The following is a 144,179-nucleotide window of genomic DNA, read 5'->3' as shown; positions in this document are numbered from 1 at the left end:
AAATAGAATTGTCACTCAACCCAGCTATCTCATTACTGGGTATATACGCAAACGAAAGTCAATAGTTATACCAAAAAGACACATGCACCCATATGTTCATCACAGCACTGTTCACAATAGCAAAGATGTGGAATCAACTCAGATACCCATCAATGGTGGACTGGATAAAGAAAATGTGGTACATAATGCCATGGAATACTCCATTGCCATAGAAAAAGAACGAAATCATGTCCTTTGCAGCAACATCGTTGCAGCTGGAGGCCATTACCCTAAGCGAACTAACACAGGAACAGAAACCAAATACCACATATTCTCACTTATAAGTGGGAGCTAAATCTTGGGTTCACATAAACTTAAGATGGAAACAGTAGACACTGGGGACTCAAAAATGAAGGAAGGAGGGAGACGGGGAAGGGGGAAAAGACTTAAAAACTTCCTGTTGGATACTATGCTCATTATCCGGGTAACAGGAACAACAGAAGCCCAAACCTCATCACCACACAATATACCCTTGTTACAAACCTACATATGTACCCCTGAATCTAAAATTAAAATCTAAATTAAAAAAAAAAAAAAACAGTAAAACTAGCAGTAAAAATAGCAGGTGGAAAAATCTTCAAACATGCAAGAATTCAAACAATATAGTACCCACAAGTCCCAGTTTTTAAACTTTTATTGAAATCCATATACATGGTTTTAAAAGTTAATACTCAAAGTTTGTGAGATCCTTTTCTCACTAGGGTAGCTTGAAGAAATAAGTTATTTACCTTTAGAATTCCTAAAGTGTCCAGAGAATTTCCACCAAGTACAGTTGGGCTTAGTGAAATTAGAAAATAGCTTGATACCCACTGGAAAGCATTGTGGGAAACTGAAGGAATTGTCTAGATATGTCACAGCAAGAAGGTAGCAATGAAGAAACCATCTGGGGTCACTTGACCTGAGGAGGTGAGGTTGTCTGCCTGTGTAAGGTGTTTGGGGGTAATTAGTATATTCTGTATTAGCCTTGCCTGGGCAGGCATGGCCATGACTGAAGAGCAGGAATCATGCCTTCATTGCAGAAAATCCCTGAAGCGATTCAAGATGGGTTATGACTCCAGATTAAGATCCAATTAAACTGAAACATTCCTGAGACAGCAGGAATAACTCTTGTACAATATTTTCAATTTTGAAATGCACTTTATAACTTAATGAGTCTGATAGAAATCTAAATATTTCAGTTCCCCAGGATTGCCCCTCCATTAAGCAAGCATGAACACACTAACCCTCACACACACATAAGAACTCACAGCACGAGTATGTTTAGGGCAGATTAAGATGTAAATCTCTGCAGCCTCCTTTTAGACGTTTTTAGCAGAAAAACAACTTAGAGCCAATAAATTTGACATGAGGATGAGCTGGTTGTGACAGGGGCCCCTCCCCCACCCCAGAATTCGTCATGACCAGTTCAGTGAGAGTCTCTGAGGCTGGCAACGCCCAACAAAGAGTGGTTCCAGGGTAGGCGGGGAGCACAGGGGCATGGGAGGAAGCTCCCTGAAGGATATTATGATGCTATTTGATAATTCTCAAAGAAAACCTTGGCTGAGGATTCATGCAAACCGTAGCCCAGAAGGCAAGTTAGAACCTCAAAGGAAGCTGGATGGTGTGTCCAGCCCAGGAGCAAGGCTCTGGTCTACATGAGCTGGGCAGCAAAGGAGCCATTCAGGGAGCTCAAGAGTTCTGCAAAGGTGGGAGGTACAGAGACAGAGGCTGAGTGGCTTGGGAAGAGGGCCCTGGAGTATCCTGCCCACAGACAGTGCGATTTTTCTGCAAATCTTCCTTCCTCCTCCCCACTTTTCCTCATCTCCTTCAGCCAGCTTCCCTCCCAAGGCCAAACACTGAGGGACAACTTCCCCCAGGAGAGTGGTTTAACCAGCTGGCCCTCAGTATGCAAGCCTCCTGGGGAACTAGGTCTGCCCACTTTGCCAACAGAGTGGAGAAGAAGAGATCGTTTTCCAAGCCAAACATGGAACACATCCTAGCAGTGTGTGGCGTGTGTTGAGGATGATAAAGCTCTCCTCTTTCCATCTCCTGTCCTGCGAGCCATCTTTACCTGCCACTGCATGCTCTGAGACAGAGATTCTCACACTCTGTCCTCTACCACACTCACCTGGAGGGCTGTGAAATGCAGAGGGCTGCAACATTCCCAGGGGGTGATGAAGTTATCGATGTGGGAACCACATTTTGAAAACTACCACTGTAAATGTTCTTCCCAAGCATTCTGCACATTCTGTAAGCCTCCAGGCATGTTTGATAGCTGTGTGTCCTCAGAGAAGTCCTTTAACCTCCCTGTGCCTCAGTTTCCTTATGTGTGAAATGAGAAAAATAATACTTTCCACCATATAGGGTTGTTGTAGGAATTTAATGAGCTAACATATGTAAAGATTAAGGACAGTGGGCCGGGCATGGTGGCTCAGGCCTGTAATCCCAGCACTTTGGGAGGCCGAGGCAGGCAGATCATGGGGCCTGCTAACATGGTGAAACCCCGTATCTACTAAAAATATAAAAAATTAGCCAGGCGCTGTGGCGGGTGCCTGTAGTCCCAGCTACTGGGGAGGCTGAGGCAGGAGAAGGACATGAACCCTAGAGGCGGAGTTTGCAGTGAGCCGAGATCGCGCCACTGCACTCCAGCCTGGGCGACAGAGCGAGACTCTGTCTCAAAAAATAAAAATAAAAAAGATTTAGGACAGTGGCTGATATGTAGTAAGCATTATATATGTGTCTGTGATTGTCACTGCCTCCTTCCAACTTCAGGAAGGTCTGTTTCATTGCACAGAATTCTATTTCAGTAGGCCTCCTTATCCAAGGTTTTGCTTTCCAAGGTTTTAGTTACCCACAGTCAACCACAGTCTGGAAAGAGATAAGCACAGCACAATAAGATATTTTGAAATCAAGAAAGACCACAGTCATATAACTTTTTGCAGTATATTGTCATATTTTATTATTATTGTTTTCGTTTATTATCCCTAATTTACTTTAATTAAGGTTTATCATAGGTTGTGTGCATAGAAAAAAACAGTGAATATAGGGTTCGGTACAATTCGTGGTTTCAGGCTTCCACCAGGGGTCTTGGAACGTATCCCCCCTGGATAAGGGCCGACCGCTGTAATTGATGTATTCATCATGTCTGGTGGGAACCCTGCTAGTTTTCTCACAAGAAAATGGATCAGCTGCAGTTGTTTCTGCCAATATCCCAGTTGGACATTTCCATTTAGATGCCAGCTGTACATTTCTCTTCACAGGTGAGTACATTCCTCCGCGCTTTGAGTGATCATGTGCCTTCCGAATGCCAGGTGCGGTGTCTGCCTTGCCCTGCTCACTGCAGGGCTCCCACCCATTCCCAGGGCGGGTGCTCCACTGCGCCATTCCCCTCAATCCAGAGACTCAACTTCAGCCAGGTTGGGAGTGCTCCGAGGCTGGCCTGTCCAGTCCAGGCAAATCTCGGGCAATTATTTTACTCTGTGTCATAGATTTACATCTTTAAATAAACTGTAAGTTCTTTGTAGACAGCACTTGTATCCCCTGTGCTGGCCAGAAACGTGTGGTCTGCTCAGTTCCTCACCTACAGAATGGGGATAAAGGCATCCCCTTCGCAGGCTTCTGCAAACACAGGTGAGGAGATGGCTGTGAATAAGGGCCTGGCACACACTTGGTGCTCAGTACAAGTGCAGCCTTTCAGCACCCACCACGTGGAATGTCCGTTGGCCTCTCCCCAGATGCCTGGGCAAAGACGGACTCTGTTGTCTCTGACCTCGGCACTCAGCACAGTGCCTGGTGCATTTTGGGCTCAGGAAGTGCATGCAGAGTTGGGGGGCTCTCAGTTATGCCCCTGGAGGACAGGGCCCCCTCCCTGCTGCAAGGGGAGCTGGTCTTGATGAAGGGAGATCAATCATTCTCTCAATCGTCACGTCTGCATTGAGTATTGATTGCTGCGGTGTAGCTGCTGCTCTCCTAGGCGATTATAAATTGATCGTTTGATGATTTGTTCTGCCATCTTCTGTCTTTTCCTGTTAAGCTGAGAGATATCTAATGCCAGGCCCACCCTTGCCCAGGATGGATGTTCTATGGCTGATACTCCTTAGAGGCCTGCAGGGGCCTCGAGAGAACTCAAGGGGGCTGGGGAAGTCCATGCAAATGTTCTATTTTGCTCTAAGCTGAGGGAAGTTCTTTCAAGTATTTGATCTGATCCTCAAAAAATGGTGGTTCTCAAAGTGTGGTCCCCAGAACTGGGAATCTATTCGACATTCCAATTCTCAGGACCCAGCCCAGATCTGCTGAACCTGAAACCTGGGGTGACGCCCACCAATTTGTGTTTCAGCACCTTCTAGGTGATTCTGTGCATGCTCCAGTTTGACAGCCACTTCTCTGGAGACACCAGGAAGAACTGAAGAAGGAGACTGTAACCCCCTGGTTGAAGATAGAGAAACTCAAAACCAATGCATATGATCTGTTCTGTCTAATAAGGGGAGGCAGAGAGAGAGGAGAGAAACAATAAAAAATACACCAGTGCTTCTGCAGATGCTCTCATGCATGTGCCAGGCTGAAACTCCCAAGGGTCCACTTGATCTCAGGCACTCTAATTCCAGGTGCCTCCGGGGATCCCAAGTGAAGATGTCCAGACAGCAACTGGATGTAGGATCTGAAGCTCCCATAAGAGATGGGACTAAAGACAAGCAGATGACACTCTCCATCCCTGGGGGTCTCTGGAGCTGTGAGATCACATATGGAGAGAACGCAGGCATGGAGGGAATGTCGGCAGACAGGGATGGGGGAGGCATGAAGGAGAACACACGAAGTTCGGCTCTGAGGACATGACTCTCTTGTTTGCTTGGTTGGTTTTTGTCTGCGTAAGACCAGAGAGACGTCAGGGTAGGAAAGGAGAGATGGGAGAGTTTGGAGATGCGGGAGTAAGGGGTTCATGGACAGGCGAGTTTGAGTTCCCTGAGCAGAGAGAAAGGGAGGAACCCAAGGCCCAGGAGGGCCGACAGCCTCAGAAAAAGAATGAGCACAGCCCTCCACTGTAACAAAATGAGGCAAGAAGAAACGGCTGCAGATGCCAGGTGGCAACCAGGCTTGCAGATGGAAACTGGAGAAACCCCTGCATGGCTCCGTGTTCCCAGAGAAGCGGGGTCACCCGCCGAGGGTGAGGAAGGAGCTGGGGTGGGAGAACAGGGAGAACATCTTGAATTACTGTTGCTGTCTTTGCCCAACCAGGTTCTTCTCGCCCCCTGCGCAGAAAAGACCACGCACTGAGACTAGCAGGAATTGCACCAGAGTTTAATCATTGCAGGGCCAGCCGAAGGAGGAGGTGGGGAGGGAATTCTCAAATCTGTCTCCCTGAGAATTCAGAAGCTGGGGTTTTTCAGATGCTTTGGTAGGCAGGGGCCTAAGGAATAGGGACTCCTGATTGGTTGGGCTGGGAATGAAATCGCAGGGTGTCAGCACTGTCTCTGCGCAGCCAAGTCAGTTCCTGGGACAGGGGTCACAGTCCAGGCGGTGTCTTTCGGTCTAACAAAATGCTCAATCTGCAGAACATCTCAAAGACCCGGTTTTTAGGTTTCACAATAGTGATGTTATTGATAGGAGTGGCTGCAGAAGTTAACCAATCTCGCAACCGCCAGGTACCTGATTCCAGGGCAGCAAAGCAATGGCAGGTCATGGTTTCCCTCTGCCTCTTCTCCAGCGAAGCTCAGGCCCTACCATATCCTAACCTTGTCTTACAGATGCAGTTCAATCTCCAAACAAGGGGGGGTCAGTTTTCCTTGCCTCACAGTTTAACTACAAACCAAATTCCTTTCATAGCTATCTTGGCCTCCAGACTAGAATAAGCAAAAAAAATCAACTTAGCCTGTGCGGCTAGAAGCCAGATGGAGTCTGCATGTTAGATTTTTCTCATTACGTATAACTCTGCAAAGGTGCTTTCATTGCCGAGAGGGGAAGAGCACGTGAGCCGGCAAATCTAGCAACAGTACCGGGGACCACAAATCTAGCAACAGTGCCGGGGGCAGGGAGGGCGGCCTGGCCAGCCACTGCGGGCGTCTCTCCACTCTTGCGGGCAGCCTCTGCTTTCTCTCCTGAATGTGCCCAGAATAAGTGTCCCAGACATCTATCTCCAACCTGTGGGGAGAAATTTCACAAAAAATGGCTCTGCCCTTCGTGGGTCCAGGCATCAGGCAAGCTTGGTTCAAATCTTGGCTCTGACTAGAATTTAAGTGTTGGCCTGAGGGCACCCAGCACCTCATCTTCCATCAGCGCAGAGGGACGATCACACACCGATGCCATTAGACTCAGCCCTGATGTGGGTCCAGGCATCAGGCAAGCTTGGTTCAAATCTTGGCTCTGACTAGAATTTAAGTGGTGGCCTGGGGGCAGCTGAGCGTCCACTCAGCACCTCATCTTCCATCTGCGAAGAGGGACGATCACACACCGATACCATTAGACTCAGCCCTGATGTGCCCAGCACCTGTGCCACACTGGCCAACAGCCGTGGGTCCGCAGTGGACGGTGGCTGCAGCTGAAGCCACCTCACGGGCTCTGCATCAGACCCCTACAGATGTGTTTCTTGAACCGCATGCTGGGAGAGGCCCCAGCTCAACCTCCTTTTTCTTGCCCTGTTCCAAAGTCTCTTGACCGTGAGCGACAACAATGCCTGTCAGTCTAGGCTGAAGTGGCCATTCCCTTTAAAAAGACATCTCTGGGTGTTCTAGGATTCCAGGGTCAGCTAAGCTGCTAAGCTGGTCTTCCTTAAAGAGGTTTCAATGCACCGAGCTTGCCCAGGTACCCAGAGGTGGGAGTCTGGCAATGGTGGATATGGACAAACAGAGCTTGCTCCAGCAGGGCAGTAGGAGAGCACCCAGGTTCTACAGACCCGCTTTACTTCCCACTCTTGCCCCAGGGTTTGCAGGAGTAAAGAAAGGAGCCATGTCCCACACTCAGAGAACCAGGGAATAAAGATGCCATTCAATTGCAGAGGTCCCAGAGGAAGTGGCCTGTAAAACAGGAGGCTGCCTCAGGGAGAAGAGCTTCTGGCCCAGAGATCCGCATTACGGAGCTTGGAACTGGTTTCCAGGCTGAACGCTGATCAAGCTGCACTTCTGCAACTAGACACATTAACACTCTCATTAGGGCCCAGGCTCGCTACAAAACAGGCCTATTTAAATGTAAATTTTGACATTCAGCCCAGGACTAGAAAAGAAATAGTTTCCACACCTCAGCACTGGAAGGGAGAATGAGGATTAAATATTAATTCTTTATGAAGGAGGACTTTTTAATCATGTTTACTTTCAGACCATCGTGGTTCTGGGTCTTTTTTCCTTCTTGGAGAATACTGGATTTTTAATTACCCGAAGCTCAGAGACAGCATCCCAGCCTCTCAGATTCCCCCTCGCGGCCACAGATAGTCTGATTAAGTGTAATTTTGTTAAAAAGTGTAGCTCCAAGCACAGTTAATTGACAGGGGTCCTGGAGAAGCTGAAGCTAATCCAGGAATGAAAACATGTAATTCTGCTGAAAACGAAAGGAGCCCTGCTCCTCTCATAAATCACACCGGAGGGAGAGTGCCGCTCTAGGTAGCTCCCTCCCCTGGATTCCAGTCCCAAGCCTTCTAAGTAGCCCAGCGACTTTCCAGCAACATTAGCCTATCTGAGCCTCAGTTTGCTCATCTGCAAGGTGGGGCGAGGACCCCGTGCGGAGTGCTGTGAGTGTTCAGTGTGCGTCCAGGAGGGTGGGTGCCCACAGCCCATGCCCTCACAGCCCCTGCCTCATGCAGCACCCACAGCAGCCCAGCTGCCTGCAGGAGGCAGGACCCAGCGCTCACTTTTCTTATTGGTGGTTCTGCAACCTGAGGATGGCAACCAACTTCTGCAACCCCAGCATTCCTGTCTGTAGACAGCAGAGCCCCACCTTCCTGGCGGCTGGGTGAGGAAACGCGTGGTATCACGTGGATGGAGGAAGCACCGTTCCCTGCAAGGATGGCTCATCCCCTGTAAGGACACCAGGTGCCCAGGGGTGTCCTGCAGAGCGGGAAGCAGCAGAACAGGGCTTCCTCCTATTCCACACATCTCCCGCACACCCCCCCAGCAGCGCACAGGCACCAGGGGTGAATTGAAGACAGGGCCACCCGGGGGTCCATGGCATCTGTGGGCAAGTCCACCCTGGGATCCCAGCTGAGACCCAGCCCAGCACCTGCAAGCCCTGGGTGTCCTCCATGCCCTCAGCACTCCATGTCCCATGGGTGTGCACACACACACACCACACATCACACACAACACACATACAGCACACATACACACACTACACACATGCATACAGCACACACACACCCCACACATCCATCACACACACCACACATACAGCACACACACACACACACCACATCCATCACACACACACCACACATCCATCACACACAACACACATACAGCACACACACACACCATACATCACACACACCACACATACAGCACACACACCACACATCCATCACACACACACACATCACACATCCATCACACACACCACACATACAGCACACACACACACCACACATCACACACAACACACATCCATCACACACAACACACATACAGCACACATACACCACACATACAGCACACACACACACCACACATACAGCACACACACCACACATCCATCACACACAACACACATACAGCATACACACACACCACACATCCATCACACACACACCACACATCCATCACACACAACACACATACAGCACACACACACACCACACATCACACATCCATCACACACAACACACATACAGCACACACACACACCACACATCACACATCCATCACACACAACACACATACAGCACACACACACACACACCATACATCACACACACCACACATACAGCACACACACCACACATCCATCACACACAACACACACACAGCACACACACACACACCACACATCCATCACATACACACCACACATCCATCACACACACACCACACATCCATCACACACAACACACATACAGCACACACACACACACCACACATCCATCACACACAATACACATATGGCACACACACACACACCATACATCACACACAACACACATCCATCACACACAACACACATCCATCACACAACACACATCCATCACACACAACACACATACAGCACACACACACACACACCACACATACAGCACACACACCACACATACAGCACACACACACACCACACATACATCACACACACCACACATACAGCACACACACACACCACACACATGCATACACCACACATACACACACCACACATCCATCACACACAACACACATACAGCACACACACACACAGCACACACACCACACATACATCACACACACACACCACACATACAGCACACACACACACACTACACATCCATCACATACACCACACATACAGCACACACACACACCACACATCCATCACACACACCACACATACATCACACACACACCACACATACATCACACACACACTACACATACATCACACACACCACACATACATCACACATACACACCACACATATGCATACACCACACACACAACACACCCATACCACACATGCATATACCACACACACGCACATACCACACATATACACACATACACACACACCACATATACCACACACATGCATGCACCACACACACCACTCACGTGAATACACCACACATGCACCACACACACACGTACTACACATGTACACACACCACACATATACCATACACATGAACACACCACACACAGCACACATACACTACTCACAAGAACACACCACACACAGCACACATACACTACTCACATGAACACACCACACACAGCAAACATACACTACTCACATGAGCACATCACGTGCACACCACACACACACACCACACAGAGCACACATATACCACATATGCACACACTACACACATACACACCACACATACACACCGTACACATACCACACACGCACACATCTCATACCACACACACCATACATGTCACACACACGTATACACACCACACACACCACATATAGGCATACACACACACTACACACATACACCCACACATGCACACACCACCCACCACGCCCAACCGTGGTAACGCAAACTCTCACTCGGCCCCCAGGGCTCCTACTGGGCTTTTAGGAGGTTCCCAAGTGTGAAGCTCCAGCCCCTACTCCAGCCCTCAGAGCACTAGTGTCTCAGGCACTTTACTCATATGTGACCTTCTCACCAGGGTCCACGCAATCCCTCAGTCTCTCACGGACACTGGTCACTGTAAGCCAGGTGGAGCCACAAGGCAGAAGGCGGGGCCCACCACAGCCAATCGGAAATGCTCGGTTATACAATCCTGTTTCCTGACTGAGCGCTTCTAGTGGGCAGGACTAAGCTCACAGCAATAGGGGTCCCTGGAGCCTAGCACAGTGCTAGCACACGGCAGCTGCTTAATCAATGTTTGATACAAAACCACACCTGCACCAGGAAAGCCGTGCAGGCACCATGGAGCGGGGTTGCAGGGCTGGCCTCAGACACCCCAGTGCTGCCATCACCAGGCCCTGCTGCCCGGCCCCTGCCCACTGCCGGCAACTTGCTGACAGCAGGAGCTGGGCTCACTGCAGCCAAGTCCCAAGCACAGTGTATGGTGCAGAGTAGCACTTAGTATGCTTTCTGGAACAGCTAATTGACAAGAGAGAAATGCCATTGAGAACGCATAAGGTGTTTCTCCAGTGCATGCCCTGGGCAAGTTGTGGAACCCCTTGGACTCTGTGGCTTTTAATGTGTAAAATGTTCTAGAACATGTCAGAGGTGAGATGAGAGGCACCTCAGGAAATCCACTAATTCCAGGTCCCCTTAGTCTGCTGCCACCTGAACAAAGTAAGGCCGTGTGTATTCATTCAACACATAGCACTTGCTGTGGGCCTTCCGTGGGCCTCACACACAGTGTGGTGGCAGAAGACAGCATGGCCAGGACAGGTGCGTCACACCAGGGTGACAATGCCCCCAATCCCAGTGGCTTCACCGCACGAAGCCTACTCTCCCTCAGGACTTCAGGTGGAGGAGGCACCACTGGCTGGAGCTGAATTAACCAGAGCACACAGCTCCCTGGAGGGCGGGCACTGGCTCCTGGAGGCTTTTGCTCGGAGGTGATACACAGCACTTATCCTCACAGCTCATTAGCCAGAACAAGTCACCCGGCCCAGCCTGACCCCAAAAAGACTGGAAAGTGCGGGGAGCAGACAGAATATCTGATGAGCGTCCCCTCCTCTGTCAGAGAGGGATTAAAAATAAAATTAAATTTTAAAAAGCCAAGAGGCTCAGAGAAGTCAAGCCCCTGGCCCAGGGTCTCACAGCAAGGAGGCGTCAGAACCAGGCTGTCTGCCCGAAGCCTCTGCGTGTGACTAGTGCACTCTACCAGCCGTCTCACTGGCCTGACCGATGTGAACAGTTTAGGCCGTAAGTTGCCGTCCTCCTGACGCTCACCTAACACCATCTCACAGGGAGCAGAGGCGTGGGGGACAGAGAAGGGGAGTGTTACCTAAGACCTGGAAGAGCTCAGCAGCGCGACACACTAGTGTCTGCCTGTGTGAACCCAGCAAGCATCCCCACGGAAGGACAGCAGCAGCTGACAGTGCTCCTCCTGACGGCCACCAAGCCCTTGCTCAGTGCTCAGCCCACTAGGGAGCATCCAGGCTGGGTGGGCCCACACTGGGCTGTGGCAGGATGGACTGTGCCCACCAGAGCCCTGACCGTAGGTTTGTACGAACCACGTGGCCTGGGCAATGGGGAAGAGTGTCCCAAGAGATGAAGCATTTGTGATATTTGTCTGCCACGGAACAGTAGAATCATGACTTAGATGAGCAACGCACATTCCATGCCACCCTCTGGATGGTGCCCTAGGACCCTGGAGCCTCAGGGCTTCTCCGATGCACCCTCCAGGCAGGGAAAGTGCCCCTGTGTGCTTGACCTCAGCACCTCTGTGCCCACCACAGGGCCTGGCACGACCAGCACTGGGCACCATCTGGATGGAAGGAGATGGAGTGAGGGGTGGGTGGGTCCATGGGGCTGCACAGAGAGCACCCTCAGGCCTCCTCTAAGTGTGTGCTTCCACAGGCAGCGTGGGGTCAGCCACGGTGTCAGGGCTCCCTGGACGGGGCTCTGTAGAGATGATAGTCTTCTCCTTGATCACATGTTTTGCATTTCTGTCCCCTCTCCCTGGAGTCCCCAAATGCCCTGCTGATTTCAGAAAGAAGGACATCCAGCAGGTGCTGCCAGGAAAATAAAATGGTCTAGAGCAAGAATTCTGAAGGAAGCAAGCTCTGCTTTGCATATTTGTAGTAAAGGGAGCTGCTGCCTATGAAATTATATGGCCTCCTCCCTTCATAGTCCAATGCCAGAGTGAGCCGTGAAATACTGGAAATTTCAAGATTTAATTAAAACCCAGTTCACTGCACTGAAGTTCGCTTACGAAATATAGCAGAGATTAATGGGAGATATCAAACCAAACTGTTTGTGCAAGACCTGTTGAGTCATAATTTATGGGAACAAGAGAAAAGAGCAAGATCATTACCTTAAAATAAATTTACTGCTTCTCCAACTAAGTAAAATGGAAATAATAAAAATCCCCGGGTCAGCGCAACTGCACCAGAGTGAAATGGCAGGCCGGCCAGGCAGGTGACTATCAATCCGCAGGCACTACCAGGGCCACAGGAGGCTTTGCTGTCATGCTGGGAGGGCACAGGGCAAGAGGGAACTCTGCCTCTATTCATTTAATCCTCGCAAGGTCTACCATGACAACAGTCCCTGCTCTCCAGATGAGTAAACTGAGGCTGAGAGGGATCAGGTGACTTGCCCAAGGCCACACTGCCAGTGGGTGGCAGAGCCGGGACGAGGACCAGGCCGTCTGGCTCAGTCAGTCCTTCCGCACCACGACGTGGAGCTAGCTGCCTTCACCTCCACCCTTGGAAGGACCTGAACATCCAGGTGAGGGGACATTGGCTGGACGAGCACAGCACCAGGCCCGCGAAGGCTCAGGGACTGGGGGATAACGGAGCAATGCCCCCGAGAGATGTCCCTGTCCTGATCCCTGCAATTCATGTCACCCTATGTGATGGCTAAGCTATTGTGCCCAGTTGCCTGGTCACACACCAGTCTAGATCTTTCTTCAGAGGTGCTTCTTAGATGAGACTAACGTTTAAATCAGCAGACTCTGAGTGAAGCAAACCACCTTCCATAGTGTGGGTGAGCCTCATCCAACCAGCTGAAGGCTTTCAGAGCAAAGGCTAAGACGAAGAGTCCACTCCCGCCTCTTGAGGAAAGCAGAATTCTGCCAGCAGACGGCCTTCCCACCTCAGCTGGGATGCTGCTCTGGGTATCCAGCCTGCCCACCCTCCTTGCATGGTTTCAGACTTGCCAGCCTCCATAATGGACACCATGGCTGACCCCACTCCGCACTGTGGAAGCACACACTGAGAGGAGGTCTGAGGGTGCTCTCTCAGCAGCCCCATGTGCCCACCCACTCACCACTCCATCTCTTTCCACCCAGATGGTGCCCAGCGCTGGTCATGCCAGGCCCTGTGGTGGGCACCAAGGTGCCGAGGTCAAGCACACAGGGGCACTTTCAGTGCCCGGAGGGTGCATCAGAGAAATCCTGAGGTTCCAATTCCTTAAGAGGATCCCCTCTCTCCCGCTCTCTGCACCCCTGCCTCTCCCTCTCCCCGTGTGTACATCTGTATGAATATATGTATTCTATTTCCCCGGACCAGTACACCCTGACCAATACACCTTACAGGGCGGTAAGGCTCTTTGGGGACAAGGGCATCACCCTGGATTTTCCTGGTGGGTGTAGTGCAATCCCAAGTCCCTTAGGGAGGGAGGCAAAGACTCAGGGGACACAGGGCCACAGCCAAGGGACCGTGGCAGCCACCGGAAGCCAGAACTAGCAAGAAGGACTTCTCCCCAGAGCTCCCAGAGGCCATCAGTCCTGCCGACGCCTTCATTTGGGTCCAGTGATAACTGATTTCAGACTTCGATGTCCAGAGCTTTGAGAGAATAAATCTCTGTTGTTTGAAGCCACTGGTGTGTGGTAGTTTGTTGCAGCAGCCCCAGGAAACGATGTCAGAGGCCCTGCTCCCAGGAGGGCAGGCGTGCCCTGGGCTTTCCTCCTCGGGGGTGGGCTGTGTGCTTGCTGTCGAGCAAAGGGTGAGGGCAGCCTGCCTGGGGTGCTCCCCTTCACCCACCCCAGAGCCCTACAAGTCTCTCCCCCGATGCCCCACTGCCTCCTTTCCTTCCGGGACATGGCTGGCCATCGCCCCCTCCTCCTGACACTGCCGTGCGGCTTCCCAACCTGACACAGTCCCACCAATCCCACATAGGTTAACAGGCATGGATTAACTTATGTGACTGGGAATGTTTGCAGGAAGATCTGGAGAGCCATGGAGCCCGGCAGTGGGGCATGATTTCTTCCTGAGTCAGACTGAAGGGGAAGGTGGTGCCTCCTCTATCACTCTCTCTAACAACCCCATGGGTCCCAGGCTGCTGAGCAACTATTTTGCCTCCAATCCACTTTCCTAGTCTTCGTCTCAGCAAGGATGAACCTGGGACGCTCCTTCCAAAGGACCTCAGAGGAGAGAAATCCTGCAGCTCCAAAGCAGGACCCGGTGACACCTCACCCATTCCACACTGGACCATCCTGGGTCCTGGACCCAGCCCCGGTGTGTGGACAGCTGTCCAGGAAGCCTCAGCAGCCCCACGCAGCCCACCTGCCTGTGCCGCCTCCAGGAGCAGGACGTGCAGGCAGCCGCTTACACTGAGAGTGCAGGGGAGTGGGGGGAAGTGAGGACATTAAGGGGCCTGACCTCTGAGGCACCATGGCCACACTGCCTGCCCCCCATGCACTCACACGGGCTTCAGGGAACCTGTGACTTTGGGCAACAGTGAGTCGTTCGCCACAGCTGGCTGGAGTGTGAGAGCGAGGCAGGGTGAGTCCCTGACGGGCTCCGTGTGCTGCTTGCATCCTGAGAGCAACGAGAAGCCACTGCAAAGCGTTCAGTGGAGGAGCGTGTGTCCCCGTGAGACGGCAGCCTCCCGGGAGAGAGCTCACCCCGTGCTGTGGCCACAGTGCAGTAGCGCCCGTCCCTGAGAGCAGCCGCGTGCCGTGTGCACTGTGACATACTCCTGGACATCAGCACTCCTCACACTGGGGACTGTAGCCCCATCCACATTGTCCTCAGCGGCGTGCATGAGAACGTCTGCCACACAATTACTCCCAGATGCCCACCAGTGGGGAAATGGATGGAAATGATGTGGGTGACAGGATGAGATGAAGCAACGAGGATGAGGTCACCTTCAAGAGAAGGAGGGAGTGGTGATCAGGAAAACAGGAGACACGAAAACACTCTTGGAGGTGAAAATATGATGACACTTTGTTTAAAAGTGCCAAAAAGATTTAAAAATAAAGCTACGGGGAGCTACAGGAAAGGAGAGCTGATGCAAGGAGGCACAAGAAAACCACTCTCCCTGCCAGAGGACACAGCATTCAAGGAGCCACCTTGGGAGCAGAGAGTAGCCCTCGCCGGACACTGAACCGTCAGCACTGCGCTGCTGGACTTCCCAGCCTCCAGAACCGTGGGGAATACATTGCTGTTGTTTACAAATTCAAAAAAAAAAAGAAAAGAAAATGAAAGGATGGATCCAGAATGTCTAACACAGGATTTGGAAGGCAAGAGGAGAGGGCTGCAGGGCAGGAGCTCCCAGCCTCTCCCCAGGCAGCCTAGCTTCCCCCTTACAATGAGAAGCGAGTGGGATGCCACCTAAACCCCGTGTCATAGCACTTCCATCTCCCGGAGAGCCGGGCCACACACACCAGGTCCCTGCCCAGAAACGTAAGGAAAGTAGTTCCCTGGCCTGGCTTGGTAAAGTCACTGTGTGTGAGCACCGGTCCACCTCGGCCAGGGGTAGGAGGGCCTGTGAGGACACGGACACTCGCTCATTCATCCACTAGCCACACACAGAGCTCGGCGCCGGGCCGTCTCTGTACCACAGACTGGAATGCACTGGCATCCACCCTGCAACACTGAGAGTCTAGTGGGTGTCCTGTGGCCACAGCTGCCTGCAAGTCAGCACCCTGTGCCATAGGAAAGTTCATTCTTCAGCCTCGTCGGAACTAGAAAATACCACAGGACGTCACTGGGAATTGAACAATGCCGTGAAATCTCCAGCTCTTGAATTTCTCGCTTTGCAATCACTTTTGCACAACCAGTTCCCTGTGGTTGTTGTCTTCCGGGGAAAAGGAGACCTAACTACTTCGTAAGCTTCTGTTAGGTTTTTACATTTAATTAGCTGCACGCTTCAGAGCACCTGCACCATGAATGAACGTCTCAGCGAGGAGGCAGCCGAAATGGCAGGAGAAACGTGCACAAAATGGAACGTGGAGAAAACTCTTGAGGGAAATGTGTTATTTTCACGAAGCTGAAACACCTCAGCATGTGTGTGGTGGAGAACTGTGCTCCTCACCCCTGGAGTTGCTTCCCTGTGGAGGGACCCCACTGGTGTTGACCCCTGGCCAGGTCCTTCAGTCACTTGTCCTGTGGGGAGAGGAGAGGCCATCCTACTGTGTGGCTTGGAGAGGAAAAGTGCTCTGGTCTGCCCTCTGGGCCCTCCACCAGACTGCGCTCACCCACGAGTAGCCAGCATCTGAGGAAGCTGGTGGATGTCCAGCACAGGCTACTCACTGAGTCCCCTGAAGCTGAGCTTTAGTATTAGAAAATTCAATTTTTACCAGAAATAGAGTCCAAATGTTGGCATCCACAATCCCACTACTTACCTTTCCCAGAGCTGATTCAGAGCTTGGGGTGTGGAGAAGGGAGATGAGTGCTGGGCTTCCTCACACCCCCAAAATTTGGCTAACAGGGAAACCTCTCAATTTCTCCAGAACTTGTATGTCTTAGGGGTCTTAGCTCCATCCCAGTATCCACAGTAATGCCCACCCCTTCCACAGCCACAGGCTCCCCGAGCCCTCTGCTCCCCCATCCGGGAACAAGTCTGCCGCAGGCACCACCACCTCATGCCCCACCCAAATGCTCTCCTCTGCAGGAGTAAACAGTGCCCTCCAAGAAGAGGGTCCAACCACAGCCCGGAGCTCAATAACTGTGTCCAACCACAAAGGGGCCAGCCCCTGGCAGCATCCGCCTCCCAAGTCCTCATCAGGACTTCTCACAGTATCTGGAGAAGGACCCATTTCATTCACTCCATTACATTGCAGACTGACACTTTAGCTAAATATAATAAAAATAAAATACTAGAAAAATAAAATGAAAAACAATGATACACAAAATACAAGCCGAAAATCTTCATTAGGTCTAACAGATGTAAAATGACTCCAAAGAATAGCTACAACATTTTCTAGATGGTATGTGACCTCCGTTCTGTCTTTATCTCCTTGTAAACAGCCCATGCTGAGGACTGATCCCATCAGAAGCCCATACTGTGGGTGGTGGTGGCCCGAGACAGAACTGTCTGCCCGGGAGGAAGGAGCACGCAGCCCCGTCAGCCTCTGCAGGTGAGCTTGGCCTGCATCGGAGCTCAAAACACACCAGGTGATCTGACCCAACAGCCTGCATTCCTAAAACAAATTGCTTTTCTGGAGCCATGAAATTAGCTTCTGGAGTAAAATATTAAACCCCACTCGCAAAACAGAATGATTTATGCTCTTTACAAAAGAAAAACAACAGTACAGTTTTCGACTTCTCAAAATGATTTAAATCTCAACTTAGTTTCAACCCAGAGGGAAAATACAAAATAAATAGTAACCCCAAAAAGAACTGCTGAAGTCTTTCCCCTCCTTACTCAGGGGGCTGGGTGGGGAGAAGATTGCAGCATGTTGGGACCCTTGTGTGTGCTTCAAAGTCCAAAGCCAGGCTCCCTGGGGGACACTGTAGGAACCTCAGAAGCCCTGTCTGCTGCTGTCTGTCCATGGCCCTCCCCATGCCTATGCATCACTTCCGCCTCTGATGGGGCTGGTCTCCAGGGCAGGAGCTGAGTGAGGGCAATGAGAAGCTGTGCCTTGTGGCCTTGGCCCGTTTTCTACCTGGAAGGCACTGCCTGGGAGTAACTGCAGGGCAGATGTGGAAATGCCACCACCCCACTCAGGGCCTCAGATTTTCGGTCTTGGCCCACACCAACTGGGAGTACTTTCTCCAGGTCCCTCTGGCTTCAAAGACAAGCGGCATCATTCCACTCCCAAGTCAAGCAGCCACTTAGAAAGTAGCTACTGAGAGGCTGAGAGCTGAGCAAAGCCTCTGGCTACCTGTCAGGACTGAGGAGGAAAAGGCAGAGTTCAGGGCCGGGGGAACAGTACAGGTTCCCCAAAGGGGCACAGTGGATGAGAAAAAGGCTCACCTCACAAAGTGGCACAGCTTCAAGTCCATTCAGACTTAGTGGTCTTCCTCCTACTCTAAAAGCCCGCCAAAAACAAACATACACTCTCCCTGGAGGAATGAAACCTCCAAGACTTCAGATCATATCCGTGATCTTATTATGTACATGCTGGCCTTCAATAGGAAAAAAAAGAAAACCCTGTGCAAAAAGACAAGAAGTGACTGAAATTAAAAGGAGAAAGACATTAGAAACAGATGACTAGAGACCTAAATATTAGCATTATCAGAAATTGATATAAAAATAGCTGTGATTAATATGTTCAATAAATATAATGATATGGAATTTTAGCAAGAATAAATCAAACAAAATTTCTAATTTAAATTTTCTTCCAGGAAAAATGTAAACATTTGTCCACACAACACTTTATACAGGAATATTTACAGCATAATTACTCATAATAGCCCAAAAGTAGAAACAACCCCAGAGTGAATCAATGGGTGAGTGGATACACGAAATACAGTATATCCATGCACTGGAATATTATGTAGCAATGAAAAGGAACAAAGTACTGATACATGCCATGACATGGATGAACTTTGACAACATTATTTTTAGTGAAAAAAAACATTGACAACATTGTGCTTAGTGAAAAACATTATGACAACCTTATGCTTAGTGACAACATTACGCGTAGTGAAAAAAATCAAGAAAACTATATGTAGAAACAACCCAGAAATCTATATGTAGAATAACTAATATAAGAACTCAATAAATAGCAGTTTAAGCACAATGAAGAAAGAATTCACAACTGAAAGACAGATTAGAAGAACATATTGACTCAAGCCCAGAAGATGAAAAATATAGAAATGACCATAATAGACATAGGTGACATCATGAAAAAAGTCTTGCAAATGTGTAATTGGAGTCCCCTAGGTGGGGAGAGAAGGAATAGAGTAAAAGACAAAATTGGAAAAGATAATGCCAAAGAGTTTTCACCAAAATTAGGAAAGATATCAAATTACAGATTCAAAGGTGTCATAAGTGTTAAGAAAACAACCCTTGAGGACATCAGAGCCAAAAATCAAGCAAAATTATTTAAGCAGCTAGAGAAAAAAGATAGATTACTTTCAACAGAGCAACAATAAGACTGACAGATAACTCCTCTCCAAAGCATTGGAATCTAGAAGGTGGTGGAACAACATCTTTAAAGGCATACTATTCTCTACTCAGAAAATAAAAGACAATACAAAACATTTTCAGACAAACAAAAACAAAATTTTTTATCACAAAACCCACACTATAGGAAATTCTAATTTCCACTGGGCAAAAGTATAGAAATGAAAGAAGAAATCAAGAGGAATGGAAAAAATAATAGATATGTAGGAAAATCTAAATGAATATTGATTGCACAAACAAAAACAAAATCATGTGTGGTTTAAAATGAAGCAAAATTTATATATAGAATAATACCACCACAAAAGTTAGAGGAGAACCGACAAAGTTAATGAGTTTTAAGGTCCAAGCACTTTTGGAAAGTAGTAAAATCACTAATTTAAATAAGACCATAAGTAGTCAAAGATGAATGCTATAACCTCAAGAGTAGCCTTTAAAGAACACTTATAGAATGCATACCTAGCATGTTCCTAAAAAGGTCAAAAATTAAATAATAAAAATGTATTAAATGATTCAAAGCAAAGGCAAGGAATACAAAGAGAGAAACAGAATAGGTGGGAAACAGAAATAAAGACGAGCATAACTGATTTAAATTCACAATATACTTGCAATTGAATTAAATGAAACAAACCAAATACTCAAAGAAATTAAGACTGCATGAAAAGAAAAGCTATATGTTGCTTATAAGAGACACATTGTAAATATAATGATACAGAAAGAGTGTGAGTAAAACAATGTGAAGAGGTAGATGAGAACACTAACCAAAAGAAAGCTGATATGAAAATACTAGTATTAGACAAAGTAGATTTTAAAGTTAAAAAATGTGAAAATCATCACTAGACATAAATAGGGACTTTATTGCTAAGAGGGAAATCTATCAGGAAAATGTAAGAATTCTAAATATGTACACAATAGCATAATTTTAAATCACAGGAAGCAAAAACAGATAAAACTAAAAGGACAAGTAGACAATCCTACAATCACGGTGGTACACCTGAGGACAAGTAGACAATCCTACAATCATGGTGGTACACCTGAACACACTGCTCTCAACAACTGAGGACAGGCAGACCAAATACTAGTAAGCATAGCATCAGATACAAATGACACAGTTAACACAGTTGACCTCATTAACAAATGTAGAAAACTGCACCCAACTGCAGAAAGCCCATACTTTGCAAATGCACTGGAAATAGTTACCAAAATTTGCCATATTTGGGGCCATAAAGTCTCAAGCCTTAGAATCATTTAAGCATATTCTCTCTTCCTTCCAAGTCAGAAATTAATAACAAAAGATAAATGTAGAATCCCAGAATATTTGGAAATCAAACAAAAAAATGTGAATGATAAATCCACAAGTCAAAGAAAAAAAACCACAGTAGAAACTTACAAATATTTTTAACTGATAATAAAAATATGACATACCAGAGTTTGTGCGGTACAGGTAAATCTAAAATGAGTGAGAATTATGCAGCCACAAGTGCATATATAATAATAAAAAGGCTAAAAAATAGTTGTCTAAGTATCTTTCTCAAAATTAAAAAAAAAGTAAAGAAAATAAAAACCAAAAAAAGTAGTAAAAGCAATAATGTTAAGAATAGAAATTAAAGAAAAAGAAAACAAAACATAATACCAAAAAAAAATCAACATTGGCTGGGTGCGGTGGCTCATGCCTGTAATCCCAGCATTTTGGGAGCCCGAGGTGGGCGGATCACAGGTCAAGAGTTCGAGACCATCCTGCCTAACACAGTGAAACTCCGTCTCTGCTAAAAATACAAAAAAATTAGTTGGGCATGGTGGTGGGCACCTATAGTCCCAGCTACTCGGGAGGCTGAGGCAGCAGAAGGGCGTGAACCCGGGAGGAGGAGCTTACAGTGAGCCGAGATCGTGCCACTGCACTCCAGCCTGGGTGACAGAGTGAGACTCTGTCTCAAAAAAAAAAAAAAAAATCAACATTATCAAATATTGGCTGTTTAAAAATCTAAACCACCTGGACCTCTGAAGAAACTTTAAAAAGACATTACAATTAACTAACATCAGAAACTAAAAGGAAACGTAAGTGTAGATCATATAAACCTTTAAAAGATAGTAAAAGAATGTTATAATTTTAGGGCAACACACATGAAAATTAAACAAAATGAACAAAATCCTTGAAAAATACAACTTACCAAAAACTGATGCAAAAAGAAAATCTTTATAAGTAAACACCTTTTTAAAATTTGAATTATTAACTAAAAAGTTTCCCAGAAATATATCTCTAGGTCCAAATTGCTTTAACAATAAATTCTATTAAATAAGAAGAAATAACACAAATCTTACACAAACTTCCAGACAACTCATTTTAACCTTTCTACCAAAAGGTGACAAAGACATTACCAACAAAAAGGAAAATCACACACTGATACTTCTCATGAACATGGGTGCAAAAATCAAAGACAAAACATTGGTGAATTAAATCCTGTATATATTTTAAAAAGATCAAGTTGAGTTTGTTTTAGGAAAGGTAGGTTGGTTTTACAATTAAAACTCAACTAATGTAATTGGACACATTAACAGATTAAAAGAGTAAAGTCATATGAGCATCAACAGATGCATAAAATGCATTTGATAAAACTCAACATCCATTCAGGAAAAACAATGTTAGGAAACTAAGAATAAGAGGTAACTTCCTTAACTGAATAAATAGTATACTAAAAGCATTTCCTATAGCAAATATTATACTTACACAGTGGAATACTGTACACCTACCCCTGAAATCAGGACCAAGTAAAGATGCCCGCTAATGACCCTACTTACCACTTCTACTTAACATTTTACTACAGATACCACCCAATGCCCAAAGCAAGCAAAATATAGCAAAAGGTTTAAAAACTGGAAAGGAAGAAGTAAAACTGTTAATCCATATTTCTATATACCAGCAACAAAAAATTAGAAAATGATATTTTTAAAAGGTTGTCCACTTATACTAGCCGCCAAGAAATATCAAATGCCTAAGACTAAATCTAACAAAGAGGGAGCAAGTCCTCTACTCACAAAACCACAAAACATTATAGATGGAAACCTTAAAAAGATGCAAATAAATAGGCAACAATTCCCACATATGGAAGTCTCTATAATGTAAACATGTCAGTTATTCCCAGATTAATCAACACACTCAGTGCCCTCCGGTCAAGACCTCAGTCTGCTTCTCCCCAACCCTGTCAGTCCTGGCCGTGAGCTGGGCACAGGGGCCACCAGGGCCACCAGCTCCATGCTTGGGGAGTCCCGCCTGTCTGCCTACATTCCAGAACTAGAACTTACAGTCTCAGTCAGGACTGGTTTACAAGTTCTCAGGTGTTACCTCCAATCACCAGACATTCCTGGCATCATCTTCAATGTGGTATCTTGTGCATTTCCTGGTCAGCCCCTTATATCCTTACCTCTTCCATCATGCCCTGAGAACACTACCTGCAGCCACCTGCCCCATTCCAGTAGGCACACACAGTGTCCAGGCCCCACTCTCCCCTAAAGCAAGAGAGTCTGGAATCAAACTGGCCCAAGTTCTTGTTTCAGCTCTGTGAACTGCTCAAGCTATGCCCTTCCTGAGCTTGACCTTGCAAGGTTGTGATGAGAATTCGGTAAGATATTATGCAAGGACCACCTGCCCAGGTATCTGATCAGGCAACAAGGCACAGGGGTCCCTGATGGGTGGCAAGCAGGTGAGAGAAGCCTCACAGCTGTTCCAGCTTGCTCCCTGGACACAGCTTTCAGACCACACCAAAGCACAGCCAAGCCAGAGCCTACAGATGCCCTGAGGTGAGAGTCTGGGGAGACCAGTTTGTCTTCAGGACAGAGTACCAGGGAGGAGACAGAAAGAGCTCTGGAGACTTGCAGAGGGCTCCTCTGGACTATTCATAGAGTACTGATCAGCACACACAAGTGAGGAAACTACCAAGGGCCAGGGGAGAACCACCTGAAAGATAAGGTAACAATGTCTAGTGCTCACACAGGACCAGAAACATTGCCTGCTCCCACCAGTCACACTGGTTCACAGGACACTGGTGGACTCTGTGGACTACGAGGAAGGGTCTTGCTTCAGGGGTGTGGTACAATAAACCTTAGACTGAGAACTTTTCCAGTTCTACCCAACAAATCTTAAAATTCCAAAGGGTCAAACTGTTTCCAAGTCATTTAACCATATTCCACAATAAAGTTCAAAAAGGAGGGGGAGTTCAAACCATCCAGCACCCAACAAGGTAAAATTTACAATGTCTGACATTCAATCAAAAATTACAAGGCAGGCTGGATGCAGTGGATCATGTCTGTAATCTCAGCACTTTCAGAGGCCAAGATGGGTGGATCACTTGAGGTCAGGTGTTCAAGACCAGTGTGGCCAACATGCCAAAACCTTGTCTCTACTAAAAATACAAAAATTAGCTGGGCATGGTGGCATGTGCCTGTATTCCCAGCTACTTGGGAGATTAAGGCACAAGAATCAGTTGAACCAGAAGGTGGAGGTTACAGTGAGCTCAGATCACACCACTGCACTTTAGCTTGGGTGACAGAGCAAGATTCTGTCTCAAAAAAAAAAAAAAAATTATAAGGCAGATAAAGCAGAAAAATGCACAATAAATCAAGGAATCAAAACCCATCCAGAACTAACAGATATATAGTCATAGTTAGCCCCCTTACTTCTTTCAACTCTTTGCTCAAATATAACTTTCTTCATGAGACCAACTCCACCTATGCCATTTAAAATTGCAACATACCCACCCCGTATTTTTAATTGACAAATAATAAATTATATATATATATGGGGTATAATGTTATGTTTTAATATATGTATATATTGTGGGATGATTAAATCAAGCTAACTAAAATATCCATCACCTCATCTACATATGATTTTTTGTGGTGAGAATACTTAAAATCAACTTTCTTGGCCATTTTCAAGTATACATTATTATTAACTATAGTAACCATGGTATTCAATAGATTACTAAAACTTCTTCCTCCTGACAAACTGAACTTTGCACTCTTTGACCAATATCGTCACAATCCTCCACCACCCTAGCTCCTGGTAACCACCATTCTACTCTCTACTTCAATGAGTCCAACTACTTTAGATTCCACATATGAGTATTTGTCTTTCAGTGTCTGGCTTATTTCACTTAGTATAATGTCTCCAGGTTCATCCATGTTGTTGCAAATGATAGATTTTTCTTGTTTTCTAAGGCTATAAAGTAATCTATTGTGTGTATACACCACATTTTCTTTATCCATTCATCTGTTGAGGGACACTTACATTGATTCTGTATCTTGGCTATTGTGAATAGTGCTGCAATAAACATAGGAATACAGGTATCTCTTCAACATACTGATTTCAATTCCTTTGAATATATACCCAGAAGTGAGATTGCTGGATCACACAGGAATTCTATTTTTAATTTTTTGAGGAACTTTCAAACTATTTTCCCAAATGACTATACTAATCTACAGTCCCACCAACAACGTGCAACACGGTGCAATGAGGAACATCCCTTTTCTCTACCTTCTTGTCAACACTTATTATCTTTCATCTTTTTGTTAGTAGCCATTTTAACAACCATGAGGTGATATCTCACTGTGGCTTTAATTTGCATTAATTTAACATAACACATTTTTGCATTAGTGATGCTGGAGATTTTTTCACATAGCTGTTAACCATTCATATGTTTTCTTTTCAGAAATACCTGTTCCAGTCCTTTGCTCATTTCTTAATTGGATTTTTGTGTGTGTGATTGAGTTGAGTTTCTTATATATTTTGAATATTAACCCCTTATCAGATGTATGTTTCCAAATATTTTCTCCCATTCTGTAGGTTGTCTTTTCACTCTGTTATTTCCTTGCTGTGCAGAAGCTTTTTAGTTTCATGATATCCCATTTGTCTATGTTTGGTTTTGTTGCCTGTACTTTTAAGATACTACTCAAGGCCAGGCATGGTGGCTCACGCCTGTAATCCCAGCACTTTGGAAGGCTGAGGTGGGTGGATCATGAGGTCAGGAGTTCAATATCAGCCTGGCCAAGATGGTGAAACTCCATCTCTACTAAAAGTACAAAAAATTAGTCGGGCATGGTGGTGGATGCCTGTAATCCCAGCTACTTGGGAAGCTGAGGTAGCAAAACTCTCTCTCAAAAAAAAAAAAAAAAAAAATTGTCCAGATCAATGTTTTGGAGATTTTTCCCTATGCTTCCTTCTAGTCGTCTTAGAGTTTTGGATCTTACCTTTAAGCCTTTATTCCATTTTGAGTCAATTTCTGTATATGGTGTGAGATAAGGGTCCCATTCCATTCTTCTACATGTGGATATCCAGTTTTTTCAACATCCTTAATTGAAGAAACTATTTCCCCATTGTGTGTTTTTAGTGCCTTTGTCAAAAACTATTTGGCCATAAACTCGTAGGTTTATTTCTGAGTTCTCCATTCTGTTCCATTGTTCTATGTGTCTGTTTTCATGCCAGTACCATACTGTCTTGATTACTATAGTTTTGTAGTATATTTTGAAGTCAGTTTGATTCCCCCATCTTTGTTCATTTTGCTCAAGATACCTTTGGTTATTTGGGGGTCTTTCATGGTTTCACATGAATTTTAGGATTTTTTTTTCTGTTTCTGTGAAATATGTTATTGGGATTTTGATAGGGATTGCACTGGATCTGTAGACTGCTTTGGGTACTATGGACATTTTAACAACATTATTTCTTCCAATCCATGAACATGCCACCCCACATTTCTGATTTCCTTTACCTGATCCTTAATAGTCACTCATCAATTTTGTTTGTTTGTTTGTTTGTTTTTTTAAGACAGAGTTTTTGTTCTATTGCCCAGGCTGGAGTGCAATGGCACAATCTCAGCTCACTACAACCTCCACCTCCTGGGTTCAAGCGATTCTCCTGCCTCAGCCTCCCAAGTAGCTGGAATTACAGGCACCCACCACTATACCTGGCTAATTTTTGTATTTTTAGTAGAGATGAGGTTTCACCATATTGGCCAGGCTGGTCTCAAACTCTTGACCTCAGGTGATCCACCTGCCTCGGCCTCCCAAAGTGCAAGGATTACAGGTGTGAGCCACCATGCCTGGTCTCACATTTTTTTTTTTTAATGAATAAATGACTCTACCATAGGAAATATTTTCCAGCAGTGGTGAGACTAGGAAAATGTTACTGTTTATGCATTCATGAGCTCCTTTTTTCTGACTACAGACTGAAAAAAAAAAAAAAAAAGGAAATTGACAGGACAGGAAGAGGTGCTTCTGTTTAACCTTGGGTTATTTGTCTTTCCCCAAAACTTCATTTAAAAAACACTAAAAATGTTAATCTTCTTAGAGGATAATAGAAAAGAGATCATCTGGAGTTTATAAAGCATCTTGGTTAATAGGTTCATTTTAATAATAGCTGATCTTTTCATCCACAGAGAGTCTGTGCTGCCAGCTCAGCAAATCTCCTCAAAGACTTCCCAGGGTGTGCTTTATGGTTAAGATATCATAAAACACAGAGGGCGGCTGCCATTCTCAGAGAACAATAACACCCTGGCCTAAAACCTGACAAGTTGTTTGATTCGTTTTATAAACTCATTTTTACAAACTTTTAAACACTGCTGGGCCAGAACTCATCAACACAATTTCTGATTCACAGAAGGAAGGACTTGCCCAAGGCATGGCTGTCACAGTGAAAGAACTGCAGACGCAGGACCAGACCCAGGCCTTGCCTGGATGGGAGTGCACATACAGCCCACCCCGACAGACCCTCACCTACTCCCAGAGGCAAGGGGTCATCTTGCCACGTCTGCTCCCTTGCCTGCCATCTCAGCAGCGTGTCCAACTGGCCTCCAGTATCCTGCTGGGTCTAGCATATTCAGCTCCCTAATTCTTAAAGTGCCCCAGGTTTGAGCCCTTTAGCCTTCTTTCTTGCAAGGTTCCCATCCTCACCCCGAAACCTTACACTACACTGCAGACCCCTGGCATGCTTGTATCCTCACTCTGCTCAGCTGTTCCTGTCTCTGCACTGTTGTTCGCGTGACACCTTCTCCTAGGAATGCCGTCTCCCACCCTACAACTGTCACAACCTGAGCCCTAGAGATGTAGAGATGGACGGAAAGGTGCCCCCTGCCCACTGAACAGCACCAAGGCCAGACAACTAGAGGCTCTGCCCATCATTCCCCAGGACTGGAGAAGGCTTCTGAGCAAACAAATGTCAGCCTTCCTCTGGGGAAAACACCCTCAAAAACAGGTTTCTTTTGTCCACAGAGGGTCAAAGTGCAAAGATATGAAGTGCTTAGAAAATATAAAACACTAACACGTGGATTCCTTATTGGCCACTTTCATGAGACCATCACAGATACACTGTGCCTCTGACCAAAGCATGAAGCAACCGACACTTTACGCCACACCCTGCAATAAAGCTCTTTATGGACTGATTCTGCCAGTGAACAGATAGCTCTGACTATGTGTCCAACACAGAATAAGAAGATTCATCCTAGGCTTCAGGGAGTCCACAGCACAGAGACCAGTCAGATCGGCACAAGTGGTGCTAATTCACAGCCCAGGAATGGAGTGCGGCTTGTTGCTCTGCACACATCTCACCCAATTGTTCTAATGGAGTCAGCTCCCTTTTCTGGGGCTGCATCAGGGTTCAGCTGCCTGTAATTTACTGTGGGCACTGGGCAGCTGCCCCAGCCCAGGTCAGGCCTCCGACTGGCCACAAAGAAACCTGAGCCCCAGGTCGTCCTCAGCTCTGGGGAATATCTAACCTTCTAGGCTTATTGCAGTTTATTTTTTGTTTTAATTTTATTCCAAAAATGGCAAAATTATTACTTTGGTTGGCCTGCAAATAAGAGTTAAGTACTTATTAAGTTGTAAAAAGGAGTAAAGTATGTTATAAAATGGACTCTAATAGGCTTCTGCCCTCAAAAGAAGCAATTTAATGAATACAGTTTGACTTCTGCTCAATTAATAATGTGCCCAGTCACTCCCGCTTTGCAAGAAGTGACTATATGTAGATGATATTATTGTAGGACCCAATTTTTCCTGCAATTAGCTGCATACATTTCCTGACAGACTAATTTATGTATGAATGCTTCTTAAAAGCAAAGGCATTTTGCATGTAATTGCATTCCTTTGTAATCCATCTGTTGATAAATTCGTGTGTGTCTCTGTTTATTGGCTAATGCCTCCCTCTGCTCTAGGACGACAGGCACAGGAGTCAAAATATTTTGGGGATGAAATAAATAATAAAGGGTAAGTGAAGGCCAGATGTAGGCTGCTGGAAACGTCTCCACGGGTGAATCCCGCTGTCGAACTTTTTACTGCTGCTGAGCAGAGAGTGAATAAAAACATGATTAACGCTGTTGCTCTGGATTTGCTTGTTTGCAAGTCATGCTCTGTAGCAGGTAAAGGTCATCACAAGTTTGCTGCACTTTGATTTCCAGTGTCATGTGTGGCCCTCTTCACTGAACATCCACCAAAAGTGCAGCAGGGCAGGCTGCAGCCACGGCAAGCCCCGGGGGACAGTGATACGAGGGAGTGAGTCCAGAGGGGCTGGCTGCAGGATTTGGGCAGAACTTGGTGATTTTGGGAGAGTCCAAATAACCGGGGCCTGCTGTCAGGAAGTAGAGGCAGTCCAATGAGCAGGCATCTTGGTAATTTTCACGTAAGAGGTGAGAAGAACAGGCCGAGGCCGAGTGGTCAGGGAAGAACAAGAATCAGTGGAGAAGCCAGGCTATGCCACGGCAACCTGGAAGCCTTGTGTGCACATCTCTGCGGGCGTGGCTCCAGAGTCTTGTTCCCATCTTTATCCATCACCCTCGCCCACAGCCCTCCATCAGCCTGGCTATTCTGTGCAAGTGTGTGCTCTGCAGGGAGCCCCACAGCCTGGCTGGCAGCAATGGGTCAGCCCCCACTGTGGAGCTGCATCTCTGAGCAAATGCACGGTCAAAACGGGCTTCCTCAGCACGCATGGGTGGGGACATCCAGCCTCAGAATGGAGCTGAGGGGAGAAGAAAGCTCACTGACCCAGGGTTTGAGAGGCAGAGCTGGAGTCCCACTGAGTGCAGGAGCGTGTTGCCAACACCTGCTGTAACACTCTCGACAGTTCTGTCAGCACCAGACCCACTTCACAGATGCGGAAACTGAGGCTCCCTGAGATGAAGTGACTGGCCCAAACTTAGCACATATTTTGCACACAATTACATAATTATGCACATAATTACATTATAGGTACATAATTACATAATTAGATGCATAATTAAGCAATACTTACACGATTAGATGCACAATCAGGCACATAATTAGCAAGCGAGCTGGCATTTGGCCCATGGGGGTTCTGACTCTGATCCTCTCGTCTTTCCACTGCACCAGTGTGCCTGGGTCAGGACCCAGGATGCGTGCAGGGGTGCTGCTGAGCACAGGGACCCTGTGAGTATCTGTTGCCACTCACTCCTGCTGTGATGGAGCAGGAAATTGAACCTCAGATCACAAAGCCAGTGGGATCCAGCTTCAGGGGCGAGGGTGGGGGTCTGGCTCACTGCAGAGCCTGGACTCATTCTCTTTACCACCGCCATCCCTGAGAAAGGGAAGAGGCCCTTCCTGAACACACTGGTGGCCTAGGCACTAGGGCCTGGCCCTCCATCCTCATCTGCAGAGGCAGATACTCACAGAGGAAAACCAGGGCTGAGACCACAGAAGGCCAGGACCCTGTGGCTGTGGAAGGAGCCCCCAGTCAAGCCTAAAGGAAGAGGTTTCAGGGCAGCTTCCTGGAGGAGGCCCCCTGAGCTGAAGGACAGAGAGCAGCTACCTCTGAAGACCTAGGAACAGCATGACGCACTTAAGAAACAGCAGCCACAGGGCGGCCTTTCCTGTCCCCACCATTGTGTGACAAATCAAATTCTCAGTGAAGGCACAGAGTGAGCAAGTGGTGCAGCTACCACTCAAAGTTGGGTCCACCCATGTCCAATATGCACGTTTGTTCTGTTACTGGTCTGCACATAACAGATGGAATTGAGCTCCACTTCGAGATGGCGGAGGAAGGATGAGGGGAGACCAGACCCTGGCTCTGCCACTAGCCCACGCCATGTCCTGGAGCAGTGCATCCCCCCGGTCTCTCCAGATCTGAAGTGGACGATGGCCTGAGTCCATGCTTTCACGTCATGTTCACAGAGCACTGTGGCCTCACAGGAGTGTCAACCCTGGCGAGGCTCAGCCACGCAGCCCAGAACCCGTTCCAGTCTGGCCCCATGCTGGAGTTGACTTTGGGATGCATCTGGCTCTGCTGCCATCTCTCTGGGACCTCCTGTTCAGAGGAGCCTCTGGGAGTGGCCACCCTCATTCAGGCTCCCCAAGTCTCCTGGGTCCCAGCCAACAGGGCTGATACAGCCGTGTGAGGTTCACCTGAGTGCCTGCCCAGCACGTGGGCATTCATGAGACTGGTCTCTGGCACACAGCGCCCTCTGCCCTTGGCCTTTCCTGCCTACCTCACTGCTGCCTCCACACCTTCTGTCTGTCCCACTCCCATGAGGCCAAGTAGCTTAGGGTGCCCTCCTGTCAGGGGAATTTGCATTTTATTAGGATAATTGAATATTTGTGACCCAAATAAATGAGAAGCTCCCCAGCCACACAGCCTCTGCCAAAAGGAACTACCCCAGGTTCTACTTCAGCCATGAATGAGACTTTGGGGTGGTCTTTAGCCCAGAAACACACACCCTGCAGGGCTTTTGGGGACTCGGGAACCAGTCCGCTGGCCTCTCAGACGGGGAAGCGCCTCTCCCATCCCCTCTCAGAGACCCCCATTTGGCTTTCCATGCTAGAGGGGAGGCCCCCATCCTGACCACAGCCCAGGCCCCACAGCCCGCGCCCCCAGGGGACTCACCTAAACCACAGATGGCCCCCGAGATTCAGGCGCCAGGACAGGGGTCAGGGCAGGGATGTGAGGAAAGGTCCTTCTCAGGAATGTCAAATCCTCAAGGGCTCCTCTTGCTCAGCCAAGGCTCACCCCTGTCACAGGCTGTGCTCCTGCTCTGCTGGCCCCAGGGTCTGAATCGCTAACTGTCAGCATTGTTAGACACACAGCTGGGTCACTTTTCCTCTGGGTCCTTTTGGGACTGAACTTAATCTTGCAATTTACATTTTCCGATAAACCATTCCTGACTTTGGGTAAAAGACCAAGGTCAGACTAGAATCCTTTCCCTCTCCTGTAAATTAGTGCTTTCTGGTTTGGTTTTTGTTTGCTCGCTGGCTTTGCTTGGTTTCATTTACTTTTGTCTTTATCTTGAACCTCAGAGTTGCAAACCTGGACCAGCAGCTGGCTCCTGTATAGCAGAGGGGAAGTGGGGCCTCCCTTTTCCTTCCAAATGACTGAAAGCATAAATCCTGTTGGGACGGCACCCAGCAGACGGCAGACGGACAGCAGAAGAAAGGGGGCGGAGTCTTCTCTGATCCCACAGCAAAGTGCTAGTGGCCCAAGGCCTGAACTTGCCAAAGCGCTCCAGTGAACTCACCCTTGAGCGCAGGCCCCTGTGCCTTCCTGAAGACCCCCTGAATGGGCCTGGCTCTGAGGAGGAGCGGAGCACTGTGCCTGGGGGAGGAAGGAGCCAGCGTATGTCCAGTAACTCCTGACAGTTACACCATCCACCAGGTCAGATACACCATCCACCAGGTCAGATTGTCCATCATTTTTCCGGCTCTGCCCACAATGGGACCCCTCCCCACAGCCAGACTGGACCAGCGGGAGAGACCTGGCCCACATCAAGAGAGCCAACGGCTTGTCAGCAGCCAGCCACTTTCGCTGTCTCAAATGTTTGAACTGAGAGGCAAAGAAACTATCAGCAGTTGGTGAGAAAAACTTTAAACTGAAGGGCTCATGTTGAATTGGATGGCATGGTCAGATTAGACAGAGGCACAGAGAGAAAGAGAGAGAGAAATAGAGACAGAAACAGAGACAGACAGAGAAACAGAGGCAGAGAGAGAGACAGAAACAGAAAGAGACAGAGACAGAGCGCACAGGGGATAGCAAGCCAGGAGAGGACAGCAAGGCCGAGCGACCAAGCAAAGAGGAGGTTGGGGTGGCAGCCCTGTGCACACGGCTGTCCTTCCCAGTCCTGAGGGTCCCCTCCCGCAGCCTGTCCCGTCCCCACAGCTGTCCTACGCACAGTAGCGGAGAAATTGAGACACTGAGATTTTAAGTAACTTATTCAAGGTTGAGCAAAGAATATCTTACCCCAAAAGACTTCATCACTTCATGATTTTTCAAAACTTCGGTGGCTGAAGCTCGAAGTGGAATCAGTAGGGCGGCGGCCCTAGGGGGCCATTTTTCCTTTCGCCGGTGCCATTGTCCACTCATCAGTGGTTGACAGTGCTCCAGCACTGCCTGCGCCCTCGGAGCTCCCGGGCACGATACACCCTCCATGGGGACGTGTGTGCTGATGGCCAGGTCTCGCCTGAGAGCCTCGCAGACCTCAGGCAGCCCCCTTCCTTGAGTGCTTGCCCTTCAGTGATCTGGCCCCTTTTTTCGATAACTGAGAGGAAGCCCAGCACACAGGCTGCCTTCTCTCTGTGCTCGTGCTCGTGCACACCTGCCAGGAGAGATCCTGCACACAGACGACACACAGACAGCGCTGGGAAGAGCTGTTCTGTTTACAGCTCTGCGCTCTCTGGGAAACACGGACAGAGGGTGAGGATGGGATGGCTTCCACTGGCCTGACTGCACCTGGATCCCCAGGCCTGCTCAGTGAGGCCCTTTTGATGAAGCCGGCAGAACAGAGACTGGAGGGAGAGTTTCCCCACCCCAGTAATGAGGAGCACCGCGGCTTGCCCGCGTGGTTAAGGATTTGGTTACGGCACAGGTGAGGTGGCTCCCACCTGCTGCCTGTGCGATCTGGGGCAAGTCCCACCATCCTCCTCACCTGCAAAACCAGAGTGACGTAATGACACCTGATACTAATCAGACAACGAGGCTCAGCACCCAGCACGCCCCGGCACGGAGGGACCCACACAGCCTGTTGTTGTTATTATTATTATTAGGCACGAGCGAGGCCAGATGGGTTAATTCCATCTCTGCCTCCTCCTTCTCAGGAACAGTGACTGAGAGACTGTTCTGTCAGGGTCCTCACACTGTCTCCAGCTCTGGGCCCTCGTGTCCAAGCCTGGCTTCTGGGCACATCCACAGCCTGGTCCTAACGTTCTGGGTGCACGTAGCATGCAAAGGACCTGCCTTCTCGCTCCAGAGATCTCTGTGGCTCAACCACCCTCTCTCTCAGGGTGGGGGTGGCTTCTCTGATGTCTCATGGGTCTCTCCCCCTCCCAGCCTTCTGTTGCTCCCTTCGTGAAGGTAGAACCCTCCTTCCACTTCCCCTTTCAGGGGACCCATGTGTCACCAGCAGCAACCTGGCCTTGACAGCCTGGGCACCACCGTGGGGTCCAGAAATTGCAGCCATCCTAAACCTGCATCTGTGGGCTGGGCGTGTGCACACCAGGTCCTGGAGGGCTCCTCATCCTGTAGCTCATGAAGATGAGAAAGGTGTTTGCAACCTTGAGGGCCCCGCTGCGAGCATTGGGCTCCATTCTAATTGGAAAAGCCGGGGAGCTTGGGCCGACCCTGCCTTTCCTCCATCAGTGAGCAGAAACCACACACAGCTTGATATATTGATGCTTATTACATTGTGTCACTCAAAGCACAATCAAACCAGTGACTTAAAACTGCGTTGTTTCCAGACCATACACACACACACAAACACACACACACACACAATCACACCAAAGTCCAGGTAGAATCCAGTCAACTTACCTGGAGAGTTATTCACATTAAATTGAGGGGTTTGTGGAATTAAAATCAGTATACTCACACAATTCTCTCTCATAATAACAGATGGAGGAATGGGTGGGTGCAGAATTGTGGAATTAAATATACTTCTTGACAATAATAATACAGTTTAACACTATCAAAAATGAAATGATACCTAGACATAAATCTAACAAAACATATTCAGGATTAGTGCACTGGAAATTGGAAAATGCTGATGAAAGAAATCAAAGAAGGCTTAAAAATTTGAGTTACAGCATGCTCATGGATTAGAAGGCTCAGCATAGGAAACATGCCAGTACTCCCAAAATTATTCTACATGCTGAACACAATTCCTAACAAAAACTTAGCAAGACAAACCACTGCTTAGTGAAATAAAAGAGAACACAAACAAATGGAAGAACATACCATGCTCATGGATAGGAAGAATCAATATCGTGAAAATGGCCATACTGCCCAAGGTTATTTATAGATTCAATGCCATCCCCATCAAGCTACCAATGAGTTTCTTCACAGAATTGGAAAAAACTGCTTTAAAGTTCATATGGAACCAAAAAAGAGCCCGCATCTCCAAGACAATCCTAAGTCAAAAGAACAAAGCTGGAGGCATCACGCTACCTGACTTCAAACTATACTACAAGGCTACAGTAACCAAAACAGCATGGTACTGGTACCAAAACAGAGATATAGACCAATGGAACAGAACAGAGTCCTCAGAAATAATACCACACATCTACAGCCATCTGATCTTTGACAAACCTGAGAGAAACAAGAAATGGGGAAAGGATTCCCTATTTAATAAATGGTGCTGGGAAAATTGGCTAGCCATAAGCAGAAAGCTAAAACTGGATCCTTTCCTTACTCCTTATACGAAAATTAATTCAAGATGGATTAGAGACTTAAATGTTAGACCTAATACCATAAAAATCCTAGAGGAAAACCTAGGTAGTACCATTCAGGACATAGGCATGGGCAAAGACTTCATGTCTAAAACACCAAAAGCAACGGCAGCAAAAGCCAAAATTGACAAATGGGATCTCATTAAACTAAAGAGCTTCTGCACAGCAAAAGAAACTACCATCAGAGTGAACAGGCAACCTACAGAATGGGAGAAAATTTTTGCAATCTACTCATCTGACAAAGGGCTAATATCCAGAACCTACAAAGAACTCAAACAAATTTACAAGAAAAAAACAAACAACCCCATCAAAAAGTGGGCAAAGGATATGAACAGACATTTCTCAAAAGAAGACATTCATACAGCCAACAGACACATGAAAAAATGCTCATCATCACTGGCCATCAGAGAAATGCAAATCAAAACCACAATGAGATACCATCTCACACCAGTTAGAATGGCAATCATTAAAAAGTCAGGAAACAACAGGTGCTGGAGAGGGTGTGGAGAAATAGGAACACTTTTACACTGTTGGTGGGATTGTAAACTAGTTCAACCATTATGGAAAACAGTATGGCGATTCCTCAAGGATCTAGAACTAGATGTACCATATGACCCAGCCATCCCATTACTGGGTATATACCCAAAGGATTATAAATCATGCTGCTATAAAGACACATGCACACGCATGTTTATTGCGGCACTATTCACAATAGCAAAGACTTGGAATCAAGCCAAATGTCCATCCGTGACAGACTGGATTAAGAAAATGTGGCACATATACACCATGGAATACTATGCAGCCATAAAAAAGGATGAGTTTGTGTCCTCTGTAGGGACATGGATGCAGCTGGAAACCATCATTCTTAGCAAACTATCACAAGAACAGAAAACCAAACACCGCATGTTCTCACTCATAGGTGGGAACTGAACAATGAGATCACTTGGACTCGGGAAGGGGAACATCACACACTGGGGCCTATCATGGGGAGGGGGGAGGGGGGAGGGATTGCATTGGGAGTTATACCTGATGTAAATGATGAGTTGATGGGTGCTGACGAGTTGATGGCTGCAGCACACCAACATGGCACAAGTATACATATGTAACAAACCTGCACGTTATGCACATGTACCCTAGAACTCAAAGTATAATAATAAAAAAAAAAAGGAAAAAAAAAAAACTTAGCAAGAGTTTTTGTACAAATAGACAATCTCATTCTAAAATGTATATATGGAAAGGGGAAAAATAAAGATAAGAAAGTGGGAGGAATCACTCTTCTTGGTGTTAATGTTTCCTGTGTAACCACAGAAATAAAGACAGTATAGTTAGTATTGACAGAGACATAGACACATTGGTCAATAGGAAAAAACAGGGAACCCAGAAATACACCCAAACAAGAGATCCACATGGATGTATTATGAAATGGAAAAGCAGGCTGGGCGCGGTGGCTCACGCCTGTAATCCCAGCACTTTGGGAGGCCGAGACGGGCGGATCACGAGGTCAGGATATCGAGACCATCCTGGCTAACACGGTGAAACCCCGTCTCTACTAAAAAATACAAAAAACTAGCCGGGGGAGGTGGCGGCGCCTATAGTCCCAGCTACTCGGGAGGCTGAGGCAGGAGAATGGCGTAAGCCCGGGAGGCGGAGCTTGCAGTGAGCTGAGATCCGGCCATTGCACTCCAGCCTGGGCGACAGAGCGAGACTCCATCTCAAAAAAAAAAAAAAAGAAAGTGAAAAAGCAAATTAAGGGAGGAAGGACAACCTTTTCACCAAATGGTGCTGGAGCAATTTGAATCTCCATAACCCAAAACATGAACCTCAACCTAAGTCCCACACCTTCTACAAAAATTAACTAAAAACAGACTTAAGTGTACAAAGAAACATTCTGAAACTTCTAGTGAAAAAATACAGGGGAAAACCTCTAGGACCCAGGGCTGGGGGAGGCGTTCTTAGAATTGACACCAAAACCCCAATCCAGAAAAGGAAGGCAATAAATCAAACTCATCAAAAGGAAAAACTTTTACTCCTCAAAAGATCACATGAAGAGGATAAAAAGACAAGCTACAAACAGAAAGATTTTTTTTGTAAAATTATTTGCGGACCACATATCCAACAAAGGACTTGCCTTTAGAATACATAGAAAGTAAACTCAACAATAAAGAAAACAAACCAATTAGAAAATAACAAAAGACATGACCAGAAACTTCACTGCTGAGCATATACAGATGTCCAAAAACACATGAAAAGATGTTCAATATCAATAGTTATCAGGAAATGCACACTTAAGCCACAGTAAGATATGACTATATGCATATCAGAATGATTAAAATGTTTTAAATGATAAAACCAAATTCTGGTGAGCATGCTGAGAATCATACATTGACGCTGGGAATGTAAAACGGTACAGCCACTCTAGAAAACAGTTTGGAAGTTTCTGTGAAACATGCGGTGGTAGTTAGCTACACATGTGATAAAATTGCCTAGAACTACATGTACGTGTGCACACACGTGTGCACACTCACACACTCACACACACACACACACACACAAATGAGCGCTTGTAAAACTGGTGAAATCCAAGTAAGGTCTGTGGGTTATACCAGCGTTCATCTCAGGTTTCATATTGTACTATGTTTATGCAAGACGCATTCTTCCTTCAAAAGTCATCCATTAACACTGGAGGCGGCCGGGCAAAAGAAATACAGCACCTGCCCCCGACATTTCTTATAGTTCCCTCTGAATCTACAGTTATTTCAAAGTAAAAAGTTCTTTTTAAGGAGCAGTCTTTTTCAGAGACAAATAAAGAAAAAAACTATTTTCTGGAGACTCCAGCAATCGAATTCCTAGATCAACTGTAGAATTCTCACAAATTCTTTGCAGACCCTTGGAGTGAAGTAACAGCAAACCATAGCGTGAACACAGTGAGATGGGGTGTTCTGGGGGAGACCTGTCAGGTCTGAGCAAAGGGAATGCATGTTCTGTGGTCACGACCCACTTGAGCCTTTTGAATAAATGTATGACTCCCCTCGATGGGCAAGCTGGGGCCTGAGCCCCAGGCCAAGCTTTGACCTTCTCCAGCCATAAAGCTGGGTGCTGCTACTGTGTCTCCTTTCCCTTCCTAGAGCATCTCTGGGAACTCAGGGAGCATCTTACATTATTTAAAAATATGGCTTCAGGCTCTAATCAATGAACCTACAGAGGACAAACCTGGTTTCCACAGAAATCTTCCGGATGGAGTGCGGTCTGCTCATGCGATGACAGCTTCTATAGCAGCGTTATTGAGGCATTAGCACGGTATCAGGGTGAGCAAGGAAGCTGGCCTAGGCTTCACAGAGTTTGCGTTAGGCATAGGCTTGGCTAATTCCATTCCAATTAAATTTAGATAGAACTCTCCACTGCTCCAAAATAGAACGAAAGTAAACTCTACCAGCTCAACAACTCTGCCATGAGACATGTGCTCTAGTTTGAAGCAAATGTTCTCAACAGAGACCCTCGCACTGAGATGGGGAGGTGTCCATCAGTCCAGGGAACCTCAGAGCCATTTTCCTCTAAGCTGACTTCATTTTTTTGTTTGTTTTTTTTGTTTGTTTTTTGAGATGGAGTTTCACTCTGCCTCACAGGCTGGAGTGCAGTGGCACCATCTCAGCTCACTGCAGCCTCCGCCTGCTGGGTTCAGGCGATTCTCCTGCCTCAGCCTCCCAAGTAGCTGGGACTACAGGCACCCACCACCATGCTCGGCTAATTTTTTTGTACTTGTAAAAGAAACAGGGTTTCACTGTGTTGGCCAGGCTGGTTGCAAACTCCTGACCTCAGGTGATCCACTCGCCTTGACCTCCCCGAGTGAGGGAATTACAGGCGTGAGCCACCACGCCCAGCCCTGACTTCATGTCTTTTTAAAGCAAGAATGCGAGTCCCTTGCTTCTACTGCCAAAAAAAAAACAACAGCCAAATTCTATCAAGCATCTACTGTGGCAGGCACTCTCACGTTATCATGCCCACTTTGCCAATAAAGACCCCTGGATTCTGAGTGATAAGGTGATCTGCTCAAGGTCACACCGCCAGTAAGTGCTAGAGCTGGAATCTCACCCCCAGCTAACCCTAGTCCAAAGTGCATGCTCTTTCCAGCCCTCATTGCCCAGGCGCCCAGCACTGTGTTCAGTGTTATGAAAATGAGAACAAAACTAAGGGCCATGCCCTTAAGGAGTGAGAGCCATGTATGCATGGCAATGCAAGAGGAGTCACTGGGTTCAGTGCTTGTGCACTAGAGCATGAGAACAAGGCAGGTTTGAAAAGCATGGAGGCCAGAGGGAAGGGTGGCTGGAGAGGAGCAGCACCTTGGAGAATAATAGCACTCGCAAGGTAGCAGGTAGGGTGGGTATGGCATGGTTATTGTACTGGGGTGCTGAAACTTACACATTTCCACTTTATTTCATTATATTTTCTATCTAACTTTGACTTCCCAAAGCAGGTGTCCCTGAGGAGGGGAATAAGTGAGCATATCAGGAAAGTTGTAGTGTTTGTTATACTGTTTCATATATTTTATATTTTATTTTTGAGAAAAAGTGAAACAGATTTTTCCAACCCCACTCTGGATGTAGAACAGCTGACCTGCCAGGCGAGCGGGTCAAGCAGCCTCATGATAAAAGCAGTCATTCTTTATTGAAGAAAATGTGTGCGATCTTTCATTCACTCACTTATTTATGTCCTGTTTTCCAAAAGGATTTCAGGGAGTGAACAAACACCACCTATGTGCTGAGGTTTTTACAACACTTGTTTCTTACCACCATGCCCCCAACATCTCTGGGAGGTGTATTTAGTTGTCCACATGGGGGCAAGGGCCGAGCACGACATGGTGTCTCCGAACTCTGACGTCAGGGAAACAAAGTCACCTGCTAGAACCCAACTACACATCGCATCACACAATATGGACAAAGAGAAATCTAACTCCATCTTATAGGGACAGAATGATTCACTCACCAGGATGAGATTAGCTGACTAAGGACAATTAGTTACCCAAAGGTTATAGTTTATGGCCCTGAAGGACATCAACTAGTTTTGTACCTAACCCAGCAAACCTATCCTAACATTTCTTTATTAAATTACATATAAATACTTAGCTCTTCAAATGTTCCTTGGACTGGTTTTCACACTGTACTGGCTCCATCATTAACTGATGAGCTACGTAAGCTCTTTGACATATGTTTGTTTTATATTTGCATCAGAGTCATGATTTTTTCAACTTTTACTCTCAGTGGTACACGTGTAGGTTTTGTTCTATAGACAAATTGTGTGTCACAAGAGTTTGGTGTACAGATTATTTCAACACCCAGGCATTAAGCCTGGTAGCCATTAGTCGTTTTTCCTGATTCTCTTCCTCCTCCCACCCTCCATCCTCCGAAAGGCCCCAGTGTGTGTGTTGTTCCCCTCCCCATGCATTCATGAGTTCTCATCATTTAGCTCCCACTTGTAAGTGAGAACATACGGTGTTTGGTTTTCTGTTCCTGCATAAGTTTGCTAAAGATAATGGCCTCCAGCTCCATCTGATATGTCTCTGCAAAGGACATGATCTCATTCCTTTTTATGACTGTATAGTATTCCACGGTGTATATGTACCACATTTTCTTTATCCAGTCTATCATTGATGGATACTTGGGTTGATTCCATGTCTTTGCTATTGTGAATAGTGTTTCATGAATGTATGCATGTGTGTATCTTTATAACAGAATAATTTATATTCCTTTGGGTATATACCCAGTAATGGGATGGCTGGGCCGAATGGTATTTCTGTCTTTAGGTCTTTGAGGAATCGCTACATGTCTTCCACAATGCTTGAACTAACCTACGCTCTCACTGACAAGCATAGAAACATTCCTTTTCTCCAAAACCTTATCAGCATCTGTTATTTTCTGACCTTTTAACAATAGCCATTCTGACTGGTGGGAGATGGTATCTCATTGTAGTTTTGATTTTCATTTCTCCAATAATCAGTGATGTTGAGCTTTTTTCATATCATTGTTGGCCACATGTATGTCTTCTTTTCAAAAGTACCTGTTCATGTCCTTTGCCCACTTTTTAATGAGATTGCTTGCTTTTTCTTGAAAATCTGTTTCAGTTCCCTGTAGATACTGGATATTAGACCTTTGACATTTGCATGGTTTGCAAAAAATTTTCTTCCATTCTGGAGGTTGTCCGTTCACTCTGTTGATAGCTTCTCTTGCTGTACAGAGCTCTTTCATTTAATTAGATCTCATTTGTCAATTTTTGCTTTTGTTTCAAGTGCTTTTGGCATCTTTGTCATGAAATCTTTGCCTGTGCCTGAATCCTAAGTGGTATTGCCTAGGTTGTCTTCCAGGGTTTTTATAGTTTTGAGTTTTACATTTAAGTCTTTAATCCACCTTGAGTTAGTTTGTGTTTATGGTAGAAAGAACGGGTCCAGTTTCAATCTTATGCATATGGCTAGCAAGTTATCCCAGCACCATTTATTGAATAAAGAATCCTTTCCTCATTGCTTGTTTTTGTCAACTTTGTAGAAAAATCAGATAGTTGTAGGTGTGTGGTCTTCTCTCTGGGTTCTTTATTCTGTTCGCTGATCTATGTGTCTGTTTTTGCACCAGTACTATGCTGTTTTGGTTACTGTAGCCATGGAGTACAGTTTGAAGTCAGGTAGCATGATGCCTCCAGCTTTGTTCTTTTTGCTTAGGATTGCTTTGGCTATTCGAGCTCTTTTTTGGTTCCATATGAATTTTAAAATAGTTTTCTCTAGTTGTGAAGAAGATCAATGGTAGTTTAATAGAAATAGTATTGAATCTATAAATTGTTTTGGGCAGTATGGCCATTTTCATGATATTGATTCTTCCTATCCATGAGCATGGAATGGTTTGCCATTTGTCTGTGTCATCTCTGATTTCTTTGAGCAGTGGTTTATAGTTCTCCTTGTAGAGATCTTTTACCTTCCTGGTTTGCTGTATTCCTAGGTATTTTATTTTATTTTATTTTATTTTGTGGCAGTCATGAATAGGACAATGTTCCTGATTTGGCTTTACTATTTTTGATGTACAGGAATGCTAGTGATTTTTGCACATTGATTTTGTATACTGAGACTTTGCTGAAGCTGTTTATCAGCTTAAGAAGCTTTCGGGCTGAGACTATGAGGTTTTCTAGGTATAGTATCATGTGGTCTGCAAACAGGGATAGTTTGACTTCCCCTCTTCCTATGCCCTTTATTTCTTTCTCTTGTTTCTCTTGCTTGATTCCCTTGCTTGACCATTTTTTTTTTTTTTTTTTTTTTTTTTTTTTTTTTTTTTTTTGAGATGGGGTCTTGCTCTGTCACTGGGCTGGAGTGGAGTACAGTGGCACAATCTCAGCTCACTGCAACCTCCAACTTCCTGGTTCAAGTGATTCTCCTGCCTCAGCCTCCCAAGTAGCTGGGCTTACAGTCAAATGCCACCACACCCAGTTAATTTTTGTATTTTTAGCAGAGACAGGGTTTCACCATGTTGGCCAGGATGACCTCGATCTCCTGACCTCATGATCTGCCTGCCTCGGCCTCCCAAAGTGCTGGGATTACAGGCATGAGCCACCACACCCAGCCTTTGCCCACTTTTTAATGGGGTTGTTTGTCTTTTGCTTGTTAATCTGTTCAGAGTCATGATTTTTAACCTTAGAAAAATTATGCCTTCACAAGCTAGACATGAAAACACAAGGTATCATCTCCGGAGCAAACAAGGGCTTTGTGGGCAGGCAGATGTGGGCTCAAGTTAAAGTCCTGCTACTACTAATCAGGACAATGTGCAAATTACTTCACCTCAGACGTCTCCAGCTTCCACATCTGCAAAATAAGGATAATATGTGCCTTGCTAATTTGTTGTGAAAATTAAATGAGATAATACACAAAAGCATTTAATTCATTGCATGAACCCAGTAAATGGCACCTATTACTATCGTAAATATGGACAATATTACTGATAACCATTGGAGTATCTGCCCTTAAGACCACATTGCCCCTTCCTAAACTTGACTAGACAGGAATGGAGACATGGGACCGAAATTTGAACTATAGAGAGGTGGAGTTGGACCTGAGGCTACTAGTACTATCCCTGGGCCTCTTCCCTCCTCTTTAAAGTGAGAATAAAATGAAAATAAATTCACCTTCTTGCTGTGAGGGTGAATGAGAAAATGTGTACATTGTTTCAGAGAAGGTGTTTATAAAACTCTGCAAGACAGAACCTCACCCCCGAGTTCTGGCTTTCCAGGGCTCCAGTAGACACACCATGGCCCCAGTTCTACCTTGGAAACTGGCAACTTTCGGCTATGTGTGCTAAGTGGAGGAAGCTGGTTTATAAAGAAATTAAACTCGACGCACAGAGAAATGGAAGCAAAGGATCCTGAGGCAAAAAAAGAGATGAGAGAAAAAAGAAATATTAGAAATCCTAGAGGATTAAAGTACCCTCATGAGGCCCAGTTCCCTGCCTGGGACCCACTAAGTACCCCTGAATACTTACCATAAATATTTCTCTATAGTTTATGCTGCAATGGAGTGCTTTCACTTACTATTGGGTGACTTAGACTAACATTATTATTGCTATTATTATTACCTTACCATTATCCTGAGGACTCACACAGAGAATGAGAAAAGGCTCCCATTTTCAGCTGTGAGGTCCAGCAAGTTGCAGGAAGGGCAGGACACAGAGCAGGGCTGGTTGCCCTGGGTTCTCCAACTTCAGCTCAGAGTGGTCCTGGAGGACCAGGAGACCAAGCCTCAGGTAGCCCCTGCACCAAACTTCGGCATCAAACCCCGGCATCAAACTCTCACCTCTTTCTATATGATGAAAACGAAGTTCCCTTCCAGCCCACTCCACCAACATGTGCCCTTTTCAAAATTCACCAAGAGAGAAATGATCTGGAGATTATGCAAATACTCCATCCTTTGCAGGTGAACCTCACTTTAACAAATATGCATCTGATTAACAAGGGAAGGTGTTTGCTTTATAGATCTCACCTTGGCATTCCTTCTGAAAGTCAGCTTTCCGAGTTCATTTAAACATACAATTTCCAGCCTGATGCTTTTCATGTTACATAGGGTAAGGGCATAGATCTTCAATGCACATTTCCTGTTGATAAATGCACACATCCGTGTATCCGTGATCCAAATCAAGGCACCTGGGAGACCTTCATGGCCCTTCCCAGTCCACCTCTGGTCCCACAAGATGGTCACTGCTCTGATTTCTACCATTAGAGATCTGTTTTGCCTGTTCTTGAACCTCATATAAATGGAGTGATAGGGTATATCGTCATTTGAGTGTGGTTTGTTGCACTCAGCATAAAGATATGGGATTTATCCTTGTTGCACTATCAAAAGTGCATTGTTTTTAATGCTAAGCAGTGTTTCAGCATTTGGAGATACTGCATCTTTGTTCACCCATTCATCTGTGGGATATTTCAGTTGTTTCCCGTGTTGAGCTATTCTGCTTAAAGCTGCTATGAATAGTCATATATTAGGTCTGTGTGGATATATCTTTTCACTTCTCTTGGCTAAATACTTGGGAGTGAAATTCCTCTGTTGGAAATTGTCCAACGTATGTGTGAAGGGCAGAAAAGCACCCCAGGCTCGCCCTGGGCCTGGAGAGCTCGGTCTGGCCACGGTGGCGCTTCCAGTAGAAGGGTGTCCCTCGGGGGCGAGCCTCTGGCTGGCCGACTCGCAGCTTCTGTTTCAGCAGGACGCCTACTCAGGGAGGACTAATAAAAATCATAGCTGTTCATCCACCTGCACTCTGGACTCGTGCGTTATGGCCCAGAGCCCCAGGTCCTGTGCTGTTACAAACAGGACGCTCCCCCAAGAGTGCAGGAGCCGGGCTGCAGAGGAAACGCACGTCTGAAGCTCTCTGCTTTTCTGTCTGGTTGCCAGAATAAGTGTAATTCAGGGTATTTTAAAAGTGTCAGGCACTTGTTAGGATCTTCGTAGAAAAGACGCCTCTGCATCAGTATCAGCTTCCCAAATTTAATACAGAATTCCAAAATCAACAACTCTGCTCGGACACGGAAACAAGCCTCCCCTGGGGCCCGGCCATCGGTCCCAGTCCTTGGGCCCCAGCTGCCGGTGCACAGACCGGGCCACCTGGGGCGGGGCTGGCGGGGGCGGGGAAGGCGGGGGCGGCGCGGGCCCGGCTGGCACCAGAGGATGGAGGGGAACGGCCACCATAAGCACCTTCCCGGGAAACGCTGCTTGCCAGCGGAGCCTGAAGAGGCGACAGAGACAGCCTGGGTAGAAAGTGAAGGAAGTGCGTTCCCAGTGGCACCTCGGCATATAGAGACCAGCAGTCCAGAAACTCCCGCAAAGATTGGGGGTCGGGGGACACAGGCAGGAGGGGCCAGACCCAGTGGGGACCTGTGAGCCCAGGAGAGAGGAAGCTGCTACCGCAGGCTATGAAGGCCCATGTCAGAGGGCCACGCTCCGTGTGAGCGAGGGTGTGTGAGTGGGCATCTGTGGGAGTGTGTTTACGTGTGCCTGAGTTTGATCGTGTCTAGAGAGAAGGTGTATGTCTTAAGTGTATGCAGTGTGTGTGTGTGTGTGTCTGAGTCTGGGTGTATTTCCAAATGTGCACTCATGCAAGTGTGTGTGCGTGCGTGTGCAAGGCCTGACTCCTGCCCCTCGCTGGTTCCTCCACTCCCTCCTCACATTCCAAGGTGGAAGTGGGACCACGGTGTGCCCGTGGGAGTCCTGGAGAGCCAGAATTCAGGGGTGAGGTTCTGTCCTGCAGAGTTTTCTCATGCACCTTCTCTGAAACAATTCGCACATTCTCTTTCACCCTCACAGCAACCTACAGGGTTTTTATTCTCACTTCACAAAGGAAAAGACAGGCCCAGGGACATTACTAGTAAGGAAAAGTAATAGCTCTAAGCCTACCCTGTCCAATCTCTGGCCACCAACCTCTGGGACCAGCAGGCCACAAATCCAGGGTGCTCCTAGGAAGGGGACCCAACCACCCCCCAATACCTTGCCTGGAGAAGAGGCCCACCTAGGTGCTGGCAGTCAGTGTGGGGGCTGAGCACAGTGCAAGGCAAGGCCAGCTGCTGAGGCTCTGCAGCATCCCTCCGCCTGGTTAGCTCATCCTCGCACAAACAGTGGGTTGAGAGCCTGCCTTCCAAGTCAGCCAGTGCAATGGACACTGACAGTAAGGAGTGCTATGACCCTGAGACGGTGCAGTTTAACTCAATCACAAGAGGAATAAAGATGCCGTGGCCTCGGCCTTTTTGGAGTTATGTTCTATACACGTTGGCCAAGAACCAGTGCCCTCTGCCCTACGGTGTGAATGTTCCCTGCAAAACTCATGTTGAAATTTGTTACCACAGTGACAATATTGAGAAGTGAGACCTTTAAGAGGTGATTAGGACCCCCCCATGAATGTTAGGTCTCCCCCCAATGAATGTTAGGTCTCCCCCTCTGTGAATGTTAGGTCTCCCCCCCTATGAATGTTAAGTTCCCCCCCATGAATGTTAGGTTCCCCCCCATGAATGTTAGGTCTCCCCCCCATGAATGTTAGGTCTCCCCCCAATGAATATTAGGTCTCCCCCCCATGAATGTTAGGTCTCCCCCTCCATGAATGTTAGGTCTCCCCCTCCATGAATGTTAGGTCCCCCCCCCATGAATGTTAGGTCTCCCCCTCCATGAATGTTAGGTCCCCCCGATGAATGTTAGGTCTCCCCCTCCATGAAAGTTAGGTCTCCCCCTCCATGAATGTTAGGTTCCCCCCGGTGAATGTTAGGTCCCCCCGATGAATGTTAGGTCTCCCCCCCATGAATGTTAGGTCTCCCCCCCATGAACGTTAGGTCTCCCCCCCATGAATGTTAGGTTCCCCCCGATGAATGTTAGGTCTCCCCCCCATGAACGTTAGGTCTCCCCCTCCATGAACGTTAGGTTCCCCCGATGAATGTTAGGTCTCCCCCTCCATGAATGTTAGGTTCCCCCCCATGAATGTTAGGTCTCCCCCCCATGAATGTTAGGTCTCCCCCCCATGAATGTTAGGTCTCCCCCCCCATGAATGTTAGGTCTCCCCCCCATGAATGTTAGGTCTCCCCCTCCATGAATGTTAAGTTCCCCCCCATGAATGTTAGGTCTCCCCCCCATGAATGTTAGGTCTCCCCCTCCATGAATGTTAGGTCTCCCCCCCATGAATGTTAGGTCTCCCCCCCATGAATGTTAGGTCCCCCCGATGAATGTTAGGTCTCCCCCCCATGAATGTTAGGTCTCCCCCCCATGAACGTTAGGTCTCCCCCCCATGAATGTTAGGTTCCCCCCGATGAATGTTAGGTCTCCCCCCCATGAACGTTAGGTCTCCCCCTCCATGAACGTTAGGTTCCCCCGATGAATGTTAGGTCTCCCCCTCCATGAATGTTAGGTTCCCCCCGGTGAATGTTAGGTCCCCCTGATGAATGTTAGGTCTCCCCCCCATGAACGTTAGGTCTCCCCCCCATGAATGTTAGGTTCCCCCCGATGAATGTTAGGTCTCCCCCCCCATGAACGTTAGGTCTCCCCCTCCATGAACGTTAGGTTCCCCCGATGAATGTTAGGTCTCCCCCTCCATGAATGTTAGGTTCCCCCCCATGAATGTTAGGTCTCCCCCCCATGAATGTTAGGTCTCCCCCCCATGAATGTTAGGTCTCCCCCTCCATGAATGTTAGGTCTCCCCCCCCATGAATGTTAAGTTCCCCCCCATGAATGTTAGGTCTCCCCCCCATGAATGTTAGGTCTCCCCCCCATGAATGTTAGGTCTCCCCCCCATGAATGTTAGGTCTCCCCCTCCATGAATGTTAAGTTCCCCCCCATGAATGTTAAGTTCCCCCCCATGAATGTTAGGTCTCCCCCTCCATGAATGTTAGGTCTCCCCCCCATGAATGTTAGGTCTCCCCCCCATGAATGTTAGGTCTCCCCCCCATGAATGTTAGGTCTCCCCCCCATGAACGTTAGGTCTCCCCCCGATGAATGTTAGGTTCCCCCCGATGAATGTTAGGTCTCCCCCCAATGAACGTTAGGTCTCCCCCTCCATGAACGTTAGGTTCCCCCGATGAATGTTAGGTCTCCCCCTCCATGAATGTTAGGTTCCCCCCCATGAATGTTAAGTTCCCCCCCATGAATGTTAGGTCTCCCCCCCCATGAATGTTAGGTCTCCCCCTCCATGAATGTTAGGTCTCCCCCCCATGAATGTTAGGTCTCCCCCTCCATGAATGTTAGGTTCCCCCCGGTGAATGTTAGGTCCCCCCCGTGAATGTTAGGTTCCTCCCCGTGAATGTTAGGTCCCCCCCCATGAGTGGACTAATGCCTTTATCATGAGTGGGTTATCTCAGGAATGGGTTCCTGATAAGGAGGAGGAATTCAGCCCGATTTTTCTCTCTGTGTTAACATCCTTCCATCCTGTTATGATGCAGCCTGAAGGTTCTTACTGGATGTTGGTACCGTGTTCTTGGACTTCCCAACCTCCAGAACCATGAGCCCAATAAACTTCTTTTATGTATGAATTACCCAGTCTATGGTATTCCGTTATAGCAGCCAAAAACAAACTAAGACTCCCCCACCAGTGGAATGAGGAAGCCATTTGCCCTCGGCCTGTCTAGAGTTAGGTTCCATACATGTCAGCCAATAACAGATGCCCTTTGCTTTGTGGGGAGCTGGGACACTATGAATTTCTGACTTAGCAGCCCATCACAGGACGAACGCAGCTGCCCCTGCGCGAGAGGAAGCCTTGTGCTGCCCAGACACGGGGAGAAGGCACAATAAGGTGCTTCCTTAACATTCATTCCGTAGTCACTGTTTCCTAGTGCCTCGCTTTATACTTTGTCTGTTTCTACTTCAGAGTACATTTTTTGGTTTTCTGTCCTGGTCTAATGCATTATTGAAAGGCTTCCTGATCACCAGTCATGCATATGGAGGAGGCTCTGGCCTCTGAAGTCTGCTGTCAGGCTCTGGGGAGCAACTGCAACCGCCAACACTGCCATGCCAAAAACCCTGCATAGATGACAACAGACAGCACCAGTCTGGCCAGAGAGCCCACCAAGGACACAAAACACCACAAGTCACAGCAATACTCAGTCCTTTCCCACACTGGCTGTTGAGGTAAAACCGTTCAAAACTAGCTGGGAAAAGCAGCAAAGAGATGCAACGAGTCACACTCCTGAAAATGAACAGCAATTATTAAGCTGCCCCAGGGCAGGCCTGTCAGCCTCTGCATACAAAACCAAAGCTCAGAAGCCAGATCTCAGACTGTTCACGGGCAGGCTGCCCAGCCGGCCCCCAGCCTTCTTTACATTCAGCTCAGCTCATCCATCACTGAGGCCACAGTTGTCTGGGGGGCCAGGTCTGCGCTGGGCACAGGGGCATGACAGGGCCACCTGCCCTGCCTTCATCTTACTCACTTCAACCAGGAGATGAGACAGAAGGCTTCATTCATGCCATTCTGTGAGCTGATCTCTTCCACAGGTATATATTGAGCACACACTGTATACCTAATTCTATTCTGTCAATAGACAAATGGAGTTTATGTTGTAGTGAGATGAGACAGAGAATAAACAAATAAACAAAAACAACATGTAGCTGGCCAAAGGTGACACCTGCTAACGAGCGATTAAAGCAGGGAAGCAGGCAAGGGGTACTGGGGAAGGGTGGTGTCACACACCCAGATATTTTCAATAGAAGAGAGAGGCTGTCTTCAGTGGAGAAAGCAAATCTGCACAGACCCCTGTGGGAGGGATTTGGGTGGGTGCTGGGGAGAGAGCATGGTCAGAGGGAACAACGGATGCAGGACCTTCGGGTAGGGAGTACTTAGCAAATCAGGGACAAGCAGGAGACCGTGGATGGAGTCTGGAGGGCACGGGGGTGCCGTGCTGGGCCTCAGATTTGTTTCTCTAGTGTTTTGGGGTCTCCTGGAATGTGCTGCTGCCTTGTGGGGATAGTCATGCCCCTTGAGGGGGAGAGGTGGGAATTTGCAGGGGCCTGTTTTGGTTGTCACAGAGATTGGGAGCATTTCTGCCTTTTGCTGGTGGACCAGGGGTGGTGTTGAAGGTCGTGTGCAGGAAAGCCACACCCCACGAAGACTTTCCACACCCCAGACCCTCCAATACTCAGCAGGCACAGGCAGGACCTGCCCTCTGGCACCACCACCCACATCTAACTCTGCTTTGCATACAGACTGAGGCGTGTGTGTCTAGTGCCAAGACACAGTGAATGTTCCGGGACTGCCACGCCATGTAAAAAAAAATTCCCTTCACCATGGGCCTCCATCTGTGGCCACAGCACGTTCACCCAGCCCCTGACCTCCTGGTGTCGTCCGGCTCACGGTGTCGTCCGGTGGAGCCATGCTTGGCATTTGCTTATCAAAGTGCCTGTCATTTTACTTAAATTGTTTGGTGTTGTTTCTCCTTTATATCATGCACAGCATGGCACAGTTTTTGGAGATGGTGGGTGTAGGTGGAGGATAGTAGAGGAGAACTAGGAGCAGTGGATGCTGGGACCGCTGTCGTTGAAGAGGCTGGCGCCCCAGTCTAGGTGAGACGGTGGAGGCATGGGTCTAAGTAGCACCTGAGGAGGTGAGCAGAAGTGGTCACATTCTGGTCATATTTTAAAGGTAAAACTTTTGGATTTGCTGATAGAGCATACATGAGTGTGAGAGAAAAATGGGCCTTGAGGATAACTCCAAAACTTTTGGCCCAAACAACTGGGAAGATGCAGTTGTCACAAACTGAGAAGAGGGAAATTAAAGATTAAAGAAGCATGGGACTGGGGGGAGCCTGGAGTGCAGCCATGGATTATGGAGTTGGAGTTGCCTTTTGATGGAGATACCAAATAGCCAAATGGATAGTTCTTGGGGACAGTAAGAGCAAAGGCCATGAAACTCAGCCTGTGAGACCAGGTAACTTCCAGGAGGAACGGACACCTGGGCTGGGGTTTTGAATGATCAGCAGGAGTTTCCCTGGAGAAAGAGGACGCTCCAAGCAGGGAAGTAAGCAGGGTGAGCAGAGGAGGTGCTAAAGAACGTGGCATCCCAGCCTCCAGGCCACTTCGATGGACAAGCACTGCGTGCCCAGGACGCGAGGGCCAGAGCTGACGCCAGCAGGCCACATGGAGGCTGGGGGTCTGTCTCACGGCAAGGAGGAGCCCTTGGAGGTCTCAGAACAGGCTGAATTCTTCCATGTCCTCTGGAAAGATGACCGCTCTGATCCAGCCCCCACTTCTGACCCAGCATCTGCTCACACACGTTTTTGTTCTGTTTCGTTTCCCTTCCTCTCCAAATGGACTCCATGCTCCTTAGAAGGAAGGTGCCAAGCGTTCGGGGGCTTGGGAAATCACAGCTGCACCCCTCGAGGGGCCTCAGGGACCCCTTCCCACAGGTGGTTGAGCAGGGCCCTGATCTCCAGATGGAAAGGTGTCCCAGGATAACGTGAGATGATGCATGAGTGCCTGTCACCTGGAGGTGCCCAAGAAACCGCCCGGAGTGAGGCCTTGTTTGGTCACCCTCCAACAGATCAGGCGGGGTGTGGGTGAGAGCAGGGAGTATGGCAGGGCCAGGATCACCCTCTGCCTGCCACTGTCCACGCAGCATGGGGACACCCACCACCCTCCCAATGCTGCTCCAGGGAAGTCAGACCAGGAGCACGGTCCCACCACAGTAAAAGCAGCAGCTGTGTCTGGGTCTGGGTACCCTGCCCAGTTGCAGGGCCTGGCCACAGCCACCGGGCCACTTGGCCTCCCCATGTGAGGGAGGGCCCCAGATGTGTTAGGAGGAAGAAAGCTAGTGCCAGGACAGGGGAGGGGTCCAAGGCTCGACCCCCAGGGCCTTCCTGGGGGTGACCCTGGCCAGCTTCCCGCTGCAGTGAAGGTCAATTGGTTGTCACAGGGGCAGCTGGGGTGCCCACAGCCCTGCCCCTGCACTGAGGAGCCAGCCCTCCAGGCAGGAGAAGCAGCATGACAGGCAGGCACTGCCAGTGCTCCTGCAGGAGATGGGGTGAGGCCGTGAGCAGCACCTGTGCAGGACCAGCCTGGCTTGGCCTTACCTCCCAGTGGGGTAGTCTCTGAGCTGAACCCTGAAGGCTAAGCCAGCACATCTCCCTAGCCAAGGTGCAGCTCACCTTGTGTCCATCACACCCCACTCCAGGAACCTTTTCAGACATGGTTTTCCTGATCGCCTGCACATTGCATTTGAATAGGACAGTGTGTTATATGTCTACCTGTGTGCTGTACCCACGGGCCTGTGTTTTATTTATGAAAAGATTAAGAGCCTTTCCAGCCCCAACACCCACCAGCACCGTGGGGCTGCCTGCTGTGCAACCATGAGGGGCAGCAGGTGTGAGCTCCAGTCTCCCTGAAGGACAGAAGGGCTGGATTCCTGGCCTCATGGGGCCACACCAAAGGGTCAAGATTGTCCTTTGCCCCAGGGATTTAGATGTTGAGAGGCAAAGGGTGGCTAGAAACTGAGGGCACCTGAGCCTAAGTGACTGGGAGAGCAGGACATCGTGGACAGCCCGACCTGTGGCTGAGCTCTGGGAGGGCAGGACATCGTGGGCAACCTGACGTGTCACAAGCCCGCCACACCAGCTGCCACCCACCCGGGGTCAGGATGAGGGCACTGGAAGCTAGACGCTCAGAACTGAGCATGGCCCTCATGGATGGCAGGGATGAGGTTTGGCCCCGGAGTCCAAACCCTGAACTGTAAAGCCTCCTGGGCCACAGAACAGTCAGGCTGCAGCTTCCCAGAGCACCGCCTTGGGGGCAGGCAGTAAACAAATACATCACATGACGCTGAGGACGTGGGTCTGAACTGCTGTGGAGAGACTGAGAGTGCTGGCCAGCAGGACCAGCACGCCCCACAGGTTTCCAGGGCCAGAGCAGGCTGGCGCTGTCACCACGGCACTGGTGGATGTCCAGGGCCCAGCCAGAATTTGGGAGGGACACAGCAGGGGCAGAAGTGGATAGGACCACAGAGGCAGGGACAATGGGTTCTGAGGGAAGGGGCCTGTGGCTCAGACACTGGCGAGGCCGAAGGGGCAGCCCGTGAGTGTGATCAGGCAGCACCCACAAAGCACTCACAGCGTGCAGACCTCGTGGGAGCCACATGAGGTATGGGAGGAAAGTCCAGGGCCTCCCAGAAGCTCGGGGAGCCAGCAGGCCTCACGTAGCACCCTCGTGCACCGATGGGCTCGGTGAGTAAGCGCAGCAGGAGTTTCCCTCTTCCTCTTGTCTTCTGCGGCCTTCCCTTCACCACAGCCCAGATCTCAGCGTGTCTGGAGAGATCTCGAATCTCTGTGTGGCCTGATCTGCACGTGTGTGGGGGGCTTTCGTGGGGTTGGCAATGACTGGCTGATTTCTTGAGCATTAGTGTGGGTGAGTGTGCGTGTGCGTGTGCATGAGCGTGTGAACGCCGGAGCCAGTGTGCGAAGTATTTTCTCTTGCCCGCTGAGGAATTCAGGCCGTCCTTCAGTCTGCACCGCCCTCCACAGGCAGGAGCAGCTCCCGAGACTAGAGAAAATGCTCCTTGGGGCCTCACGGAGGAGGAGTATAGGCGGCAGAGAGAGGCCTCCCCAGGCGCAGGGGTGAGAGGCCTTGCCCCCGATGCCCCCTCAGCAGCCTGTGCCATTCCCTATGATCCCTCTAAATGGTGGGAGCTGCCGTTTCCTGAACAGCAGAGATGTGCAGAAGCCACAGCAGTGCTCAGCCCATCTCCCCCGTGACCCCTGTGGGAGGACCCCTTACCCGCAGGAGGGAACTGACTCCGGCAGGGGTCAAGTTATCTATTTAGTTGCTGCTTCGTTCCAGAAAGCTTTCTGCATTCAGTGCAAGGAGACATAAACTAAACATGTGGGGGTGGGGAGGGAAAGGCAACGGGAAAATGAGAGCAAAATAGTGTGAGGGAGGCCAGAGTTCACGAGAGAACATTGGATCTTGCTGAGCAGGGACCAGCTGCGGGCCAGGCAGTGGGGCGGCCTGCACGCCTGTGCCCACAGTGCCCATCAGGGGAAGCAGTGCTGGGGAGGTGGTGCACTCGTGCTGTGAGGAGACGCCTGGGCTGCGGGAAATACCTCCCTCACTCCCCGTGTCCTCTGTGCACAAAGATCCCAGGAGAGGCTCCAGTTAAGCCCAGGGTCTGGAGCAAACCTGGGAGGCGCCGGCAGTTTTGGATGCGGGACAGAAGGTGAGCCCCCTAGCGTGCCCCACGTTCGGTCTGATGGCTGGCCCCACAGTGCAGCAGTGAGGAGGTCTCCTTCTACCGGGGAACATCACAGGAGCTCCCAAATGAATCAAATCTGAACGGAGCTTCCAGCTCCGATACCTCTAGGGTAAACGGAGACTTTACCTCAGAAACTCGGCTTAGCCTCGCTAGGACAGAACAGCAGTTTCCACCCTGATGTCTTCCAGAGGCTCAGTGAATGGCCATTTCCATCCACACCTCCCATTAAAAAGAGGCAGGCTTCCACGAGGGGCTGCATGGGAGCTGAGGGAAGACCTGCACCTGTCAGAAATCCCGTCTACGCTATCTGCAGTAGTCCCAAAACAGGTCGTGGAGCAGGGAGAGGTGTAGTTGGGGCATCTGCAGGTCCCCTGGGGTCATCTCGTTCACCTCCTCCTCTTTCCTGAAGCTGCTGATTCAGTTCACTCATTCATTCATTCACTCCTTCATTCATCCAACAAAGATTTAGGGACATCTACTCTACCTGTGGCTGGGGAATGGTGGTGAGCAAGGCTGGGTTCCCACACACCATGAGGTCAGGTCTGGTGGGAGAACCGGGCAAGCGACCACCCACAGTGAATTCATATAGTCGCCATGGCCACAGTAAAACACTGCCCTACAGTCCCGGGAATGATATTCCAGCCAAGGACCGAGGGACGTGAGGACCTGGCCAGGTGGAGGCAAGAGGAAGTGCCCAGTGATGGGAGTGGAGCCTGCCCGGGCCTCAAGGGAGGATACTGGGTGACTGGGGCCACCCGGGGTCGCAACATGAAGTGGCACCTTCTGTAACTGGAAATCGCAAGCTCACCTTTCCCGCAAGGCTGGCAGTATGTGGAGCTGCCTGAGCAGTCCTCCCTGGGTGTGCAGCTGGCAGGGTCCTCTCGCCAGGCTGACCTGCAAAGAATTGTGTTGAGACCTCCCTTGCAGTTTTCACATTTTCGCATTTTCTATCTTTTTAAAAAAAAATGTAAAAAGAGTTGCAGATCCTCCCATAGTAGCACCCTGTCAAACCTTTTCCCATCTTGTCCCTCGCTTCACCTCCCTTTCCTTCCACCTTGTGAACTCCGGCCCTTCTGATTCCAGAGGATTCCAGGTTTCCATCAACAAGTTTGCGTGAAGACAAGAAAAAGAAAAGCGTGTGTCTCTGTGCACAGCCCTCAGCAGCACCACAACATGTTTCCCCAGAGGAGCCCGGTACGACGCCAACATTAATTTACAGCCTGCAGATCCCTCGTCACCACTGTAGTTACATCATTACTGGTGCCATTTTGGGGGTAGTTTTCAAAGATTCTATTTTGGTGGTTTGTGCACATTGAGTGCAGAGATGAGTTTATATTCCACAATATACAGACTATGCCTTGTCTACTTCTATATTAAAATTTATAGATCAATTGATGTCAACATAGATATAAGTACAAATCATACGGAGATAGAGATATATAGCTCACTCCCTCATTGCTTATTCCCATCTTCATTTCCTAGATGCACGCGGGAGCCAACTCCAACGTATTTGATACACTGAATATGCATGTCCTTAAATATGCACATCTCTTTGTAAAAGATGCAGTGGTGTTTGGTAGATATACATATGCCATAAATTATGTGAGTTACATCAGACGTTAAGTCTCATTCTGTTTCTTCTTCGTTTTCACTTGACCATAAGTTTTCAAGATGTATCGTGTTGCTCTAGCTACAGCTAGATTATTGCTTCTCGGTGCTGCCTTGTGTTATTGCACAGTTTGTTTCCACCTTATTTTATTTCCAGCATTCTGTAATGGACACCAAGTTCCCACACCTTGTTGTATCATAAACAGACAGACAGGCAATCCCCTGTGAGTATCTCCCGATTGGGTCTGGATCAGGGTTCCTCCAAGACGCTTAGGAGGAGTTGGGCGGCTGGTACCAGGCCAACCCACACACTGCACTGGGCCGAGTCCTCTGGGGTGGCTGCAGCAGTCCATACCCCAGGGCTCCCGTTAGCCCACAGCCTTCTCAACATGTGAGTCCGTCCCTGGTCTGATTGTTGCTATTCTGTTGCATGTAAAGCACTGTCTTGTTTTAATTTTAACTTGCATTGTGAACATGTTTTCGTGGATTTTTTTAGTCATTTGGACTCCCATTTCTGTGAATTGTTATTCATTACCTTTATTCACTTTCCTATTGCAGCGGTCTCTCTTTTCCTTGTGTTTGAAGGAATTCTCACTGGCTTTGCCTGCTCCTGTTGGCTTTCCCTACTGTAACCCTCACTGAAAAGAAATCCCTAATTTAGAGGTAATCTAACGTCCACCTTTACACTTTAAGCTATGATTTGACAACTTTGTTCCAAGTAAATATTTGCTTAATCTCTGCCATCCCCAGCAGACTCCAAGGCTAGGAACCATGGCAGTCTCGTACCACTTGGTGTCTAGAAGAGCATTTATTCATTCGTGAATAACTATTTGGGGGAATGAATAAGACCAGCACCTGGCACATTGTACACACTCAGTAAATGGAAGCTGCTATTTTGAATGAATGAGATTTTCTCAAGGGAAGGCTCTAAGTAAATGTAATGCAACAATCTTCTGCAGAGAGAAACACAAAATCAAAACCAAGAAAACGGAAGCTAAAATACCAACAAAACTCGGTAAGCAGGAGGGACCTCCTGGATCTCAGAAGAGGTTTGAATGTTTCCATTGAGCACAGAAAGCCTTTGTGATGCATGGATCCAGCTCTCTCTCTGACTCAGGAATAGCATTACCACTGCAGGGTCTTTGTTTGCTTTGGCTTTAAAATAGAAACATGACAGTTACGCTTGGATGATGCCGAAGTCAGGATGATGTGCCACGTTTGAGTGACTCACACGCAATACAGTGAGACTCTCCTGCTGGAATCCCTCTAGAATCTGTGACTAGCTCCTCTAATTCCAGCACCATGTTCCGTGAGCACACCATTACCTTCTCTGGATTCTCTGGGAGTCATCTGTGAGGTCTTAATCATTACAATTGGATTGTCTTACTATCTAAAGTTTTATAGAAGGAAAAATAAATCACATATTTAGCAGAGTTTCAGGAAGGGTCACCCACCCCCATTCTTTCCCCTACTATTGGGAAACTACCCAATGTCAGAGAGTAGCACAGACGTGGGACACAGGTCAGGCCCTGATGAGGCCAGTAAGGATCAAAGGACATCTCAGGAGGATCAACTTCCAGCATGAGGGGTTCCACTGAGCCGGTCCCCAGGAAAAACGGTGAAAATTGGTTTAAAATACACAATCAGTAAAGACTTCCAAAAATAGTAGCAAAAAGCAAATGAAGAGACATGTATTCAAGAAAACGTATAAAACATTGGTGAGAAAGGCACATATCTAGGCATACACTCAGGAGAGTCTATGGTGTTAGAACCAGGACAGCTCCCTTCCTCCTTGCTCCTAGTTAGGTAAGGCAGAGACACCACTCTAGACTGCCTCAGCCAACAACACAGGGCTCCCTCTCCCCTCTGCTTCCAGTCAGAGAGCTTTCTTTCTGCGAGGAGTTGGATGTCAGCATTTCTCATCCTGCCCCCGCCACCTGTTGCTGAGGCTAAGTACTGGGTGAATGCAGTCGAAAAGTGGAGCCTCTACTCTTCCTCCCAGATTCCTCTCTTGAATCCAGCTCTACCTTGGGCACAGTGCACTGAAAGTACTGCAGCCTGACAGCAACTCTTCCAACTTGGGAGGTGATGGTTCCACAGCAGGAGAACACCCCAGGATGCCCCCACCCCGGCCACCCTGCCAAGCATTCAGTTCCTGGAGTGGGGGTATCCCTCGGAAAGAAGCTTGTCATTGATTGTCCCTACCCCCAGCTCCAGAACTTGGCTCAGAGATTTTGCCTGGAGGCCTGGGGGAGGGAAGAAGTTGGAGAAGAAGCAGGTCTTAAGCAAATAACTCCTGTGTCTTCCCCAAGGAACTGACTTCATTTATAACAGAGTGTGCAGAAGTTCAAGCTTAAGGGCACTCTTCAGAATGGTGGAGGTTGTGGTGAAAGCAGTTGGGAAGAGATTCATAGGTTTAATGAACATACAGCCTAGACTGTAGGCTGGCTGGCTTGTAGGAGAGAAATGGTGAATAAGACAGCCGGAGAGGAGCCCTCCTAGGGTCAGAACAAATATCAAACACAAATCTGAGACTACTTCTGAAAAGGAGCCATGATTTCACTGGTTTAAGCTGAAGAGCAATTTATGCCCTTAGAACATTACTGAAAGGAAGCATTATACAAATAACCAATAAGTACATGAAAAGATGCTTGACATCATTAGTCATCAGGACGTTGCAAACACAGATCACAATGAAATCCCACTGCATACCCACTAGGATGGCCATAATAACATAGTCAAATAATAACAAGTATTGGCAGAGATGCGAAGAAATTTGAACCCTCATGCACTGCTAGTGGGAGTTTAAAATGATGCAGCCACTTTGGAAAACAATGTGGAAGTTTCTTAAACAATTAAACACAGATTTACCATATGACCTAGCAATCCTACTCCTAGGCATATACCCAGGAGAAATGAAAACATATGTCCACACAAAAACTTGTATGTGAACATTCATAGCAACATTGCTCATAACAGACAAAAGGTGGGAAAAACCCAAATATCCATCAATTGACAAATTGATAAACAAAATGTGGTATAGCCATGCCATTGTATAAAAAGCAATGTAGTACTGATACATGCTACATCATGGATGAAACTTGAAAACATGCTAAGTGAAAAAAACAGTCACAAACACCACATATTATACAATTGCATTTAGATGAAATGTCCAGAATAGGGAAATCTATAGAGACAGAAAGTAGACTAGAGATGGTTTAGGACTGGGGGAGGCATATGGGGAGATAGGAAGATGAGCTGAAAGTTCTTTCTGGGGTGATGAAATTGTTTTAAAATCGGCTGCAGTGATAGTTATACTAAAAACCGTTCACTTGCAGACTAAATAGTTAAATTTTATAGTATGTGAGTTATATCTTAATAAAGCTGCTCTTAGAAATCTTAAGTTGTTTCCATGAGTAGACATATAGAACAGTCTCATTTTTATGATGACTGCATAGTATTCCACAGCACAGATGTGCCATGATTTTATCTTAACCATTACTGTAACAACGGATACTCATAGTCTCTGAGTTTGCACTACTACTGACAATGAGGTAAAGAACGCCTTGGCAGTACCTCCTTGTGTTCATATGCAGACATTTGGTGGGCTGTTTTCCTAGATCTTTTAGCCCACAGAAGACCAGAGTTATTGCTAAAGATTTTTAAAGTTAGATAAATAATTGTCTTCTGAGAGCAACATGACAGGGCTTTGTCTGTTATGGCAATCCTGGCTCAAGCCTTCTCTGATTGGTTATCAACATTTATTCATTTGGCTCTTCCTGTCATCCTTAATTTGTAAGATTTATTAAGGATCAACTTTAGCCAGACCTTCAGCTGCATGCTGAGGATCTAGGCAGGATCTCAGGCTGGGGCAGGGTCGCGGGGTGTGGGTAGGGGTGGTGAACAGGTGACTGCAACACTCTCTGGTAAACACCAAGCACTCAACCCAGCTTCCTGAGGTGCTCTGTCCTCCAGAATGGCTGGCCAGCCAGGCTCACACCAAGCCCTTGGCCATCGCCATGCCCCACTGACAGACATATCTAGTCTTCCCACATAAGACTTATAAGAGTAATCGTGGCAACATATGCTTAATAACATGAAAATACACGCTACACACACACACACACACAAAGTCTAGGAGCACACAAATGCCCATCACAAATAGAAGGATGGGCAACTGTGGCATGAGCATCCAAAGGAAGAGCAAGCGAGCGGCACAAAGCTGCAGGCTTGGAGTGTGTGGGTTTGCTTGCGTTCGTGTGGAATCGCTCCACGCGAACACACGGGGCACGGCAGCACCCCTAGAAAGGGGCCCAGATGACGAACAGGGTGGGAGAGACTCACTGTTCAGTGTACCCTCTGCATCTTTTGAATTTTGTACCATGTGTATATTTAAAGGAGTAACAAGATTACTCCTTCAGGGGCTCCCGTTGCCCCCACAGTGAAATCACACTTTCGACACATGATGAGACAGCGTCTTCACCTTCTCCCAGCGCGTCCTTATTTCACTTCTTCCTTCTTCCTGGGCGCCCCTCCAACTGCACCTCCTGGGTGGAGCATGGCCTTTCCCTCACTTGCATCTGCCTCTTGGCCTTGGAGGTGCCCTCGGGCCACTCGGAGCAACCTCCTCTGGCCCCTCGTCTACTCTGGAGGACCCTCTGAGCTCAGAATTCTCCCAGAGGAATACCCCTCATCCACACTGGCAGTGGGGCCACCAGACCCCACCGTCCTGCTTCAGGGCCTGCAACATGGTAATGTCTACCAAAATTAAGGCTGCTGAGGCAGAAATAAATAGATGAAGGTTTACTGGACACCAAATGTGAGGATCATCCAAGGAAGACATATCAGCAGAGTTAGGCATGCTCCACAGTCGGCCACAGGTGAAAGGATTTTCTGGGAAGCTGAGGAGAAGGGAGGGGAGGACTCATGCTGGAGCTGTCGTCTTCACTGCAGGCTCCAATGCAGAGGTTTGGTCATTGGCCACAGACAGCAACACAGAGGCTAAAAGTCCCTACATGCAAGACAAGCAGCAAAGCTTCATGATTTAGAAACAAATCCGTGTATTTTTCAGTGTCAGTGGGTTACGTATTTTTTTTTTTTATAGACGGAGTCTTGCTCTATCACCCAGGCTGGAGTGCAATGGCACGGTCTTGGCTCGCTGCAACCTCCTCCTCCTGGGTTCAAGCGATTCTCCTACCTCAACCTCCCAAGTAGCTAGGATTACAGGAACACGCCATCACACCCAGCTAATTTTTGTATCTTTAGTAGAGACGGGGTTTCACCATATTGGCCAGGCTGGTCTTGAACTCCTGACCTCGTGATCTGCCTGTCTCGGCCTCCCAAAGTGCTGAGATTACAGGCGTGAGTCACCGCACCCAGCCAGGTTACCTATTAATCTGTACTTCAACAGTTCGAGGAAACTCACGACAAGATCTGTAGGACTCAGGATAAGATGCTTCACTGGGGAACAGGATGCAAGCCATGAGCCTAAGGCCTCCCTGAGGGAGCAGTGTGGCAGCTGCCAATATGGGCTGCAGGTTATCAGCGAGCACTCGGCGCCATTTGTCAATGTGTGCACAAGGAGGATGGAGAGAGAGAGGCAGAGGGAGAGTGAGGGAGAGAGAAGAGAATGAGGGAGAGAGAGAACACAGAGTGAGACGGCGAGAGAATGAGAGAGAGTGGGAGATGGAGTGAGTGGGAGTGAGACGGGGAGAGATGGAAAGAGTGAGACAGTGAGGGAGACAGCAAGTCGCCAGTCCCAGGCCCAGTTCTGCGGCTTCCTCCTAACCTGCTGAAAGCCCCACAGGCACTACAGAGAGGCGAGTTGACCTGCCTGCCCCAAGTCTCCAGCTTGTAAGATGGGCCTGGGACTGAGACCTGATTCCAAATCCCAGCCTCCTTCAGCTCCCCCACCCTGCATTCCAGAAGGCTTCTCAACCCCATGCAAGAAGATTAGTGCCCACTAAGGTGCCTTCCTGGGCTCCCTGGGGCCCCTCAGCCTCCATCCTTCTGTCAATCCTCCCTCAGGCTGTCTCTGCACGCTTTTCACCATTTGGACTGACAGAGGCTTAGAACATTTTTGTTTTTGTTTCGATTATGTCCATTATTTAAACATTCTCCCTGGAGATTTGTGACAACAAAAGGTGAAAAAGAAATTCACTAACCAAGTTATATAATAAGGCACTTTATTCCAAAAATTCTAGTGAGATATTTTAAGTTGTTACCACTTACCATGGCTTTCTTGTGGTGTTTTCCAACTTCGGGTATTTCAGCTACAAAACAAAATAAAATAAAATGTTATGAATCCTCAGTTCTGTTCCTTGGAAACACGGGCCCCCCTGATGGAGCCTGAGTCACAATCCCTACCGTTACGCCCTCTATGATCTGGGAGGGAAACCAGAATAAATATGCTAGGATGCAGTAAATGAGATCAGAGAAACACTTCGTCCATACGGGAATGTAAAGGCACAGCCACCTCGGCCCAGTGCGGGACACTCCAACTGCCACTGCAGCATGGAGCTGCCTGTCCTCAGCCTGCCCCGGAGCTCAGCTCTGCCCTGCAGCTCAGCTCTGCCCTGCTCACTCCCACTTCCTTCTGATTTTCAGCACTCCAATGCGTTATATGACACTGTGAGTTTAATTTGCATTTCTCTAACGACCAGTGACGTTGAGCACTTTCCATGTGTGTAAGAGCCATTTGTATATCCTCTTCGGTGACGTGTCTGCTGAAATTTTTGGACTATTTTCTTACATCTTCATAACCATTGTTTATAGGGACTATCTCCACTCTCCTTCCTTCATGCCTTCATCAAAATCAGTTGTTCATACATACGTTCATCTCTTGATTTTCTACCCTATGCCGTTGATCTATTCATCTATATTTAGTGTTTTGTTACTACAGCTTTACAATGTCTTTCCATTTTCATTCAGTTTAAAATGCTTTCTGATCTTCCTTTTGATTTGTTTTGATCCTTGAGTTATTTAGATGTGCATTATTTAATTTCCAAACGCTTGGGGATTTTCCAGATATCTTTCTATTGCTGATTCCTAATTTAATTCCATTTTGGTCAGAGAACATGCTCACTATGACAGAAATCCTTTCGCATTTACTAAAACTTATTCTGTGGTCCAGAGAATACTTTATCTTGGTAAATGTGTCATGTGCACTTGAAAAAAAATGTGCATTCTGCTAAACACAGGAGGGTTCTATAAATGTCAGTTAGGTCACATTTGGTTTCCAGTTTTGTTTCTGTATTCTTACTGATTTTCCATCTACTTGTTTTCTCTGTCTGTCGCCCAGGCTGGAGTGCAGTGGCGCAATCATAGCTCCATAAGCTCGAACCCCTGGGCTCAAGTAATTATCCCACCTCAACCTCCCAAATAGCTGAAACTATAGGAATGTGCCACCAGGGCCAGGAAATTTTTTTTTTTTTAGAGACAATGTCTCACCATGTTACCCAGGCCAGTCTTGAACTCCTGGGCTTAAGCAAAATGGCCACCTTGGTCTCCCAAAGCACTGGGATTACAGAGGTGAGCCACTGCACCTGGCCCTGTGTACTTATTTTCAACAATTATTTAGAGAAGAGTGTTGAATTGTCTATTTTTTGATTTAACCATTACCGCTTGCAGGTTTCTGAGTTTTTGTTGCATGTATTTTGAAGCTGTGCTATCCGTTGGATAAATGTTTAGGATAGTTACGTGGTGACTGTTTGACCCCTTCGTCATTATAACATGACCTTCTGTGTCCATGGTAACATTCTTGCTCTGAAATCCACTTTACTTGGTTTATCAAGATGGTGACTCCTGAATAACACTGGTGTGAAATGTGTTCCATTCTTTCACCTCTGATCCAATGTTGCCTGTGCCTGTGTGCACACTTGTGTGGTTGGCGCTTGCTTTTTAATCCAATTGAAACAATCTCAAATCTTTAATTGGGCTATAGTTTAGGTTTGTTTCATTTAACCTAATTATTGATCTGGTTGGGTTTAAAGCTAGTATCTTGTCGTTTGTTTTATCTCAATCCAATCAGTCACTTGTTTTCTGTTTCTTTTTTGGCATTTTTGATTAATTAAGGATTTCTTACATTTTCACATTATTTCTTTTATTGGATTATCTGCTACAACTATTGTGTTATTTCGGTAGTTGTGTTAGGGCTTACTCTATACCTCTTTTCACAGTCTATGCACTAAAGTGATATTATATCACCTCAACTGCAACACAGGTTGGGTATCCCTTATCCAAAATCTTGAGACCAGAAGTGTTTCAGATTTCAGGTTTTTTCAGATTTTTGAATATTTTGAAATATTAGACTTCCTGGTTGAGTATCCCTAGCCTGAAAATTTGAAATAAAAAATTCTTCAATGAGCATTTCCTTTGAGCATCATGACAGCATTCCAAAAGTTCCGGATTTTTCTGGAGCATTTTGAATTTCAGACTCTTGGGTTAGGAATACTTGCCCTGCCTATGACCTTTATAACCATATACTGTGTTTTGTCTCCTGCATTTGTGCTAGTCTCATACGGCTTACCTGTCCATATTTTACAAATCCCCAATGCACTGTTATTTTGTTTTAAAAAGTTGATTCTCTCTTTTAAATAACATTTCTATTGCTTTTCATCCCTTTGTGTAGACACACATTTCCATCTGGTGTCACTTTCCATCTGCCTAAAGGACCTCCCTTCACATTTCTTGTAATGCAGGTCTGAGGCTCATCGGTTCTTTCCATTTTTGTGTGTTAGGGGGAGGAAGGTCTTTATTTCATTAAGTGAAAGATATTTTCCCTAGGTAAAGAGTATTTTCTTTCAGCACTTTAAAGATGTTCTTCTATTGTCTTCTCATTACATTGTTTTTAATGAGAAATTTGCTGTCATCCTTATATCTGTTCCTTTGTCCCTAATATTTCTTTTTTATCTGACTACTTTTAAGACTTTGCCTTATCACTGGATTTGAGCAACTTGATTATGATGTGTCTTGGTGCTGTTTTCTTTATATTTCTTATACTTGGAGTTTGTTGAGCTTCTTGAGTCTATGGGATATAATTTTTAACAAACTTGGAAAATTTGAAGAAAATTGTATTCCTTAAAATGTTTTCTGTCTCCCTCCCCTTCTACAATTATAATTACTCATATATTTGAATATTCAACCACTTAAAGTTGTCCCACAGCTCACTACTAGTTTTTAGTCTTCTTGTTTCTTTATTTTTCATTTCTCTCTGTTTTGTATTTCTTGATAGTTTCGCTCCTTGTCTTTAACTTCTCTTGTCATTTTCTCTCAATTGTCTAAACCATCCTATGTATTTTTATCTCACGCATTGTAGCTTTCATCTCAAGAAGTTTGGTTTGGATCTTTTCTAAGTCTTCTTTGTATCTAGTTAACATGATCGACCTCTTCCTCTATTATACTAAATATATGACATATTGTTATACTTGCTTTGATGTCCTTGTCTTCCAATTCTATTGTATCATTTGTCATTTCTGGATCACGCTGGTTGATATTCATCCTCACTGTGGGTCACTTGTTCTTCTTCGCATGCTGGGAATTTTTGATTGAGTGCCGTGCATTGTGAATTCTACTTTGTCAGATGCTGTATATTTTATATTCCTGTAAATAGCTTTGAACTTTGTTTTGAGTTTGATCTTTTCGATCTTGCTTTTATGCTTTGCTGAGTGGGATCAGAGCAGCATTTAGCCTAAGGCTAATTGCATCCTCCACGGAAGGAAAACCCTTCTAAGTACTCTACCCAGAGCCCCCTGAATTTGTTTTCTACTCTGGCTGGGGTGAACAGGCACTATTCCCAGTCCTGTTTGATCTATGGAGAATGCTTCCTCTAACGTCGTATGAGGCTCTTTCTCTTTTCTATCCTCTGACCAGTATAGCTGAGTGGTAGGGGAGGACCCTCTGCAGACCTCCACAGCTCCCACTGTGTACCCATCTCTCTCCTGTGAATTCCAGCTGCCTCGGACTTCCTAACTTCATCTCTGTTTTTTCATCTTACTGAGTGTACTGAGCTTTGCCTGGCCAGTTCCTTTTACCACCTGTGTCGTGCGCTGGGCCTAGCGCAGGGCTCCACTCACCTGCTTCCGTGTTCTCACAGATCATTCCCGTTCATTACCTGGTGCCTGATAGCTTGACAACTGTTATTTCAATAATGTGTCCCATATTTTTACGTTTATCAAACAGGAGGTAAATTGGGTCCTTATTACTCTATCTTTTCCAGAAGTAGAAGCTATAGAAATGTTTGTGTCATCCAAAAGTCACACAGATGAATGCTGGCCATGCCATTCACACCCCATCTCCAGGAGGTGATGCTCTGTCAGCTGGCAAGAGTCTGGCTTGACACGCAGATGAGGACCTCAGCTCTCTGAGTTGATGTCATTAAACACCAAGTCAGTCACACCCTTTGGAAGTCATCTGTAACTTAACTGCAAGGAGGGAATCCACAACTCAGATAGATGTGAGTGTCTGGGGCACCAGTAAATTGGCAAATCTGTGATGCCAGGCTCTCCTGTGAGCTTCCAGAGCCCAACCCAACCTTGGGAATGTAAGGATGTAGGCTTTCTGAGTCCCCAGGCTCTGGGTAGATTATCAAGGTGACAGCAGCTGTCAGGAACTGACCCAACTGCTGTTCCTCATGCAACACCCAAAACACATTGCACGTCATCATGCCTAACATTCTGCAAGCTGCTGCGTATGACAGGGTTATTCAAACAGTTGGACCTTATATCTCTAAAGATCCAAAAACTTCATGTTAACCATTTTGATGGAGTTTATGCTAATGTGTCTATTTTAAATATTTTAACAATAACAGGCCTAAATAAATGAGCAACTAAAGTTACACACTATTGTCAGCACAGTAAAGAGAACATAACATAACCCCGCACGGTCATGCTTCAGGATCGCAAGCACCCTTCTGCCAGAGGGCGTTAGCTCTGAGGACCCGAGAGGATGACAGCAATTGGAAGATGTCGGTTCCTTCCCATTTCTATGAACACCAGTGAGCTGCGTGGCATACAGCCAAGTCCATGGCCCTCTCTGTCTCCACTGCCTCATCTGAAATGATGGCAACAGAACCTTCCTTTCCCGGGTTGTCAAAGTCCACGGAGAAGCATAAACTGATTCGCATGTGAGGAAGTATGCAGGTGCAAAGGCTCTGGTCTCTGTATAACAGCATGCCATCCAGGCCACACTCAGCAGAACCAGTCATCAGATGCCACCAAGTCAAATAAAATGCTTCCCACCTGAGGCCTTTGCCTCTGACAGTGTGTTTCCTTAGGGGAGATATTCTGTTAAATGAGAAAGCATATTGCTTAGAGGGGCAGTCTGCAAAGGCTCTTGTTTTTCTGGACAAGTTATCCTTAAAGGGACAATCTGGGATTTCAGAAAATGGGACTAAGCCAGTAAGTGTTAGGTACTTAGGAAGAGAATTGAGCAAACAGGGCCTTCAGCAACATTGCCCTGCAAGCGGTAACCAAGCCGCCTTTGACGGAGACATTTCATGGGCAATTCTCTGCATCAGCATGAGAGGTCAGGTTGGCGCTGGTCCCTCAGAAAACTAAAACCCATCAGCTTGCCACGGAGCTCCAGTCTCCCTCCCCATTGTCCCGGTGGGAAGACGGGGCCATCCTGGGTGCAGCCTCACAGGAAGTGAGTCTGGAAGCTTGCAGGTGTGCCCCGATCCTCCCCTTTGCTCAGGCCTCTTCCCCACCTCCCACACCTGCCCACACACAGGCCAGTGCCCTCTCACTTCCCCTCTGCTCAGGCCTCTTCCCCGCCCCCCACACCTGCTGTGCCCTCTCACCACCACTCTGCCAACTGCCAACTGTTGGCCAGTCCATCTCCCTCACCATCCCAGACTCCTTATCCCCATTTATTCCCTGATATCCCCACGGCACCTAGAGTGCACTGGCCATCCAGGACATGCTGCTCAATGAAACTGACCTGACTCTCCTCTCATCCCTCAGATCCCAGTTCCTGTGGCTTCCAGAGTGAAAATTCGACAGCATCATCCCTGTTCAGCCCTTCCATGGATCCCTCAGGCCTTTGGGGGTGCCTACAGCCTCCCAGGCCTGGGCCCTGCCTCCCACACTAGCTGCATCTCTTACTATGTCCTCCTTGGGGTTCCCCCATTCCTGACCACCTGCAGTTCTGCAAAGATGTCCTAGACACAGCAGAGTTAGGGCATGGGAAGAGACAGCCCAACCTACATAGAGGAGGGGTGGGTAGCAGGGGAAGGAAAAGCCTTAAGATAGGCAGAGGAGACCACACTTCCTTATAATCAGAGTCAGATTCACTGTAGCAGTTTTTTTCTGAGTGGCTTATTTATTTACAAGCACTTACTGAGCACCTACAATGTGCTAGTACCTAGCCTAGGAAGTGAGTAGTAAACTGTGTCGCCCTCTAAAGGACAGCATTCAGCAGACACTGAGCTGCAAGCAACAACACAATAATGGGATTCTCAGAACAAAGGGCGCTCAGGGAGAGGGGAAGTTAAGTAGGCCTTGGTCTGGGCAAGGGACAGTGACATGGCTCAGATCTGTGCCCCCGCCCAAATCTCATGTTGAATTGTAATCCCCAGTGTTGGAGGTGGGGCCTAGTGGGAGATGATTGGAGCATGGGGGCGGATGTCAACCTTGGTACTGTCCTGAGTTCTCATGAGAAATTGTTATTTGAAAATGTGTGGCACCTCCTCTCTCTTCTGTCTTCCTCCTGCTTTGGCCACGTGAAGTACCAGCTCCCCATTCACCTTCCACCATGATTGTAAGTTTCCTGAGGCCTCCCCAGAAGCTGATGCTGCCATGCTTCCTGTACAGCCTGCAGAACCATGATCCAATTCAACTTCTTTTCTTTATAAATTATCCAGTGCCAGGTATTTCTTTACAGCAGTGCAAGAATGGACTAATACAGAAAATTGGTACCAAGGAGAGAGACACTGCTATAAAGATTCCTTAAAATGCGAAAGTGGCTTTGGAATTGGGTAAGAAGCAGAGTTTGGAAGAGTTTGGAGGGCTCTGAAGAAGACAAGAAGATGAGGGAAAGTTTGAAACTTTTGACAAAAAGAGTCAAACTCTGTAAAATATGTGAAGAGATTTCTGAGCCAAATATGAGTGACCATGGCCCACAGCCCTCAACAGGTCCTGAGAACATGTGCCCAGGGTGGTAGGGATACAGCTTGGTTTTATGTCTTTTAGGAAGGCATGATACATCAATCCAATACATTTAAGAAATACATTCATTTGGTTTGGAAAGGCAGGACAACTCAAAGTGGGGGCTTCCAGGTTGTAGGTAAATGTAAATGTTTTCTGGTTGACGATTGGTTGAGGTTGTCTGAAGACCCGGGATGGATAGAACAGAATGTTCTCAGGTTAAAGATAAAGGATTGTGGAGACCAAGTTTTATTGTGCAGAGGAAGCTGTTAGATAGCAGACTTTAGAGATAGCAGGTTGTAAATTGTTTTTTATTGGACTAAAAGGTTTCCTGGCTCTTAGTTGATTATCTCCTGGATCTGGGAAGAAAGGAAGGAAAACAAAGCAGGAAGGGGATTCTCTATAGAATGTGGATTTTTCCCACAAGAGACTTTGCAGGGCAATTTTAAGGTATGGCAAAGAAATATATTTTGCGGTTAAATATTTTTTCCTTGTCTCATAATGTTACGCCAGAGTCAGATTGAAAAGTGAGACATAGTATACAAGGTCAAATAAAATCCATCTGAAGAGAATATACGGTTTGTAGGGCATGACTCCCTAGACCCCTTAGGTAAGAATTTGGGTAAGATAAAAAAAAATCAGAGCTTAGTCATCAAAACTTCCTTGAGACTGCTTAAATTGTTGTGACCAAAATGCTGGTAGTGATGTGGACAATGAAGTCCAGGCTGAGGAGGTCTCACATGGAAATGAGGAACTTATTGGGAACTGGTGTAAAGGTCACTTTTGTTCCGCTTTAGTGAAAAGCCTGGTTACATTGTGCCCCTGTTCTAGGGATCTATGGACTGAACTTGAGAGAGATGATTTAGGGTATCTGGTGGAAGACATTTCTAAGCAGCAAAGCATTCAAGAGTCACCTGGCTGCTTCTAACAGTCTGTGCTCCAATCTGCTCATATGCATGAGCAAAGAAATGACCCAAAATTGGACCTTATTTTTAAAAAGAAGAGCATAAAAGTTTGGAAAATTTGCAGCCTGGCCAAGTGGTAGAAAAGAAAAGCCCATTTTCAAGGGAGAAATTTAATCAGGTTGCAAAAATTTGCATGAAGGCAAATGCTGATAGCCAAGACAATGGGGAAAAGGCCTCAAAGGCATTTCAGAGACCTCTGCAGCAGCCCCTCCCACCACAGGCTCAGAGGCATGGGAGGGAAGGACGGTTTGGTGGGCCAGACTCAGGGCCACACCGCCCCCTACATGTGGACATTGGATCCACATTCTGACGGTGGATCCCTGAATGACTCCATGGAGCAGGCCACCTTCAAGCCTGTCCTGCCACTGATTAGACTTTTTGTGAGGCAGAAAAAAAAATGTGGACTGTGATAAGCCACAGAGAAAGCAGGGTTTTCTGCCTATCAACTGCAATTTATCTTAAAGATATGTGCAAGAAGTTCAAAAGCACATAGAGGAAAAGTATAAACTATGCAGAGAATGTGTGGGGTGGGTGTTAGGATAACTTCTGGTGAGAGTGTGTTGTAGGACCATCAGGTTAATAAACCTGCTCCACGGTAACAGAGCAATACACTGAGACAGTAGGGATGCAGTAGAGAAAGAGTGTAACGATTGTAGGGTATCAAGCAAGGAGATGGGAAGAGTCACTTAAATCCATCTCTCCCAGGAGTTCTGGGCTAGGGTTTTTAAGGGGAATATGGAGGGTGAGGGGCTGGAAAACTGGAGTTGTTGATTGGTCAGGGTAAGAGGGATGAAGTCATCAAGATGTGGAAACTGCACTCTTTGGTGAGTCAGGTTTTCATAGGGTCTTTCAGTCAGCTTTTCATAGGGTCTTTCAGACCAGCTGGCACCAGTGGGGTCCTACAGACCAGCTGGCATCAGCAGCATCCTTCAGACCAGCTGGCATCAGTAGTTTCAGTGATATACAGGACCTGCAAGGATATCTCAGAGGGAAACCTCAAATTTCATAATATTCAAGTGGTTATCTCTAGAGCAGTTGAGGGGAGCTCTAATCTTGTAACAGGATTCGTGCAATCCTGAGGCAACAGACACCAAACAGCTATGAGGAAGCAAGTCAGAGAGGAGAATGACCTACTGATCAATGCTGAGCATGGGGAAGGCTGTGTTTAATTTTGTTTCTGCCCCTCCCTTTTTTCTTGATTAATTTTATAAATGTTATAGGGACTGTTTCACACATACAAAATTGCTGCTTTGCATACACGCGTTTTTCTGAGGAGCTGGTTGACCACAGTTGTCAGATTTTTCATAGGGTCAGGGATCTAAAACTGCTAGGATCGCTGCCTGATGTTGTCTTATTTAACCGTGCGAGTTAGGCATTACTGAAGCTCAGTGATCTAGGTTTACTGAGCTGGTGCATTCATCCATTGGTGCACCACACATATTGGACATGCTCTCTGCTCCCAGCAGCCTCCAGCCCCTGGAGTGCACTAGAGAGCAAGGCAGCCCAGCCCTTGCTGTGGGAGGCCATCGTGGGAAATATGGCACACATCTGAGGAGCATGCCAGTAGAGTGGCAGCATCGGGAGGACCTGTTATCTGGCCTTGTGCCCAGTGGAAAGGCGCTTTTAGAGAGGAGGGCACAGCAGAACTGGAAGGGTGCTGCCCACAGAAAGGGCCCCATATGAACCCCCAGCAGCAGGGGGCAGGCCCAGGGCTGCCAAGAGGAGGCTCTGGAGCTCCAGGAAAGCGCAGAGGAGCCGGGGAGGCCGCAGAGCTGAGCTACGAAGTCTCTGTGGAGACACTGTTAGAGAGACCATAAACATGAGCACCCCAACCCAAGCCCAGCCCCACCATCACACCAATAGTTCACTCAGCAAACCACCTGGGAGCCCTCAGGCCCTGGGAGCAGCCAGAGGAAGCCATCTCCAGGTGACTCTCTGTCACCTGGCACTGGGCTCCTTCCATCCTGGGAACCACCAGAGCCTGAGTTAGCCTGGCTGGGGCCACCCCAAAGTGCCCTGTCAGCACAGTCTCCCAGGCCTGACACAGGCAGGAGCAGGCACAGCACTCACCACATAATGGGCACCTTTGATCTCCGCTCTCCTGATCACGCAGAGCCAACAGCAGCAGCCTCGCAGCACTCAGAACTCGGTGGGCTCAACATCAGGGCGGCACTTGGCTGCTTTGATGTCTCAGTGCCTGCCTGTTTGAAATGGAAAGTTGTCACATTAAGAAGATTATGCAGAATCCATTTGTCGCCACCCTTTTCCCACTATGGTGAAGTCTACCCACCACCTTCCATTAAAGTCATAGCTGAAACAGACAAAGGTAATGGAAAGAAGTTAAGGTGTCAGAGGCACCTGTGGTTACCAGTTTCTTAAAATGTTAATACAGTTGTCTCTTGGTATCCACAAAGGATTGATCCCAGGACCCACGGATAGCAAAATCTACAGATGCCCAAGTCCTTGGTAAAAAATGGCATAGTATTTTCATATAACCTACACACCTGGTCCCATATGCCTCAAACCATCTCTAGTTTACTTGTAATACCTAAAACAATGAATGCTATGGAAATAATTGTCTTACTGTATTGTTTAGAGAATAATGATAAAAAAAAAACTCTGCACGTGTTCATCACAGATGCAAATTATTTTCCAAATATTTTCAATACCGCAGTTAATTGAATTTTATGGATGCGGAACTCACAGATTTGGAGGCCCAACTGTACAGTAGCCTTCAAATCCCTGCCACAACCCAGGAATTCTGGCATTAATGTGCCAACGCTTCCCGGTGAAACTGTCTAGTGACATTGATAAAAGGCAAATTTACGACACATTCCCAGCCAAGCATGCTGCCTCACGTCCGTTATCCTAGCACTTTGGGAGGCCGAGGTGGGTGGATCAACCGCGGTCAGGAGTTTGAGACCAGCCTGGTCAACATAGCGAAAGCTCATCTCTACCGGGCGTGGTGGCGTGCACCTATAATTTCAGCTACTTGGGAGCCTGAGGCAGGAGAATCACTTGAACCTGGGGGACGGAGGTCACAGTGAGCCAAGATTGCGCCACTTCACTCCAGCCTGGGCAAAAGAGCAAAACTCTGTCTCAAAAAAAAAAAAAAAAAAAAAAGGCCATCCCCAAACAGCCAGGAAGCCATGCAGGCTGCAACGTGTGAGGCATGGACCCAGACACTGCCTCTGCACTCAGTCTGTGTGTTTTGTTGGCTTGGTCGGAGTATGAGAAGAATATTCAGCCTTGTGCAGATACAGAGTTAGAAAAGAAAGGAGTCTTCCAGTAGCCTTTCGGATAACTGGATATTCTGTCTAGGTTTTACACCAAAATTTGTTAAGTGGTACTTCCTTAAAGGTTAGTTGCAATTGTGGAACCTGAAACCATACCAGTAGAATTGTCATACTTGGATACATTAAAATTCATTGGTTTGTCTCACTTTGAATGGCTCTTTTAACCATGCATGATTTTGCAGCATTATGCACAGGCCATTTGGGAAATATTGGGTGCCTGAGTTGAGCAGACCTTCCAAACACACATCTGTGAGAGAATGACAGTGAAAAAGGCAAATAATGTGTCAGTATTATCACGAAAACTGTTTTGACCTCACAGCCCCCTGAATGTGTCTGGGATCCCAGGTGTTCCCAGACCAACTTCGAGAACTACTGCCCTCCAGAATCCCTTGCACGTGCGCACCGGCAGGTACCGGAACATTCACAGCAGCTATGTCATAATTGCAAACACATGGCAACAGCTCGCATGCTCCTCAGGACCAGAACACAACAATCAATCATGGCAAATGCCCACCATCAAATACTACACAAGGTAAAATGAAGCAGACTTCTACAGCCATATCCATCACCACAGGTGAATCTGCAGCACACAATCGGGAGAGAAAGCAGTGAGCCACAGGGCGAGGGAGGGTGGTCCCAGCCTCACACAGTCCGAACAAGGGGAAAGTGAGCAGCAGATGGCAGGGATGCACCTGCTGGGAAAAATAAGCCTATTTCTTTTTCTTTGTAGAGATGAGGTCAAACCATGTTGCCCAGGCTGGTCTTGAACTCCAGGACTCAAGGAATCCTCCTAGCTCAGCCTCCGAAAACGCTGGGATTACAGGCTTGAGCCACCACACCCAACCAGGCTATTATCAACACAAAATTCTAGACCATAGGCACCTCTGCCAAGGAAGGAGGAATGGCAAGTGTTAGTAAAGTCTTGTCTCTTAACCTGGGGTAGGTGCTCTAGGGCCTGTGTTGTTATTCTTGAAATGGCACGTATTTTACACTCTTTTTATATAATGGGGACATTTCACAATAACAACCGTTGAGAATGAGAATAAAAAAGAATAAAAATGAGAATGGCTAGATAGTCTGGTGGGGCCTGCTGTCTCTGAGCTGTGTCACTGTGCAAACTGGCATCATGAAAGCCATCTCCTTCACTCACTGAAACACATAGAATCATGCTGTTTGAGAGTTACTTGAATCTTCTGCAAAACCAAGGGTTTTCTTCACCGAGCACTCTTCACAGCTAAGGGAGGAGCTGCCTCAGTGGGGAGTCCTGCCTTGGCCACATTCTGGTCACCTAAGTCACAGCCTCTCACACCAAGACATGTGGGCACCTGAGTCCGCTGCCTCACCTGTGGGCTCCCGAGGGCAAGAACCATGGGTCACCATGGAGAGGGTGACATGAATGAGCAGCAGAGTCCCTGGCAGGGTGAGTGCCTGGAGAATTTCTGGGGAATGACGGGTGGGGCTGGGCAGCCCAAGGGCAGAGTTGCAGCCCCTCTCCCCAGGTGCGTGCTCTGTGCAGGTTGAGGTGATGAACACACCTGTGCTGCCCGTCCAGGGCACTCCCCTCCTTGTCAAGCAGTGACCACCCACCACGGCCATGAGTGTCAGCCTGGGTGTGCCACACTAATTCCACCCACTTCTGCACACTGGGGAGGCCTGTGGCAGGTCGAGGAGTTTCGTAATAACCACAGCTACTGTATTCACAAGAAGCAAACCATAATCGGTGCTGCGGAATCAGGAGGACCAGAGAGAGACCTTGGGGTGTATACAGGAGAAGATCTGTATTGAGTGCACTCAGATCCAGTGGACTTAACATCCAAAGACTGGACCCAGAACGACGACAGCACTTGACTTTTATACACACTTCTAAAAGTGGGGGGTGGGTTGGCTTGAAGCAGGTTTACAGTTACAGTGGCACAAAAGCAAGGATACAGAGGCAGAACAATTAATCAAATTGTGACAGGTTCATAACTCAGGACTACACATGACCATTGCCAAGCAACCCAGATGTCTGTTACCCAGGTTTCACTCTAAGGAGCTTACACTGGTTTATCTCATAACCTTTACTGTGACGCACAGATAGCTCTCAGGCTTCTCATGTCCTTCGTTGTACTTCTTAGATAAAACAGAATACTTGAAGTTACTAGTTACAGAGAACAAGAATCTATAAACTCATTCCATAAAACAAAGGAAAATTTGTTTTTCTTCTCCCTATGTTGAGGGAGTGCTGGGAGAGTCTCTAAGGCACATTCCTTTGCGTCCTGGCTTCTTAGATAGTATTATTGAGACTTTCTCTGGGTCTGGGCTGTGCCCCTTGCTGCCTCTAGGATAAGTCAGCCTAATACAGGAAAGCTTATTTCTTTCTTTTTAATTTTATTTTTCTTTTTAATTTGCCACCTCACAGACACCTTTTCACCCATCAAGGTGTCTCCGATGGCTTGCAGGGTGCCCAGGCACAACCCACTACTCATGATACTTATTGACCATTGACACGCCAGGCACTGTGCTGGTGAGAACTGTGCCCAGTGGCCAGTGTGCCAGAGTGCCTGATGCCAGTGCCGAGCTGTACCACATCCCCTTCTAAGAGCCAAGCACGCTGCAGGGGCATGTCTGAACATTGGACTCCACTGGAGGTCTCCCTGAGGAAAGGCGTGCGGGGTGGCCTCTGTCCACCTCATCCCCAACTCCTGTGCTGTGAGCTGCTGGGCGCTCCTCAGCCTCGCCTTCACCTGCACTGGGGCTCTTACCTTCTCACCTGGGCCCACCCCTCCCCCTCATGCTCAGCGTGGCCTGGCTGCTTTCAGTGCTTAGTTAGCTGTCACCTCCTCCAGGCAGCCCTCCTCTGGGCACTGCCCTCCTCTTGCTTCCATCTACCTCAGCACATTACACATACCCTTTTCTGTCCCCTCTGTGTGCAGGGAGCTCCCTAGAGGCAGGAACAAGGTCTTCTGTGTTCCCAGGGCTAAGCACGGGTCTGGCTGGGTAGGTGTGACATCGTTTTTGAATGAAATAAGGAATGCAGCAACTCCTATCTCCTCTGGGGCCTCCCAGGCCCAGTCATGGCATGAGGACAGTGGATTGCTCAATTCCTAGAGTGCTGGGGGGTTCGATGGCAGGTGCATGAGAGGACCTTGAGGAGGTCAAGCTATCCCCATTCCCTGCCACCTTGTGGAAGTTATGCAGGCTCTGGATAGTACAGGCCACAAACCTAAAACCTGAGCTCAGACCCTCCCACAGATGCCAAGAGGGCTGAGGGAACTGCCCAAACCCAGGTCGCTCCCTCTGAGCACAGCCAAGACTGTGCAGGGAGGTAAACGGCCCCACCCCAGGTGCTCACTGCACACCTGTGCTGTGTCAGGGGACACAGGCCCAGGGACCAGCCCCAGGATGGCAGACGAAAGACACACCAAGGGACCTCACGAGTCCTTCCAGGGTCATGGCCAGAGCACACAGATTGCACTGCACCATGTTAATTTAATGACTCTGAACTTTTTTTTTTTTGAGACGGAGTCTCGCTCTGTTGCCCGGGCTGGAGTGCAGTGGCCGGATCTCAGCTCACTGCAAGCTCCGCCTCCCGGGTTTACACCACTCTACCTCAGCTTCCTGAGTAGCTGGGACTACAGGCGCCCACCACCTCGCCCGGCTAGTTTTTTGTATTTTTTAGTAGAGACGGGGTTTCACCATCTGTTAGCCAGGATGGTCTCGATCTCCTGACCTCGTGATCCGCCCGTCTCGGCCTCCCAAAGTGCTGGGATTACAGGCTTGAGCCAGACTCTGTGAACTTTTTCTATTTTCCTTCTCCATAGTGTTTCCCCACATGACTCAGAACATTAGCAGGGAGTCTCAGGTGGAGAGACTCAGATGGTTAGTTTTACGTGTGACTTGGCTGGGCCATGGTGCCCACATACGTGACCAAACATTATTCTAGGTGTTGCTAGGAGTGTTTGGGAGGAGATTAACACTTAAATCAGCAGAATTTGAGGAAAGCAGATTGGCCTCCCTCATGTGGGTCGGCCTCATCCCATGCTCTAAGGCCTGAGCAGAACACAGACTGACCTCCCTCCAGCAAGCAGGGGCTCTGCAGCAGCCGCCCCCTGCCTCCAGCCATACCATCGGCTCTTCCCGGCTCTCCAGCCTGCTGGCCCACCCTGAAGCTTTGGACCTGCCAGCCTCCATAATTGCATGAGCCAACTCCTTATCCGTTTATGCCATAGTGTTCCATTATTGGAATGCTAAGCATGTGGGAGTTATTTCTAGCCTACTACTCAAGGTCATTGCCAAGGCCTGATTGCAAAAATTCAAAAAATCACAACCTCAGGCATAAATGGGTGAAAACAAATCTCTCTCTGTATAACAAATCTCTCTCTGTATATCTACACATTCCTTTTTTTTTTTTTTTTTTTTTTTTGAGACAGAGCTCTGTCGCCCAGGCTGGAGTGCAGTGGTGATCTTGGCTCACTGCAAGCTCTGCCTCCCGGCTTCACGCCATTCTCCTGCCTCAGCCTCCCAAGTAGCTGGGACTACAGGCGCCCGCCACCACGCCCGGCTAATGTTTTGTATTTTTAGTAGAGATGGGGTTTCACCGTGTTAGCCAGGATGGTCTCGATCTCCTGACCTCATGATCCGCCCGCCTCGGCCTCCCAAAGTGCTGGGATTACAGGGGTGAGCCACCGCACCCAGCATCTGCACATTCTATTGGAGCTGTTTCTCTGGAGACCCTAACCAGTACAGAGCCCTCGTGCTAGGATCTCTGGGCAAGGGGCAGTCTCTGTGCACCTGAACTGGCTCACTTGGTACCTGGGGTGAGAATTGCACGGCCTTGTGGGGTTTCCTGAGAATTAAATGAGGTTGAGGGTATAAAGTGTCATGGCTCTTCGGGAGCCTGCAGTAAATGTCAGGGATTGTGGGGAAGCAGGAGAGATGTGAGAGAAGGAAAAAACAGGTAGAGGAAAGAGGAAAGGGGAGCAGGAGGGAGGAAGGCAGAGGGAACCCCTCTCAGACCTGAGGAACCACACTGCAGGGGCCCCACCTCGTGCTGGCAGTAGCTGCTGTCACCTCCCAGCACTGGACAATTATCCTCCTTCCCCAAGAAGAGCAAAGTGGCCTGGTTTCCCCTTGGAAGGCGAAAAGGGAATTCCTCACTTCTGTGGCTGACGTCAGTGAAAGACCCAGGCCCCGCACGATGTCTTCATGGCTAGCAGTTTTGCCTCCCGAGATGAGCAGCCAAGGACGCCTGACTCAGGCCCTCCACAGCACCTCTGGAGGGCACTGGGAAATGGTTTCAACATGAACCAAATCCCGCAGCAGCAGGCATGGTGACAGGAGCAGGAGGCCAGGCTGAGGACATCACACCGGAGGCAGGCACAGCAGTGTCGCCGTCAGGCATGACCAAGTGAGCGCATGCCCATCGGAGCCTGAGTCTGGCCTCTCGCCCTGTGCCCTTGCCCTGTATGTGTCTATATCTTTTAATTTCCGTTTTAGCATGGTCACTGTGCACGTCATTAACTATTCCTGAAAAACTTGATCATGATGGCTGCATAGTTAATCCTCATAGAGAGGTGACATAACTAACACGACCATTTCTCTATAGTTGAGTGAGTCCATCTTTTCTAGTTTTTTGCTATTATAGATAATGCTGCAGTGAAAATCGATGTACATGATCTTTATTTCTTTAGGATAGATATCCAAACCCAAAGTGTATACTCTTGAGTCCACTAGTATAAAGTTTTTCAAACATACATCAAACTTAAAAGGAAAAGGTTATTATCAATTTAAACTCTCACAGTTGTGTTTGAGTATATATATATACACACATATATACACATACATAACAGTTCCCTGTTGAAAACGAACCTGAGAATCTAGAATTGCACTTTTTTTTTTACACTACCCTCAACTCGTACCTACAGAATTGCAGTCTTGAGACTTTTTGGACACAGAGTGTGGCCAAGGGCATTATTTAAACGAAGGGTCTTGAGGATGCTAAAATTAAACATTGATTTTAAAAATCCACTTATAAGCAAGTTTATGCCAGGCAAACATCTATTTCATTAAATTAATAGCACTCTTCAGCCAGGCGCAGTGGCTCAGCTCTCACCTGTAATCCCAGCACTTTGGGAGGCCGAGGTGAGCAGATCATGAGGTCGGGAGATCAAGACCATCCTGGCTAACACCGTGAAACCCCGTCTCTACTAAAAATACAAAAATTAGCCGAGTGAGGTGGTGCATGCCTGTAATCCCAGCTACTCGGGAAGCTGAGGCAGGAGAATAGCTTGAACCTGGGAGGTGGAGGTGCAGTGAACTGAGATCGCACCACTGCATTCCAGCCTGAGCTAGACTCTGTCTTAAAAAAAAAAAAAATTAATAGCACTTTTCTGAAAAACAGAATTTTCTACGATTGCTACAAGTGAAGGTAAGGGGCCCTGTGTATGAACACTATGCAGAACTCTCACTCTCTCTCTCCTGCTTTTCTTTCTTCTTCATTTCCCTTTATCAAATATTTATTGTCTAGTTATCAGGGACACGGGACGTGGCTTTTGTTCTCAGAATAGTCATAATCCAGTGTGAGCAATATAGTCAACTAGAACATCAAGTGGCTGGCTCCTGTCTCAAAAGGTAGTCATTCTAACAGCCTGATTTGCCTTCTCCTTATTGGAACTTCAATTCCCACAAAAGCCAAGTCATAATATCGGTCAACAACCTGACAGATACCAGGTAAACTCTCCACTAGCCAGAGCACAGAGGTGGCCCTGCGAACTGTTATAATAATTTACAGATAACATGATTGCCTACTGAGGGAGCTAAGATAATCAATTGAATAAGTTATTAGAAACAGCCACATTCAATAACATGCTTGTTATAAAGCAAAGCAGGTTAGGTTTTCTGAGAGTAGCAGAAAACTCCCAAACAGTGACTTAAACAAGATAGAGAATTATACGGGATTTATATGAAGAAAGCCACAAACTTGACCAGGGGACATAAAAAAAGATTTGAGTAGACTGATGTTCCTTAACGGTCATGTTTCTCAGTGAGTAGAACAGATACTGTGGAGACACTGAATTTAATACCTAAATCTATCACAATTTCAAACTAAATATTGCTGGGATGTTTTTGTATTTGAAAATATGAGTTCATCTGGAGAAACTGACAAATGAAAATAAAACAATGTTGAGAAAATATTTTATGAGAGAGATACATCTTCTTAGATACTGAAATGCTTTATAAAGCTACAATCAATAAAATGGTGCTACTGCAACAGAAATAGACTGATAGACTGAAAAACTGTTAAGATGACTAAAAGTCCATAAACGTGTGTGCATTGTATAAACACATAAACTTATTTGTTATGTACACGTACAGACATACACTTAGTTTATGATAAAGTTGGCACTTCAGACCGGTGGGTGCAGCATAGATTGTCCCGTAAATGATGGTATTGGGAAAATTGGCTAACCGCTGGAACGAATAAAGACAAAGCCATACATCACAGCAAGTACCTAAATGAATTCTAGATGGAATTAAGGTTTACGTGTAAAAAATGAAAACATAAGCATGGGAAGAGATTACCTTGGTGAATATTTGACATAATCTGTGGCAGGGTGAGTTTTTCTAGCACAGCATCAAAGGAATAAAAACATGGTATGATTGAAATATGTAAAAATTAAAAGAAAATTTCATGTTTCAAAAATGTGGCTGGAGGAAGGAGGAAACAAGAGGGGTGCTGGAGGCTGCAATCAGGGTCAGGAGCAACGCATCCACCAGCATCCTTCATTCCTGAGCCTGCTGTGTCGGCAGAAAGGGCTCCAGACTGCGGTTTGGGAAGCCCCACTCTGGTCCATGAAAAGGTCCATGTAAAAGACCCAGGACAGCCTGGCACCTGAAAGGCCCCGACTGTTGGCGTGGTGTTAAAGATACTGCCCCACTGGCATTGGAGGAACCCAGTGTTCCTTCAATTAGCTCTTTGGACATCATCGTTGCTTCAATTAGCTCTTTGGACACATGGGGAGGAAATGACCTCGGACACCAGCGTGAGGCAGGCACACTCGTCTGTCCGGCCCAGTGGGCAGCTCACAGGCTGTGTGAGGAGCGCCTTCAGGGCCGACCTCAGCTGGCCACTGCCACTCCCCCCGCGGTCGATCATCCCAAGCTTTTCTCCCCACACTGTGACAACAGCTGGGCTCAATGTTAGAAGGGTGAGGCCTGCAGTAAGGGAGGGCCGCAGGCTGCTGAACGAATACAGCAGGACAGCCAGCTAGGAGGAGGAAGTTCTCATGTCCTGTAGTGCCACAGGGGATTATAATTAACAACAATTTGTCTATATTTTCAAGTAGCTGGAAGAGTGGACTTTTAATGTTCCCAACACAAAGAAGTGATACATGTTTTTAGTGATGGATATGCTAACTACCCTGATTTGATCATTACACATTGTACAGATGTATTGAAATATCACACTGTACCCTATAAATATGTATAATTATCATGTGCCAACTAAAAATACAAAAAGAATTAAATTGGCCAGGTGCGGTGGCTCACACCTGTAATCCCAGCACTTCGGGAGGCTGAGGCAGGCGGATCCCCTAAGGAAAAGAGTTCAAGACCAGTCTGGCCAACATGGCAAAATCCTATCTCTACTAAAAATACAAAAAAATAGCCAGGCATGGTGGTGGGTGCCTATAATCCCAGCTACTAGGGAGGCTGAGGCAGGAGAATAGCTTGAACCCGGGAGGCAGAGATGGCAGTGAGCCGAGATCACACCGTGCACTCCAGCCTGATCAATCAGAGCAAGACCCCATCTAAAAAAAAAAAAAAAAAAAAAAAATGAATGAAATCATGTCCTTTGCAGCATCATGGATGCAGCTGGAAGCCATTATCCTAAATGAACTCATGCAGGAACAGAAAATCAAATACTGCATGTTATCACTTCTAAGTGAGTACTAAACATGAGCACACGTGAACACATGAGGGGAACAACAGACACTGGGACCTACATGAGGGTCGGGGCTGGGAGAAGCAAGAGGATCAAAAAACTACCTATCAGGTACTCTGTTCACTGCCTGCATGAGGAAATAATCTGCGCACCAACCCTCAGAGACATGCAATGTACCCATGTAAGGAGCATGCACAGGTACCCCGAACCTAAAATAAAACTGGAAGAAAAAACTAGAGTTGACATTATTTTAAAAATATATAATACTTAAAGCAGAAAAAGGAAAAGATTAGGCCTGTAGAAATGATTTAATTCGAAAACGTCTCTGTATTCTAATCGGTGAGCTTGGATTTGTGGCCGTCCACTTTTCTGCTGTGCCTGTCACAAAAGCCCTGCACCTTAAGGACGGCCTGGGGCCTGGGAGCCTGAGGCTTGCTCTGGCCTCCTGAACCCCGCTGGTGTGGCCAGCAGCCCTGGGCTCAGCCTCCACTGCTGCTTGCTGGGCGCAGTGTGTCTTGGGCCCGACCCTGGCCTGTGCTGTCACGGGAGGTGCGGGATGGGCAGGAGGTTCAGGAGCGTGGGTGGGCGGGGCCGGCTGCAGGGAGCCCCCACTCTGAGAGCCACCAGCACAGCAGTGAAGTGGGGGAATGAGGAACAGGGCTGAGCTCCATGGTGGTCAGGGACACTCCCCGGGGCGACCCCTGGGAACCAAAGGAGGATCCCCGCCCACAGCCAGCAGAGGTGCACTCCCCGGGAGCAAACGCCGGCCGGCATACATGCTGGGGCGCCCCAGGGCTGGGCTCAGGCCTGGAGAGGCAGAGGGTGCAGCGGTGCAGGTGGGGCTCTGCTGGGTCAGAGGCCAGGCCAGATCCCGCACAGAAGCAGGCGTGGCTCAGCACCTTTAAGCCGAGAGGCTTTGTGATCCGATTTACAATTTCCAAAGGTGACTTTGTCAGGTGCCTGGAAGTGGATTCCGGCAGGCCAGGGATTAGGGCAGGCCCTGAAGACAGAGTGTTGAGGGTCTGCTGCCTCCAGGCAGGGAGAAATGAGGCCTCAAACCACAGGCAGAGAGAATAAAGCCTCCCACCCTCATCTGTGTGGCAGAGGAAAGGACCTGCCTCCCACTGCGATCAAAAAGCAGCACCGGGTAGTATGTCATAAAACATATGTGTAGGCAACGTGAACTTAAATGAAAAGTAAGGGAATCCTCAGAAACAAAAGCAGTCGCTGAAAATTGAATGGACAGCCTGTGACATGATGCCCTGTGACATGATGCCCTGCGCCCAGGGCCAGGAGCAACAGGGGTAGGGGACGGTGGCCCTCTGGTAGCGCAGAAGATTGGGTTTCAACCAACAGGAATGGACGGGGCAGATTGAGAGGATGGGCTAGAGAGGAGCTGAGAACAGAACAGGAGCCGAGAACGCAAAGTTAGGACTCTCCAGGGGCCATTGCCTCAAGAAAATAAAAGACCGATAACTGGAAAAATAATTACCTGCACGATTCAAATAACAACATGAAATTTTGTTATCTTGGCCTAAACATTCCCTTGACAATTTCTAATCATTTCCCTGCTTTTATGCAGGTTTGAACTTGAAATTTATACAATTTAAGCCAAGAGGTTAACCTTAAAGTGTCCCCAAAATATTATATTCCTGGAAATCACCACAGAAACAAGGGACAATTTCTCTGGACAAATACACCATCAACCCAGGCTTTTCAGAAGCAGAACTCTAAGACGGCCCCGGGATTCCGGTCCCTGTGTGTGTTCACACCTTCTCCTGGTTAGTCAGGCACTCATCTACATGCTGCACTTAAGAGACTTCTCCCATGTAACCAATGTCTCCAATCAGCTGAGTTCAGAAAAAGGTAGATTCCCTTGTTAAGGAATAGGGTTCTTCCCGGCAGAAGGGATTTGAAAAGAAAGAGACTCCATGGCCGAGAAATTCTCCATTGTTGGTGTTGAAGGAGAAGAGAGCCACTGGCCAGCCACGTGGGCAGCCTGAAGATGCCGGGGTCCTCCAGCTGGCAGGCAGCAAGGAGGCAGGGACCTCGGCCCTGCAACCGGGACTGCAGGGCAACCTGAATGAGCTGCAAAGCGTATTCTTCCCCAGAGCCTGCAGACACGAACTGAACCAGCACCGTGATTTCAGCCTGGTGAGACTGAGCAGAGAGCGCAGACGCACTACATCATCATCCCTGTTGCCTACAGAGCGGCGCACTGATGGACATGCTGTTCCAGCCTCTACGTTTGTGGTCATTTGTTAGGCACCAATACATATTTTGTTACGTAAAAGTGGGGTGTACTCTAACAAATACCTAAAAACGTGGCTGTACCCGTGGAAGCTGACAGCAGGCAGAGGCTGAAAGAATGCTGAGGAGCGTGACAGCAAAAGCCTGAAGTGCAGTGGACAGACTATTAGTAGAAATCTGTACTTGGAGGATCCTAGTGGTGAGACCTCAGAAGAAGAGGAGGGACATGTCATTGGAAACTGAAAGAAGGGGAATCTTTACTGTTTATTGGCAGAAACTCAGCAAAACTGGGCCCTGCAGTTAGGCAGAAAGCAGAAGTTGTAAGTGATAGACTTGAATAAATTGCTAAGGAGATTTCCCAGCAAAGTGTTGAAGATGTGGCTGAGTTTATTGTTGCTGCTCATAGTAAAATGTGAGAGGAGGGAGATAACTTGAGAAAAGCACTATTAAACAAAAAGCAACCAGGACCAGATGATTTGGGGAATTGTCAGCCCATCCATGTAGCTACAGACAATAAAATTAGGAGATTGCTTTCAAAGGCATGGCAGAGAAAAGAAGGCGAGGGTGTGACTGTACAACCTTTTGCTAAAACCTCAGGAGGATCAATGGGTCACAGAATTCAGTCATACAAAGGGCTCTTTCAAGAGATAGCATGTGTGCCTCACAGGTCTTCTCAACCCAACCAGAGGACCACAGCCCTGTAGCATCTGGCCCTCAGCTGCATCAGCGAGAGCCAAACATAGCAAAGGGATTATCTCAAAAAGATCTGTGCTGCAGTAAACATACAAGTGCTGATATTTCTTTGACACACTGATTTCATTTCCTTTGGTTTATATTCCCAAGAGTGGAACTGTTGGATCATATGGTAATTCTATTTTTATTTTTTGAGGAATCTCCATACTGCTTTCCACAGTGGCTATACCAATTTACATTCCCACCAGTAGTGTACAAGGGTCCCCATTTCTCTACACCCCTTGACTTGTTTTCTTATGTCTTTCTGATAACAGCCATTCTATCTGGAATGAGATGGTATCTCGTTATGGTTTTGATTTGCATTTCCCTGATGAATGTTGAGCATTTTTTCCTAGACCTGTTGGCCATGGCATGTCTTTTCATTAAAGGTAGCAGCATTTGCAGCTTCCTAGACATGACTTCCAAGATATGGAATCAACCCAAGTGTCAACAGACAAATGGATAAAGAAAATGTAGTATATACACACAATGGAGTACTAATTAGCCATGCAAAAGGATGGAATCCTGTCATTTGCCACAACCTGGATGCACCCAGAGGACATCATCTTAAGTGAAATAAGCCAAACACAGAAAGACAAATAAATACCACATGTGGAATCTAAAAAAAAAAAAAAAAAAAAGGTTGACATCACAGAAGCAGAGGTAGAACACTGGTTACTAGAGACTGGGGATGGGGAGGGTAGAAGGGAGGGTGAGGAGAGTTTATTTATGGGTAAAAAGTTACAATTACATAGGAGGAATAAGTTCTATGGCACTATAGAGTGATAAGGATTAACAGTATAGTACTGTGTATTATAAAATAGCTAGAAGAGAGAATTTTGAATGTTCTCACCACAGAGAAATGATAAATGCATGAGGTGATGGATATGCTAAATATCCTGATTTGATCATTATACAATATATGTTTATCAAAACGTCAGAGTGTACCCCATAAATATGTACAATTGCAATAAAATAGTGTCCACTAAAAGGAGATCTGTGGGCATGGCTTTTGCTTAATGGTCTGAATCCCAGTGCAATTCATGCAAACCCCACAAGGTTCTTGAGTAAAATCGTTTGGGAAGAAATACTGCCAGCTTGGACTAAAAGTAACAGAGAGACTCCAAAATTAAAAAGACAGTCAGACCCTTAGGATTCCAGTAGCAGGAAGCGGGTTGATGAAACTTCAGCTGCAAATGCTCCTACCTTTAATGAAAAGGAAGAATGACTCAGAGCTCAGAGAGAAGAACCAACAAGAGTCCAGAGGGTGAGCAAGATAACTGAGGAACAAGGAAGGATAATACCCAGGCATGGAAACCTAATCAGGGATCTCCGGCTGGAAATCATCCAACTAGATTTCAAAACTGCTTTGGAGCAGTGACTCCTTTCTGTTTCACCTTCCATTTTCCTCCTTTTGAAACTGGACCATCTATAACTGTCACTCTATGTCTGTCCCACCATCATATACTGGGAGTGTTGGGGAGATCACCTCTCTCTCGGATGGAGAGGAAATGTGTCTCAAAAAATTATACCCAGGAGTTTTTTAATTAAAAAACTAAAATTATAACAATTAGTGAACAAAGAAACTGTAAGTATGTGCATGTAAATAAAACTAGGTTAGCAGAATATCACTTCCAACAGGCACAGGACTTGCCCACTCATGTGAGCCAAACAAAAATAAGTAAGATAATGTGAAACAATGGTTTGTAAGACATTGATATCAGGCAAAGAAAAACAGTGACCACAGTGAGACAGGAAACTAATAGAGTCCTCTGGCTGCCAAAACTTACTGCCTTGAGAGAGTTCAAGGCCTTGGCTCAGAGAGGAGGAGCGCAGGCAGTGCCCAGCAGACTCTGCTCATTTAGGAGACAGAGCTGAGAGTCCCAGGAGGTAGCCAGAGTTCAGAAGGTAGACATGACATTAAAATAGCTATTAAAACTGGAACATCACACACCGGGGCCTATCATGGGGAGGGGGGAGGGGGGAGGGATTGCATTGGGAGTTATACCTGATGTAAATGACGAGTTGATGGGTGCTGACGAGTTGATGGGTGCAGCACACCAACATGGCACAAGTATACATATGTAACAAACCTGCACGTTATGCACATGTACCCTAGAACTTAAAGTATAATAATAATAATAATAATAATAAAAGTATAGCCCAAAAATAACTGTATTCTACATGTCAGTTAAGAATAGGCATGAAGACATACAAAAGAATGAAATAGAACTCACTGAAATGAAAACCATAATGTGCAAGATGAAAAATACAATGGAGAAGCAAATGCTAGTGAGCTTGAAGACATACCAAAAACAATGATCCAAAATGAAACATGAAAAGAAAATTAAGAAAAAGGAAATAGGCTGGGCGCAGTGGCTCACGCCTGTAATCCAAGCACTTCGGGAGGCCGAGGCAGGTGGATCACAAGGTCAGGAGTTCAAGACCAGCCTGCCCAACATGGTGAAACCCCATCTCTACTAAAAATACAAAAATTAGCCAGGCGTGGTGGGATGCACCTGTAGTACCAGCTATTCAGAAGACTGAGGCAGGAAAATTACTTGAATCTGGGAGGCAGAGGTTGCAGTGAGCTGAGATTGCATCACTGCACTCCAGCCTGGGCAACAGAGGAAGACTCCATCTCAAAAAAAAAAAAAAAATAAGAAGAAGAAAAGAAAAACAAAATAAAGAAAATAATTGGCATCAATGGGACAATTTACAGCAATGTAACGTGCATTATTGGAATCACTGACAAAGAGGAGACTGTGGCAGGGACAGAAAAAATATTTAAATATTTAAATAAATAGTGGCAGAAAACTTTGCAAATTTGACAAAAACTACAATGACAAAAACTACAAAACTACAAATCCAGGAAGCCTGAATGAACAACAAGCACAAGAAATAGGAATAAAACTACACCAAGGCACATCATAACAAACTGCTTAACACAGGGATGAAGGCTGGCTGATGTGTGGAGAAACCGGATCTTTTCCACACCACTGTGTGGTGGAAATATTAAATGGTATTGTCACTCTCAAAAATAATTCAGCAGTTTATTTTTCAATTAAATATACATTCACTTTCCATGTGGCTCAGCAATTGTACTTTTGGGCATTTATCCCAGGGAAGTAAAAATTTATGTTCACAAAATAACCTGTACACAAATATTCATAGTAGCTTTATTTGGAATAGCCAAAAACCAGAAACAATGCAAATTTTCTTCAAAGGGTGACTAGTTAAACAAACGATAGGGTATACATACCACAAAATAGTACTCAGAAATAAAAAGAAACGAGCTATTAATACATGTGACAGCTTGGATGCTGCTCAGTAGAAACATGCTGACTAAAAAATTTTTTTAAAAAATGTTTAAAGGTCACATACAGTATGATTAGTTTATTAATCATATTAGTTTCCTGTCTCCCAGTGGTCACTGTTCTTCGTTGCCCGGTATCAATGTCTTGCAAACCATTGTTTCATATTATTTTGCTTATTTTTTGTTGAATGGGCAATTAGTTTACAACATTCTGTTGTTGTTGTTGTTGTTGTTGTTGTTGTTGTTGTTGTTAAGACAGGGTCTTGCTCTATCACCCAGGCTGGAGTGCAGTGGTACAATCTCGGCTCACTGCAACCTCCACCTCCTGGGTTCAAGCGATTCTCATGCCTCAGCCTCACAAAGTGCTGGTATTATAGGCATGAGCCAGCACGTCCGGCCACAACATTCTTGAAACGACAAAATTGTAGTGATAAAGAACAGATCAGTGCCTGCCAAGGGTTAGGAAGAAGGGTAGGAGGAAAGTGGTGGTAGCTATAAAAGCATAACACTAGGGATCAAAAGAAAGCTAGAGTGGCTTTGTTACCATCAGACAAAGTGGACTTCAGGACGTGGGTAATACCAGAAATAAAGAAGCTTATTACATAATGATGAAGGGGTCAGTTCGTGAAGAGAGTATAATCTGGTAGCGTTTTGCCTCCAGCTTTGTTCTTTTTGGTCCAGATTGCTTCGGCTCTTCAGAGTCTCTTATGGTTCCATACAAATTTCAGGATTAATTATTAAAACAATTAACATTTTCGAACAAAGTGCCAAGAACACACCATGGGGAAAAGAACAGTCTCTTCAATAAATGGTATAATTGTATATTCACAAACAGAAGAATGAAAATAGACTCTTAGCTGGATGCGGTGGCTTACTCCTATAATCCCAGCACTTTGGGAGGCCGAGGCGAGTGGATCACCTGAGGAGTTCGAGACCAGCCTGACCAACATGGAGAAACCCCGTCTCTACTAAAAATACAAAATTAGCCTGGCATGATGGTGCATATCTGTAATCCCAGCTGCTCAGGAGGCTGAAGCAGGAGAATTGCTTGAACCCGGGAGGTGGAGGTTGCAGTGAGCAGAGATCATGCCATTGCACTCCATCCTGGGCAACAAAAGCAAAACTCCATCTCAAAAAAAAAGAAAGAAAATAGACTCTTATCTCACTCCTTATATAAGAATCAACTTAAAATAAAGACTTAATTGTAAGATCTGAAACAATAAAACTAAATGCCAATACACCTAATAACAAAATTTCAAAATACATGATGCCAAAACTGATGGAATTCCAAGGAGAGATAGACAATCCACCATTGTAGTCAGAGATTTTAATGCCCCACTCTTAATAATGGATAGAACATAGAGACAGAAAATCAGTAAGGTATTTGGAAGATTTTCACACACTATCAACCAACCTGACCTAAAACATGTTTATAGAGCACTTCACACAATGAGAGCTGAATACAATTTTTTAGTGCTCACAGAACATTTACTAAGATAAAAAACATATTCTGGACTATTAAACAAGTACACAAAAAGCAGGACTGATAAGCAAATTCAGTGGAGTTGCAGGATACAATACCAACTTGCAAAAATCAATAGCACTTCTCTACACTAACAACAAACACCTGTAATTCCAGCACTTTGGGAGGCCGAAGCGGGCAAATCACAAGGTCAGGAGATCGAGACCACTCTGACTAACACGGTGAAACCCCGCCTCTACCAAAAACACACACACACACACACACACAAAAATAGCTGGGCATGGTGGCGGATGCCTGTCATCCCAGCCACTTGGGAGGCTGAGGCAGGAGAATGGCATGAACCCAGGAGGCAGAGCTTGCAGTGAGCCAAGGTCGCGCCACTGCACTCCAGCCTGGTTGACAGAGCGAGACTCGTTCTCAAAAAAAAAAAAAAAAAAAAAAAAAAAAAAAAAAAAAATTCACAATCATCAAAAAGTAAAATGAAATACTTAAGAGTAAATTTCAACAAAGAATTGAAAAAATCTGTATGATGAAAACCGTAAAACATTGATGAAAAAATTAAGATGGCACAAATAAATGGAAAGATATCTCATGTTCATGGATTGGAAGAATTCACATTGTTAAAATGTTCATGCTACCAAAAATAATCCACAGATTTAATGCAATCTCTATCAAAATTCCAATGTCACTCTTCACAGAATAGAAAATTAGTCCTAAAATTTGTATGGAGCCACAAAAAACTCTGAAGAGCCAAAGCAATCTGGACCAAAAAGAACAAAGCTAAAAGCAAAACACTACCAGATTTCAAAATCTATTACAAAGTAAAAGTAATCAAAACTGCATGGCACTAACATAAAAACAGGCACACCAACCAATGAAATATAATGAAGAGCCCAGAAATAAATCCATACATCAACAGCCAATTGATTTTCAACCAAATTGCCAAGAGCACACAATGGGAAAAGAACAGTCTCTTCAATAAATGGTGTAATTGTATATTCAAAACAGAAGAATGAAAATGGACTCTCATCTCACTCCTTATACAAGAATAATCTCAAAATAAATTAAGGACTTAAATGTGAGACCCAAAACTACAAAACTACTAGAAGAAAGCATAAGGGGAAAGCTCCATGATATTGGTTTGGACAGAAATTTCTGCATAATTCCAAAAACATAGTAAACGAAAGCAAAAATAGGCAAATAGGATTACATTAAACTAAAAAACTTCTGCACAGCAAGGAGAACAATTCATAGAGTGAAGACACAGCCAACAGACTGGGAGAAGATATTTGCAAATCATAGAGCAGATAAGGGGTTAATATCCAAAATATACAAGGAACTCAAAGTAGTCAACAAGCAAATGAATAGTTCTACTAAAAAAATGGGCAAAAGCAAAAAGAACAAAACTGAAGAAATCACATTACCAAACTTCAAATTACGCTACAAGCTATGGTAACCAAAACAGCATGGTACTGGTATAAAAACAGACACATAGACCAATGGAACAGAATAGAGAACGTAGAAATAAATTCATACACACACAGTAAACTCAGTAAACTCATTTTTGACAAAGGTGCCAAGAATATACACTGCAGAAAAGACAGTCTCTTCAACAAATGGTCCTGGGAAGCATGGACATCCATATGCAGAAGAATGAAACTAGACCCCTGACTCTCACCATATATAAAAATCAAATCAAAATGAATTAAAAAGAATTTAAATTGGCTGGGTGGGGTCTCATGCCTGTAATCCCAGCCAGCACTTGGGAGGCCCAGGTGGGCAGATCACTTGAGGTCAAGACTTCGAGACCAGCCTGGCCAACATGTTGAAAGCCTGTCTCTACTACAGATACAAAAATTAGCTGGGCGTGGTGGCATGCACCTGTAATTCCAGCTATTTGGGAGGTTGAGGCACAAGAATGGCTTGAATCTGGGAGGCAGATATTGCAATGAGCCAAGATGTTGCCACTGCTTTCCAGTCTGGGTAACAGAGAGAGACTCTGTCTCAAATAAATAAATAAATAAATAAAAGAATTAAATCTAAGACATTAAACTATGAAACTAACACAAGAAAATATTGAGGAAACTCTCCAGGATGTTGGTGGTTTTGGCAAAAGTTTCTTGAGCAATACTTCGTAAGTACAAGCAGGCAACCAAAGCAAAAATGGACAAATGGGATTACATTAAGTTAAAAAGCCTCTGCACAGCAAAGGAAACAATCAGCAAAGTGAAGAGACAACCTGCAGAATAGAAGAAAATACTTGCAAACTACCCATCTAACAAGGGATTAATAACCAGAATACATAAGGAGCTCAAACAACTCTACAGAAAAAAAAATCTAGTAATCCAATCAAAAAATGGGCAAAAGATTTGAGTAGACATTTCTCAAAAGACATACAATGGCAAACAGGCATATGAAAAGGGCTCAGCATCATCGATTATCAGAGAAATACAAATCGAAACTACAATGAGCTATCATGTCACCACAGTTAAAATGGTTTTTATCCAAGAGACAGGAAATAGCAAATGCTGGTGAGGATATGGAGAAAAGGGAAGCCTGGTATACTGCTGGTTGGAATGTAAATTAGTACAACCACCAAGGAGAAGAGTTTGGAAGTTCCTCAAAAAACTAAAATTAGAGCTATCATATAATCTAGCAATCCCACTGCTGGGTACATACGCCCAAAAAAGGAGTATCAAAGTGTATCAGAGAGGTATCTGCACTCCCATGTTTGTTGCAGCTCTGTTCACAATAGCTAAGATATTTGGAAGCAACCTAAGTGTCCATAAACAGATGAATGGATAAAGAAAATGTCATATATACACACTATGGAGTACTATTCAGCCATAAAAAAGAATGATAGCCTATCATTGGCAACAATATGGATGGAACTGGAGGCCATTATGTTTAGTGAAGTAAGCCAGGCACTAAAAGACATATATCACATTCTCTCACTTATTTGTGGGAGCTAAAAATCAAAACAATTGAATTCAGGGAGATGGAGAGTAGATGGGTGGTTACCAGAGTCTGGGAAGGGTAGTGGAGGCGTGGGTGGGAGGTGAGGATGACTAATGGGTACAAAAGAAATAGAAGAACAAATAAGACCTAACATTTGATAGCACAACAGGGGGACTATAGTCAATAATAATTTAATTGTAATTTTTTAAATAACTAAAAGAGTATAATTGGGTTGTTTGTAACACAAAGAATAAATGCTTTAGGGGATAGATACCCCACTCTCCATGATGTGATTATTTCACATTGTATGCCTATATTAAAACATCTCATGCAACTCATAAATATATACACCTACTATGTAGCTACAGAAATTAAAAATTAATTTTTAAAAAATTTAAAGACAAAAAAGTAGCAAAGGACTTCAATAGACGTTTCTCAAAAGAAGACATACAAATGGTCATCAGATATATTAACAATGTTGGCCGGGCATGGTGGCTCACACCTCAAATCCCAGCAGTTTGGGAGGCTGAGGCAGGCAGATCACCTGAGGTCAGGAGTTCAAGACCAGCCTGGCCAACATGGTGAAACTCCATCTCTACTAAAAATACAAAAATTAGCTGGGTGTGGTAGGACGTGCCTGTAGTCCCAGCTACTCGGGAGGCAGGAGAATCTCTTGAACTCAGGAGGCAGAGGTTGCAGTGATCTGAGATCACCCCATTGCACTCCAGCCTGGGCAACAGAGTGAGACTCCATCTCAAAAAACAAACAAACAAAAAATGCTTAACATCTCTAGCCATCAGAGACATACAAAGGAAAACCACAATGAGATATCACCTCACACTGTTAGAATGGCTATTTAATGAAAAATAACATGTGTTGGCAAGGATATAGAGAAAATATATGGATTGTACATTGTTGGTGGCATTATAAATTAGTATAGACGTTTTGAAAAACAGTATGGAGGTTCCTCAAAAACCTAAAAATAAAATTGCTATGTGATCCAGCAGTCCCACTATTGGGTACACACCCAAAGAAATCGAAGTCAGTATGCCAAAGAGATGGCTGCACTCCATGTTCATTGCAGCACTAGTCACAATAGCCCAGTTATGGAAACAACCTTAGTGTCCATCAACGAATGAATGGATTTTTTTAATGTGGTAAATATTCACGATGGAATCCTATTCAGCCTTAAAAAAAAAAAAAAAAAGAAACCAGAATTCTGTCATTTGGGACAACATGCATGAACCTGGAGATTATGTTACGTGAAATAAGCCAGGCACAGAGAGACAAATGCCATATAATCTCACCTTTATGCCTTTATGTGGAATATAAAAATGTCGAACACACAGAAATAGAAAGTAGAATGGTGGTTACCGGAGGCTAGAGGTCTGGGGGGCAGAGGACAGGGAAAGAGAAGACGTTAGTCAACAGGTACGAAGTTACAGTCAGACAGGAGAAATACATTCTGGTGTTCTATTGCACAGTAGGGTGACTATAGTTAATAATAACGTATTTCCAAATAGCTAAAAGACAGACTTTTAAATATTCTCACCGCAGAGAAATGATAAATATTTCAGGTGAAGTACATGCTAATTGGCCTGATTTGATGGTCCCACATCATACACATAATGGGAAGCATCACATTGTACCCCCAAAATATACACAACCATTGTTTGTTTAAAATTATACTCTCTTAATTAAAATAAAAGTTTTCCGGTGACTTATGTTCTCTCTCCATAATAAATCAGTATACAAAAATCAAATTCATTTGTACCACAAACAAGTGTAAATTCATATTTTAAAATATCATTTATAATAGCATCAAAAATCATGAAACACTTAGGGATAAACCTACAAGGTTTGCTGAAACCTACAAGGGTCAGCAAACTACTTGCTTGTGGGCCAGATCTAGCCTGCAGCAACCATGAGATAAGTGAGTTTGCATATTTAAAGGATTGGGGAAAAGGTGTTTAATAAAATAAATGTTTTCAAAAATATGCTGAGACTATATAACGATATATGTCCCACAAAGCCTAAAATATTTATTTTCTGGCTCTTTGTAGAAAAGTTTTATCAACCTCTGTATTAAACAAATATGTTCCAGATATTAAACCAAAAGAATGACTCATAAATTTAAAAATGGATAATCTGGACCTCATCAAAATAAAGTCTGCGCATTGGAAGACTGTTAAGAGAATGAAAAGACATACCACATCACAGATTAGAAGACAATATTTGTACATCATGTATCTGATATAAGATTTGTTTCTGGAATATATAGGGAACTCTCAAAACTCAGTAGTAGGAAGTCACAACCCAGTTAGCAAAATATTAATTAAACAAATAAACATTTACTCAATTTTTTAAAGAAACAAAACTCAATGAGGACTGGAATCAATGTCATGGAGAACATCTACGCAAACACTAAGGTAAGCATCATGCAATGACCACAGCCACAGAGCTTTCTCATTTCACGTGGGGAGCAGGAGCTATCAGCATTCTGATGGGAGTCTTAACAAATAGGTAAGATAACAATGGGAAATCAGGTTTGTACAAGCTGTCTAAATAAAGATAAACTGTCTTTATATGAAGACTCCACAAGCTATCAGAATTAATAAGAGAAGGTACCAAGACTTTTGATGCAAAGACTACAAAAATTGATAGCATTCCTATACGCTACCAATAAGCCATTAAAAATATAAAAAGATCCTATTTGCGAAAAGAAATTTTAAATAAGAAACTAGGAACAAATCTAACAAAGTATAAGCTCTCCATGGAGAAAATTACAAAATCCATTTGATGGGTGATAGAACAATTAAGAAAATGGAGATATATGCGTGGTTCATGAACTGCAGACCTCAATATTGTAAAGATGTTTGGGCCAGGGGCAGTGGCTCACGCCTGTAATACCAGCACTTTGGGATGTTGAGGCAGGCAGATCGCCTGAGGTCAGGGGTTTAAGACCAGCCGGCCAACATGGTGAAACCCTGTGTCTACTAAAAATACAAAAATTAGCTGGGCATGGTGGCTGATGCCTGTAATCCCAGCTACTCGGGAGGCTGAGGCAGGAGAATTGCTTGAACCTGGGAGGCGGAGGTTGCAGTGAGCCAATATCTCACCATTGCACTCCAGCCTGGGCAACAGAGTGAGACTCCATCTCGGGGGGGAAAAAAAAAAAAAAAAAAAAAAAAAAAAAAAGATGTCTGTTCTGCCCCAAACTCAGTACAATCCCCATTGAAATCCTACTCAGGTGATTCCGAATTTAAGGTAATATATTGGTCATAAGACAAGCAAATGAAAAGAGGGGAGGGGACAAATTAGAAAGCCCAGAAACATCTTTTGGAATGTGTTAAATGACAGAGAAAACATTTCAAATAAATGAGGAAGAATATTTTCAATAGGTGGATACTGTGACAATTGTTTAACTTTATTCCTTCAATAAATAGAATAATCTACCCAATTTACACTCAACAAAGATTAAAAGTGGAGTTACTGTGAATAACAAACCCCTAAAATTGTATTTTAAAATACACAGAATACCTTTACAACCTTAGAGTAAGAAAGGATATCTTAAACAAGGGCAAAATCATATACTATTTAAAAGAGAAAATTGTTAATTTTGACTATAGTAATATTAAAATCTCTGCACAACATAAAACCATAAACCAAACAGTAGCACTAGTCACAGAGAGATTTGCAGTGCACATCATAAAGGATTTGTTTCTATAATATGAAAATTCTTCCAAATCAATTTTTAAAAGACACAAAACAATAAAAATGGATGAAGAATATGAACAGACATTTCCAGAAGGGAGAAAACCCAAATGACCAGTAAATATTTAATAAGATGCTCAGCCTCACGAAACATTCAGAAATCCAATTTCAAAAACCTATAATATTTGCAGTTTTTTTTCTACTAAAGTGCATTATTTGGATGCAGTATTTGACTATGCAAAGATACTCTGGGTGGGATGCAGTAGCTCACGCCTGTAATCCCAGCACTTTGGGAGGCCGAGGCAGGTGAGTCATTCGAGCCCAGGAGCTCAAGACTAGCCTGGGCAACATGGCAAAACCTCATCTCTACCAAAAATACAAAAAATTAGCCAGGAATAGTGAGGCCCACCTGTGCTCCTAGCTGCTCAGGAGGCTGAGGTGGGAGGATGACTTGAGCCCGGGAGGCAGAGGTTAGAGTGAGCCCAGATTGCACTCCTGCACTCCAGCCTGGGCAACGGGAGTGAGACCCCATCTCAAAAAAACAGAGTGAGAGAGAGACTCTACATATTGCTATTTTTGCCACTTGTATATATGTACGTGTCACTGTCTGTTTTTATGAAAAATGTTATTGAAGGATAACATACATATTCAACAGAGTGCACAAATCATCAGTGTACAAGATGACTTTTCACAAAGCGAACACATCATAAAGCAGAACAAGATATTAGCATTCCCCCAGAAACCCTCCCTAGCACACAAGGAGAAAAATTACCCTGACTTCTAACACCACAGATTTGTTTGGTCGGCTCTTAACTTTATATCAATGGGATTACACAATACTTAATCTCTTTTGCCTGCTTTTTTTCAACATTTTATAAGATTAGTGTTGCATAAATCACATGTTCAAGATTCAGTCTCATTTCCAAATAGAATTTTGTCACATATGCAAACTACAATGTATTTATTCATTTTACTATTGATGGATATGGGTTGTAGTCAATTTTTGAATGTTGCTTTAACATTATTTTTAGATATATACTTTAAGTTCTAGGGTACATGTGCACAACGTGCAGGTTTGTTACATAGGTATACATGTGCCATGTTGGTGTGCTGTACCCATCAACTCATCATTTACGTTAGGTATTTCTCTTAATGCTATCCGTCCCCTAACCCCCATCCCCCAACAGGCCCCGGTGTGTGATGTTCCTCACTCTGTGTCCAAGTGATCTCATTGTTCAGTTCCCACCTATGAGTGAGAACATGTGGTGTTTGGTTTTCTGTCCTTGTGATAGTTTACTAAGAATGATGGTTTCCAGCTTCATTCATGTCCGTGCAAAGCACATTGACTCATCTTTTTTATGGCTGCATAGTATTCCATGGTGTATATGTGCCACATTTTCTTAATCTAGTCTATCATTGATGGACATTTGGGTTGGTTCCAAGTCTTTGCTATTGTGAATAGTGCCACAATAAACATACGTGTGCATGTGTCTTTATAGCAGCATGATTTATAATCCTTTGGGTATGTATCCAGTGATGGGATCATTGGGTCAAAAGGTATTTCTAGTTCTAAATCCTTGAGGAATCGCCACACTGTCTTCCATACTAGTTGAACCAATTTACACTCCCACCAACAGTGTAAAAGCGTTCCTGTTTCTCCACATCCTCTCCAGCATCTGTAGTTTCCTGACTTTTTAATGATTGCCATTCTAGATGGTGTGAGATGATATTTCATTGTGGTTTTGATTTGCCTTTCTCTAATGACCAGTGATGATGAGCATTTTTTCATGTGTCTGTTGGCTGCATAAATGTCTTTTGAGAAGTGTCTGTTCATATCTTTTGCCCACTTTTTGTTGGGGTTCTTTGTTTTTTTCTTGTAAATGTGTTTAAGTTCTTTGTAGATTCTGGATATTAGCCCTTCGTCAGATGGACAGATTGCAAAGATTTTCTCCCATTCTGTAGGTTGCCTGTTCACTCTGATGGTAGGTTCTTCTGCTGTGCAGAAGCTCTTTAGTTTAATTAATCCCATTTGTCTATTCTGGCTTTTATGGCCATTGCTTTTGCTGTTTTAGTCTTGAAGTCCTTGCCCAGGCCTATGTTCTGAATGGCATTGCCTAGGTTTTCTTCTAGGGTTTTTATGGTTTTAGGTCTAACATTTAAGTCTTTAATCCATCTTGAATTAATTTTCGTATAAGATGTAAAGAAGGGATCCAGTTTCAGCTTTCTATATATGGCTAGCCAGTTTTCCCAGCACCATTTATTAAATAAGGCATCCTTTCCCCATTTCTTGTTTTTGTCAGGTTTGTCAAAGATCAGATGGTTGTAGATGTGTGTTGTTATTTTTGAGGCCTCTATTCTGTTCCATTGGTCTATATATCTGTTTTGGTACCAGTACCATGCTGTTTTGCTTACTGTAGCCCTGTAGTATAGTTTGAAGTCAGGTAGCATGATGCCTCCAGCTTTGTTCTTTTGGCTTGGGATTGTCTTGGCAATGCAGGCTCTTTTTTGGTTCCATATGAAACTTTAAAGTAGTTTTTTTCCAATTCTGTGAAGAAAGTCATTGGTAGCTTGATGGGGATGGCATTGAATCTATAAATTACCTTGGGCAGTATGGCCATTTTCACGATATTGATTCTTCCTTTCCATAAGCATGGAATGTTCTTCCATTTGTTTGTGTCCTCTTTTATTTCGTTAAGCAGTGGTTTGTAGTTCTCCTTGAAGAGGTCCTTCACATCCCTTGTAAGTTGGATTCCTAGGTATTCTATTCTCTTTGTAGCAATTGTGAATAGGAGTTCACTCATGATTTGGCTCTCTGTTTGTTATTGGTGTATAGGAATGCTTGTGATTTTTGCACATTGATTTTGTATCCTGAGACTTTGCTGAAGTTGCTTATCAGCTTAAGGAAATTTTGGGCTGAGACAATGTGATTTTCTAAATATACAATCATGTCATCTGCAAACAGGGACAATTTGATTTCCTCTTTTCCTAATTGAATACCCTTTATTTCTTTCTCTTTCCTGATTTCCCTGGCCAGAATTTCCAACACTGTGTTGAACAGGAGTGGTGAGAGAGGGCATCCTTGTCTTGTGCCGGTTTTCAGAGAGAATGCTTCCACTTTTTGCCCATTCAGTATGATATCGGCTGTGGGTTTGTCATAAATAGCTCTATTTTGAGATACGTTCCATCAATACCTAGTTTATTGAGAGTTTTTAGCATGAAGGGCTGTTGAATTTTTTCAAAGGCCTTTTCTGCATCTATAACATTCTTTTTTTTTTTTTTTTTTTAGACAGAGTCTCGCTCTGTCACCCAGGCTGGAGTGCAATGGCACTAGCTCAGCTCACTGCAACCTCTGCTTCCTGGGTTCAAGCAATTCTCCTGCCTCAGCCTCCTGAGTAGCTGGGATTACAGGCGCCCACCACCATACTCAGCTAATTATTGTATTTTTAGTAGAAACAGGGTTTCGCCATGTTGGCCAGGCTGGTCTTGAACTCCTGACCACAGATGATCCGCCCGCCTTGGCCTCCCAACGTGCTTGGATTGCAGGCATGAGCCACCATGCCCAGCCTGCTTCAACATTCATTGAGGCACAGTGGGATGAAGTGATGCTGAGTAGATTGCCTAGATGTGGAAATACTGGGCAGCTGCAGGCTCAGCTTTAAGCAAATAAAGCTGAACTATTTTCTAAGAGATTATACCACTTACACCTGCACCAGCAGTGCAGAAGTGTCTCTGTTCCACATCTTCACCAGCAGTGCAGCTTTTCAAGGTAATGTAGAGGTAGACGTCACACCACAATTTAATTTGAATCTAATAACTTATGAGGTTGAGCATCATTTCAAATGTTTATTGGCCATTTGGATGTGTCTTTTTTGAAGTATCTAGTCAATTTTTGGTTTTTGGTTTGTTTTTCCCCTCATTTTGTTACTGGGTTATCGTTCTTTTCTTATTGATTTGTAGGAGTTCTTTATATAGTCTAGATCCTAGTTCTTTGTTATATTATGTATATTAAAATACATTCTCGCATTTTCGGGTCTGACTTTTCACTCTCTTAAAGATATCTTTTGATTTCTTTAAAAGATCTTAATTTTAATGTAGTCCATTTGATCAGTCTTTTCCTTTATGTCTACCATCTTTGTTTCTCGTTTAGAGAAACCTCTTCTTATTCAAGTTCATGTAGACAATTGTGCTATTCTTCTACAACTTTTGTTTAGATCTGTGATCCTACTGAGATGTATGTAGATCTGCAATCTATTTGAAATTTGGGGTTTTTTTGCTTGTGGGATTATTTTTTTATGTTGTGAGGAGGGCAAGATGGTTTTCCCATATGGATACTAGCATCTTTGATAGAAACATCCATCCTTTCCCAATGCACTGCAGTGTTATCTGTAGAGAAATCAAGTGACTGTTACATATGGGGCTGTTTCTGGACTCTACTCTGTTCCACTGGTCTCACTGTCCATTCTTGAAGGCTACCACATTGTTTTAAGAAATGAGATACCTGATACAGTCACAAGACTTTGTGTGTGTGCTTCCGTGTGTGTGTGTGTGTGTGTTTGGGTTTTTATTTTGTGTGCTGGGCTTTTTGTTTGTTTTTTCAAGACTGTCTTTGCCCTCTGGACCCTTCATTTCCATACAAATTTTAAATCTCCCACTCTATGAATATGACATAGCCCTCAGTTTATTTAGATCTTATTTAATTTCTCTCAATGTTTTAAAATTTTCTATGTAGAGTTTTGCAAATTTTTTAAAATTTCTTTGTAGGATTTTTATTATTTTGTCACTATTACAAATGGCATATTTTTAAATTTCAATTTTTAATTGTTAATTGCTGGCATATAGAAATAAAATTAATTTTCATATAAGCCTTGTATTGCCTGCATTGTTCACTTCACTTATTCATTCTAATTCTTTTAACTAGATATTCTTTTGGATTTACGACATTTACAAGCATGTCATCTACAAATAATGATAGTCTTATTTATTATCTTTACATCTTAATTACTTTTATTGCTAGTTTTCTTTCTTGCCTTATTGCACTGGCTAGAATGTCCAGAACACCACCCAGTAGAGGCATTTCTTTCTTGTCATCAATCCCAGGAGGAAAGCTTTCAATATGCCACAATGAAGAATGATTTTGCCAGAGTTATTTTTAAAGTATTTTTTACTATATTAAGGAACTTGCCACTTATTTCCAGTTTACTGAACGTTTTTGTTATTGAATGAGTTATTGAAACTCTATGCAGTGATTTTTCTCCATCTCTTCTTCATTCTGATAATGTAGTGAATTGCATTTAAAAAAAGGATGAGTTTGTGTCCTTTGTAGGGACATGGATGCAGCTGGAAACCATCGTTCTCAGCAAACTATCGCAAGAACAAAAAACCAAACACCACACGTTCTCACTCATAGGTGGGAACTGAACAATGAGATCACTTGGACTCGGGAAGGGGAACATCACACACTGGGGCCTATCATGGGGAGTGGGGAGGGGGGAGGGATTGCATTGGGAGTTATACCTGATGTAAATGACGAGTTGATGGGTGCAGCACACCAACATGGCACAAGTATACATATGTAACAAACCTGCACGTTATGCACATGTACCCTAGAACTTAAAGTATAATAATAATTAAAAATTTTAAAAAATAAAAAAATAAAAATAAAAATAAAAAATTTCTAAAGTTATACCAATTTTACAATCCTGGGTAAAAAATTAAAATGATTTTGCTTCCTTTTGTGAAGATATGTTGTTTAGGACTCTTTACAACTATCTTTTTTTTTTTTTTTTTTTTTTTTGAGACGGAGTCTCGCTGTGTCACCCAGGCTGAAGTGCGGTGGCGCGATCTCAGCTCACTGCAAGCTCCGCCCCCCGGGTTCACGCCATTCTCCTGCCTCAGCCTCCCGAGTAGCTGGGACTACAGGCGCCGCCACCGCGCCCAGCTAATTTTTCGTATTTTTAATAGAGACAGGGTTTAACCGGATGGTCTCGATCTCCTGACCTCATGATCCGCCTGCCTTGGCCTCCCAAAGTGCTGGGATTACAGGCGTGGGCCACCCCGCCTGGCCTACAACTATCTTTACAAGGGGAATTTACTTGTATTAGTTTGTTCTCACATTGCTAATAAAGACATATCCAAGACCGGGTAATATATAAAGAAAAAGAGGTTTAATGGACTCACGGTTCCACATGCCTGGGGAGGCCTCACAATCATGGCAGAAGGCAAAAGAGGAGCAAGGGCACCTTTTACACAGAGGCAGGCAAGAGTGTGTGTGCAGGGAACGGCCCTTTATAAAACCATCAGATCTCGTGAGACTTATTCACCATCAGGGGAACAGCACAGGAAAAACCCATCCCTGTGATTCAATTACCTCCCACCGGGTCCCTCCCACAACACGTGGGGATTATGGGAGCTACAATTCAACATGACCTTTGGGTGGGGGCACAGCCAAACCACAGGACTTGTGATTGTTCTTTCTGCTATTATCTAGTATTTGTATGATGTTTATTCTAATCTCATGGTACTAATTAAGCGTATTCTCACTTCTTCTATTTTCTAGAAGAGTTTACATGATATCTGTCTTATTTCTTCTGAGTAACAAATGTTCTGAAGAATTCACCAGAAAAGCTTCCTTGTGAGAAAGATTTTAAGAAAAAATTTCATTAATATTTTGTGTCATTTTTAATAAGCTCTGTTTTTGTCTTTCAGAAATTTATTTCATCTAAATTATAAAATTTATTGGAATAAAATTATTCATAATATTTATTACAATTTTTTTGAGACAAGGTCTTACTCTGTCACCCAGGATAGAGTGCAGTGATATAATCTCAGCTCACTACAAACTCAACCTCCCAGGCCTAAGTGATCTTCCTATCTCAGTCTACCAAGTAGCTGGGACTATAGGCACATGCCACCACACCTGGCTAATTTTTGTATTTTTGATAGAGATGGGGCCTTGCCATGTTGCCCAGGCTGGTCTCAAACTCCTGAGCCCAAGCAATCTGCCCACCTCAGCCTCCCAAAGTGCTGGGATCACAGCATGCACCACCATGCCCAGCTGTTTATGATCCTTTTGATGGCATTAAAACCTGTAGTTATGTTCCATTCCCAATACTAGCTATGATTCATATAAGATTCTATTCCTGATATTGGCCAAACAAGTCACGTGGCCATGCTTAACTTCAAGGAGGCTGAGAAGTACAATTGCCCCATATGCCCAGAAGTAGAGAGAGTCAGCCATCAGTGAACATAAATAATGTTTCTCATACTTTATTTCCAAGAGCACAAAGGTTATTAGAAGAAGCAGCCAGGATTCCAACTCCTGGCCATGCGTGAAGCAGGGCACTGCCTCCCAGGGGAGTGAGCAGCTCCTTCAGTTGGACCTGACAACTGCCTTTCCATCCTGTTGGGGAACACGCACCCTGTGCGGGACACCTGCAGTCCCGTGGGCCCTGCCCCAGCCCTGGGCAAGCACAGACTGCTGGACCTAAGCACACAATGACTTTTAGAATAGACAGCTCTTGGAATAGGTTATGGTCTTCTTTATGGTGTTTGAAAAAGTAACAATTTTCCCTGGCAAAGTTTTGCATTGAGCAAGTTGGTGTTAAACTTATTATAAGAAAAGTACCCTTGGTAATGATCTGAACTTTTAAAAATCCATTTCCCATTTCTGAAATGAGAGCTCAATTTCTCCCCACATTTTATTTGTTTCACAGCACAGATTGGAAATAGTATCAATTTTCTGCCAGCATATTAAAACATGTTTTTATTAACTAGTAATTGCAGTGAGATTTGGAAATCAGGAGCAAAATGCTTCTGGAGAATTGAAAATATATATATCTTAGTTCTTTAATAAAAATTATAACTCTATAGTTACTGTAGTTTCTTATGTTTGTCCATCCTGATATAGCAGCTCACAATGGGAATTTTCTCTCTTTTTTTTTTTTTTTTTTTTTTTGCCACACGTGAATATTGAGAAGCTCAAGGTTGTAGGTAGGTAACTCTGAAGACCACACATTAGCCTCACTACACTGTGCAGTCACTTTGGCAGAGTTTCATATGTAAAGCAGATAGCATAAGATGGTGCTGGCTTATGTAAACCTAATCAGAACATCTCAGCCTGGGAAACACAGTAGAGACGTGGAAAGTCAGATGCACCATATCCGAACACCAGCCTCACCAATGTGTGCCATGGAATCTCAATCTCGGTGGGCACTAGTTGCTGTATCTGGATAGTGAGAAGACTGAAAACCAGCTTGGAAATTGCCATCAGGATTAACTGTGAAAAATGTAAGTTGAATGCTTAGCAGCATTCCTGGGATGTGGGTGGCACTCCCATGGAGAAACTGAACAACACCTTGACCAGGTGATGAAAATAAATATCACCACTGAGAAACAGATAGGCACCATATGCCTCAAGATGGGCTGCCCTGAGGGGGACACAGCATCGCCTCTCTAGCATTCTGGCCTAGGATACATAACTCAAATCTAACCACGAGGAAACATCAGGCAAACTCAAAATCAGGATCATTCATTTAAAAAGTTGGAGGGAGAGGGAAAGTGACTACATTCTTCGAAAATACCAAAGTTATAAGAGACAAGGAAAGGCTATGGCAATGTTCCAGATTAAAGGAGAACAGAACGACAGAGCAGCGAATGCAATACCTGATCCTAGACAGATTCTCTAAAGGAGCAGGAGAAATGCTGTAAAGGACATTATTGGGCCAATTGACAACACTGAAATATGGTCAACAGATTAAAAAAAAAGTTACTGAAGTTGTTATTTGCTTATTTGTTTGTCTGTCTGTTTGAAATGGAGCCTCGCTCTGTCGCCCAGGCTGCAGTGCAATGGCTCAACTTCAGCTCACTGCAACCTCCACCTTCCGGGTTCACGTGATTCTCCTGCCTCAGCCTCCCACGTAGCTGGGATTACAGGCACGCACCACCACGCCTGGCTAATTTTTTTATTTTTAGTAGAGACGAGGGTATAACCATGTTGGCCAGGCTGGTCTCGAACTCCTGACCTCAGGTGATCCACCTGTCTCGGCCTCCCAAAGTGCTGGGATTACAGGCGTGAGCCATTGTGCCCAGCCTGAAGTTGTTATTTGAACCAAAGAGTGTGTGAGAATGCCTTTTCTTAGGAAATACTTACCAACGTATTTAGTGATAACTAAATGGATATAGATATAGATATAGATATAGATACAGATATAGCACAGAGAGAGGGAAAGAGAAAACAAGATAAAGCAAATGAACAAAATGTTAACAAAAGGTGAATGTGGGAAAAGAGAATATGAATATTCCATGTTCTATTCTTATTCTTGCAACTTTCCTGTAAGTTTGAAAGTATTTCCAAATAAAAGGTTTTTAAGTGTCTCTAGTGACAATAAAGATACTTATGAAAGATAAGCATGTAAGGAGCTTTCATAAAGTTGTTCCATGAAATATGAATGAAAATAAAGTGATATTTACAAATTAATGTGATTCTATATAATACATAATTTCAAATATGTATATGTAACTAAATGAATTAAACATTATGAATAGATATTGACTATCTCTTTCTGACCTTCAAAGTTTGTATATATGTTAGCCAAAACTACCTTTTTCTTTCTCTTTTTGATTCACTGCGAAAATGGAAGGATCACCATTATTCCGTTACCATAGATTCAGCATGTATAAACCCCATGTTACAGTGACATCTTCTGGTGGAGTATAATATTGCAGTCTAGTTCTATTACACCTTGCAAATAACCTGTACTAAGGTAGTTCCACAGAAGCATGCAGGAAAGGAGCAAGAAGCAAGCATGGGGGCTCCGAGCTTCACCCTTACTTCAAATAGAACAGTTCAGCTTTTAACGTGGCCTATGCAGCCCTGGAAGCTGCGACAGTAAGACTTGAATAATTCATGGTCAAGTATAGGTGGGTGAGTAAACCTACCAAGGGTGGGCAAAGGTGTTGAAAAGTGCATTTTTAATAAAAACAGTCATATTATAACCTGCTCTTTCTGAAAAACAAAGTGTTGATCCTTCAAAAAGCATTTGATAAATTAATGCTATGAAGGAATGCTTAAACAGTGCACGAGTGAAGATCAGCTTCAGGGACTTCAGGAGCACCATTTACTTAGCACTAACCAAGATGCAAACAACAAATAAGATGCTGAGGAGGACTTCACAAGCTCTTTTTACACATCCTCAAAAGACTATTGGGCATCTTGATTGTGCCACACAAGATCTAGCAATAATATTAATTTCAATACATGTCTGGCAAGAAAGGAAGAATGTTTTCATCAAGAGGCAAACAGGGATGATGTCACAGAAAAATGATGGAATAGGTAGCTTAAAGAATTAATCCCTCCATTGAAACAATCATAAGCTGTCAAAGACTGACATAATCAATGTTTGTAAACACTGAGCTCTAATCTCAAATGTATAGCCACAAAGGAATGGCTTAATAAAGAAAAGGGAAGCTAGCTTTGGTAAGAAAGCCTAGTGGCATTTTTGCTCATCCACCTTCCTTCCATTCTCTAGCATAGCAGCATCAGCCATGATGACAGGAGGCTGCATTCCCCGTGTGGCTTGCTGGTGCCAGGGGTTAATGCAGACTTTGTTCTTAAAATATTTTGGTACTATGTATCAATCTGTCTGATGGTTCCCTGGAAGACTAAATTGACCATTTTCTTGCCCTTTTCTTCCCACCTGGTGTAGGGAACTGTGGTCAGGCAAGTGGCAGAACAAAAGCCAAAAAGAAGGAGGCCAAAAAGGAAGGTTGTTGGAAGAATAAGGGCTACTGTGTATGCTGGCAAAGATAGAAGATAACACACAGACCCAGAACAGGACACATATGAGAAAACATCTAAAAGGACCCCAGGCTTGTACCTCTGACAGATCTGTAGCCTCCATGCGAGCAAGAGGCAAAAGCTAAGGCATAGTTGCAGGCAGCCTGGCTTAGCCCTGAAGGAGTTCCCACCCCAACTCAGAGCCAAGCTGCAAAAGTCAAAACACTAGTACCTTCTCTCTCTCTTGTTTTCTTGTTTCATTCATGTATTTATTTATTTCTTCCTTTCTTTTTTTCTTTCACTCCAGATATTTAAGAAAATCTCTGGAAAGTCACTGTTGACCGCTGAGATAATGAAACAGAGACTTCAGTGACCACAAATAACAAAGAATCCAGTCTTTGCAAAGTTAGTTTGGAGAAATCCCTAAAGAAATAGAGGACAACATTCATCAAGAAGAAAAAATAACAACAAACTCTAGGGAATTGAGATAATCTGATTTCCAGGGTAACCACATTGTAATATTCAAAATGCCCAATTTTCAACAACAAAAAAATCACAAGATATACAAAGGAATAGGTAAGTGTGGCTCAATCATAGAAAAAAATTACATAAACCATCCATGAGAAAACCTTATTATTGGACTTCCTGGACAAAATTTTTAAATCAACCACCTTAAAATGTTTAAAGAACTAAAGAAAACCATGGACAACAAACTAAATAAAACCAGGAAAACAGTGCACATACAAAATGAGAAAATCAATAAGCAAATATAAATTATAAAATAAACCAAACAGAAATTCTGGAACTGAAAAGTTAAATCGCTGAAATGATAAATTTGGCCAGGCGCAGGGGCTCATGCCTGTAATACTAGCATTTTGGGAGGCTGAAGCAGGTGGATCACCTGAGGTCAGGAGTTCAAAACCAACTTGGTCAACATGGTGAAACCTGTCTCTACCAATAACACAAAAATTAGATAGGCATGGTAGTGTGCAGTGTGTACCTGTAATCCCAGCTACTCGGGAGGCCAAGGCAGGAGAATCACTTGAACCCAGGAGGCAGAGGTTACAAAGAGCCAAAATCATGCCACCGCACTCCCACCTGGGTGACAGAGCAAGATTCCATCTCAAAAAAAAAAAGAAGAAGAAAGAAAAGAGAAAGAAAAATTCACCAGAGGGGTTAAACAGCAGATTTGAACACACAGAAAAATGAATCAGAGAAATCAATGACAGGATAACTGGAATTATCTGATATAAAGGGTAGAAGAAAAAAAGAGAATAAGACACTATCAAGCAGGACAACATATGCAGTATGGAAGTCCCAGAAGGAAAACAGGAAGAAAGGGGCAGAAAGAACTGTTGATGAAATAATGAATAAAAACTGTCTAAGTTTGATGAAAGATATTAAACTCCAAGTAGAATAAATTCAAAGAGAGCCACACTTAGACACATCACAATCAAACAGTTCAAAGACAAAGATAAAGAGAGACTCTTATAGTGGCAAGACAGAAGCAACTCATCACATACAATAGATTCTCAATAAGATTAACTGCCAATTTCCCATCACAAACCATGGAGAACAGAAAGCAGTGAGACGATATATTTAAACCACCAAAGAAAAGAAGAAAAAAAAAAAAAAAACTGTAAACCAAGATTCAATAACCAGCAAAACTAACCTTGAAAAATGAAGAAGTAAATACATTCCTGACAATCAAAAGCTGAGGGAATTTGTTACTAGTATGTCTGCCCTACAGGAAATGCTAAAGGGAGTCCTTTACACTGAAATGGAAGGACACTAAAAAGTAACACAAAGCCACATAAAGAAATAGAGAGGTTTCTAAACATAAAAGCCAGTATTACAGTTTCTTAATTTGTAACTCGTTTTTTATTCCCTAAATGGTGTAAAAGATAAATGCATACCAAATTGAAATCCATGTAAATGGGCCCACAATGTATAAAGATGTAATCTGTAACACCAACAATTGAAGGTGGGCATGGAGCTATATAGGAGCAGAGTTTTCATATGTTAGTAAGATTGAGTTGGTATCAATTGAAACTAGATGGTTACAAATTTAGGATGTGAATTGTAATCCCTATTGTAATTACTAAGAAAATATGCTTTTAAAATATACAAAAGGAAATGAGACATCAAAATGGTTCACTACCAAAAAAATTTAAAAAGAAGGTAGCAATGGAGGACATGAGGAACAAAAAGTATAAGACATAGAGAAAACAAATAGAAAAATGGCAGAAATAAGTGCCTTTTTATCAGTTACTACTTTAAATGTAAATAGTTTAAACTCTCCAATCAAATGGTGAAGAGTAACAGAAAGGATTCTTTTAAACATGACCTAACTATATATTGTGTAAGATATTTTGGATTCAAATATTTAAAAAGTGAAAGTATAGAAAAGATATTCCATGCAAATAGTAATCAAAAGAGAGCTGGGGTAGCTATGTAAAGATCAGACAATATAAACTTTAAGTCAAAAGCTATTACAAGAGGCTAGACATGGTGGCTCACATATGTAATCCCAGCACTTTGGGAGACTGAGGCAGGAGGATCACTTGAAGCCAAGAGTTCAAGAGCAGACCGAGCAGCAAAGCAAGACCCCATCTCTACCAAAAAAATAAATAAATAAAAGTCTTAATTAGCCAAGCATGGTGGCACACACCTATAGTCAGTCCTACCTACTTGGGAGACTTAAGTCGGAGGACCACTCGAGCCCAGGAGTTGGAGGTCACAGTGAGCTATGATTGTGCCACTGCCCTCCCTCCAGCCTGAGTAACAGAGTGAAACTCTGTCAAAAAAAAGACTGTTGCAAGAGACAAAAAAAGAACACTATGTAGTAATTAAAAGATCAACAGAAGACACAATTACAAACATATAACTAAGCAACACAGTCCCAAAATATGTGAAGCATACACTGACAAAATTAAAGGGAAAAGTAGTTCTATAATCATAGCTGGAGACTTCAATACCTCATTCTCAACAACAAATTGAACATATAGACCAAAGATCAATAAGAAAATAGAGGGTTTGCATGACATCACACACCGACTAGACCTAAAAGACATATATAGAACACTCCACCCCAAAAACAGCAGAATACACATTTTTCTCAAAAGTGCATGGAACATTTTTGGGGGTAGACCATACATTAGACCACAAAACAAGTCTCAATAAATTTTAAAAATTAAAATTATGGAAAGTATCTTCTCCGGCCACAATGGAATAAAGCTAGAAATCAACATCAGAAGAAAACTAAAAAATCTGCAAATATGTAAACATTGCATTTAAATAACCAATGGGTCAAAGGAGAAATCACAAAACAATTAGAAAATATCTTCCAACAAAGGAAAATAAAAACCCAACATACCTAAATTTATGAGATATAGTAATCAGGGCAAAATTTACAGCTGTCAATGCCTACACTTGAAACAAGAGGAAAAAAACTCACATTAATAACCTAACTTTACAACTTACAAAAAAACTAGATAAAACAAGATCAAACTAAATTTAAACTTAGCAGGAGGAAGGAAATAATGAAGATTAGAGTGGAGATTTATGAAACACAGAACAGAAAAACAACAGGAAGAATCACAAAACCAAAACATTGTTCTTTGAAAAGATCAACAAAAGGACAACCTTTCAGCTAGAGTGACAAAGGAAAAAAAAGAGAAAGATGCAAAAAACTAAAATCAGAAAGTGAAAACATTACTACTAATCTGACTGAAATTTAAAGGATAATAAGAAAATACTATAAACAATTGTACACCGACAAATTAGATAACCTAGGTAAAATGAAAACAATTTCCAGAAACACACAAAATACTGAAACTATCTTAGTCAGCTAGGGCTGACATAACAAAATACCACAGACTAGGTGGCATGAACAACAGAAACTTATTTTCTCACAGTTCTGTAGGCCAGAAGCCCAAGGTCAAGGTGTCAGCAGGTTTAGCTTCTTTGCAGGCCCTTCTCCTTGGTTTGCAGACAGCTGATATTTCACTGTATGCCCACATGGCCTTTTCCTTGTGTGCACACATCCCTCATGTCTGTTCCTCTTCTCATAAGGACATCAATCATATTGGATTAGGGTACCACACTTTGGGCATTATTTAGCCTTAATTAGCTCTTTGAAGGCCCCATTTCCAAATACAGTTACGTTGGAGTTTAGGGTCAACATGTGAATTGGGGAAAGGACACAGTTTTGTCCATAGCACTGATTTAAGGAGAAATGGAAAATCTAAATAGATGTATAACAAGTGAAGAGACTAAACTAGTATCAAAAGCCTCCCAACAGAGAAAAGCCCAGGACCAGACGGATTCCCTGGTGAATGACACCAAATATTTAAATAAAAATTAATGCCAATTCTTGTCAAAATCTTCCAAAAAATACAGAAGAGGGGAGATTTCCTAATGTATTCTATGAGGTCAGAGTTACCTTATACCAAAGCCAAAGACACAAAAAGAAAAGAAATTACACATCAATATTTCTAATGAGTAGGGATGCAGAATTCTCAACAAAATACTATATATCCAAATGCAACAACATATGAAAAGGATTATACATGATGGCCAAGTGGGATTTATGCCAGGGATGCAAAGGTGGTTCAATATATGAAAATTAATCAGTGTAATATACGTTACTAGAACAAAAGGAAACATAATTATCTCAAAGCAGAAGGAGCATTTGACGAAATCTATTATCTTTTATGATTAAAAAATAGTCAGAAAACAAAAATAGAAGTGAACTTTCTCAATCTGGTGAAGAATTTTTATGAAAAACCCACAGCTAACAGCTTTTCCAAGAGACATATTCCGTAGACATGTTCAAAAGTCTACAAGGTTTCCCCCTTAGATCAGGACTGTAAGATCAAGGATGCCTGCTTTGACTGTTTAACATTGTACTGGAGATGCTAGCCAGAGCAACTAGGCAAGAAAAAGAAATTTAAAATATCCAAATTGGAGAGGAAAAAGTAAAACTATCTCTATTCACAGAATACATGATCCTACATAGTAAATCCCAAAGAGTCTACACAAAAACTACTAGAGCTAATCAACAAAGTGGCAGAGTAAAAGAGCAACATGCAAAAATCAATTGTGTATCTATATATCAGCAATAAATAATCTGTAAGGGAAATTAAGAAGTCAATTCTATTTACAATAACATCAAAAATAATAATATACCCAGGCATAAATTTAACAAAGGATATGAAAGACTTATCCATTAAAAACTATAAAACACTGCCGAAAGAAATTTAAAAGACGTAAATAAATGGAAAAATATCTCATCTTCCTGGATTGGAGTACTTAACAATGTTTAGATGACAATACTACTCAAAGTAGTCTACAAATTCTATGCAATCCCTGTCAAAGTCAATGGTCTGTTTTTCAGAAATGGAGAAGCCAATTCTCAAATTTGCATGGAATTTTAAGAGGCCATGAAAAGCTAAAACAATCTTGAAAAAGAAGAATAAACTTGGAGTACTCCACTTGCCATTTTCAAAACTTACTACAAAGCTACAGTGATCAAAACAGTGTAGTGCTGGTATAAGAATAAACATACAGACCAATAGAATAGAACTGAGAGTCTGGAAATAAACCCACTGTCTATGGACAATTGCTTTCCTACAAGGGTATCAAGAATATTCAAAAGAGAAATGACAGTCTTTCAACAAATGGTGCTGAGAAAACTGGATATCCACATGCCACATACAAAAGAATGAAATTGGACCCCCTACCTCATACCATATACAAATATTCACTCAAAATAGATCAATGAACCTAATTACAGTAAGAGAGCTAAAACCACTTTTTTAAATCTTAGGATAAAACACAGGGATAAATGTTCATGACACTGAAACATGTTGGAACTAGATAGAGGTAGCAGTTGCATAACATTTTAAATGTACTAAATGCCATTGAATTGCTCAGTGTAAAATGGTTAAATTTATGCTATATGGATTTCCCCTCAATAAAAAAGAAATTAAAGAAATGAACAGGACTGAGAGTCAGATTAAAAGTTCCAATTTCTTTTCTGCAGTGTTTGATCTTGTGGTTGAATGCCCTTAACCTCTATCTCACTGAAAAATTAGAGATGAGAGTTCCTGCTCTATGTATATTACAGGATTCTTTAAAAGGTCAAAAGAAGTGATGTACTGAAACAGTCCTTTGATACTATTAGGTGCTCTGCCAACACAAGCTGCCATGGCGATTCCTGCCCAGTCCTCTCAGTGCTGTGCCAGGTGCTGGGCTGGTGTGTGCATTTGTGGTTTCATTCTCACAGTGTGGGTGTGGTTACAGAGGGGGAAACTGGGAATTGGAGAGGTGGAAGGACTTGCCTCGTGGCACAGGACTGGAGCTCAGATTTCTAATTCCAGACACACAAAGTTCTTTCCACCACAACCTACTGACTCCTGCAGCAGACTCTCCCAGCTCTTTGCCTTCAGAGTTGCCTGTTTTAGTGGGAATCCTGTGCAAATGGCAGTAATTATTGAAATTTTTCTAAATAACTCTTCTGTCAGCCTCACTCTATCACTCAGTTTCTATCCCTAATTCAGATGCCACTCCTGGTCAAGACCACTCTCTCAACAGCCGCCGAGGTGCTTGGAAAGAACAAGAAATGCCCGCATCAGCTGCTCCATTATGACAGATGGTAGTTCGTGATGAAGAAAAGCCTCCACACGAGCTGGAAAGCTTGCAAGCAGGACCCCTCCAGCCTCCCACCCACCCACCACCCTGCCACAGTGGGCTGCATACACCGGAAGGGTGGGTGCATAGGAAAAGAAAGCTAATGGGCAGTGTGGAAAGGCAGGGGGGCCCAGGTGGCCACTGTGCCTCTCTGTGAACTAAGGGAGTAATAGTAGCAGCAGGTATCTGCTGTGAGCCTTCCTGTTGCAGGCATGGTCCTTAGGAAAGATTCATTATTCTCATAACAACCATACCAGGTGCGGACTGTTTCTCCATATTCAGAAACAGTGACTGAGACTCTGGTGATGTCCCCCATTCTTTCAGCTGACAGGGTCTGGGGTAGATGCTGGCAGGGAGCTGGGCAGTGAGGGCAACAGGCACATTCCTGCCTCAAGCAGCTGACAATCTGGTGGGGTTAGGGGCTGGGGAGACCTTGACCTCCTGCAAAGCGCTTGGTGTTGGTTTGTTGCCACGACAGGCCTCGGTAAGAGACAGCCTGGACAGGAACAGCTGCACAGAGAACAGGTGGAGGGGTCAGGAGAGCTGGGTGTGGGGTCCCAGGTAGAGGGTAGCAAAGGCAGGAGAGAGCCTGCCAGGGCCCTGCAGGGTGGCAGGAAGACCCAGTCTCACCCCTCACTCAGCTGTGCCCTCAGGAGATGAGGTTCCGGGCTGCCAGCCCAGCAGCCAGCCACCTTTCCCAAGCTCAGAGGCCCAGCTGGGAGCTGGGAGCAGCAGTGTTGTCACAGTTGAGGACGCCTCCAGAGGACAGCAGTAGGCACCCAGCCTGGAGGCTTGTGGGACCTCCCTCCTCCCAGCACCAGGGCACCTCTCCATACTTGGGGTTCCAGGCCACACTTAGTGACCACCTTAGGGGTGCCCTGAGCCCAGCCAGTCTCTCTCCAAACCAAAACATCCCTGTCTGAAAAACAGAGAGCACCTCCCATAGGGCAGCAGGGGTGAGTCAGGCTTTGCGGCAGGCATGGGGGTGACCCGTCCTGTACAATGAGCACAGTTGTAACCCCTCTAATCCTCGTGACACCCCTGGCAGGTAGCAGGGGTGTGGGGTTGGAGTTCCACCTGCAGACCCTGGCTCTGAGTGCTCACTGACCCAAATGAGGGCCCACATCCACCTATCCCTCCACCTGCCTGGGATCTGGACAGCAGATGCCCCACATCTCCTGGTAGAGGTCATAGAAACAGACACCCTGATGGAGCTGGGCAGAGGACACTGAAGGCAGGGGCGTCACTGACAAATAGATGCTCTCACTGAAGATTCTAGGCAGCGGCGGCTGCAGGCATGACCCAGGCACACCGGGCTAATGAGGGAGGGTTGCCAGCCTCTCCTGAAAAGCAGTAGAGATAAGGAAAGGCACAGCCTGAGGCTCGGAGCTATGAGCTCTGCCTTCACCTAACAGAGGGCTTTCAGGGCTCACTAGGTCCAGAGAACCATTAGGTGGAGCTGCTGATGTCCGGGGTTAGAGGATGGAACACGGTTTTGCCGTATTAGACTCCACACCTCCGTGGTTCATGTGATCTCAATTAGTCTCTCTGATCTTACTGAACACTCTTTATACATACAATTCATGTCATCAAAACTCAATGTGTCTGAAGGTATTGAAGTCTTTTAAAATAAAGTCAATGCTTCTCAAAAAGACTCCAGTCACCCCCGTGGATAAATGGTCAGACTTCCTCAAAAGTCGCTTTAGGCTTACTAATATCACATCAACCAGATGTAGGGTGACAATGTAGGGTGATCCAAAAGGGGATACTTGTGAGAGTGAATGGGGGCCCTATTATGATGCTAGAACAACAGGCAAAATTGGAGGTGGTCAGCAAACTGGGGCATGTCAACCTGGACAGAGAGGACATGAGCAGTGCCGCCATTAGCCAGATGTGCCCCGGTGGAAGGACATCTGGCTTCTTGCAGAGTGGCATATATTTTCTTGAAGAATAACAGTTTCCTAACACAGGACTATGGTTTTTATCTCTTCAAATACCTGCCATATTACTACTAGTTTATGCCATTAAGCTGATCTAAGATGAACAGAAAAGAGAAGTAAAAAGACAGGTTGCAAAGTTTAAACTTCCAGTGTCCTTCATACAAGGAAGTCCTTTCAATGTGGATTAAGTTGTCATTTAGGCAGAATTTAAGTATGGTTTTTGGATTTAGTTACAATTTAGGGCAGAGGTATAAGTATATTTTTAGAAATAACGACCAATCATTCTCAAAATAGATGGTTTAGGCAATGCAGAACAGTCACTTTAATAAAACTTAACCCAAGCATCAAAAATGGGCTAATCTATATTGTTCCATTTCTTTCGATCATTCTTTTATCTGGCTCCCTAGAGGGAGCTAATTTAATTTGAAAAGATTGGAGATATTGACTCCAGTGTGTGTTCCCAGGGACATCAGAGCAGAATGAGGTCACTCAGAAGGAAACTCGTCTCTCATATCTGTAAATGGTGAGATCTACAAAGTCTTCTCCATGAGGAAGCTCTTATAAACCAGAGGAGTCTTCAAAATCTGATTTTCATCAAAAACCCTTGGTCAGGATCTAGTTGTATTGTGGGGAAAAAATCCTGGGCCTGGCGTTTTGTCAGTGTCCAAAGCTCAGCTCACAGTCCCATCCTGGGGAGCCAGACGAAGTGGCCACAGTTCTTTGCCAAGGGAGAAACCAGGGGGTGCAACGAACACCTTGCAGATGTCTGTAGACATCCCACCATTTATCACTGGGAAGAAAATCTCATTTCATACAAGTTGGGAATTTGAACTCTACCCTGAAAAAGGCAAGTTCTCTGATTCTGTAGATAGTAAAAAAAATAGATGCTCTCTCTGGACAGGAGCATGAGCTGGAGGAAAACCCAGCTTGTAGCAGTCGTGACACCTGACCTGTGTGAAAGCCAGCACCTTCATGCCTTTGATCTCGACAGTCACAGCAGCACTGTGGTGGAACTGGCAAACTTCCACCAAACCCCTTCCCTTGCTCTGGGCACACAGTGCAGAACACACTTCCCGACAGCCTTGGCAGCCCTGCGCCACGTGACTACGCTCCAGCCGCGGACTGGGAATGAAGACGCATGCTGAGTGACCTCAGGCAGTTCTACTCTCTCTCTCTTCTGCTGTCTGCAGCCAAATGTCAATGCCAAGGGCATCCAGGAGCTGGGCCTTGGGGATGGCAGGGACTCTGTCAGCCTGGGTCTGTGAGAAGGACAGAGAGCACCCTCCGCTTCTCACCTCCACAGACTGGGCTTCCCTGAGTAAGGAATAAAATTCTAAGGTGTTAGGTGACGCCACCGAGAAGCTGAGGTTGATCTATTATAGCAGCTAGCTTTACCTTAGCTGATAAAAACAGCATGTGGTTAAGTGGCACTGGCCTGGTGGAGGGAGGGGATGCAAATGTGCGTGGCCTGCCTTGGACCTAGGATGCCCCAGGCCTCCATTTCTGACTCCATATCACCACCAAGGAAAACCTGGCTGAGAGGCTAAGTCATTTGCCTAAGATTAAGCAGCTGGCAAGGGTCACAAGCAGGATTTGAATCTGTGTCCACCCAGATCCAAAGCTGAGTTACCTTATTAAAACAGAGCCCTGGTTGCCCTGGGCTACACTTACATGACTGTGACCACCTGAGCACCAATCAGAACGTGTGCTCCCAGGCGTCCCCTCCTCAGGGCCCAGCTTCACTCTAGGCTTATTGAGAATGAGGGCAAGGCAGTTCCCAGCCTCTGAGGACATCAGGATTGAATAGGACAAGCACACGGAGTATACTCAGAGAGAGCCCCACGCTGAGTGAGTAGTGTTCCAGGCCACTCCCTCTTCCTGACTCAATCCCCTCCTCCCTAATTCCCGACCAGACACTGAAGCAGAGTCGAGAGAGGCCCTTCCTGAGGCTGTGTTGGTGCAGGAGCACTCTGCCCCTACTCAAACACTCATAGCCCCCAGATGTGTCATCGAGGACCGCATTCAGGTGCAAGCAAAAGAAAACCCAACTGACAGCGGCCTCCACATATCCGGGAGAGAGTATCTTAAGCGCAGCAAACGCCAAAGGAGGACGCTCACCCTGGTTTCACTCCCCCATTCTTTGGCCACAGATGGCTGACACCCTGGCCTCTTGGTTGTCTACCGAGAGAGGGAAGCAAAGAAGGAACATGCCTAGGCCACAAAAGCAAAAGCTTTGCCCAAAACCATCAGATGGTAACTCATCACCAGACTGTGTCACCTGGCAATGTGCAGATGCACCAGAGGCTGAGGAAGGGAGGTTTCTGTCTGGGCACGTTAACACCCTAACAAAATGAGGATTCCATTCCTAAGGAAGAAGGGAGATGGATGGTAGAAGGACAAATAGCTGAGCTAGGAGTTTAAAGTTTTTATGTTATACCAGATGGGTCTGAGAGGGAATGGGAAAATATTGGAGTCTCCTTGAAACATCCAGAGAGACCATTAAAGGGGCAGAAGGAAGGCTGTAGAACCGATGTGGGGCCTGGTTGCACAACACAGTAAGACCGGGTATCCACATGGGTTTTGCCGTGGCAGAAAGGAAGGCATTTATTTGCAAGGCACAAAGCAAGGACAACCAGCAGCTAATGTTTAAATTCTGACCTCCCCAATGGCTTGCCCATAGTGTTTCTAAAGGCAAGGGTAAATCTCACAAAAGCAAAGGTAATAGGCAAAATTGTAAGTCAGTTACACGTCGAGTTACACGTCGGTTTTGGCCCCAAAAGACGAGATATCTTAAAACAAGGTGCTTAAATGTCATAGGTAAATTCAAAGATTTTCTGATTTATAATTAGTTAATGAAAAGAAGCTTTGTTTATAAATTTGGGGTCATCAGACAAGAATGCTAGCTCTGACTCGTGGGTGCGACTCCCTCCAGGCCCTTCAAGAAGAAATTAAGAAAAAAGAATTCAGATCTAGAATTCAGTCTTCAGTTCCCCCTTCCCAGAGACCTATGGCCCACAGATCTGTTTGGTGGGGGTCCACGTTTCTGAAAAATAACTCTGGGACATATGTTCAGATATTATCTTTAATTTCTATAGGGAACCAAGCATCAGACTCTAACTTACTTGGCGGTTGTCTCAGACTACTGCCGTCTTTTTACTTATCAAGTTGCTCATTTCCTTCTCAGGGTTAGGTGGGTACCTGGAATTTCCCTTAAAGGAATGCAAGATTTTCCTTTATTTTCATGCTTGTGGGGGGCATGGGCCCTAAAATGGGGTCCCTGCTCTGTCTCAGGAAGATGAAAAATAAAATGTGTGGCTTGCTTTTATCCTACCAGTTATGGTCAGTACAACAAAATGGTAAAACAATATTCACTTAGAAACATTTTTCTGGAATCCAATTAAGATCATCAGGCCAAAAAAGAATCCCCAAACCAAAAGATATGCCTGAATAGAAGTATGTGAAAACTGCCCCATTTACATTCCTCAAATTCATTCTTCAATTTTAAGTGTTTTAGTTTCACAGCCTTCAAAAGCCACTTTCCCATTTAAAGAACAAACTCTCTTAAAAGGAGTATTTTTTTTCCCCAAGATCTCTCTCCTGATAAAATGCCCCACGGAGATCTTATGCTACTTTTCATCTTTTACAACAGGTCAAGAAACTCCCAGGAAGAGCTGGCTGTCAACCACGGGCCCACACTTTCGGTGTGTGCAGCCCCCACACGCGTGAACTTGCCTGCTCCCCTGCACCAGGGGTCTGCCCTCCAGAAACAGAGGGGAGGCTTCCCCATCAACCCTGCTTTTAAAAAAGAAAAAGAAAAAGGGCAGGGGGAATCACTTAGTTGCTTAGTTGGACCTGACTTTCTTTTTTTTTTTTTTTTGATATAGAGTTTCACTCTTGTCGCCCAGGCTGGAGTGTAGTGGCAGGATCTCGGTTCACTGCAACCTCTGCCTCCCAGGTTCAAACGATTCTCCTGCCCCCGCTTCCCGAGTAGCTGGGATTACAGGCACCTGCCATCATGCCCAGCTAATTTTTATATTTTTTTTTTTAGTAGAGATGCAGTTTCACAATGTTGGCCAGGCAGGTCTCAAACTCCTGGCCTCAGGTGATCGGCCCATCTCGGCCTCTCAAAGTGCTGGGATTACAGGTGGCCAGACCTGACTTTCTAAATAAATCATTCCCTTTAGCAGGCTTCAGAACCATGCCATGCACCCAGTCACTCATCTGTTCAAAGCGAGGTGCAGGAGTCCCGCATGGCGTCAACGCTCCGCACCTCAAAGCGTCATTCCTAACCCGCACAGCCAGGCCAATGAAAATGAGGCTTCCTTTCCCACTGCACCGTAAGACAACTGAAGCTGAGGTGGGTGACCTCATCCAAGGTCATCCAGACAAGTGATGGGACCTCATCCAAGGTCATCCAGACAAGTGATGGGACCTCATCCAAGGTCATCCAGACAAGTGATGGGACCTCATCCAAGGTCATCCAGACAAGTGATGGGACCTCATCCAAGGTCATCCAGACAAGTGATGGGAGGCAACAGTCCACATTCCTTCCACTGCCCCACACACTTCCCTATACGTCACGTATGATTTCCTGGCGGGGGGGGGGGGGGAATGAATAAAAATAAAAGAAAATATTGCTTCTATCTTATGCTAATAAATGCCCAATATATCACTGCATCTCCACCTCTTCCTGAATATCCAGCTCCCAATACTCAGCCCCTATTACAGCAGCTCCTAGGTTCTTGTGTCTGGTGAAGCTGGTAAAAATCTTACAGACTTAAAAGATGCAGAAGCACAATCCCAAAATTGTCACTGAGAGAAAAATTGAATTTCTAGAGCCAGGTTAGTTTTTTATTTGTCTCTTTTTTGAAACATAGTCTCTACTCCACCCAGGCTGGAGTGCAGTGGCATGATCTCAGCTAACTGCAACCTCCACCTCCTGGGCTCCAGCTGTCCTCCCACCTCAGCCTTCCAAGCACCTGGGACTACAGCTCTGCACTGTCACACCGGCTAATTTTGTCTTTTCTTTTCTTTTTTTTTTTTTTTTTTTTTGTAGAGATGGGGATAACAGGTCATAGGTAGATTAAACAATTTTCTGATTTGCAATTAGTTCATGAAAAGAAGCTTTGTTTATAAATTTGGGGTCATCAGGAAAGAACGTTAGCTCTGGCTCACGGGAGTGACTCCCTCCAAGCTCTTCAAGAAGAAATTTACAACAAAGAATGGTAGTCCAGAATTCAGTCTTCAGTTCCCCCTTATCAGAGGTCTGTGTGCCACAGATCTGTTTGGTGGGGGTCTGGGTTTCTAAAAAATAACTCAGGAACATATGTTAAGATGTCATCTTTAGTTTCTACAGGGGAACCAAGCATCTGACTCTCACTTCCACTTCCTTGGCCTGTTGTTTCAGACTACTATGACCTTCGTGCTCATCAAGTTGTTAATTTACTTCTCAGGGCTAGCTTGGTGCTAGCCTAGGCTAGTCTTGAACCCCCGAGCTCAGGTGATGCACCTACCTCAGCTTCCCGAAGTGCTGGGATTGCAGGTGTGAGCCACTGCACCCCGCCTAGCCAGGTTTTTGGTTTTTGGTTTGTTTGCTTTTTGTTATTTTGTTTGTTCGTTTGGTTGGTTTTGAGACGGAGTCTCACTCTGTTGCCCAAGCTGGAATGCAGTGGCATGATCTCCACTCACTGCAACCTCCACCTCCCAGGTTCGAGCGATTTTCCTACCTCAGCCTCCTGAATAGCTGGGACTACAGATGCCCGCCACCACGCCAGCTAATTTTTGTATTTTTAATAGAGACACGGCTTTATCATGTTGGCCAGACTGGTCTCAAACCCCTGACCTCAGAGGATCTGCCCACCTTAGCCTCCCAAAGTGCTGGGATTACAGGTGTGAGCCACCGTGTCCACCTGCCAGGTTAGTTTTTAATTAATCAGCCCATAATAGAAGAAGAAAAAAGGACATAACCTAAGACAGATTGGCACATTAGTCATTCAGTTCCAACGCTGATATACACATGGCAACACAACCACACACATACATGTATGTGCACACACATCTGACATACACACAGCTACACAAATACACACATACACATGAACACATATCTCTCAGGCAATTCACGTATTCTAAAATACTCAGAGTAATTGATCATAAAGTGTTATCTATTTATCCATCAACCTGTAATCATCATTATCATGTTTAAAATCCCTACTGTTTCACCTAAAATGTTAAATATTGCCTGTTGTTTTCTTGCTGTCTCTTTCACCAAGTAAGTTTAATTTCAGCTGGCAAAGGAAAAAGTTACACACACACACACACACACACACACACACGCATACACATAGAATTTCTCCAAGAGTATTGTTAGGATTATCTTACCTTAGAAGGGAGGGTGAGAATCATGAGAAAACTGAAAATGTTAAGATTGGATTTATTGTTTTGCAGAAAGGGAGTAGCTGAAACCCCCTAGTAATGAGCAGAAGCTTTGTTTTCGGTTCTGTGATATTAACCTTTATTTCACCAAGATAAAGCCCACAAAATTAGAACCCTTCACTCGCATTACAACTACATGGGGGTAGGGGGTCCATGAGGAGCAGACCCCCTATGTGACCACAGGAGCAGTGGCAGGACAGAGGACCTGCCAGGGTTGCCGACAGGGACATCCTGGCCCAGACATCATGGACAGGGTCCCCCTTGGCTCACCCGACCAGGCAGAGGCAGGTAAGGCTGTGGGGCCAGCAACGTTCACCACCTCACTCAGGGACAAAGACATCCTGTCCGAGCATGGAAGCTGGAGATGAGGATGAGTGCCAGGTGCCTTCTTTGCCCCCTGTACCCCTAACAAATAAGTTTCTAATGCAAAGACCCAGGCCTTAGAAGTGCTCACGGTGATCAGCACGTGGGGAAGTGTGGGAAGGACTGGGTTAGGACACACACCGACACACACCTAAGGCAACACTGAAAGAGCTCTCCTCCCCATCCCTGAGGACACAACTGGGGCTCCTGCTGACGGGGGCACCCACAGCATCTAAAAGGAAACCACTGCTGCCCTCTGCTCAGCAAAGATGACCTCATCTTCCCTCCAGGAGAAGGGACTCTGGAGAGGCCCTCCCAGGACCCTGCCCTTGCTGCACTCAGCTCCCTGCTGTTTGGATTTCTGCTTCCAAATTGCTGGTCTCGAACTCCTGACCTCAGTGATCCGCCCACCTCAGCCTCCCAAAGTGCTGGGATTACAGGCATGAGCCACCATGCCTGGCCTTAAACTTTCTAATTATGAAAATAACACACATAGAAAAGTGCATAAAACATATATTTATAATTCACCCAATAATAGGAAAAGTCATGCCCACCCACACCCAGGTGAAGACCTAGAGCCTGCCAGAAGCCAAGGTTCTCTCCCTAACCCCTGCCTCAACCCCCCTGGTGCCCACCATCTCAACTTTTACCACAGTCAATTCCTCGCTGTGTTTCATTTGTTCACCTGCATATGCATCCCTACATGACGTATGGTATTCATAACATCTGTAAATTTTTTTTCTTTTTTTTTTTTTGCTGAGATGGAGTCTCACTCTCTCGCCCAGGCTGGAGTGCAATGGCGCGATCTCAGCTCATTACCGCCTCCGCCTCCTGGGTTCAAGTGATTCTCCTGCCTCAGCTGGGACTACAGGTGTGCGCCACCACGCCCAGCTAATTTTTGTATTTTTAGTAGAGATAGGGTTTCACCTTGTTGGCCAGGATGGTCTCGATCTCTTGACCTCATGATCCACCCACCTCGGCCTCCCAAAGTGCTGGGATTACAGGCGTGAACCACCGCACAAAATCCTAAGTCCCCTGCCAACTGAATAGACCCCACTCTTGGGCAAAAAGACCCCAGAAAAACCTTAAAAACTGAGTTCTCAGCCATGATGGGATGGGAGGTCAGACACGCCTCGTTATCCCCCCTCCCTTTTGCTTGCAGTATACACACAACAACTGACCAGCATTCATGTTAAACTAGAGGCTGTAAGACTGACAGAAGGCTCTGTGGCAATAAGATGCCACATTATAAACAGGACCCAAGGCCATGTCAGGCAAGGGTTAAGTCCCACATCCCTATGCTTTAAAGAATAAACTATTTTCTAACTGCCATAAGGTTCTTCCTCTTCTCTAGCAGCAAAACAAGCACTGGCCATGAGATAAACAATATTAAAGCAATTTGTAACTCACCACTAGACAATGACTAACTGAACCCGCTGTTTCATCAGCCATAACTACAGCTTTGATTGGACAAGAAATAGATTTCAGTAACTTTCCCCAGATAAGAAGACCAACCACCACAGACTGGTTCTGGCCGGTTTACAGAGGCTGCCTTCAGGTCCTGAAAAGATCTTTTCACATATAGGGCCTAATTGTAATACAGTTAAATGCTAAGTCCCCTCCCCAGGGTGGAATAGGTCATAGGTTACAAACCTATGGTTCAATACACATGCATCAGGATGGTCTTCATGAATATTCATAGCTCCTCCTGTAAGCTGTTGAATATGTATGTTCAGCCAACCTGTTGGGCACAAAGCTCCTATCTCAGCCCCTCCTCTTTGAAAATACCTGTGGGCTTTGCCAGACACTATGCTTCCCAGCCTGAGGAATGGCCCCCTTACAGACTTTAACCCTTATAAGAAACAAAATCTTCTCTCTACATTTATAAATTCATGATTTTTTTAGTTAACACATTTAAACTCTATTGAATATGAAGTATGCAATTATCTTACACACAGATAATGAAAAATGATGCAGTTAAACGAAAAAACACTCTTTTGATTAGAATTTTCATTTTATGCTTATTAAAAAGAAAATTTATGATGTGTGTGCACACAGCTTTTATTATACATTATACTTGTGTATGCATTAAAAAAGAAAAATTAAGCAAAATATTCTGGTTCAGGTAGTCTTAAAACCTCTTCCTAATTGGGCTCCACATTCTCCACATCACTTTTGACCCAGATTGCCTGTGTCTGCGTCTCCCTTGCTGTATCATTCTGTATGCAAAAAGAGTGCTGGCCATTGAGAATTTCTTAGCATAGTGCATCTCCACTCTTTCTGGGCTTTCTTACAGACGGCTGGCAGTCTTAGCATCATAATTACCACGAAAGTCAAGACCATTTGACCTCATTAGCCAATAGGTGGCATCATCTTCAAACTTCCAGAGCCTCATGATAGCTCATACAGAGGAGCTGCTGGTGCCACTGCTGAGTGTCTGGCTGAGTCCAGCTGCACAGCTGGCCTTTTTGGCAGTTTGAGCTGCTTAAGAATTTTTAATCTGTTTTCGTGTCTGTGTGAGGCATCAGCTTGGGTTAGTAAGTTACAAGCGATAAGTATGCTTTTTAATAAGCACAAAATGAAAATTCTAATCAAAAAGTGTCAGTTTAATTGCATCATTTTTCCTTATTGGTACGGAAGATAATGGCACACTTCACAATCAATAAGGTTTTAAATGTTACGGATACAGTATGTTGTTTAGGGACGCATACGCAATATTTAGGAGTGCACTGTGCTACGGATCACGAAGGTCAAGATAGCGGGTTGGCAGGGTGCGGTGGCTCATGCCTGTAATCCTAGCACTTTGGGAAGCCAAAGTGGGCAGATCACGAGGTCAGGAGATCGAGACCATCCTGGCTAACATGGTGAAACCCTGTTTCCATTAAAAATACAAAAAACTTAGCCGGGCGTGGTGGCAGGTGCCTGCAGTCCCAGCTACTCGGGAGGCTGAGGCAGGAGAATGGCGTGAACCCGGGAGGCAGAGTTTGCAGTGAGCCGAGATCACGCCACTGTGCTCCAGCCTGGGCAACAGAGCGAGACTCCGTCTCAAAAAAAAAAAAAAGATAGCAAGTGCCTTTGGAGGTGTGGCAGGGGTGGGAGAAACAGACCCCTGGGCTTCTGTCTAGGTCTTTACCTGGGTGTGGCTGGGTATTCACTTTCACTTACACCATGAGTTATGAGTCAGGCATTCAGGCAGGGCTCAGCTAGGCAGTTCTCCAGCTCCCAGTGGTATCGTCTGAGGTGACTGAGCAGTAATCAGTTGATGGACGGACTGGAGGTTAGATGGGCTCAGGGGTCCCAGAGAGAATGTCCTAGCAACAAACAGGTCAAGAGATTTCACCTGAGTTTTTAACCTTGGTTTCTTCTAAAAGTTCTGTTCTTTTTTCAATACTACTATATAACTTTATACACTTTCCTATTCCCCGCAAATATTTTCAAGCTTGTCTTGATTAAACATAGTAAGATTTATTTTATATTCTACATCTGATCATTTCAACGTCTAAGTCTTTGAGAATCCATTGTTAATTTTTTGGGAGGTGGGGTGGTGCTGCTGATTTTCATTCATGGTATCTTATTTCATTTTGACCATCTTTGACTATGTGCAGTTATTGTACTTGGGAAGTTATTAAGAATCTTTGAAGGCCTAGATGAAGGTATCATCCTTCAGAGTAAACTGGAAATACCTCTTAAGGACACCATTTCATGTCCCCACAACTTCCACCTAACCCATAATATAATCACCTTCTGCTCTCCTCTCCCTGAAGTCTGGTTCTCTTGTGAGGCCATGTTAATGGGAGCCTTCTCCTTTACCTTGAACGCCTTGGGGTCAACAGGTAGAGTTGGCTGTTTCCTCACTTGTCATAAAAAAATACAGCCATTTTTTACATTCCTCATTAAAAAAATACTTGTTCCATCTTTATTCATAGCATTCAGCTAAGTAACACCCTACACCTCAGAGATTTCATCTCCCGAGCTATATTGGTACAAGATTTTTGCACCTGGTTCACAATGTTCCTTTGCATCCAATTTCTGTCATCACTCAGAATGACATCAACATATATTATTCCATCCACTTTAAATTCAACGTGACCACAAATGAGTCCTGCAAAACCTGCACCCAGTCTTCGTGTATTTCCAGTAACAGTGAAATTGCAAATGTCTCAGCTACTCATCCAATCACTCAATCCAGAGGCCCAGACGCTTTCCTAGACAACTCTGCCTTCCAATGAGCACCAAGTGCTTCCTTAATGTTTTTTCCATCTACCCCTGTTCCTGTCCCCACTGCCCCTGCCTATGTTCAGCCTCCCCAAGCCCCAGGCTTGGATGCTGATAAATGACTCGAGTGGCACCTATGAAACAGCTAATGGAGCTCCCCACATCCTCCCACCAGGGCCTCCACAGAGCCGGTATGAACTACAGAAATGGGCAGAATTTTTAAATGGGCAGAATTTCCCCATGATGCTGTCATTCCCATTAGCATTGGAAAGCCTCTGTTTTTTAATTTGTCCCACAGCATGACAGACCCCAAACACACATTTACTACTGGTATAGATATACACATTAAGACTACAGTGGTGACTGTAACAGCTCATGTAAAAGCTGAGTTCCATGGCTTGGGCTGACTTTCTGTGTGGGGGGATGCAAGCCTGTAGAATTCCATGAGAACTGACTTCTACATTGGGTGCTTTTCTGTCTCCTCCTGTGTCTCTCACATAAGACCCATCAATGAATGCTATTAAGTTAACACAGGAACGAGACTATATGATGAATCAGATGGAGGCCACGCGTCTTCATTGAGGGCTGTGAGGTGGTTGTGCTGCTGTCCAGTCAGGATCTGGCACCAGAGTCACTGGGCTCAAAGTTCATACCCTCCTTGAATCCCAGTAGGGTCAGACAGTAACGCTTACAGAGCACTGACAAGCGCTGTGTCATAGGAACTTAAAAAGCAGCAGCAACAGGCCAGGTGCGGTGGCTCACGCCTGTAATCCCAGCACTTCGGGAGGCCGAGGTGGGTGGATCATGTGAGGTCAGGAGTTCAAGACCAGCCTGGCCAACATGGTATCATCCTAGATGATAGGATTCGGCAGGGCTCAGCTAGGCAGTTTAGTAGAAACCCTGTCTCTACTAAAAATACAAAAATTAGCCAGGTGTGATGGTGCACACCTGTAATCCTAGCTACTCAGGAGGCTGAGGCAGGAGAATCGCTTGAACCCGGGAGGTAGAGGTTGCAGTGAGTTGAGATCACACTACTGTACTCCAGCCTGGGCAACAGTGAGACTCTGTCTCAAAAAAAAAATAAAAATAAAAATAAATAAAAGCAGCAGCAACGGCCCAAGGCCCACATAATTGCATCCCTGAGCCAAGGCCTGCACCTTCCCAAGCAGAGACCCAATGTTGGAATGACTTCTGAACAGCCTGGCATCCCTGGAGCAACAGAATCCAGTGGCACTTAAAAGTCAACAAAGGCTAGTGTTTGAGGAAGCACACCTGCCACTAACAGCATCCTTATTCTCCTCACAGAAAAGGGAGAAGAGATGACCAGCTGGGAACTGACTCCAAGTACAGGCAGGAAAATCAATGGCTACTTAAGGATCCGAAGGCTTCTTTAGCTTCTCCTAGCTATTGCAAAAATGCACCTAGCGATGCCTCTCAGAAGAGGCAGGGACCCGTTGCCTGCAATGCACACCAACCTCAACAGGGTGGAGCTGTTTCTCTGCAGTGACAAAGCTATTGCTTCATGGAGCTGTTGCTTCATTTGTAAAACAGGTGGCTTTGGCGACGGAACTATTTTCCATCCATCAGCCACTAACAAATATTCCAAATACTTGACCTCGGTCTAACAATGTTACAAATTATCTAAAGGAGCTTTATGCCCTTGAGAGGTTAGAATTTTGGTAAAGCTAACGTATCTTGTTTTTGTTTTGGGGACAGGATCTCACTCTGTCACCCAGACTAGAGTGCAGTGGTGCGAGCTCGGCTCACTGCAACCTCCACCTCCCAGGCTCAAGAGATCCTCCCACCTCAGCCTCTCAAGTAGCTGGGACTACAGGCACCCACCACCAGGCCTGGCTAATTTTTATGTTTTTGTAGAGACAGGGTTTCACCATGTTGCCCAACCTGGTCTCGAACTCTAAGCTCAAGCAATCTGCCCACCTCAGCCTCCCAAAGTGCTGGTTTTGCAGGTGTGAGCCACCACGTCCAGCCTAATGTGTCTTGTTTACAGGCACATGAGGTGTTACTTATCAATAAATCATACATATATATCCATATATGGATTCCTGAGGTGGGGGAAGTTTCTTTAAGTTCTTTTGCAAATGCCTAGAGATTATAGTAGGCAAATCTCTGAATCCCTGGGGCATGCATTGCCACTAATATGAAAAGCCTTCATAGCTAAACACAAAGAGATACCTTGGTTCCTCTGCTAAAGGTATTAGAAAAGAAAACTCAACGTAAGTTTATTACTAAAATTAGGTCACATAATAGGAGGTTAACATAGTAGCAGGGTTGAGTACTACAACTGTCAGACATACCCAAAATATATTTCTATCAGATCTTATAAAAATTTGTAAGCAAACTAACCTTGTCGCTTTTCCTTCCTTTTTCATAGGTAATATACAGAGAGTATTACAAGGCAAATGTCATTTCTTTATGATTCTGTTTCTAGTTCTCTAATTACAGGTTCCATTCCCTGTATATTTGAGCTAGGGAGAGGATATAGCTTTACACATGACCATGATTTTTCTTTGGTGTAAGCTACGACAGTAGGGTCGATCAAATGATGGACTTACTGAGTCAAAGTGTTGAAGAAAGACTTCAGCAAACAGGGCCTCTTGTCTGACCGAAGATGGCTACACATCCTCCAATTTGCCCCGTGGAAAGGCTCACTCAAGGTGTCCCATCCTTGTCACCAAATTTGTGGGGGCAGAGAAGAAACCAACACCCAAAGGAACATGCCAATTCAAAATAGAGAATGATTGGACAATTTTATTATTTAGAAAAACCTTGAACGCACTCAGGTAGCTCTGTTGTTACAGAATTAAAGCTACAGTTACTATCCCTTATTCCATTTTTAGTAAACAGCCAGAGGCTATTCAATTTGCATCAGTAGTTACATTGAGTTTACCCTGATGGTCTGATTTTTATAATTCCTTATCAGGCTTACCCTGATGTTCTGTTGTTATCATTCCTTACCACTACCTCCTGTAACTGCCCAAAAGTGCACCCGCACACACGAGGCCATGTTCAGTTTCCCACACTCCACCTCAACAACTGGCACCAGAACCTGCCCAGTTGCTCACGCCAAAATCTCAGGAGTCATCCAGGTTTTCTCTCTTGCCACCCTGCGGCCCCACATCCAATCCATCAGCAAGAAAGAGCCAGGAGCTGGAAAGGCAAGACTCTCTGTGAATTCTTCACTCCGCCTGCACCTGTCTGAGCCACCATTCCATTCCCTCTCCCACCTGCAGCCTGGTGATGTCTCCCTTCCCCTGTGCCTTCCCTCTTTCCAGCTCAATCTTTCTTTCCCTGGGTTATCAATTGTGTAATAAAGATTATAAAATCACTCTATCCCAATAAATATAGCTTCTATCAGTCTTATTGATTGAGGCACTGCAGAATTCTCGGTTTGGAAGGGGGTTTTGCTGCTTACAACGTTTCAAAATCACGGCCAGAGGGGACCAGCAGCCCTTCTGTGGAGAGCAGAGTCAGCTCCTCTTGCACATGAATAAACAACCATAAATGAGACACAGCACATTTGGGCAGTCTTTTACAGTAAGCTTTAAAAATCATATAAAATACGTTTGTTTAAAAAAAGTAATTCAAATCAAGCATTTGCAACATACCTAAGAGACCTCTACGGAGACTTAGTATCTACAAGACCCAGTTTGGCAACTGCCAGCCCCAGGGAATAAGTGAAGTTGCTCGGCACAAGTCACACAAGGTCCTCGCCAACCCACCTCTGCCTGCTCCCCAGGGTTCTCCTCCACCCCAGCCCTCTCTCTCCGTAAGGCCAGCGAGAGGCTCCAGGACTGCCCGCCCCAAATCCTTTCCCCCTTTTCGGGAATAGCGAGACAGTCCAAGAGATGCGGTCACGTGAGGCCGTCCGACCAATCTGGTGTGAGCAGAGGCCCCCATTCGCCCCGGAGCAGGGCCGGGCGGGGGAGGGGGCGGGGCCGGGCCGGGCCGGGAGCGGAAGGGCGGGGGCGGGGCCGGGGAGGGCGAGACCTGGGAGGGAGTGGAGGGGGCGGGGACAGGGCGAAGCTGGGAGGGGAGGGGGCGGGGACAGGGTGAAGCTGGGAGGAGAGGGGGCGGGGACAGGGCCAGGCGGGGACGGGGGTGGCGCGGGGACTGGGGCGGCGCGGGGGCGGGGGCGGATGTTTCCCACATCCTGGGCTGCAGGGTGAGGAAAACCCATCCCGGAGGAAGCCGGCGGTTAGGCTGGCTGCGGGCATTCTGCATGATGAACACAACAGTTCTCAGAAAAGTAATGATGTCATACCAGAGCACCAAGAGGGGGTGGGCTGTGACCATGTATGCTTGATACATTCTGGATTAAGCAAAGTTAGGCCGGCTTCTTTTTCACTAGACGTCTTGGGTTATTTCCGCCGAGGCTGCAGCCTGGAGCACCTCCCACTCCTTCTCCACAGGGGTTATTTCTGAAGACCCCTTCTTGGAGGAGCTCTGCGAGGGCCCTGTGGCCGCGCACCTGCTGCCCTGGCCTCCTGGCCAGCAGCTCCGCGAGGCTCTAGTGTGTATGGCCTGGGCTGCCTCCCGGTACTGTTACCGCAGGCCTTGGGACCCGTGCCCGCCACGAGGCTCCTCCGGAGGCAGCCCTGGCCTCCAGCTCTTCTCACATAGCTCGGGCGTCCAGCCCAGAGCCGGGCACTAGTGCCTTCCCTGTTCCCTAAACGCTGAAAGTTGTTGAATGGATCTGGACATTGATTGGAGTCAGGTGGAAAACATTCAGTATGTTCTGTTTGGGAAATACTGAAACGGGCAACACAAGATAGAAATAACTACATCGGGAACAGCGCAACTTTGTAAGGCCCGCGCTGAAGGAGGCAGCATGTGTGTGGGAGCGCCCGGCGCTGGCCAGAAGAGCTGGACCGCCCAAGGGAGGCGCTGCCCAGAGCAGGAGCCCTGAGCGCCCGGAAATGGGATAGCGTTATCTTTAAAGTAGGCGTGGGAAATACCTTGCTTCTCTGTAGTTTTGTAGGTGTATACACAGATACTCCTTGACTTACCATGAGGTTACATCCCAGTAAACCCATCCTAATTTGAAAATACCATAGTCAAAGATGCATTTAATACACTTATCCTACTGAACATCATAGCTTAGTGTAGCCTGCTTTTAACGTGCTCAGAACACTTACAGTTGGGCAAAATCCTAATTTATAGTTAAATGTTGAATATCTCATGTCATTTATTGGATACTGTGCTGAGAGTGAAAAAGAGAATGGTTGTATGGGTACTCGAAGTAAGAGTTTGTGTAGAATGTGTATCACTATCACACCAGTAAGAAAGTCAAAACATCATACATTGAACCATCCTAAATTGGAAATCTGTGTGTGTGTGTGTGTGTGTGTGTGTGTGTGTGTGTGTGTGTGTGGTTTTTAACTGATAGGCAAGAGACATTTCCTAGTGGCCTGTTTAATGATGCTAAATTACCTTAGAGTACTATCTAAAGTACTATTTAAATGAGACACTATTTAAAAATTAGTTTAAGCGACAACTCCAATAAACATGGGTTCATCTTCCAGTCTCTTATTAATCATGTTCCAAAAAGAATTGAAGTTATCTACCTGAGGCATTTTGAAATTTTTTTCAATGTGGTTTTATGATAGTTATTTGAGATTACTCGACAGAGAGAAGACCATTTGTTATAGTTTGTCTACCAAGAGAAGTTCCAAGTGTACCCCTGTTAAATTCCTTGAAAAGGAATATCTTGGGACAGACACTTAAAAGGAACTGAATTGGGCCCTGGCCAGTCATCAATTTAAAAAGCTCTAGTAACTGAGAAAGTAAAATTCCATTTGCTCGTATGCCTGTCTTGCAAAGATCTATCGAAACTCCGTGTTCTATTGCCTTTCTTTGGAATGAGAGCTGGAGCAGCTGACAGGGAAATCAATTGGTCTCCACCCTATTAATGCTTAATTAACATCGAGCTTGCAAGCATGTGCGTGCTCCCACAGGAAGGAGGCCTCGTGTCAAGAGGAGGGAGCCATAAGCACTGGCTGCTGGAGGGATTTTGCAAGCAGCCCTCATGGATGGAGCCCAAAGGTAGAACGCAGTCACCAGTACTTTCCGGGTGAACGTGACCCCTGCAGTGTCAGGATGAGCCATTCGCACCACCAGTTTCACAGCAGAAGGGTACGAGGAGCAATTCATGTGTGGTTGCACCTGCCCACCTGCCCGAGGTGGTCAAGGAAGGGGCAACATCACAGGACCACCACTGTGAAGGCTCTGAGAAGTCATTTTTGCCCCCTGCCACTGCAAAGCTCAGAATTGTGAGAGAGTCAGAGAAACTGCTGTCACCACACATCCCGTCGGAAGTGACCATAAGAGTTTTGTCTCTGCTCCAGGACAGGAGGCCCCCACGATGTGGGTCCAATAGGTGGGTGGTCCCTATGGTTGATGGTCCCTAAGTGGTGAGGTACTATTTAAAAATTAGTTAAAGCGATCACTCCAATTAACGTGGATTCATTTTCAGATTCTTATTATTATATTCTTATTGAATACTATTTATTATTTCAATGTGATTCAGTATTTCAACCATGGTAGGATCTCACCAACCGCAACATGGTTGAAACCCTTCTGGAGGGACCTCAAGGGCGCTACCATAACCAGTGTCCCACTCCCTCAGTCCCTGTTCAAGGAGGCAACACGGCTATTTGTTGCCCAGGAGAAGCGGCTTTGTGCACCTGAGTGGGCATTATCCCCAAAAGTGGCCCATAAATAAGTCAGCAGCCGCCCCTACCCCCCTGCCCTGTGATGGTGAGCTCCTAAGGGCGTGAGCCTCTCACGCAGCTGGAGGGCTTGAACAGAGGCTTAGCTGAGTGGGCCATTTCTGTGGTAACAAAGGGCCAGAGAAGGGGCCATCAGGCTTGGAGAGGGCTTACATTAGACAGCAGAGATGAGACCAAAGGAAGTGGGGGATACACGCAGCCCTGACACTGTGGGCCTTTGCCTGTATGCTGCCCTGCAAGGGACAGCAGCTTCCTCCACCTACAGTTCCTGCAAGCCTCCCTTTTTCATGGGGTGCTTCCTTTGGCTTTTTGCTTTTAGGTTTGTTGTGTTGTGTTTTGTTTTGTTTTGTTTTGTTTTAATTTTAAGGAAAACCAGTTCAGAGCATGGGTTAATTTGCTAAAGCAATCAGGATGGTTCCTTCTGGGATTCAGGGTGGAGGAGGCCATAGAAAGCGTGGGCTGTTCAGAGGCAAGAGGACAGGAAGTGGGCACCATGAGAGATGGAGGGAGGGCCTCATCCTGAACATCCTCCAGCCCCAGCCCGCAGCATTCCTGCAAAACTCTTCCTGGAATAGGGGCCACCCTGAGCCTCTGTCCCTTGCCCCACATAAGCTCAACCTTTACCAGAAGGACCACCAGATCCACGTTTGCTGGAGGGGGACACCTCCTGTTGGCTTGGACCCCAAGCAGGATGGAGATCTTCCCGCCAACAATGCCTACGGCACAGAAAGCAGAGATGGCAGGGCCAGGTCATGAGGCTGAGGGGACAGAGATCCTACAGTGTTCACTGTGCAGAGGGCATGGAGCTCCAGTGAGGACTGGGCCCCTAGAGGCCACGCAGGGGCAAGTGCCAAAGTAAAGAACACCAAGACCTAGGTGGGCCTGTAGCAGGAAGCTGGCATCCAGCACCTCCACCAGGTGGGGTGTGGGGCATGAAAGGACCCAAGGAGCCGATGCAAGGACAATTCCAAACAGGCCACAACTACTCCTCTTGTTCCATGTTCTGATTTCCCAAGAATGGTCCGAGTTAACATCTGTCTTCCCAGTGTGATTTCACTTGCAGAGTTGTCCTGGTTAAGATGATTAATCACATGGCTCTCTATTTAAGGGAGATTGGCAGGTTGTTCATAGAGAATATATTAGTTACCTATTGCTGCCTAATAATTATCCCAAAATACCGCAGCTTAAGTTCAGGCGTGGCTTAGCTGGGCAGCTTAAGTTCAAGGTCCTTCATGAGGTCACAGTGACACTATCAGTCTCACTGAAGGCTCAGCTGTGTCAGGGGCTAGGGACCACTTCCACGGGGTCCTCCCATGGACTGCTGGACTGAGGACCTCAGCTTTACACCGTGGCAGTGGGCCTCTACACTTTGAGCCACTTTGGTGCCCCAGCACAGTGATCAGGAAGGGAGAGAGAGAACAGGAGAGCCCAAGACAGCCACAGTCTACTTATTACCTTATCTTGGAAGGGACATCCCATCATTTTGCCATATTCTATTCACTGGATGTGAGTCTCTAGGTCCACCCCACACTCAAAGGGAGGAGATTACATGAGGGCTGAGAAGGTGGGATCATTGGGGGGCATGTTAGAAACCGCCGACCACCCTGAGTAAGTGGGCTCTGGGCTCAGAACTTACCCAATGGCAGTGCTTTGTGCCATCCTGCACTGATCCCCCTTGATGCTTCTCACCCCTTCCTGCTCCAGCTTGTTGCTATTCCTCCTAGAGTTGCAGATTCAAGGAGCCTCACCAGTGACGGTGATGATCATAAAACCCAGACTGCTGGGTGCTATCTGGACACCAAGGAGACAGAGGCACATAGCACCACCCAGGACAAGCACTGAAGTTGGACTACCAGGTTCAAATCCCAGCTCCCCACCTTTAACTGTGTGGCCCAGTCTTGGGCAAGTTATTTCACTTTTCTCTGCCCCCTGTCTATCAAGCATGGTGGTTAATAGCACCTATTTTTCAGAACCACAGTGAGAATTGTGGAGATGCTCCGTTTGAGATGTATAGTGTTCTCAGCTTACAGGCAGCACTCAGTGAATGGTAATTATCATTATGCAAAACTGCGTTCCCCAGCAGGAGCAGCCCATGAGACTGGATTCAACCTGAATGATCAACAGTCCCCAAAGCAGCTTCACCTTGCCTCTCCAAGCCTGATGGCCCCTTCTCTGGGCCTCCATCATCACAGAAATGGCCCAGCCAGTGAAGCCTCTGTCCAGGCCCTCCAGCAGCACGAGAGGCCCACTTTCCTGAGACGAGCCTCCAGCCGCCTGGAACTAGGCTGTTCCTCCCTCCTTCTGTTCCTGCCCTCCCTAAACCCACAGTCCCTCCGACCCGCGGTTTGGTCCCAGCTCCCTCTCTGCACCCCGTCTGATACCGTCTCTCCCAGCCATGCAGAGCAGAGCCCTGACGCCCGGCTGGAGCTGACGTTCCTTTCCAGGATGATACGAAGCATCAGAGAGGATGTCCCAGTCCTGGGGAGGCCCGCCATGATTGGTTCTTCCTCTAACAACATTTACACACTTCACATCATCCACTTCCATTTCATCAGTAAAGGAGCTATGGTGACATGAGCTCACCTGACTGAGAAGGAAACTGAATCCATTTATAGAAGGGAACTTGTAACAGCAACATGTGCTCCAAACCCAGGAGCACCTGCCCAAACCCTGCTCTCCCTCTTCCTCCAGGCGTAGGGGAGCCTGGCTCTCGCCAACCTCTCCCCTGCAGAAGACGCACCTCATAACACCCTGGACAGGTGAACCAAGACATACCTCTGAAGTGCCAATACATGCACCCCCGAAGGCCCGAAGCCAACCCAAGGGCTCTCCCTGCCCAGCTCCCTGCACCCGAGACCCCAGAAACGTGCTCACAGCACAGGAAGCTCCAGAGCCCAAGCCTCCGGAAAACAAGATCAACATGAGAAATGGGTGCTAGGAACACCCTTGTGGGCCACATTAAAATACGGACATTAGATAGCAGAGATGAGACCAAAGAAGTTTCTTTGGGGTGCACCCAGCCCTTAGACAGTGGGCCTTTGCCTGTAGGCAGCCTTTGCTCTGCAAGGGACAGCAGCTTCCTCTGCCTACAGTACCTGCAAGCCTCCCATTCTCCTGGAGTGCTTCCTCTTGGCTTTTCGCTTTTAGGGGTTTTGTTTGTTTGTTTTTAATTTTAAGAACAACCTGTTTGGAGAGCTGGGCATGGGGCTTTTTCCTATAGTCCCAGCTACTTGGAAGGCTGAGGCAGAAGGATCACTTGAGCCTAAGAGTTTGAGACCAGCTCTCATATAGTGAGACCTTATCTCTAAAAAAAGGAAAGAAAAAGAATCTGTTTGGACATACAAAATCTAAGTTTTCTCCCTCCCCTCCTGATCCCTTTCCAGCAGTGCTTTGAATCCAAAAGAGATTCAGTTGGATAAAATACTAAAATCAACCTGGGCACGGTGGTTTGCCCCTGTAATCCCAGTACTTTGGAGGCTGAGGTGGGAGGATCACTTGAGCCCAGGAGCTCGAGACCAGCCTGGGCAAAATAGTGAGACTCTGTCTCTATAAAAAATTTAAAAATTAGCAAGGCATGGTAGCATGCACCTGCAGTCCCAGCTACCTGGGAGGCTGAGATGAGAGGATTGCTTGAACCTGAGAGGTCAAGGCTGCAGTGAGCTGTGGTTATGCCACTGCACTCTAGCCTAGGAGACAGAGCAAGACACCGTCTCAGGAAAAAAAAAAAAAAAAATCTGCTCTCCCTGCAAATCCCCTGTGCTGGTGATGAGGGAGCCATGTGCAGTTTGTGAAAACACAGGGTTTCTGATTTTCCACTCCTTAGGTACAGGGTGGGTGGGCCTGGGACTCCTGGTGAAGCCCTCTCCTGGCAGGGTTATATCCTGCCCTCAGGCTGGTGGACAGGGCACACTCCACCATCAGCCTGGTGGACAGGGTGGTCCCCAGCCTCAGGTTGGTGGATGCGGGCAGACCCCCACCATTAGGCAGTGGACATGTGGGAAGGCAGAAGACAGAGGAAGGAAAGGCACTGAACATGTCCACCAGGGCATTGCCCAGGCTAGCACATTTGCAGGGTAAGTTTGTCCATCTCTGTCAGGAAGGGTCTTCAGCCCCTGGAGAAGTAAGGTGCCTAAGCTCACACAGCTGATAAGTGGCAGTTCTTGCAGATGAGTCTGAGCTAGGTGCTCATGCCTCAGTGCTCATTTTTCCAGGCTCTGCACCACCAAGACCTTCCTCAGGTGTGTCCAGGCCAGCATTTCCCAAGGGCATCTAGAGATCCCTGTTGTTGATGTTCATTTCCCCCACTAGTGTCTAAGTCATATGAAATTCGTATCATTGCTCAAATCCAGCTCTCCCACCTACTGCCTGTGTGACTGTGGGGACACCCCATAGCCTCTCCAAGCCTCTTTTCTTATCTATAGAATGAGGTGGTAATAATAACAGTGACCTCAGCTGGGCGCGGTGGCTCACGCCTGTAATCCCAGCACTTTGGGAAGCCAAGGAGGGTGGATCACCTGAGGTCAGGAGTTCGAGACCAGCCTGGCGGTATGGTGAAACCCCTTCTCTGCTAAAAATACAAAAAATTAGTCGGGCGTGGTGGCAGGCATCTGTAATCCCAGCTACCCCAGAGGCTGAGGCAGGAAAATCACTTGAACCCGGGAGGCAGAGGTTGCAGTGAGCCAAGGTCGCGCCACTGCACTCCAGCCTGGGTGACAAGAGCAAAACTGCGTGTCAAAAATAAATAAATAAATAACAATGACCTCACAAGGCTGTGAACATTAAATATCTCCATCCACATAAAGCACTTAAAAAACTGTCGATGCCATAAGTACTCAATAAATATAAGCTGTTAATATTATCTGAAAATTCTGCCTCTAACCTGAGTTCTTAATTGGGTTTACTTTTAAAGGGATCAAATGTAGTTCTCTTTGAGCACTTTATGTACAAAGAATGCGGAATGAAAGGAACCAGAGAACACGTGGTCAAACCTTTTCCTCTGGAGGACAGAGGGGCTTGACTGAGGCCACACCCTCTGGGTTCCCAGGGCCCTGCAACCCTTACTGCCCAGGGTGTCCCTTCCCTGAGAAGGACACAGGCATCTCCCTTAGCAATGTGTTGAATTTACTACTTTTATTGTTTTACTTGGTTTGTTTAAGGTTTATATCTTTTCTTACTCCAGACAAAAGTTGCTTGAGAAGGCAGAAAAGAGATGGAGAAAGTTGGGGCCAACCAGTCCCAGCTTCTGCCAGTTCAGGCCCAGGCGGACAGTTGTTGGCCTGGATAGGGAAGCCAGCAGCAAGAAGTGAGAGAAGCATGAGGGCTTCAGGGTTTGGTGGACCTAGGCACAGACCCTCCAGCGCTTGTGAGCTATGTGACTGTGGCACCATCCAGAGGCTGCCTGGGGTTTTACTGCCCAGGGTTCCTCATACCCTCTGGCCTGGCTCTTAGCCCCACAACTGAGGAAAGCATTGTCACAGGTACCAGGAGTTAAATTCTTGGCTTTTACATTTTGGAAGTTTAAGCTCAGGGAAGGAACAAGAGATTTGGAAGAATATAAGAAAGACTAGAGCAAATTATCTCTTCTCTCTCTGCAATAGAAATTATTTCCTAAACTGAGGAAAGAGAGGAAACCAGAAGGAAAAACAAAGGGAAAATTTAAGCAGTAAGAAAATGTAATTAAAAAATATATGCCATTTATTAGAGATAAAACATATAAGTGTTGACAAAGAAGAGTCCAACTCTATAAAATATTCTAAGAGATTTACTCTGAGCCAAATATGAGTGACCAATGACCTGTGACACAGCCCTCAGGAGATCTGAGAACATGTGGCCAAAGTGGTTGAACTACATCTTGGTTTTCTTTTTATTTTTTATTTTTATTTTTATTTTTTTGAGACGGAGTCTCTCTCTGTTGCCCAGACTGGAATGCAGTGGCACCATCTCAGCTCACTGCAAGCTCTGCCTCCTGGGTTCACGCCACTCTCCTGCCTTAGCCTCCCGAGTAGCTGGGACTATAGGCACCCGCCACCACGCCTGGCTAATTTTTTTGTATTTGTAGTAGAGACAGGGTTTCACTGTGTTAGCCAGGATGGTCTCAATCTCCTGACCTCATGATCCATCCGCCTTGGCCTCCCAAAGTGCTGGGATTACAGGCGTGAGCCACCGCCTACATCTTGGTTTTATACAATTTAGAGAGACATAAGACAACAATCAGTACATGTAAGATGTACACTGCTCAGTCCACAAATGTGGAACAACTCAAAGCAAGGGCTTTCACGTCATAGGTGGATTCAAAGGTTTTCTCATTGGCAATTGGTTGTTATCTAAAGCCTTGGAATCAATAGAAAGGAATGTCTGTCTTGTAGTAAGGGGTTGTGGAGACGAAAGTTTTATCATGCAGACGAAGCCACCAGGTAGGAGGCTTCAGAGAGAATAGACTGTAACTGTTTCTTATCTAATGTTAAAAGTCTGACTGGGCATGGTGGCTCACGCCCGTAATCCTAACACTTTGGGAGGCCAAGGCGGGTGGATCACTTGGGGTCAGGAATTTGCAACCAGCCTGGCCAACATGGTGAAACCCCATCTCTATTAAAAATACACAAATTAGCTGGGTACGGTGGCACACACCTGTAATCCCAGCTACTCAGAAGGCTGAGGAAGGAGAATTGCCTGAACCCAGGAAGGGGAGGTTGCAGTGAGCAGATATTGTGCCACTGCACTCCAGGCTGCATGACAGGAATGAAACTCCATCTCAAACAAACAAACAAAAACAAAACAAAACAAAAGCCTGTTTTATCAGTCTAAAGATCCCTGTTTTAATGTTAATGCTGGTGAGTTGGGCCTGAATTCCAAATTGGGTGAGGGTATAATGAGGCTATCCAACTCCCCCTTCCCATCATGGCCTGAACTAGTTTTTCAGGTTAACTTTGGAGTGCCCTTGGCCAAGACAAGGGGTCCACTTAGATGATTAGGGATCTTAGAACTTTATTTTTGGTTTACGTAAGGTACATAGGAATCAACCTAAAAATAATATTCAAGACATCTATAAAGAAAATTACTAAAAATGTTGAGAGAAAATAATGAATTAAATGGAGAGCTATACCATGTTCATGAATAGAAAGACTCACTATTATAGAGGTCAGTCCTGTCCAAACTGAACTATAGATTCCATAAGTCCCAATCAAAATTTCAATCGGATTTTGAAGGAATTTGACAAGTTGGTTCTAAAACTTATAGATAGAAGAGCAAAGGCCAAAGAACTCATAAAGACTTTTGCACAGCCAGGCAGCCACACAGCTTCAGGCCACCAGCCATCCCCTCCCCCACTTTCTTCCATGCTAGGCACTCATTCCTTACTCACCTAGATCAGCAGCCTCTCAGGTTACAACACACTCTCAGGCCCCATGCACCTGTCCTTGCAACTACCTCTCCCATGGAGCCATTCTGGTCCCTCCATTGAACATGCCCTCTAAGCATTGACTGTGGAGGGTGAGGGTCCCACTCTGCTCCATCTCTGGGCAGGTTGTCTATAGGCCAGGCACACTCATCCTGAAGGAGCTCACAATGTGGGATGAGCGGCACATCACCACACCTACAGTAGGGAGGAGAATGGCAAGAGCACAGGCTGAACACAGTCCCAAGAAATGCTCTTGGGGACAGGGCCAGCCCAAGGAGGAGGTTATCCTAAGAGCAGTGGGTGGTCCAGGGAAGGATTTTCAGGAAGGTGGTGATTGGTCAAATGTTTAAAGATGCTGGGCATGGAAGACCCACTGTCATCATCAGTAGTAGAAGCAGGCAGGTGTCTGGGACCATGCACAGACAGACATGGGTATCTGAATGCCCCCTTGGCACCAGGAGATCTGTGGATGAGACCAGCAGGCAGCCAGACCCTAGCTAAGCATGCAAAGGCACAGCCCCAGCCCACCCAGGAGGAAGCCCTGGGAGGAGGCCATGGCTCCTCCCCTCCACCTGGACAGAGTGGGTGGCTCTGCTACTGTTGTGTTGACAAGTGCCTCTCAAATTTGAAAGGGCAGAGGTTGGAGAAATAAATTATACAGAATGTCACAATGTACTCCCAGATTGGAAGCATTCAGAGGTTGCTAATCATAATAAGTTAATGTAAAAAAAAATGTCAGTGGGGTCCCACAGGCTGCTTCAAACACAACCTCGTCCTCAGTGTGGGTGCCTGAGTTTTCCTGTGGCTGTGACATCCAAGTGATGTTTAGCAATAATATGCAATGTAAGATTTTGTTTATGCAGAGGGAATTTTGTTTCAGAGGCCTCAATACCCCCTTGACCCCAGAGCAGGGCCCATGGGGCTCCATTCACATAGGGTGAAGCCAGCATCCTGTGGGCACAACCAGCAAAACGCACTCAGACCTGTGGACAACTTGCCTCCTGATTCCCAGAGACAATTCCAGGAGACCTGGCAGCCCTCCAGGCATGGTTGGTGATGGTGTGCACAGAAGCTTCTGAGCCCAGGAGGAGTGATAGAGGGGAGTGTGGCCAATCTGGTCCCACACCCAGCTTCAGTGATCAATGAATGCTTGACTTATCTGGGTCTGTGACTCCTCTGTGATTCAGGGTGTGCCTATGTACCTCCCAGGGCCGTTGTGAGGACTCAGTGTCGATGTTCCTGGAAGCAGCTGCTGAGACATGCTCAGCAAAGGTCCGCACTGCCTCCTTCCTTCCACTCCCCACTGCTTTGACACACTTAGCACATCTCATTCCTCTGAGTGGTCACAGGAAGATACCCAGAGCTGTGAGGGCTGCTCCTGCAGGGCAGGCTCTGATCCTCGTCATCACTGTCTCCTGAGGAGCTCAAGTACTGGGCGAAGGCTAGGGTGAAAGTGATCTCACCCCATCTCCTCGGTCCTCACACACACGTCAGTTGGCCATGCAGATTCCATAGGCCTGAGCTCCTCTCACAAGCTGAAGTATCCCCTGGGACTCAGCAATCCAAAGCTCTTCCTGAACAAAGCCCTCCCATTCAGTCCATAACACTCTGCTTCTGTCCTCCCAAACGTTAGGTCCTTCTCACATTCAAAATACATTCATTTTATCCCAATAGCCCCCAAATCTTAACTTGTTCCAGCATCAATGTCAAGGTCCAAAATCTCATCCAAATATCATCTAAATCAGATATGGGTGAGACTGGAGGTACAATTGATCCTGAGGGAAGATTCCTCTCCAGCCATGAGCCTGTGAAATGAGACAAGTTTTGTGCTTCCAAAATACAATAGTAGGACAGGCAGAAGATAGGCATTCCCATTCCCAAAGGGAAGAAAAGAAAAGAAGGAGGGGTGACAGGTCCCAAGCAAGTCCAAAACCTAGCAAGGCAAGTATTATTAGATCTTAAGGCTCAAGAATCATCTTATTCAGCTAGATGCTCTGCTCTCCAGACCTCTTGGACAGTGGTCCCGCCTTTGCAGCTCTGCCAGTTGGGAGCCATGCCCTCCAGGCTCTACAGGGTGGTGCCAAGGCTTTGGTCAGAGGCCACATGGCCTATTCAAACTGAAATGGTGGTGTCCCTGTGATCTCTGAATCACCTTCAGGGTCCTTCTTCCCCTTCCTTGAATAAAAGTGCACATGCATAGCCAAATCACTCTATGGTCTCGTCCAGTCAGATCTAAGAACTCTGACAGCCTTCCATCACTTCATCTATTTTTTCTGCCCCCTTTAGTTCAAATTAGCAGCGTCTTTGCTGGTATAATTCCATCTCTATTCCTGGCTTCCACTGAGATGGCTCATGAAGTCCATGAGTTACACCCATGATGTCTTTATCAAATGGCTGTGCAGCCACACCTGTAGTGTTTCCTTCAGAGCAAGATTTCTCACTTTTTGAAATACAGAGAGGCTGAGAACTTCTCAGATACTCAAGTTCTTGTTCCTTTTTGTTTAAGAGTTTCTTCTTCAATTCCTCTGTCTTCTTTTGCATTGTACTGTAAGCAGTCAGGAGGAACCAAGCTGCTCCTTCAACTCTATGCTTAGAAATCTCCTTCGCTAGATAGATATCCAACTCCATCACTCACTTACAAGCTCTGTCTTCTACAAAACACTAGAAGACAGTTCAGCCAAGCTCTGTGCCACGTTAT

At 45.6% G+C, this 144,179-nt stretch overlaps 1 long non-coding RNA gene across 6 annotated transcripts; it reads right to left on the bottom strand.

The window, feature by feature from the left end:
* Nucleotides 1-55,336: 55,336 nt before the first annotated feature.
* LOC103216860 (uncharacterized) lies at nt 55,337-131,166 on the bottom strand. Of its 6 annotated transcripts, none has more exons than XR_012094368.1 (6): nt 131,077-131,166; nt 129,910-130,504; nt 126,287-126,432; nt 72,315-72,445; nt 62,369-62,409; nt 55,337-55,423 (listed from the first exon to the last, which is right to left on the bottom strand). It is a non-coding gene; the product is annotated as an uncharacterized lncRNA (long non-coding RNA). The 6 variants fall into 6 exon arrangements; XR_012094369.1 differs by having other exon boundaries at nt 129,910-130,021; nt 130,420-131,164; XR_012094367.1 differs by having other exon boundaries at nt 130,963-131,164.
* Between the last annotated feature and the right edge of the window lie 13,013 nt (nt 131,167-144,179).

The sequence above is a fragment of the Chlorocebus sabaeus genome, chromosome 10 (assembly GCF_047675955.1).
Source record: "Chlorocebus sabaeus isolate Y175 chromosome 10, mChlSab1.0.hap1, whole genome shotgun sequence".
NCBI classification, from domain to species: domain Eukaryota; kingdom Metazoa; phylum Chordata; class Mammalia; order Primates; family Cercopithecidae; genus Chlorocebus; species Chlorocebus sabaeus.
Note: the sequence above shows the minus strand (reverse complement) of the source record. Positions and strands in the feature narration are given on the sequence as shown.